The sequence below is a fragment of the Solanum lycopersicum genome, chromosome 8 (assembly GCF_036512215.1).
Source record: "Solanum lycopersicum chromosome 8, SLM_r2.1".
NCBI lineage: Eukaryota > Viridiplantae > Streptophyta > Magnoliopsida > Solanales > Solanaceae > Solanum > Solanum lycopersicum.
In genome coordinates this window covers 27,503-171,681 of record NC_090807.1, presented here as the reverse complement: position 1 = coordinate 171,681, position 144,179 = coordinate 27,503, and positions in this window count along the sequence as shown.

Genomic DNA, 144,179 nt, shown 5'->3' with positions numbered 1-144,179 from the left:
CACACGAAAATCGTCAAAATGAGGCGTATGCTCGCTCCGGGGCTCGTTTGACCTTCCAAACGACCCAGAAAACCCGTGATGGCCAACCGTATGCATAGACAACGTCTTGACGGACGTCCACGAACAAATTTGGCATTTTTGATGTCGGAATCCTGATCACCCAAAAAATGGTGTGCAATAGCACACGAAAATCGTCAAAATGAGGCGTATGCTCGCTCCGGGGCTCGTTTGACCTTCCAAATGGCCCAGAAAACCCGTGATGGCCAACCGTATGCATAGACAACGTCTTGACGGACGTCCACGAACAAATTTGGCATTTTTGACGTCGGAATCCCGATCACCCAAAAAATGGTGTGCAATAGCACACGAAAATCGTCAAAATGAGGCGTATGGTCGCTCCGGGGCTCGTTTGACCTTCCAAACGACCCAGAAAACCCGTGATGGCCAACCGTATGCATAGACAACGTCTTGACGGACGTCCACGAACAAATTTGGCATTTTTGACGTCGGAATCCTGATCACCCAAAAAATGGTGTGCAATAGCACACGAAAATCGTCAAAATGAGGCGTATGCTCGCTCCGGGGCTCGTTTGACCTTCCAAATGGCCTAGAAAACCCGTGATGGCCAACCGTATGCATAGACAATGTCTTGACGGACGTCCACGAACAAATTTGGCATTTTTGACGTCGGAATCCCGATTACCCAAAAAATGGTGTGCAATAGCACACGAAAATCGTCAAAATGAGGCGTATGCTCGCTCCGGGGCTCGTTTGACCTTCCAAATGGCCCAGAAAACCCGTGATGGCCAACCGTATGCATAGACAACGTCTTGACGGACGTCCACGAACAAATTTGGCATTTTTGACGTCGGAATCCCGATCACCCAAAAAATGGTGTGCAATAGCACACGAAAATCGTCAAAATGAGGCGTATGCTCGCTCCGGGGCTCGTTTGACCTTCCAAACGATCCAGAAAACCCGTGATGGCCAACCGTATGCATAGACAACATCTTGACGGACGTCCACGAACAAATTTGGCATTTTTGACGTCGGAATCCTAATCACCCAAAAAATGGTGTGCAATAGCACACGAAAATCATCAAAATGAGGCGTATGCTCGCTCCGGGATTCGTTTGACCTTCCAAATGGCCCAGAAAACCCGTGATGGCCAACCTTATGCATAGACAACGTCTTGACATACGTCCACGAACAAATTTGGCATTTTTGACGTCGGAATCCCGATCACCCAAAAAATGGTGTGCAATAGCACACGAAAATCGTCAAAATGAGGCGTATGCTCGCTCCGGGGCTCGTTTGACCTTCCAAATGGCCCAGAAAACCCGTGATGGCCAACCGTATGCATAGACAACGTCTTGACGGACGTCCACGAACAAATTTGGCATTTTTGACATCGGAATCCCGATCATCCAAAAAATGGTGTGCAATAGCACACGAAAATCGTCAAAATGAGGCGTATGCTCGCTCCGGGGCTCGTTTGACCTTCCAAACGACCCAGAAAACCCGTGATGGCCAACCGTATGCATAGACAACGTCTTGACGGACGTCCACGAACAAATTTGGCATTTTTGATGTCGGAATCCTGATCACCCAAAAAATGGTGTGCAATAGCACACGAAAATCGTCAAAATGAGGCGTATGCTCGCTCCGGGGCTCGTTTGACCTTCCAAATGGCCCAGAAAACCCGTGATGGCCAACCGTATGCATAGACAACGTCTTGACGGACGTCCACGAACAAATTTGGCATTTTTGACGTCGGAATCCCGATCACCCAAAAAATGGTGTGCAATAGCACACGAAAATCGTCAAAATGAGGCGTATGCTCGCTCCGGGGCTCGTTTGACCTTCCAAACGATCCAGAAAACCCGTGATGGCCAACCGTATGCATAGACAACATCTTGACGGACGTCCACGAACAAATTTGGCATTTTTGACGTCGGAATCCTAATCACCCAAAAAATGGTGTGCAATAGCACACGAAAATCATCAAAATGAGGCGTATGCTCGCTCCGGGGTTCGTTTGACCTTCCAAATGGCCCAGAAAACCCGTGATGGCCAACCTTATGCATAGACAACGTCTTGACATACGTCCACGAACAAATTTGGCATTTTTGACGTCGGAATCCCGATCACCCAAAAAATGGTGTGCAATAGCACACGAAAATCGTCAAAATGAGGCGTATGCTCGCTCCGGGGCTCGTTTGACCTTCCAAATGGCCCAGAAAACCCGTGATGGCCAACCGTATGCATAGACAACGTCTTGACGGACGTCCACGAACAAATTTGGCATTTTTGACATCGGAATCCCGATCATCCAAAAAATGGTGTGCAATAGCACACGAAAATCGTCAAAATGAGGCGTATGCTCGCTCCAGGGCTCGTTTGACCTTCCAAACGACCCAGAAAACCCGTGATGGCCAACCGTATGCATAGACAACGTCTTGACGGACGTCCACGAACAAATTTGGCATTTTTGACGTCGGAATCCTGATCACCCAAATAATGGTGTGCAATAGCACACGAAAATCGTCAAAATGAGGCGTATGCTCGCTCCGGGGCTCGTTTGACCTTCCAAATGGCCCAGAAAACCCGTGATGGCCAACCGTATGCATAGACAACGTCTTGACGGACGTCCACGAACAAATTTGGCATTTTTGACGTCGGAATCCCGATCACCCAAAAAATGGTGTGCAATAGCACACGAAAATCGTCAAAATGAGGCGTATGCTCGCTCCGGGGCTCGTTTGACCTTCCAAACGACCCAGAAAACCCGTGATGGCCAACCGTATGCATAGACAATGTCTTGACGGACGTCCACGAACAAATTTGGCATTTTTGACGTCGGAATCCTGATCACCCAAAAAATGGTGTGCAATAGCACACGAAAATCGTCAAAATGAGGCGTATGCTCGCTTCGGGGCTCGTTTGACCTTCCAAATGGCCCAGAAAACCCGTGATGGCCAACCTTATGCATAGACAACGTCTTGACATACATCCACGAACAAATTTGGCATTTTTGACGTCGGAATCCCGATCACCCAAAAAATGGTGTGCAATAGCACACGAAAATCGTCAAAATGAGGCGTATGCTCGCTCCGGGGCTCGTTTGACCTTCCAAACGACCCAGAAAACCCGTGATGGCCAACCGTATGCATAGACAACGTCTTGACGGACGTCCACGAACAAATTTGGCATTTTTGACGTCGGAATCCTGATCACCCAAAAAATGGTGTGCAATAGCACACGAAAATCGTCAAAATGAGGCGTATGCTCGCTCCGGGGCTCGTTTGACCTTCCAAATGGCCCAGAAAACCCGTGATGGCCAACCGTATGCATAGACAACGTCTTGACGGACGTCCACGAACAAATTTGGCATTTTTGACGTCGGAATCCCGATCACCCAAAAAATGGTGTGCAATAGCACATGAAAATCGTCAAAATGAGGCGTATGCACGCTCCGGGGCTCGTTTGACCTTCCAAACGACCCAGAAAACCCGTGATGGCCAACCGTATGCATAGACAATGTCTTGACGGACGTCCACGAACAAATTTGGCATTTTAGACGTCGGAATCCTGATCACCCAAAAAATGGTGTGCAATAGCACACGAAAATCGTCAAAATGAGGCGTATGCTCGCTCCGGGGCTCGTTTGACCTTCCAAATGGCCCAGAAAACCCGTGATGGCCAACCGTATGCATAGACAACGTCTTGACGGACGTCCACGAACAAATTTGGCATTTTTAACGTCGGAATCCCGATCACCCAAAAAATGGTGTGCAATAGCACACGAAAATCGTCAAAATGAGGCGTATGCTCGCTCCGGAGCTCGTTTGACCTTCCAAACGACCCAGAAAACCCGTGATGGCCAACCGTATGCATAGACAACGTCTTGACGGACGTCCACGAACAAATTTGGCATTTTTGACGTCGGAATCCTGATCACCCAAAAAATGGTGTGCAATAGCACACGAAAATCGTCAAAATGAGGCGTATGCTCGCTCCGGGGCTCGTTTGACCTTCCAAATGGCCCAAAAAACCCATGATGGCCAACCGTATGCATAGACAACGTCTTGACGGACGTCCACGAACAAATTTGGCATTTTTGACGTCAGAATGCTGATCACCCAAAAAATGGTGTGCAATAGCACACGAAAATCGTCAAAATGAGGCGTATGCTCGCTCCGGGGCTCGTTTGACCTTCCAAATGGCCCAGAAAACCCGTGATGGCCAACCGTATGCATAGACAACGTCTTGACGGACGTCCACGAACAAATTTGGCATTTTTAACGTCGGAATCCCGATCACCCAAAAAATGGTGTGCAATAGCACACGAAAATCGTCAAAATGAGGCGTATGCTCGCTCCGGAGCTCGTTTGACCTTCCAAACGACCCAGAAAACCCGTGATGGCCAACCGTATGCATAGACAACGTCTTGACGGACGTCCACGAACAAATTTGGCATTTTTGACGTTGGAATCCTGATCACCCAAAAAATGGTGTGCAATAGCACACGAAAATCGTCAAAATGAGGCGTATGCTCGCTCCGGGGCTCGTTTGACCTTCCAAATGGCCCAGAAAACCTGTGATGGCCAACCGTATGCATAGACAACGTCTTGACGGACGTCCACGAACAAATTTGGCATTTTTGACGTCGGAATCCCGATTACCCAAAAAATGGTGTGCAATAGCACACGAAAATCGTCAAAATGAGGCGTATGCTCGCTCCGGGGCTCGTTTGACCTTCCAAATGGCCCAGAAAACCCGTGATGGCCAACCGTATGCATAGACAACGTCTTGACGGACGTCCACGAACAAATTTGGCATTTTTGACGTCGGAATCCCGATCACCCAAAAAATGGTGTGCAATAGCACACGAAAATCGTCAAAATGAGGCGTATGCTCGCTCCGGGGCTCGTTTGACCTTCCAAACGATCCAGAAAACCCGTGATGGCCAACCGTATGCATAGACAACATCTTGACGGACGTCCACGAACAAATTTGGCATTTTTGACGTTGGAATCCTAATCACCCAAAAAATGGTGTGCAATAGCACACGAAAATCGTCAAAATGAGGTGTATGCTCGCTCCGGGGCTCGTTTGACCTTCCAAACGGCCCAGAAAACCCGTGATGGCCAATCGTATGCATAGACAACGTCTTGAAGGACGTCCACGAACAAATTTGGCATTTTTGACGTCGGAATCCCGATCACCCAAAAAATGGTGTGCAATAGCACACGAAAATCGTCAAAATGAGGCGTATGCTCGCTCCGGGGCTCGTTTGACCTTCCAAATGGCCCAAAAAACCCGTGATGGCCAACCGTATGCATAGACAACGTCTTGACGGACGTCCACGAACAAATTTGGCATTTTTGACGTCAGAATCCTGATCACCCCAAAAATGGTGTGCAATAGCACACGAAAATCGTCAAAATGAGGCGTATGCTCGCTCCGGGGCTCGTTTGACCTTCCAAATGGCCCAGAAAACCTGTGATGGCCAACCGTATGCATAGACAACGTCTTGACGGACGTCCACGAACAAATTTGGCATTTTTGACGTCGGAATCCCGATCACCCAAAAAATGGTGTGCAATAGCACACGAAAATCGTCAAAATGAGGCGTATGGTCGCTCCGGGGCTCGTTTGACCTTCCAAACGACCCAGAAAACCCGTGATGGCCAACCATATGCATAGACAACGTCTTGACGGACGTCCACGAACAAATTTGGCATTTTTGACGTCGGAATCCTGATCACCCAAAAAATGGTGTGCAATAGCACACGAAAATCATCAAAATGAGGCGTATGCTCGCTCCGGGGCTCGTTTGACCTTCCAAATGGCCCAGAAAACCCGTGATGGCCAACCGTATGCATAGACAACGTCTTGACGGACGTCCACGAACAAATTTGGCATTTTTGACGTCGGAATCCCGATCACCCAAAAAATGGTGTGCAATAGCACACGAAAATCGTCAAAATGAGGCGTATGCTCGCTCCGGGGCTCGTTTGACCTTCCAAACGACCCAGAAAACCCGTGATGGCCAACCGTATGCATAGACAATGTCTTGACGGACGTCCACGAACAAATTTGGCATTTTTGACGTCGGAATCCTGATCACCCAAAAAATGGTGTGCAATAGCACACGAAAATCGTCAAAATGAGGCGTATGCTCGCTCCGGGGCTCGTTTGACCTTCCAAATGGCCCAGAAAACCCGTGATGGCAAACCTTATGCATAGACAACGTCTTGACATACGTCCACGAACAAATTTGGCATTTTTGACGTCGGAATCCCGATCACCCAAAAAATGGTGTGCAATAGCACACGAAAATCGTCAAAATGAGGCGTATGCTCGCTCCGGGGCTCGTTTGACCTTCCAAATGGCCCAGAAAACCCGTGATGGCCAACCGTATGCATAGACAACGTCTTGACGGACGTCCACGAACAAATTTGGCATTTTTGACATCGGAATCCCGATCACCCAAAAAATGGTGTGCAATAGCACACGAAAATTGTCAAAATGAGGCGTATGCTCGCTCCAGGGCTCGTTTGACCTTCCAAACGACCCAGAAAACCCGTGATGGCTAACCGTATGCATAGACAACGTCTTGACGGACGTCCACGAACAAATTTGGCATTTTTGACGTCGGAATCCTGATCACCCAAATAATGGTGTGCAATAGCACACGAAAATCGTCAAAATGAGGCATATGCTCGCTCCGGGGCTCGTTTGACCTTCCAAATGGCCCAGAAAACCCGTGATGGCCAACCGTATGCATAGATAACGTCTTGACGGACGTCCACGAACAAATTTGGTATTTTTGACGTCGGAATCCCGATCACCCAAAAAATGGTGTGCAATAGCACACGAAAATCGTCAAAATGAGGCGTATGCGCGCTCCGGGGCTCGTTTGACCTTCCAAACGACCCAGAAAACCCGTGATGGCCAACCGTATGCATAGACAATGTCTTGACGGACGTCCACGAACAAATTTGGCATTTTTGACGTCGGAATCCTGATCACCCAAAAAATGGTGTGCAATAGCACACGAAAATCGTCAAAATGAGGCGTATGCTCGCTCCGGGGCTCGTTTGACCTTCCAAATGGCCCAGAAAACCCGTGATGGCCAACCGTATGCATAGACAACGTCTTGACGGACGTCCACGAACAAATTTGGCATTTTTAACGTCGGAATCCCGATCACCCAAAAAATGGTGTGCAATAGCACACGAAAATCGTCAAAATGAGGCGTATGCTCGCTCCGGAGCTCGTTTGACCTTCCAAACGACCCAGAAAACCCGTGATGGCCAACCGTATGCATAGACAACGTCTTGACGGACGTCCACGAACAAATTTGGCATTTTTGACGTCGGAATCCTGATCACCCAAAAAATGGTGTGCAATAGCACACGAAAATCGTCAAAATGAGGCGTATGCTCGCTCCGGGGCTCGTTTGACCTTCCAAATGGCCCAGAAATCCCGTGATGGCCAACCGTATGCATAGACAATGTCTTGACGGATGTCCACGAACAAATTTGGCATTTTTGACGTCGGAATCCCGATCACCCAAAAAATGGTGTGCAATAGCACACGAAAATCGTCAAAATGAGGCGTATGCTCGCTCCGGGGCTCGTTTGACCTTCCAAATGGCCCAGAAAACCCGTGATGGCCAACCGTATGCATAGACAACGTCTTGACGGACGTCCACGAACAAATTTGGCATTTTTAACGTCGGAATCCCGATCACCCAAAAAATGGTGTGCAATAGCACACGAAAATCGTCAAAATGAGGCGTATGCTCGCTCCGGAGCTCGTTTGACCTTCCAAACGACCCAGAAAACCCGTGATGGCCAACCGTATGCATAGACAACGTCTTGACGGACGTCCACGAACAAATTTGGCATTTTTGACGTTGGAATCCTGATCACCCAAAAAATGGTGTGCAATAGCACACGAAAATCGTCAAAATGAGGCGTATGCTCGCTCCGGGGCTCGTTTGACCTTCCAAATGGCCCAGAAAACCTGTGATGGCCAACCGTATGCATAGACAACGTCTTGACGGACGTCCACGAACAAATTTGGCATTTTTGACGTCGGAATCCCGATTACCCAAAAAATGGTGTGCAATAGCACACGAAAATCGTCAAAATGAGGCGTATGCTCGCTCCGGGGCTCGTTTGACCTTCCAAATGGCCCAGAAAACCCGTGATGGCCAACCGTATGCATAGACAACGTCTTGACGGACGTCCACGAACAAATTTGGCATTTTTGACGTCGGAATCCCGATCACCCAAAAAATGGTGTGCAATAGCACACGAAAATCGTCAAAATGAGGCGTATGCTCGCTCCGGGGCTCGTTTGACCTTCCAAACGATCCAGAAAACCCGTGATGGCCAACCGTATGCATAGACAACATCTTGACGGACGTCCACGAACAAATTTGGCATTTTTGACGTTGGAATCCTAATCACCCAAAAAATGGTGTGCAATAGCACACGAAAATCGTCAAAATGAGGTGTATGCTCGCTCCGGGGCTCGTTTGACCTTCCAAACGGCCCAGAAAACCCGTGATGGCCAATCGTATGCATAGACAACGTCTTGAAGGACGTCCACGAACAAATTTGGCATTTTTGACGTCGGAATCCTGATCACCCAAAAAATGGTGTGCAATAGCACACGAAAATCGTCAAAATGAGGCGTATGCTCGCTCCGGGGCTCGTTTGACCTTCCAAATGGCCCAAAAAACCCGTGATGGCCAACCGTATGCATAGACAACGTCTTGACGGACGTCCACGAACAAATTTGGCATTTTTGACGTCAGAATCCTGATCACCCCAAAAATGGTGTGCAATAGCACACGAAAATCGTCAAAATGAGGCGTATGCTCGCTCCGGGGCTCGTTTGACCTTCCAAATGGCCCAGAAAACCTGTGATGGCCAACCGTATGCATAGACAACGTCTTGACGGACGTCCACGAACAAATTTGGCATTTTTGACGTCGGAATCCCGATCACCCAAAAAATGGTGTGCAATAGCACACGAAAATCGTCAAAATGAGGCGTATGGTCGCTCCGGGGCTCGTTTGACCTTCCAAACGACCCAGAAAACCCGTGATGGCCAACCATATGCATAGACAACGTCTTGACGGACGTCCACGAACAAATTTGGCATTTTTGACGTCGGAATCCTGATCACCCAAAAAATGGTGTGCAATAGCACACGAAAATCATCAAAATGAGGCGTATGCTCGCTCCGGGGCTCGTTTGACCTTCCAAATGGCCCAGAAAACCCGTGATGGCCAACCGTATGCATAGACAACGTCTTGACGGACGTCCACGAACAAATTTGGCATTTTTGACGTCGGAATCCCGATCACCCAAAAAATGGTGTGCAATAGCACACGAAAATCGTCAAAATGAGGCGTATGCTCGCTCCGGGGCTCGTTTGACCTTCCAAACGACCCAGAAAACCCGTGATGGCCAACCGTATGCATAGACAATGTCTTGACGGACGTCCACGAACAAATTTGGCATTTTTGACGTCGGAATCCTGATCACCCAAAAAATGGTGTGCAATAGCACACGAAAATCGTCAAAATGAGGCGTATGCTCGCTCCGGGGCTCGTTTGACCTTCCAAATGGCCCAGAAAACCCGTGATGGCAAACCTTATGCATAGACAACGTCTTGACATACGTCCACGAACAAATTTGGCATTTTTGACGTCGGAATCCCGATCACCCAAAAAATGGTGTGCAATAGCACACGAAAATCGTCAAAATGAGGCGTATGCTCGCTCCGGGGCTCGTTTGACCTTCCAAATGGCCCAGAAAACCCGTGATGGCCAACCGTATGCATAGACAACGTCTTGACGGACGTCCACGAACAAATTTGGCATTTTTGACATCGGAATCCCGATCACCCAAAAAATGGTGTGCAATAGCACACGAAAATTGTCAAAATGAGGCGTATGCTCGCTCCAGGGCTCGTTTGACCTTCCAAACGACCCAGAAAACCCGTGATGGCTAACCGTATGCATAGACAACGTCTTGACGGACGTCCACGAACAAATTTGGCATTTTTGACGTCGGAATCCTGATCACCCAAATAATGGTGTGCAATAGCACACGAAAATCGTCAAAATGAGGCATATGCTCGCTCCGGGGCTCGTTTGACCTTCCAAATGGCCCAGAAAACCCGTGATGGCCAACCGTATGCATAGATAACGTCTTGACGGACGTCCACGAACAAATTTGGTATTTTTGACGTCGGAATCCCGATCACCCAAAAAATGGTGTGCAATAGCACACGAAAATCGTCAAAATGAGGCGTATGCGCGCTCCGGGGCTCGTTTGACCTTCCAAACGACCCAGAAAACCCGTGATGGCCAACCGTATGCATAGACAATGTCTTGACGGACGTCCACGAACAAATTTGGCATTTTTGACGTCGGAATCCTGATCACCCAAAAAATGGTGTGCAATAGCACACGAAAATCGTCAAAATGAGGCGTATGCTCGCTCCGGGGCTCGTTTGACCTTCCAAATGGCCCAGAAAACCCGTGATGGCCAACCGTATGCATAGACAACGTCTTGACGGACGTCCACGAACAAATTTGGCATTTTTAACGTCGGAATCCCGATCACCCAAAAAATGGTGTGCAATAGCACACGAAAATCGTCAAAATGAGGCGTATGCTCGCTCCGGAGCTCGTTTGACCTTCCAAACGACCCAGAAAACCCGTGATGGCCAACCGTATGCATAGACAACGTCTTGACGGACGTCCACGAACAAATTTGGCATTTTTGACGTCGGAATCCTGATCACCCAAAAAATGGTGTGCAATAGCACACGAAAATCGTCAAAATGAGGCGTATGCTCGCTCCGGGGCTCGTTTGACCTTCCAAATGGCCCAGAAATCCCGTGATGGCCAACCGTATGCATAGACAATGTCTTGACGGATGTCCACGAACAAATTTGGCATTTTTGACGTCGGAATCCCGATCACCCAAAAAATGGTGTGCAATAGCACACGAAAATCGTCAAAATGAGGCGTATGCTCGCTCCGGGGCTCGTTTGACCTTCCAAATGGCCCAGAAAACCCGTGATGGCCAACCGTATGCATAGACAACGTCTTGACGGACGTCCACGAACAAATTTTGCATTTTTGACGTCGGAATCCCGATCACCCAAAAAATGGTGTGCAATAGCACACGAAAATCGTCAAAATGAGGCGTATGCTCGCTCCGGGGCTCGTTTGACCTTCCAAACGACCCAGAAAACCTGTGATGGCCAACCGTATGCATAGACAACGTCTTGACGGACGTCCATGAACAAATTTGGCATTTTTGACGTCGGAATCCTGATCACCCAAAAAATGGTGTGCAATAGCACACGAAAATCGTCAAAATGAGGCGTATGCTCGCTCCGGGGCTCGTTTGACCTTCCAAATGGCCCAGAAAACCCGTGATGGCCAACCGTATGCATAGACAACGTCTTGACGGACGTCCACGAACAAATTTGGCATTTTTGATGTCGGAATCCCGATCACCCAAAAAATGGTGTGCAATAGCACACGAAAATCGTCAAAATGAGGCGTATGCTCGCTCCGGGGCTCGTTTGACCTTCCAAACAACCCAGAAAACCCGTGATGGCCAACCGTATGCATAGACAACGTCTTGACGGACGTCCACGAACAAATTTGGCATTTTTGACATTGGAATCCTGATCACCCAAAAAATGGTGTGCAATAGCACACGAAAATCGTCAAAATGAGGCGTATGCTCGCTCCGGGGCTCGTTTGACCTTCCAAATGGCCCAGAAAACCCGTGATGGCCAACCGTATGCATAGACAACGTCTTGACGGACGTCCACGAACAAATTTGGCATTTTTGACGTCGGAATCCCGATCACCCAAAAAATGGTGTGCAATAGCACACGAAAATCGTCAAAATGAGGCGTATGCTCGCTCCGGGGCTCGTTTGACCTTCCAAATGGCCCATAAAACCCGTGATGGCCAACCGTATGCATAGACAACGTCTTGACGGACGTCCACGAACAAATTTTGCATTTTTGACGTCGGAATCCCGATCACCCAAAAAAAGGTGTGCAATAGCACACGAAAATCGTCAAAATGAGGCGTATGCTCGCTCCGGGGCTCGTTTGACCTTCCAAACGACCCAGAAAACCCGTGATGGCCAACCGTATGCATAGACAACGTCTTGACGGACGTCCATGAACAAATTTGGCATTTTTGACGTCGGAATCCTGATCACCCAAAAAATGGTGTGCAATAGCACACGAAAATCGTCAAAATGAGGCGTATGCTCGCTCCGGGGCTCGTTTGACCTTCCAAATGGCCCAGAAAACCCGTGATGGCCAACCGTATGCATAGACAACGTCTTGACGGACGTCCACGAACAAATTTGGCATTTTTGACGTCGGAATCCCGATCACCCAAAAAATGGTGTGCAATAGCACACGAAAATCGTCAAAATGAGGCGTATGCTCGCTCCGGGGCTCGTTTGACCTTCCAAACGACCCAGAAAACCCATGATGGCCAACCGTATGCATAGACAACATCTTGACGGACGTCCACGAAAAATTTGGCATTTTTGATGTCGGAATCCTGATCACCCAAAAAATGGTGTGCAATAGCACACGAAAATCGTCAAAATGAGGCGTATGCTCGCTCCGGGGCTCGTTTGACCTTCCAAATGGCCCAGAAAACCCGTGATGGCCAACCGTATGCATAGACAACGTCTTGACGGACGTCCACGAAAAAATTTGGCATTTTTGACGTCGGAATCCCGATCACCCAAAAAATGGTGTGCAATAGCACACGAAAATCGTCAAAATGAGGCGTATGCTCGCTCCGGGGCTCGTTTGACCTTCCAAACGACCCAGAAAACCCGTGATGGCCAACCGTATGCATAGACAACGTCTTGACGGACGTCCACGAATAAATTTGGCATTTTTGACGTTGGAATCCTGATCACCCAAAAAATGGTGTGCAATAGCACACGAAAATCGTCAAAATGAGGCGTATGCTCGCTCCGGGGCTCGTTTGACCTTCCAAATGGCCCAGAAAACCCGTGATGGCCAACCGTATGCATAGACAACGTCTTGACGGACGTCCACGAACAAATTTGGCATTTTTGACGTCGGAATCCCGATCACCCAAAAAATGGTGTGCAATAGCACATGAAAATCGTCAAAATGAGGCGTATGCTCGCTCCGGGGCTCGTTTGACCTTCCAAACGACCCAGAAAACCCGTGATGGCCAACCGTATGCATAGACAACGTCTTGACGGACGTCCATGAACAAATTTGGCATTTTTGACGTCGGAATCCCGATCACCCAAAAAATGGTGTGCAATAGCACACAAAAATCGTCAAAATGAGGCGTATGCTCGCTCCGGGGCTCGTTTGACCTTCCAAATGGCCCAGAAAACCCGTGATGGCCAACCGTATGCATAGACAACATCTTGACGGACGTCCACGAACAAATTTGGCATTTTTGACGTCGGAATCCCGATCACCCAAAAAATGGTGTGCAATAGCACACGAAAATCGTCAAAATGAGGCGTATGCTCGCTCCGGGGCTCGTTTGACCTTCCAAACGACCAAGAAAACCCGTGATGGCCAACCGTATGCATAGACAACATCTTGACAGACGTCCACGAACAAATTTGGCATTTTTGACGTCGGAATCCTGATCACCCAAAAAATGGTGTGCAATAGCACACGAAAATCGTCAAAATGAGGCGTATGCTCGCTCCGGGGCTCGTTTGACCTTCCAAATGGCCCAGAAAACCTGTGATGGCCAACCGTATGCATAGACAACGTCTTGACGGACGTCCACGAACAAATTTGGCATTTTTGACGTCGGAATCCCGATCACCCAAAAAATGGTGTGCAATAGCACACGAAAATCGTCAAAATGAGGCATATGCTCGCTCCGGGGCTCGTTTGACCTTCCAAACGACCCAGAAAACCCGTGATGGCCAACCGTATGCATAGACAACGTCTTGACGGACGTCCACGAACAAATTTGGCATTTTTGACGTCGGAATCCTGATCACCCAAAAAATGGTGTGCAATAGCACACGAAAATCGTCAAAATGAGGCGTATGCTCGCTCCGGGGCTCGTTTGACCTTCCAAATGGCCCAGAAAACCCGTGATGGCAAACCGTATGCATAGACAACGTCTTGACGGACGTCCACGAACAAATTTGGCATTTTTGACGTCGGAATCCCGATCACCCAAAAAATGGTGTGCAATAGCACACGAAAATCGTCAAAATGAGGCGTATGCTCGCTCCGGGGCTCGTTTGACCTTCCAAACGACCCAGAAAACCCGTGATGGCCAACCGTATGCATAGACAACGTCTTGACGGACGTCCACGAACAAATTTGGCATTTTTGACGTCGGAATCCTGATCACCCAAAAAATGGTGTGCAATAGCACACGAAAATCGTCAAAATGAGGCGTATGCTCGCTCCGGGGCTCGTTTGACCTTCCAAATGGCCCAGAAAACCCGTGATGGCCAACCGTATGCATAGACAACGTCTTGACGGACGTCCACGAACAAATTTGGCATTTTTGACGTCGGAATCCCGATCACCCAAAAAATGGTGTGCAATAGCACACGAAAATCGTCAAAATGAGGCGTATGCTGGCTCCGGGGCTACTTTTAACTTCCAAACGACCCAGAAAACCCGTGATGGCCAACCGTATGCATAGACAACGTCTTGACGGACGTCCACGAACAAATTTGGCATTTTTGACGTCGGAATCCTGATCACCCAAAAAATGGTGTGCAATAGCACACGAAAATCGTCAAAATGAGGCGTATGCTCGCTCCGGGGCTCGTTTGACCTTCCAAATGGCCCAGAAAACCTGTGATGGCCAACCGTATGCATAGACAACGTCTTGACGGACGTCCACGAACAAATTTGGCATTTTTGACGTCGGAATCCCGATCACCCAAAAAATGGTGTGCAATAGCACACGAAAATCGTCAAAATGAGGCGTATGGTCGCTCCGGGGCTCGTTTGACCTTCCAAACGACCCAGAAAACCCGTGATGGCCAACCGTATGCATAGACAACGTCTTGACAGACGTCCACGAACAAATTTGGCATTTTTGACGTCGGAATCCTGATCACCCAAAAAATGGTGTGCAATAGCACACGAAAATCGTCAAAATGAGGCGTATGCTCGCTCCGGGGCTCGTTTGACCTTCCAAATGGCCCAGAAAACCCGTGATGGCCAACCGTATGCATAGACAACGTCTTGACGGATGTTCACGAACAAATTTGGCATTTTTGACGTCGGAATCCCGATCACCCAAAAAATGGTTTGCAATAGCACACGAAAATCGTCAAAATGAGGCGTATGCTCGCTCCGGGGCTCGTTTGACCTTCCAAACGACCCAGAAAACCCGTGATGGCCAACCGTATGCATAGACAACGTCTTGACGGACGTCCACGAACAAATTTGGCATTTTTGACGTCGGAATCCTGATCACCCAAAAAATGGTGTGCAATAGCACACGAAAATCGTCAAAATGAGGCGTATGCTCGCTCCGGGGCTCGTTTGACCTTCCAAATGGCCCAGAAAACCCGTGATGGCCAACCGTATGCATAGACAACGTCTTGACGGACGTCCACGAACAAATTTGGCATTTTTGACGTCGGAATCCCGATCACCCAAAAAATGGTGTGCAATAGGAAACGAAAATCGTCAAAATGAGGCGTATGCTCGCTCCGGGGCTTGTTTGACCTTCCAAACGACCCACAAAACCCGTGATGGCTAACCGTATGCATAGACAACGTCTTGGCGGACGTCCACAAACAAATTTGGCATTTTTGACGTCGGAATCCTGATCACCCAAAAAATGGTGTGCAATAGCACACGAAAATCGTCAAAATGAGGCGTATGCTCGCTCCGGGGCTCGTTTGACCTTCCAAATGGCCCAGAAAACCCGTGATGGCCAACCGTATGCATAGACGACGTCTTGACGGACGTCCACGAACAAATTTGGCATTTTTGACGTCGGAATCCCGATCACCCAAAAAATGGTGTGCAATAGCACACGAAAATCGTCAAAATGAGGCGTATGCTCGCTCCGGGGCTCGTTTGACCTTCCAAACGACCCAGAAAACCCGTGATGGCCAACCGTATGCATAGACAACGTCTTGACGGACGTCCACGAACAAATTTGGCATTTTTGACGTCGGAATCCTGATCACCCAAAAAATGGTGTGCAATAGCACACGAAAATCGTCAAAATGAGGCGTATGCTCGCTCTGGGGCTCGTTTGACCTTCCAAACGACCCAGAAAACCCGTGATGGCTAACCGTATGCATAGACAACGTCTTGACGGACGTCCACGAACAAATTTGGCATTTTTGACGTCGGAATCCTGATCACCCAAATAATGGTGTGCAATAGCACACGAAAATCGTCAAAATGAGGCATATGCTCGCTCCGGGGCTCGTTTGACCTTCCAAATGGCCCAGAAAACCCGTGATGGCCAACCGTATGCATAGATAACGTCTTGACGGACGTCCACGAACAAATTTGGTATTTTTGACGTCGGAATCCCGATCACCCAAAAAATGGTGTGCAATAGCACACGAAAATCGTCAAAATGAGGCGTATGCGCGCTCCGGGGCTCGTTTGACCTTCCAAACGACCCAGAAAACCCGTGATGGCCAACCGTATGCATAGACAATGTCTTGACGGACGTCCACGAACAAATTTGGCATTTTTGACGTCGGAATCCTGATCACCCAAAAAATGGTGTGCAATAGCACACGAAAATCGTCAAAATGAGGCGTATGCTCGCTCCGGGGCTCGTTTGACCTTCCAAATGGCCCAGAAAACCCGTGATGGCCAACCGTATGCATAGACAACGTCTTGACGGACGTCCACGAACAAATTTGGCATTTTTAACGTCGGAATCCCGATCACCCAAAAAATGGTGTGCAATAGCACACGAAAATCGTCAAAATGAGGCGTATGCTCGCTCCGGAGCTCGTTTGACCTTCCAAACGACCCAGAAAACCCGTGATGGCCAACCGTATGCATAGACAACGTCTTGACGGACGTCCACGAACAAATTTGGCATTTTTGACGTCGGAATCCTGATCACCCAAAAAATGGTGTGCAATAGCACACGAAAATCGTCAAAATGAGGCGTATGCTCGCTCCGGGGCTCGTTTGACCTTCCAAATGGCCCAGAAATCCCGTGATGGCCAACCGTATGCATAGACAATGTCTTGACGGATGTCCACGAACAAATTTGGCATTTTTGACGTCGGAATCCCGATCACCCAAAAAATGGTGTGCAATAGCACACGAAAATCGTCAAAATGAGGCGTATGCTCGCTCCGGGGCTCGTTTGACCTTCCAAATGGCCCAGAAAACCCGTGATGGCCAACCGTATGCATAGACAACGTCTTGACGGACGTCCACGAACAAATTTGGCATTTTTAACGTCGGAATCCCGATCACCCAAAAAATGGTGTGCAATAGCACACGAAAATCGTCAAAATGAGGCGTATGCTCGCTCCGGAGCTCGTTTGACCTTCCAAACGACCCAGAAAACCCGTGATGGCCAACCGTATGCATAGACAACGTCTTGACGGACGTCCACGAACAAATTTGGCATTTTTGACGTTGGAATCCTGATCACCCAAAAAATGGTGTGCAATAGCACACGAAAATCGTCAAAATGAGGCGTATGCTCGCTCCGGGGCTCGTTTGACCTTCCAAATGGCCCAGAAAACCTGTGATGGCCAACCGTATGCATAGACAACGTCTTGACGGACGTCCACGAACAAATTTGGCATTTTTGACGTCGGAATCCCGATTACCCAAAAAATGGTGTGCAATAGCACACGAAAATCGTCAAAATGAGGCGTATGCTCGCTCCGGGGCTCGTTTGACCTTCCAAATGGCCCAGAAAACCCGTGATGGCCAACCGTATGCATAGACAACGTCTTGACGGACGTCCACGAACAAATTTGGCATTTTTGACGTCGGAATCCCGATCACCCAAAAAATGGTGTGCAATAGCACACGAAAATCGTCAAAATGAGGCGTATGCTCGCTCCGGGGCTCGTTTGACCTTCCAAACGATCCAGAAAACCCGTGATGGCCAACCGTATGCATAGACAACATCTTGACGGACGTCCACGAACAAATTTGGCATTTTTGACGTTGGAATCCTAATCACCCAAAAAATGGTGTGCAATAGCACACGAAAATCGTCAAAATGAGGTGTATGCTCGCTCCGGGGCTCGTTTGACCTTCCAAACGGCCCAGAAAACCCGTGATGGCCAATCGTATGCATAGACAACGTCTTGAAGGACGTCCACGAACAAATTTGGCATTTTTGACGTCGGAATCCTGATCACCCAAAAAATGGTGTGCAATAGCACACGAAAATCGTCAAAATGAGGCGTATGCTCGCTCCGGGGCTCGTTTGACCTTCCAAATGGCCCAAAAAACCCGTGATGGCCAACCGTATGCATAGACAACGTCTTGACGGACGTCCACGAACAAATTTGGCATTTTTGACGTCAGAATCCTGATCACCCCAAAAATGGTGTGCAATAGCACACGAAAATCGTCAAAATGAGGCGTATGCTCGCTCCGGGGCTCGTTTGACCTTCCAAATGGCCCAGAAAACCTGTGATGGCCAACCGTATGCATAGACAACGTCTTGACGGACGTCCACGAACAAATTTGGCATTTTTGACGTCGGAATCCCGATCACCCAAAAAATGGTGTGCAATAGCACACGAAAATCGTCAAAATGAGGCGTATGGTCGCTCCGGGGCTCGTTTGACCTTCCAAACGACCCAGAAAACCCGTGATGGCCAACCATATGCATAGACAACGTCTTGACGGACGTCCACGAACAAATTTGGCATTTTTGACGTCGGAATCCTGATCACCCAAAAAATGGTGTGCAATAGCACACGAAAATCATCAAAATGAGGCGTATGCTCGCTCCGGGGCTCGTTTGACCTTCCAAATGGCCCAGAAAACCCGTGATGGCCAACCGTATGCATAGACAACGTCTTGACGGACGTCCACGAACAAATTTGGCATTTTTGACGTCGGAATCCCGATCACCCAAAAAATGGTGTGCAATAGCACACGAAAATCGTCAAAATGAGGCGTATGCTCGCTCCGGGGCTCGTTTGACCTTCCAAACGACCCAGAAAACCCGTGATGGCCAACCGTATGCATAGACAATGTCTTGACGGACGTCCACGAACAAATTTGGCATTTTTGACGTCGGAATCCTGATCACCCAAAAAATGGTGTGCAATAGCACACGAAAATCGTCAAAATGAGGCGTATGCTCGCTCCGGGGCTCGTTTGACCTTCCAAATGGCCCAGAAAACCCGTGATGGCAAACCTTATGCATAGACAACGTCTTGACATACGTCCACGAACAAATTTGGCATTTTTGACGTCGGAATCCCGATCACCCAAAAAATGGTGTGCAATAGCACACGAAAATCGTCAAAATGAGGCGTATGCTCGCTCCGGGGCTCGTTTGACCTTCCAAATGGCCCAGAAAACCCGTGATGGCCAACCGTATGCATAGACAACGTCTTGACGGACGTCCACGAACAAATTTGGCATTTTTGACATCGGAATCCCGATCACCCAAAAAATGGTGTGCAATAGCACACGAAAATTGTCAAAATGAGGCGTATGCTCGCTCCAGGGCTCGTTTGACCTTCCAAACGACCCAGAAAACCCGTGATGGCTAACCGTATGCATAGACAACGTCTTGACGGACGTCCACGAACAAATTTGGCATTTTTGACGTCGGAATCCTGATCACCCAAATAATGGTGTGCAATAGCACACGAAAATCGTCAAAATGAGGCATATGCTCGCTCCGGGGCTCGTTTGACCTTCCAAATGGCCCAGAAAACCCGTGATGGCCAACCGTATGCATAGATAACGTCTTGACGGACGTCCACGAACAAATTTGGTATTTTTGACGTCGGAATCCCGATCACCCAAAAAATGGTGTGCAATAGCACACGAAAATCGTCAAAATGAGGCGTATGCGCGCTCCGGGGCTCGTTTGACCTTCCAAACGACCCAGAAAACCCGTGATGGCCAACCGTATGCATAGACAATGTCTTGACGGACGTCCACGAACAAATTTGGCATTTTTGACGTCGGAATCCTGATCACCCAAAAAATGGTGTGCAATAGCACACGAAAATCGTCAAAATGAGGCGTATGCTCGCTCCGGGGCTCGTTTGACCTTCCAAATGGCCCAGAAAACCCGTGATGGCCAACCGTATGCATAGACAACGTCTTGACGGACGTCCACGAACAAATTTGGCATTTTTAACGTCGGAATCCCGATCACCCAAAAAATGGTGTGCAATAGCACACGAAAATCGTCAAAATGAGGCGTATGCTCGCTCCGGAGCTCGTTTGACCTTCCAAACGACCCAGAAAACCCGTGATGGCCAACCGTATGCATAGACAACGTCTTGACGGACGTCCACGAACAAATTTGGCATTTTTGACGTCGGAATCCTGATCACCCAAAAAATGGTGTGCAATAGCACACGAAAATCGTCAAAATGAGGCGTATGCTCGCTCCGGGGCTCGTTTGACCTTCCAAATGGCCCAGAAATCCCGTGATGGCCAACCGTATGCATAGACAATGTCTTGACGGATGTCCACGAACAAATTTGGCATTTTTGACGTCGGAATCCCGATCACCCAAAAAATGGTGTGCAATAGCACACGAAAATCGTCAAAATGAGGCGTATGCTCGCTCCGGGGCTCGTTTGACCTTCCAAATGGCCCAGAAAACCCGTGATGGCCAACCGTATGCATAGACAACGTCTTGACGGACGTCCACGAACAAATTTTGCATTTTTGACGTCGGAATCCCGATCACCCAAAAAATGGTGTGCAATAGCACACGAAAATCGTCAAAATGAGGCGTATGCTCGCTCCGGGGCTCGTTTGACCTTCCAAACGACCCAGAAAACCTGTGATGGCCAACCGTATGCATAGACAACGTCTTGACGGACGTCCATGAACAAATTTGGCATTTTTGACGTCGGAATCCTGATCACCCAAAAAATGGTGTGCAATAGCACACGAAAATCGTCAAAATGAGGCGTATGCTCGCTCCGGGGCTCGTTTGACCTTCCAAATGGCCCAGAAAACCCGTGATGGCCAACCGTATGCATAGACAACGTCTTGACGGACGTCCACGAACAAATTTGGCATTTTTGATGTCGGAATCCCGATCACCCAAAAAATGGTGTGCAATAGCACACGAAAATCGTCAAAATGAGGCGTATGCTCGCTCCGGGGCTCGTTTGACCTTCCAAACAACCCAGAAAACCCGTGATGGCCAACCGTATGCATAGACAACGTCTTGACGGACGTCCACGAACAAATTTGGCATTTTTGACATTGGAATCCTGATCACCCAAAAAATGGTGTGCAATAGCACACGAAAATCGTCAAAATGAGGCGTATGCTCGCTCCGGGGCTCGTTTGACCTTCCAAATGGCCCAGAAAACCCGTGATGGCCAACCGTATGCATAGACAACGTCTTGACGGACGTCCACGAACAAATTTGGCATTTTTGACGTCGGAATCCCGATCACCCAAAAAATGGTGTGCAATAGCACACGAAAATCGTCAAAATGAGGCGTATGCTCGCTCCGGGGCTCGTTTGACCTTCCAAATGGCCCATAAAACCCGTGATGGCCAACCGTATGCATAGACAACGTCTTGACGGACGTCCACGAACAAATTTTGCATTTTTGACGTCGGAATCCCGATCACCCAAAAAAAGGTGTGCAATAGCACACGAAAATCGTCAAAATGAGGCGTATGCTCGCTCCGGGGCTCGTTTGACCTTCCAAACGACCCAGAAAACCCGTGATGGCCAACCGTATGCATAGACAACGTCTTGACGGACGTCCATGAACAAATTTGGCATTTTTGACGTCGGAATCCTGATCACCCAAAAAATGGTGTGCAATAGCACACGAAAATCGTCAAAATGAGGCGTATGCTCGCTCCGGGGCTCGTTTGACCTTCCAAATGGCCCAGAAAACCCGTGATGGCCAACCGTATGCATAGACAACGTCTTGACGGACGTCCACGAACAAATTTGGCATTTTTGACGTCGGAATCCCGATCACCCAAAAAATGGTGTGCAATAGCACACGAAAATCGTCAAAATGAGGCGTATGCTCGCTCCGGGGCTCGTTTGACCTTCCAAACGACCCAGAAAACCCATGATGGCCAACCGTATGCATAGACAACATCTTGACGGACGTCCACGAAAAATTTGGCATTTTTGATGTCGGAATCCTGATCACCCAAAAAATGGTGTGCAATAGCACACGAAAATCGTCAAAATGAGGCGTATGCTCGCTCCGGGGCTCGTTTGACCTTCCAAATGGCCCAGAAAACCCGTGATGGCCAACCGTATGCATAGACAACGTCTTGACGGACGTCCACGAAAAAATTTGGCATTTTTGACGTCGGAATCCCGATCACCCAAAAAATGGTGTGCAATAGCACACGAAAATCGTCAAAATGAGGCGTATGCTCGCTCCGGGGCTCGTTTGACCTTCCAAACGACCCAGAAAACCCGTGATGGCCAACCGTATGCATAGACAACGTCTTGACGGACGTCCACGAATAAATTTGGCATTTTTGACGTTGGAATCCTGATCACCCAAAAAATGGTGTGCAATAGCACACGAAAATCGTCAAAATGAGGCGTATGCTCGCTCCGGGGCTCGTTTGACCTTCCAAATGGCCCAGAAAACCCGTGATGGCCAACCGTATGCATAGACAACGTCTTGACGGACGTCCACGAACAAATTTGGCATTTTTGACGTCGGAATCCCGATCACCCAAAAAATGGTGTGCAATAGCACATGAAAATCGTCAAAATGAGGCGTATGCTCGCTCCGGGGCTCGTTTGACCTTCCAAACGACCCAGAAAACCCGTGATGGCCAACCGTATGCATAGACAACGTCTTGACGGACGTCCATGAACAAATTTGGCATTTTTGACGTCGGAATCCCGATCACCCAAAAAATGGTGTGCAATAGCACACAAAAATCGTCAAAATGAGGCGTATGCTCGCTCCGGGGCTCGTTTGACCTTCCAAATGGCCCAGAAAACCCGTGATGGCCAACCGTATGCATAGACAACATCTTGACGGACGTCCACGAACAAATTTGGCATTTTTGACGTCGGAATCCCGATCACCCAAAAAATGGTGTGCAATAGCACACGAAAATCGTCAAAATGAGGCGTATGCTCGCTCCGGGGCTCGTTTGACCTTCCAAACGACCAAGAAAACCCGTGATGGCCAACCGTATGCATAGACAACATCTTGACAGACGTCCACGAACAAATTTGGCATTTTTGACGTCGGAATCCTGATCACCCAAAAAATGGTGTGCAATAGCACACGAAAATCGTCAAAATGAGGCGTATGCTCGCTCCGGGGCTCGTTTGACCTTCCAAATGGCCCAGAAAACCTGTGATGGCCAACCGTATGCATAGACAACGTCTTGACGGACGTCCACGAACAAATTTGGCATTTTTGACGTCGGAATCCCGATCACCCAAAAAATGGTGTGCAATAGCACACGAAAATCGTCAAAATGAGGCATATGCTCGCTCCGGGGCTCGTTTGACCTTCCAAACGACCCAGAAAACCCGTGATGGCCAACCGTATGCATAGACAACGTCTTGACGGACGTCCACGAACAAATTTGGCATTTTTGACGTCGGAATCCTGATCACCCAAAAAATGGTGTGCAATAGCACACGAAAATCGTCAAAATGAGGCGTATGCTCGCTCCGGGGCTCGTTTGACCTTCCAAATGGCCCAGAAAACCCGTGATGGCAAACCGTATGCATAGACAACGTCTTGACGGACGTCCACGAACAAATTTGGCATTTTTGACGTCGGAATCCCGATCACCCAAAAAATGGTGTGCAATAGCACACGAAAATCGTCAAAATGAGGCGTATGCTCGCTCCGGGGCTCGTTTGACCTTCCAAACGACCCAGAAAACCCGTGATGGCCAACCGTATGCATAGACAACGTCTTGACGGACGTCCACGAACAAATTTGGCATTTTTGACGTCGGAATCCTGATCACCCAAAAAATGGTGTGCAATAGCACACGAAAATCGTCAAAATGAGGCGTATGCTCGCTCCGGGGCTCGTTTGACCTTCCAAATGGCCCAGAAAACCCGTGATGGCCAACCGTATGCATAGACAACGTCTTGACGGACGTCCACGAACAAATTTGGCATTTTTGACGTCGGAATCCCGATCACCCAAAAAATGGTGTGCAATAGCACACGAAAATCGTCAAAATGAGGCGTATGCTGGCTCCGGGGCTACTTTTAACTTCCAAACGACCCAGAAAACCCGTGATGGCCAACCGTATGCATAGACAACGTCTTGACGGACGTCCACGAACAAATTTGGCATTTTTGACGTCGGAATCCTGATCACCCAAAAAATGGTGTGCAATAGCACACGAAAATCGTCAAAATGAGGCGTATGCTCGCTCCGGGGCTCGTTTGACCTTCCAAATGGCCCAGAAAACCTGTGATGGCCAACCGTATGCATAGACAACGTCTTGACGGACGTCCACGAACAAATTTGGCATTTTTGACGTCGGAATCCCGATCACCCAAAAAATGGTGTGCAATAGCACACGAAAATCGTCAAAATGAGGCGTATGGTCGCTCCGGGGCTCGTTTGACCTTCCAAACGACCCAGAAAACCCGTGATGGCCAACCGTATGCATAGACAACGTCTTGACAGACGTCCACGAACAAATTTGGCATTTTTGACGTCGGAATCCTGATCACCCAAAAAATGGTGTGCAATAGCACACGAAAATCGTCAAAATGAGGCGTATGCTCGCTCCGGGGCTCGTTTGACCTTCCAAATGGCCCAGAAAACCCGTGATGGCCAACCGTATGCATAGACAACGTCTTGACGGATGTTCACGAACAAATTTGGCATTTTTGACGTCGGAATCCCGATCACCCAAAAAATGGTTTGCAATAGCACACGAAAATCGTCAAAATGAGGCGTATGCTCGCTCCGGGGCTCGTTTGACCTTCCAAACGACCCAGAAAACCCGTGATGGCCAACCGTATGCATAGACAACGTCTTGACGGACGTCCACGAACAAATTTGGCATTTTTGACGTCGGAATCCTGATCACCCAAAAAATGGTGTGCAATAGCACACGAAAATCGTCAAAATGAGGCGTATGCTCGCTCCGGGGCTCGTTTGACCTTCCAAATGGCCCAGAAAACCCGTGATGGCCAACCGTATGCATAGACAACGTCTTGACGGACGTCCACGAACAAATTTGGCATTTTTGACGTCGGAATCCCGATCACCCAAAAAATGGTGTGCAATAGGAAACGAAAATCGTCAAAATGAGGCGTATGCTCGCTCCGGGGCTTGTTTGACCTTCCAAACGACCCACAAAACCCGTGATGGCTAACCGTATGCATAGACAACGTCTTGGCGGACGTCCACAAACAAATTTGGCATTTTTGACGTCGGAATCCTGATCACCCAAAAAATGGTGTGCAATAGCACACGAAAATCGTCAAAATGAGGCGTATGCTCGCTCCGGGGCTCGTTTGACCTTCCAAATGGCCCAGAAAACCCGTGATGGCCAACCGTATGCATAGACGACGTCTTGACGGACGTCCACGAACAAATTTGGCATTTTTGACGTCGGAATCCCGATCACCCAAAAAATGGTGTGCAATAGCACACGAAAATCGTCAAAATGAGGCGTATGCTCGCTCCGGGGCTCGTTTGACCTTCCAAACGACCCAGAAAACCCGTGATGGCCAACCGTATGCATAGACAACGTCTTGACGGACGTCCACGAACAAATTTGGCATTTTTGACGTCGGAATCCTGATCACCCAAAAAATGGTGTGCAATAGCACACGAAAATCGTCAAAATGAGGCGTATGCTCGCTCTGGGGCTCGTTTGACCTTCCAAATGGCCCAGAAAACCCGTGATGGCCAACCGTATGCATAGAAAACGTCTTGACAGACGTCCACGAACAAATTTGGCATTTTTGACGTCGGAATCCTGATCACCCAAAAAATGGTGTGCAATAGCACACGAAAATCGTCAAAATGAGGCGTATGCTCGCTCCGGGGCTCGTTTGACCATCCAAATGGCCCAGAAAACCCGTGATGGCCAACCGTATGCATAGACAACGTCTTGACGGACGTCCACGAACAAATTTGGCATTTTTGACGTCGGAATCCCGATCACCCAAAAAATGGTGTGCAATAGCACACGAAAATCGTCAAAATGAGGCGTATGCTCGCTCCGGGGCTCGTTTGACCTTCCAAACGACCCACAAAACCCGTGATGGCCAACCGTATGCATAGACAACGTCTTGGCGGACGTCCACGAACAAATTTGGCATTTTTGACGTCGGAATCCTGATCACCCAAAAAATGGTGTGCAATAGCACACGAAAATCGTCAAAATGAGGCGTATGCTCGCTCCGGGGCTCGTTTGACCTTCCAAATGGCCCAGAAAACCCGTGATGGCCAACCATATGCATAGACAACGTCTTGACGGACGTCCACGAACAAATTTGGCATTTTTGACGTCGGAATCCCGATCACCCAAAAAATGGTGTGCAATAGCACACAAAAATCGGCAAAATGAGGCGTATGCTCGCTCTGGAGCTCGTTTGACCTTCCAAATGGCCCAGAAAACCCGAGATGGCCAACCGTATGCATAGACAACGTCTTGACGGACGTCCACGAACAAATTTGGCATTTTTGACGTCAGAATCTCGATCACCCAAAAAATGGTGTGCAATAGCACACGAAAATCGTCCAAATGAGGCGTATGCTCGCTCCGGGGCTCGTTTGACCTTCCAAATGGCCCAGAAAACCCGTGATGGCCAACCGTATGCATAGACAACGTCTTGACGGACGTCCACGAACAAATTTGGCATTTTTGACGTCGGAATCCCGATCACCCAAAAAAAGGTGTGCAATAGCACACGAAAATCGTCAAAATGAGGCGTATGCTCGCTCCGGGGCTCGTTTGACCTTCCAAACGACCCAGAAAACCCGTGATGGCCAACCGTATGCATAGACAACGTCTTGACGGACGTCCACGAACAAATTTGGCATTTTTGACGTCGGAATCCCGATCACCCAAAAAATGGTGTGCAATTGCACACGAAAATCGTCAAAATGAGGCGTATGCTCGCTCCGGGGCTCGTTTGACCTTCCAAATGGCCCAGAAAACCCGTGATGGCCAACCGTATGCATAGACAACGTCTTGACAGACGTCCACGAACAAATTTGGCATTTTTGACGTCGGAATCCCGATCACCCAAAAAATGGTGTGCAATAGCACACGAAAATCGTCAAAATGAGGCATATGCTCGCTCCGGGGCTCGTTTGACCTTCCAAACGACCCACAAAACCCGTGATGGCCAACCGTATGCATAGACAACGTCTTGGCGGACGTCCACGAACAAATTTGGCATTTTTGACGTCGGAATCCTGATCACCCAAAAAATGGTGTGCAATAGCACACGAAAATCGTCAAAATGAGGCGTATGCTCGCTCCGGGGCTCGTTTGACCTTCCAAATGGCCCAGAAAACCCGTGATGGCCAACCGTATGCATAGACGACGTCTTGACGGACGTCCACGAACAAATTTGGCATTTTTGACGTCGGAATCCCGATCACCCAAAAAATGGTGTGCAATAGCACACGAAAATCGTCAAAATGAGGCGTATGCTCGCTCCGGGGCTCGTTTGACCTTCCAAACGACCCAGAAAACCCGTGATGGCAACCCGTATGCATAGACAACGTCTTGACGGACGTCCACGAACAAATTTGGCATTTTTGACGTCGGAATCCTGATCACCCAAAAAATGGTGTGCAATAGCACACGAAAATCGTCAAAATGAGGCGTATGCTCGCTCCGGGGCTCGTTTGACCTTCCAAATGGCCCAGAAAACCCGTGATGGCCAACCGTATGCATAGACAACGTCTTGACGGACGTCCACGAACAAATTTGGCATTTTTGACGTCGGAATCCCGATCACCCAAAAAATGGTGTGCAATAGCACACGAAAATCGTCAAAATGAGGCGTATGCTCGCTCCGGGGCTCGTTTGACCTTCCAAACGACCCAGAAAACCCGTGATGGCCAACCGTATGCATAGACAACGTCTTGACGGACGTCCACGAACAAATTTGGCATTTTTGACGTCGGAATCCTGATCACCCAAAAAATGGTGTGCAATAGCACACGAAAATCGTCAAAATGAGGCGTATGCTCGCTCCGGGGCTCGTTTGACCTTCCAAATGGCCCAGAAAACCCGTGATGGCCAACCGTATGCATAGACAACGTCTTGACGGACGTCCACGAACAAATTTGGCATTTTTGACGTCGGAATCCCGATCACCCAAAAAATGGTGTGCAATAGCACACGAAAATCGTCAAAATGAGGCGTATGCTCGCTCCGGGGCTCGTTTGACCTTCCAAACGACCCAGAAAACCCGTGATGGCCAACCGTATGCATAGACAACGTCTTGACGGACGTCCACGAACAAATTTGGCATTTTTGACGTCGGAATCCTGATCACCCAAAAAATGGTGTGCAATAGCACACGAAAATCGTCAAAATGAGGCGTATGCTCGCTCCGGGGCTCGTTTGACCTTCCAAATGGCCCAGAAAACCCGTGATGGCCAACCGTATGCATAGACAACGTCTTGACGGACGTCCACGAACAAATTTGGCATTTTTGACGTCGGAATCCCGATCACCCAAAAAATGGTGTGCAATAGCACACGAAAATCGTCAAAATGAGGCGTATGCTCGCTCCGGGGCTCGTTTGACCTTCCAAACGACCCAGAAAACCCGTGATGGCCAACCGTATGCATAGACAACGTCTTGACGGACGTCCACGAACAAATTTGGCATTTTTGACGTCGGAATCCTGATCACCCAAAAAATGGTGTGCAATAGCACACGAAAATCGTCAAAATGAGGCGTATGCTCGCTCCGGGGCTCGTTTGACCTTCCAAATGGCCCAGAAAACCCGTGATGGCCAACCGTATGCATAGACAACGTCTTGACGGACGTCCACGAACAAATTTGGCATTTTTGACGTCGGAATCCCGATCACCCAAAAAATGGTGTGCAATAGCACACGAAAATCGTCAAAATGAGGCGTATGCTCGCTCCGGGGCTCGTTTGACCTTCCAAACGACCCAGAAAACCCGTGATGGCCAACCGTATGCATAGACAACGTCTTGACGGACGTCCACGAACAAATTTGGCATTTTTGATGTCGGAATCCTGATCACCCAAAAAATGGTGTGCAATAGCACACGAAAATCGTCAAAATGAGGCGTATGCTCGCTCCGGGGCTCGTTTGACCTTCCAAATGGCCCAGAAAACCCGTGATGGCCAACCGTATGCATAGACAACGTCTTGACGGACGTCCACGAACAAATTTGGCATTTTTGACGTCGGAATCCCGATCACCCAAAAAATGGTGTGCAATAGCACACGAAAATCGTCAAAATGAGGCGTATGGTCGCTCCGGGGCTCGTTTGACCTTCCAAACGACCCAGAAAACCCGTGATGGCCAACCGTATGCATAGACAACGTCTTGACGGACGTCCACGAACAAATTTGGCATTTTTGACGTCGGAATCCTGATCACCCAAAAAATGGTGTGCAATAGCACACGAAAATCGTCAAAATGAGGCGTATGCTCGCTCCGGGGCTCGTTTGACCTTCCAAATGGCCCAGAAAACCCGTGATGGCCAACCGTATGCATAGACAACGTCTTGACAGACGTCCACGAACAAATTTGGCATTTTTGACGTCGGAATCCTGATTACCCAAAAAATGGTGTGCAATAGCACACGAAAATCGTCAAAATGAGGCGTATGCTCGCTCCGGGGCTCGTTTGACCTTCCAAATGGCCCAGAAAACCCGTGATGGCCAACCGTATGCATAGAAAACGTCTTGACGGACGTCCACGAACAAATTTGGCATTTTTGACGTCGGAATCCTAATCACCCAAAAAATGGTGTGCAATAGCACACGAAAATCGTCAAAATGAGGCGTATGCTCGCTCCGGGGCTCGTTTGACCTTCCAAACGGCCCAGAAAACCCGTGATGGCCAATCGTATGCATAGACAACGTCTTGAAGGACGTCCACGAACAAATTTGGCATTTTTGACGTCGGAATCCCGATCACCCAAAAAATGGTGTGCAATAGCACACGAAAATCGTCAAAATGAGGCGTATGCTCGCTCCGGGGCTCGTTTGACCTTCCAAATGGCCCAAAAAACCCGTGATGGCCAACCGTATGCATAGACAACGTCTTGACGGACGTCCACGAACAAATTTGGCATTTTTGACGTCAGAATCCTGATCACCCCAAAAATGGTGTGCAATAGCACACGAAAATCGTCAAAATGAGGCGTATGCTCGCTCCGGGGCTCGTTTGACCTTCCAAATGGCCCAGAAAACCTGTGATGGCCAACCGTATGCATAGACAACGTCTTGACGGACGTCCACGAACAAATTTGGCATTTTTGACGTCGGAATCCCGATCACCCAAAAAATGGTGTGCAATAGCACACGAAAATCGTCAAAATGAGGCGTATGGTCGCTCCGGGGCTCGTTTGACCTTCCAAACGACCCAGAAAACCCGTGATGGCCAACCGTATGCATAGACAACGTCTTGACGGACGTCCACGAACAAATTTGGCATTTTTGACGTCGGAATCCTGATCACCCAAAAAATGGTGTGCAATAGCACACGAAAATCATCAAAATGAGGCGTATGCTCGCTCCGGGGCTCGTTTGACCTTCCAAATGGCCCAGAAAACCCGTGATGGCCAACCGTATGCATAGACAACGTCTTGACGGACGTCCACGAACAAATTTGGCATTTTTGACGTCGGAATCTCGATCACCCAAAAAATGGTGTGCAATAGCACACGAAAATCGTCAAAATGAGGCGTATGCTCGCTCCGGGGCTCGTTTGACCTTCCAAACGACCCAGAAAACCCGTGATGGCCAACCGTATGCATAGACAATGTCTTGACGGACGTCCACGAACAAATTTGGCATTTTTGACGTCGGAATCCTGATCACCCAAAAAATGGTGTGCAATAGCACACGAAAATCGTCAAAATGAGGCGTATGCTCGCTCCGGGGCTCGTTTGACCTTCCAAATGGCCCAGAAAACCCGTGATGGCCAACCTTATGCATAGACAACGTCTTGACATACGTCCACGAACAAATTTGGCATTTTTGACGTCGGAATCCCGATCACCCAAAAAATGGTGTGCAATAGCACACGAAAATCGTCAAAATGAGGCGTATGCTCGCTCCGGGGCTCGTTTGACCTTCCAAATGGCCCAGAAAACCCGTGATGGCCAACCGTATGCATAGACAACATCTTGACGGACGTCCACGAACAAATTTGGCATTTTTGACATCGGAATCCCGATCATCCAAAAAATGGTGTGCAATAGCACACGAAAATCGTCAAAATGAGGCGTATGCTCGCTCCGGGGCTCGTTTGACCTTCCAAACGACCCAGAAAACCCGTGATGGCCAACCGTATGCATAGACAACGTCTTGACGGACGTCCACGAACAAATTTGGCATTTTTGACGTCGGAATCCTGATCACCCAAAAAATGGTGTGCAATAGCACACGAAAATCGTCAAAATGAGGCGTATGCTCGCTCCGGGGCTCGTTTGACCTTCCAAATGGCCCAGAAAACCCGTGATGGCCAACCGTATGCATAGACAACGTCTTGACGGACGTCCACGAACAAATTTGGCATTTTTGACGTCGGAATCCCGATCACCCAAAAAATGGTGTGCAATAGCACACGAAAATCGTCAAAATGAGGCGTATGCTCGCTCCGGGGCTCGTTTGACCTTCCAAACGACCCAGAAAACCCGTGATGGCCAACCGTATGCATAGACAATGTCTTGACGGACGTCCACGAACAAATTTGGCATTTTTGACGTCGGAATCCTGATCACCCAAAAAATGGTGTGAAATAGCACACGAAAATCGTCAAAATGAGGCGTATGCTCGCTCCGGGGCTCGTTTGACCTTCCAAATGGCCCAGAAAACCCGTGATGGCCAACCTTATGCATAGACAACGTCTTGACATATGTCCACGAACAAATTTGGCATTTTTGACGTCGGAATCCCGATCACCCAAAAAATGGTGTGCAATAGCACACGAAAATCGTCAAAATGAGGCGTATGCTCGCTCCGGGGCTCGTTTGACCTTCCAAACGACCCAGAAAACCCGTGATGGCCAACCGTATGCATAGACAACGTCTTGACGGACGTCCACGAACAAATTTGGCATTTTTGACGTCGGAATCCTGATCACCCTAAAAATGGTATGCAATAGCACACGAAAATCGTCAAAATGAGGCGTATGCTCGCTCCGGGGCTCGTTTGACCTTCCAAATGGCCCAGAAAACCCGTGATGGCCAACCGTATGCATAGACAACGTCTTGACGGACGTCCACGAACAAATTTGGCATTTTTGACGTCGGAATCCCGATCACCCAAAAAATGGTGTGCAATAGCACACGAAAATCGTCAAAATGAGGCGTATGCACGCTCCGGGGCTCGTTTGACCTTCCAAACGACCCAGAAAACCCGTGATGGCCAACCGTATGCATAGACAATGTCTTGACGGACGTCCACGAACAAATTTGGCATTTTTGACGTCGGAATCCTGATCACCCAAAAAATGGTGTGCAATAGCACACGAAAATCGTCAAAATGAGGCGTATGCTCGCTCCGGGGCTCGTTTGACCTTCCAAATGGCCCAGAAAACCCGTGATGGCCAACCGTATGCATAGACAACGTCTTGACGGACGTCCACGAACAAATTTGGCATTTTTAACGTCGGAATCCCGATCACCCAAAAAATGGTGTGCAATAGCACACGAAAATCGTCAAAATGAGGCGTATGCTCGCTCCGGAGCTCGTTTGACCTTCCAAACGACCCAGAAAACCCGTGATGGCCAACCGTATGCATAGACAACGTCTTGACGGACGTCCACGAACAAATTTGGCATTTTTGACGTCGGAATCCTGATCACCCAAAAAATGGTGTGCAATAGCACACGAAAATCGTCAAAATGAGGCGTATGCTCGCTCCGGGGCTCGTTTGACCTTCCAAATGGCCCAGAAAACCCGTGATGGCCAACCGTATGCATAGACAACGTCTTGACGGATGTCCACGAACAAATTTGGCATTTTTGACGTCGGAATCCCGATCACCCAAAAAATGGTGTGCAATAGCACACGAAAATCGTCAAAATGAGGCGTATGCTCGCTCCGGGGCTCGTTTGACCTTCCAAATGGCCCAGAAAACCCGTGATGGCCAACCGTATGCATAGACAACGTCTTGACGGACGTCCACGAACAAATTTGGCATTTTTGACGTCGGAATCCCGATCACCCAAAAAATGGTGTGCAATAGCACACGAAAATCGTCTAAATGAGGCGTATGCTCGCTCCGGGGCTCGTTTGACCTTCCAAACGACCCAGAAAACCAGTGATGGCCAACCGTATGCATAGACAACGTCTTGACGGACGTCCACGAATAAATTTGGCATTTTTGACGTCGGAATCCTAATCACCCAAAAAATGGTGTGCAATAGCACACGAAAATCGTCAAAATGAGGCGTATGCTCGCTCCGGGGCTCGTTTGACCTTCCAAATGGCCCAGAAAACCGATGATGGCCAACCGTATGCATAGACAACGTCTTGACGAACGTCCACGAACAAATTTGGCATTTTTGACGTCGGAATCCCGATCACCCAAAAAATGGTGTGCAATAGCACACGAAAATCGTCAAAATGAGGCGTATGCTCGCTCCGGGGCTCGTTTGACCTTCCAAACGACCCAGAAAACCCGTGATGGCCAACCGTATGCATAGACAACGTCTTGACGGACGTCCACGAACAAATTTGGCATTTTTGACGTCGGAATCCTGATCACCCAAAAAATGGTGTGCAATAGCACACGAAAATCGTCAAAATGAGGCGTATGCTCGCTCCGGGGCTCGTTTGACCTTCCAAATGGCCCAGAAAACCCGTGATGGCCAACCGTATGCATAGACAACGTCTTGACGGACGTCCACGAACAAATTTGGCATTTTTGACGTCGGAATCACGATCACCCAAAAAATGGTGTGCAATAGCACACGAAAATCGTCAAAATGAGGCGTATGCTCGCTCCGGGGCTCGTTTGACCTTCCAAATGGCCCAGAAAACCCGTGATGGCCAACCGTATGCATAGACAACGTCTTGACGGACGTCCACGAACAAATTTGGCATTTTTGATGTCGGAATCCCGATCACCCAAAAAATGGTGTGCAATAGCACACGAAAATCGTCAAAATGAGGCGTATGCTCGCTCCGGGGCTCGTTTGACCTTCCAAACGACCCAGAAAACCCGTGATGGCCAACCGTATGCATAGACAACGTCTTGACGGACGTCCACGAACAAATTTGGCATTTTTGACGTCGGAATCCTGATCACCCAAAAAATGGTGTGTAATAGCACACGAAAATCGTCAAAATGAGGCGTATGCTCGCTCCGGGGCTCGTTTGACCTTCCAAATGGCCTAGAAAACCCGTGATGGCCAACCGTATGCATAGACAACGTCTTGACGGACGTCCACGAACAAATTTGGCATTTTTGACGTCGGAATCCTGATCACCCAAAAAATGGTGTGCAATAGCACACGAAAATCGTCAAAATGAGGCGTACGCTCGCTCCGGGGCTCGTTTGACCTTCCAAACGACCATGAAAACCCGTGATGGCCAACCGTATGCATAGACAACGTCTTGACGGACGTCCACGAAAAAATTTGGCATTTTTGACGTCGGAATCCTGATCACCCCAAAAATGGTGTGCAATAGCACACGAAAATCGTCAAAATGAGGCGTATGCTCGCTCCGGGGCTCGTTTGACCTTCCAAATGGCCCAGAAAACCCGTGATGGCCAACCGTATGCATAGACGACGTCTTGACGGATGTCCACGAACAAATATGGCATTTTTGACGTCGGAATCCCGATCACCCAAAAAATGGTGTGCAATAGCACACGAAAATCGTCAAAATGAGGCGTATGCTCGCTCCGGGGCTCGTTTGACCTTCCAAACGACCCAGAAAACCCGTGATGGCCAACCGTATGCATAGACAACGTCTTGACGGACGTCCACGAATAAATTTGGCATTTTTGACGTCGGAATCCTGATCACCCAAAAAATGGTGTGCAATAGCACACGAAAATCGTCAAAATGAGGCGTATGCTCGCTCCGGGGCTCGTTTGACCTTCCAAATGGCCCAGAAAACCCGTGATGGCCAACCGTATGCATATACAACGTCTTGACGGACGTCCACGAACAAATTTGGCATTTTTGACGTCGGAATCCCGATCACCCAAAAAATGGTGTGCAATAGCACACGAAAATCGTCAAAATGAGGCGTATGCTCGCTCCGGGGCTCGTTTGACCTTCCAAACGACCCAGAAAACCCGTGATGGCCAACCGTATGCATAGACAATGTCTTGACGGACGTCCACGAACAAATTTGGCATTTTTGACGTCGGAATCCTGATCACCCAAAAAATGGTGTGCAATAGCACACGAAAATCGTCAAAATGAGGCGTATGCTCGCTCCGGGGCTCGTTTGACCTTCCAAATGGCCCAGAAAACCCGTGATGGCCAACCGTATGCATAGACAACGTCTTGACGGACGTCCACGAACAAATTTGGCATTTTTGACGTCGGAATCCCGATCACCCAAAAAATGGTGTGCAATAGCACACGAAAATCGTCAAAATGAGGCGTATTCTCGCTCCGGGGCTCGTTTGACCTTCCAAACGACCCAGAAAACCCATGATGGCCAACCGTATGCATAGACAACGTCTTGACGGACGTCCACGAACAAATTTGGCATTTTTGACGTCGGAATCCTGATCACCCAAAAAATGGTGTGCAATAGCACACGAAAATCGTCAAAATGAGGCGTATGCTCGCTCCGGGGATCGTTTGACCTTCCAAATGGCCTAGAAAACCCGTGATGGCCAACCGTATGCATAGACAACGTCTTGACGGACGTCCACGAACAAATTTTGCATTTTTGACGTTGGAATCCTGATCACCCAAAAAATGGTGTGCAATAGCACACGAAAATCGTCAAAATGAGGCGTATGCTCGCTCCGGGGCTCGTTTGACCTTCCAAACGACCCAGAAAACCCGTGATGGCCAACCGTATGCATAGACAACGTCTTGACGGACGTCCAAGAACAAATTTGGCATTTTTGACGTCGGAATCCTTATCACCCAAAAAATGGTGTGCAATAGCACACGAAAATCGTCAAAATGAGGCGTATGCTCGCTCCGGGGCTCGTTTGACCTTCCAAATGGCCCAGAAAACCCGTGATGGCCAACCGTATGCATAGACAACGTCTTGACGGACGTCCACGAACAAATTTGGCATTTTTGACGTCGGAATCCCGATCACCCAAAAAATGGTGTGCAATAGCACACGAAAATCGTCAAAATGAGGCGTATGCTCGCTCCGGGGCTCGTTTGACCTTCCAAACGACCTAGAAAACCCGTGATGGCCAACCGTATGCATAGACAACGTCTTGACGGACGTCCACGAACAAATTTGGCATTTTTGACGTCGGAATCCTGATCACCCAAAAAATGGTGTGCAATAGCACACGAAAATCGTCAAAATGAGGCGTATGCTCGCTCCGGGGCTCGTTTGACCTTCCAAATGGCCCAAAAAACCCGTGATGGCCAACCGTATGCATAGACATCGTCTTGACGGATGTCCACGAACAAATTTGGCATTTTTGACGTCGGAATCCCGATCACCCAAAAAATGGTGTGCAATAGCACACGAAAATCGTCAAAATGAGGCGTATGCTCGCTCCGGGGCTCGTTTGACCTTCCAAACGACCCAGAAAACCCGTGATGGCCAACCGTATGCATAGACAACGTCTTGACGGACGTCCACGAACAAATTTGGCATTTTTGACGTCGGAATCCTGATCACCCAAAAAATGGTGTGCAATAGCACACGAAAATCGTCAAAATGAGGCGTATGCTCGCTCCGGGGCTTGTTTGACCTTCCAAATGGCCCAGAAAACCCGTGATGGCCAACCGTATGCATAGACAACGTCTTGACGGACGTCCACGAACAAATTTGGCATTTTTGACGTCGGAATCCCGATCACCCAAAAAATGGTGTGCAATAGCACACGAAAATCGTCAAAATGAGGAGTATGCTCGCTCCGGGGCTCGTTTGACCTTCCAAACGACCCAGAAAACCCGTGATGGCCAACCGTATGCATAGACAACGTCTTGACGGACGTCTACGAACAAATTTGGCATTTTTGACGTCGGAATCCTGATCACCCAAAAAATGGTGTGCAATAGCACACGAAAATCGTCAAAATGAGGCGTATGCTCGCTCCGGGGCTCGTTTGACCTTCCAAATGGTCCAGAAAACCCGTGATCGCCAACCGTATGCATAGACAACGTCTTGACGGACGTCCACGAACAAATTTGGCATTTTTGACGTCGGAATCCTGATCACCCAAAAAATGGTGTGCAATAGCACACGAAAATCGTCAAAATGAGGCGTATGCTCGCTCCGGGGCTCGTTTGACCTTCCAAATGGCCCAGAAAACCCGTGATGGCCAACCGTATGCATAGACAACGTCTTGACGGACGTCCACGAACAAATTTGGCATTTTTGACGTCGGAATCCCGATCACCCAAAAAATGGTGTGCAATAGCACACGAAAATCGTCAAAATGAGGCGTATGCTCGCTCCGGGGCTCGTTTGACCTTTCAAACGACCCAGAAAACCCGTGATGGCCAACCGTATGCATAGACAACGTCTTGACGGACGTCCACGAACAAATTTGGCATTTTTGACATTGGAATCCTGATCACCCAAAAAATGGTGTGCAATAGCACACGAAAATCGTCAAAATGAGGCATATGCTCGCTCCGGGGCTCGTTTGACCTTCCAAATGGCCCAGAAAACCCGTGATGGCCAACCGTATGCATAGACAACGTCTTGACGGACGTCCACGAACAAATTTGGCATTTTTGACGTCGGAATCCCGATCACCCAAAAAATGGTGTGCAATAGCACACGAAAATCGTCAAAATGAGGCGTATGCTCGCTCCGGGGCTCGTTTGACCTTCCAAATGGCCCAAAAAACCCGTGATGGCCAACCGTATGCATAGACAACGTCTTGACGGACGTCCACGAACAAATTTGGCATTTTTGACGTCGGAATCCCGATCACCCAAAAAATGGTGTGCAATAGCACACGAAAATCGTCAAAATGAGGCGTATGCTCGCTCCGGGGCTCGTTTGATCTTCCAAACGACCCAGAAAACCCGTGATGGCCAACCGTATGCATAGACAACATCTTGACGGACGTCCACGAACAAATTTGGCATTTTTGACGTCGGAATCCTGATCACCCAAAAAATGGTGTGAAATAGCACACGAAAATCGTCAAAATGAGGCGTATGCTCGCTCCGGGGCTCGTTTGACCTTCCAAATGGCCCAGAAAACCCGTGATGGCCAACCGTATGCATAGAAAACGTCTTGACGGACGTCCACGAACAAATTTGGCATTTTTGACGTCGGAATCCCGATCACCCAAAAAATGGTGTGCAATAGCACACGAAAATCGTCAAAATGAGGCGTATGCTCGCTCCGGGGCTCGTTTGACCTTCCAAACGACCCAGAAAACCCGTGATTGCCAACCGTATGCATAGACAACATCTTGACGGACGTCCACGAACAAATTTGGCATTTTTGACGTCGGATTCCCGATCACCCAAAAAATGGTGTGCAATAGCACACGAAAATCGTCAAAATGAGGCGTATGCTCGCTCCGGGGCTCGTTTGACCTTCCAAATGGCCCAGAAAACCCGTGATGGCCAACTGTATGCATAGACAACGTCTTGACGGATGTCCACGAACAAATTTTGCATTTTTGACGTCGGAATACCGATCACCCAAAAAATGGTGTGCAATAGCACACGAAAATCGTCAAAATGAGGCGTATGCTCGCTCCGGGGCTCGTTTGACCTTCCAAATGGCCCAGAAAACCCGTGATGGCCAACTGTATGCATAGACAACGTCTTGACGGATGTCCACGAACAAATTTGGCATTTTTGACGTCGGAATACCGATCACCCAAAAAATGGTGTGCAATAGCACACGAAAATCGTCAAAATGAGGCGTATGCTCGCTCCGGGGCTCGTTTGACCTTCCAAATGGCCCAGAAAACCCGTGATGGCCAACCGTATGCATAGACAACGTCTTGACGGACGTCCACGAACAAATTTGGCATTTTTGACGTCGGAATCCCGATCACCCAAAAAATGGTGTGCAATAGCATACGAAAATCGTCAAAACGAGGCGTATGCTCGCTCTGGGGCTCGTTTGACCTTCCAAATGGCCCAGAAAACCCGTGATGGCCAACCGTATGCATAGACAACGTCTTGACGGATGTCCACGAACAAATTTGGCATTTTTGACGTCGGAATCCTGATCACCCAAAAAATGGTGTGCAATAGCACACGAAAATCGTCAAAATGAGGCGTATGCTCGCTCCGGGGCTCGTTTGACCTTCCAAATGGCCCAGAAAACCCGTGATGGCCAACCGTATGCATAGACAACGTCTTGACGGACGTCCACGAACAAATTTGGCATTTTTGACGTCGGAATCCCGATCACCCAAAAAATGGTGTGCAATAGCACACGAAAATCGTCAAAATGAGGTGTATGCTCGCTCCGGGGCTCGTTTGACCTTCCAAATGGCCCAGAAAACTCGTGATGGCCAACCGTATGCATAGACAACGTCTTGACGGACGTCAACGAACAAATTTGGCATTTTTGACGTCGGAATCCCGATCACCCAAAAAATGGTGTGCAATAGCACACGAAAATCGTCAAAATGAGGCGTATGCTCGCTCCGGGGCTCGTTTGACCTTCCAAATGGCCCAGAAAACCCGTGATGGCCAACCGTATGCATAGACAACGTCTTGACGGACATCCACGAACAAATTTGGCATTTTTGACGTCGGAATCTTGATCACCCAAAAAATGGTGTTCAATAGCACACAAAAATCGTCAAAATGAGGCGTATGCTTGCTCCGGGGCTCGTTTGACCTTCCAAATGGCCCAAAAAACCCGTGATGGCCAATCGTATGCATAGACAACGTCTTGACGGACGTCCACGAACAAATTTGGCATTTTTGACGTCGGAATCTCGATCACCCAAAAAATGGTGTGCAATAGCACACAAAAATCGTCAAAATGAGGCGTATGCTCGCTCCGGGGCTCGTTTGACCTTCCAAATGGCCCAAAAAACCCGTGATGGCCAATCGTATGCATAGACAACGTCTTGACGGACGTCCACGAACAAATTTGGCATTTTTGACGTCGGAATCTCGATCACCCAAAAAATGGTGTGCAATAGCACACGAAAATCGTCAAAATGAGGCGTATGCTCGCTCCGGGGCTCGTTTGACCTTCCAAATGGCCCAGAAAACCCGTGATGGCCAACCGTATGCATAGACAACGTCTTGACGGACGTCCACGAACAAATTTGGAATTTTTGACGTCGGAATCCCGATCACCCAAAAAATGGTGTGCAATAGCACACGAAAATCGTCAAAATGAGGCGTATGCTCGCTCCGGGGCTCGTTTGACCTTCCAAATGGCCCAGAAAACCCTTGATGGCCAACCGTATGCATAGACAACGTCTTGACGGACGTCCACGAACAAATTTGGCATTTTTGACGTCGGAATCCCGATCACCCAAAAAATGGTGTGCAATAGCACACGAAAATCGTCAAAATGAGGCGTATGCTCGCTCCGGGGCTCGTTTGACCTTCCAAATGGCCCAGAAAACCCGTGATGGCCAACCGTATGCATAGACAACGTCTTGACGGACGTCCACGAACAAATTTGGCATTTTTCATGTCGGAATCCCGATCACCCAAAAAATGGTGTGCAATAGCACACGAAAATCGTCAAAATGAGGCGTATGCTCGCTCCGGGGCTCGTTTGACCTTCCAAATGGCCCAGAAAACCCGTGATGGCCAACCGTATGCATAGACAACGTCTTGACGGACGTCCACGAACAAATTTGGCATTTTTGACGTCGGAATCCCGATCACCCAAAAAATGGTGTGCAATAGCACACGAAAATCGTCAAAATGAGGCGTATGCTCGCTCCGGGGCTCGTTTGACCTTCCAAATGGCCCAGAAAACCCGTGATGGCCAATCGTATGCATAGACAACGTCTTCACGGACGTCCACGAACAAATTTGGCATTTTTGACGTCGAAATCCCGATCACCCAAAAAATGGTGTGCAATAGCACACGAAAATCGTCAAAATGAGGCGTATGCTCGCTCCGGGGCTCGTTTGACCTTCCAAATGGCCCAGAAAACCCGTGATGGCCAACCGTATGCATAGACAACGTCTTGACGGACGTCCACGAACAAATTTGGCATTTTTGACGTCGGAATCCCGATCACCCAAAAAATGGTGTGCAATAGCACACGAAAATCGTCAAAATGAGGCGTATGCTGGCTCCGGTGCTCGTTTGACCTTCCAAATGGCCCAGAAAACCCGTGATGGCCAACCGTATGCATAGACAACGTCTTGATGGACGTCCACGAACAAATTTGGCATTTTTGACGTCGGAGTCCCGATCACCCAAAAAATGGTGTGCAATAGCACACGAAAATCGTCAAAATGAGGCGTATGCTCGCTCCGGGGCTCGTTTGACCTTCCAAATGGCCAAGAAAACCCGTGATGGCCAACCGTATGCATAAACAACGTCTTGACGGACGTCCACGAACAAATTTGGCATTTTTGACGTCGGAATCCCGATTACCCCAAAAATGGTGTGCAATAGCACACGAAAATCGTCAAAATGAGGCGTATGCTCGCTCCGGGGCTCGTTTGACCTTCCAAATGGCCCAGAAAACCCGTGATGGCCAACCGTATGCATAGACAACGTCTTGACGAATGTCCACGAACAAATTTGGCATTTTTGACGTCGGAATCCCGATCACCCAAAAAATGGTGTGCAATAGCACACGAAAATCGTCAAAATGAGGCGTATGCTCGCTCCGGGGCTCGTTTGACCTTCCAAACGACCCAGAAAACCCGTGATGGCCAACCGTATGCATAGACAACGTCTTGATGGACGTCCACGAACAAATTTGGCATTTTTGACGTCGGAATCCCGATCACCCAAAAAATGGTGTGCAATAGCACACGAAAATCGTCAAAACGAGGCGTATGCTCGCTCCGGGGCTCGTTTGACCTTCCAAATGGCCCAGAAAACCCGTGATGGCCAACCGTATGCATAGACAACGTCTTGACGGACGTCCACGAACAAATTTGGCATTTTTGACGTCGGAATCCCGATCACCCAAAAAATGGTGTGCAATAGCACACGAAAATCGTCAAAATGAGGCGTATGCTCGCTTCGGGGCTTGTTTGACCTTCCAAATGGCCCAGAAAACCCGTGATGGCCAACCGTATGCATAGATAACGTCTTGACGGACGTCCACGAACAAATTTTGCATTTTTGACGTCGGAATCCTGATCACCCAAAAAATGGTGTGCAATAGCACACGAAAATCGTCAAAACGAGGCATATGCTCGCTCCGGGGCTCGTTTGACCTTCCAAATGGCCTCGAAAACCCGTGATGGCCAACCGTATGCATAGACAACGTCTTGACGGGCGTCAACAAACAAATTTGGCATTTTTGACGTCGGAATCCCGATCACCCAAAAAATGGTGTGCAATAGCACACGAAAATCGTCAAAATGAGGCGTATGCTCGCTCCGGGGATCGTTTGACCTTCCAAATAGCCCAGAAAACCCGTGATGGCCAACCGTATGCATAGACAACGTCTTGACGGACGTCCACGAACAAATTTGGCATTTTTGACGTCCGAATCCCGATCACCCAAAAAATGGTGTGCAATAGCACACGAAAATCGTCAAAATGAGGCGTATGCTCGCTCCGAGGCTCGTTTGACCTACCAAATGGCCCAGAAAACCCGTGATGGCCAACCGTATGCATAGACAACGTCTTGACGGACGTCCACGAACAAATTTGGCATTTTTGACGTCGGAATCCCGATCACCCAAAAAATGGTGTGCAATAGCACACGAAAATCGTCAAAATGAGGCGTATGCTCGCTCCGGGGCTCGTTTGACCTTCCAAATGGCCCACAAAACCCGTGATGGCCAACCGTATGCATAGACAACGTCTTGACGGACGTCCACGAACAAATTTGGCATTTTTGACGTCGGAATCCCGATCACCCAAAAAATGGTGTGCAATAGCACACGAAAATCGTCAAAATGAGGCGTATGCTCGCTCCGGGGCTCGTTTGACCTTCCAAATGGCCCAGAAAACCCGTGATGGCCAACCGTATGCATAGACAACGTCTTGACGGACGTCCACGAACAAATTTGGCATTTTTGACGTCGGAATCCCGATCACCCAAAAAATGGTGTGCAATAGCACACGAACATCGTCAAAATGAGGCGTATGCTCGCTTCGGGGCTCGTTTGACCTTCCAAATGGCCCAGAAAACCCGTGATGGCCAATCGTATGCATAGACAACGTCTTGACGGACGTCCACGAACAAATTTGGCATTTTTGACGTCGGAATCCCGATCACCCAAAAAATGGTGTGCAATAGCACACGAAAATCGTCAAAATGAGGCGTATGCTCGCTCCGGGGCTCGTTTGACCTTCCAAATGGCCCAGAAAACCCGTGATGGCCAACCGTATGCATAGACAACGTCTTGACGGACGTCCACGAACAAATTTGGCATTTTTCATGTCGGAATCCCGATCACCCAAAAAATGGTGTGCAATAGCACACGAAAATCGTCAAAATGAGGCGTATGCTCGCTCTGGGGCTCGTTTGACCTTCCAAATGGCCCAGAAAACCCGTGATGGCCAACCGTATGCATAGACAACGTCTTGACGGACGTCCACGAACAAATTTGGCATTTTTGACGTCGGAATCCCGATCACCCAAAAAATGGTGTGCAATAGCACACGAAAATCGTCAAAATGAGGCGTATGCTCGCTCCGGGGCTCGTTTGACCTTCCAAATGGCCCAGAAAACCCGTGATGGCCAATCGTATGCATAGACAACGTCTTCACGGACGTCCACGAACAAATTTGGCATTTTTGACGTCGAAATCCCGATCACCCAAAAAATGGTGTGCAATAGCACACGAAAATCGTCAAAATGAGGCGTATGCTCGCTCCGGGGCTTGTTTGACCATCCAAATGGCCCAGAAAACCCGTGATGGCCAACCGTATGCATAGACAACGTCTTGACGGACGTCCACAAACAAATTTGGCATTTTTGACGTCGGAATCCCGATCACCCAAAAAATGGTGTGCAATAGCACACAAAAATCGTCAAAATGAGGCGTATGCTCGCTCCGGGGCTCGTTTGACCTTCCAAATGGCCCAGAAAACCCGTGATGGCCAACCGTATGCATAGACAACGTCTTGACGGATGTCCACGAACAAATTTGGTATTTTTGACGTCGGAATCCCGATCACCCAAAAAATGGTGTGCAATAGCACACGAAAATAGTCAAAATGAGGCGTATGCTCGCTCTGGGGCTCGTTTGACCTTCCAAATGGCCCAGAAAACCCGTGATGGCCAACCGTATGCATAGACAACGTCTTGACGGACATCCACAAACAAATTTGGCATTTTTGACGTCGGAATCCCGATCACCCAAAAAATGGTGTGCAATAGCACATGAAAATCGTCAAAACGAGGCGTATGCTCACTCCGGGGCTCGTTTGACCTTCCAAATGGCCCAGAAAACCCGTGATGGCCAACCGTATGCATAGACAACGTCTTGACGGACGTCCAAGAACAAATTTGGCATTTTTGACGTCGGAATCCCGATCACCCAAAAAATGGTGTGCAATAGCACACGAAAATCGTCAAAATGAGGCGTATGCTCGCTCCGGGGCTCGTTTGACCTTCCAAATGGCCCAGAAAACCTGTGATGGCCAATCGTATGCATAGACAACGTCTTGACGGACGTCCACGAACAAATTTGGCATTTTTGACATCGGAATCTCGATCACCCAAAAAATGGTTGCAATAGCACACGAAAATCGTCAAAACGAGGCGTATGCTCGCTCCGGGTTCGTTTGACCTTCCAAATGGCCCAGAAAACCCGTGATGGCTAACCGTATGCATAGACAACGTCTTGACGGACGTCCACGAACAAATTTGGCATTTTTGACGTCGGAATCCCGATCACCCAAAAAATGGTGTGCAATAGCACATGAAAATCGTCAAAATGAGGCGTATACTCACTCCGGGGCTCGTTTGACCTTCCAAATGGCCTAGAAAACCCAAGATGGCCAACCGTATGCATAGACAACGTCTTGACGGACGTCCACGAACAAATTTGGCATTTTTGACGTCGGAATCCCGATCACCCAAAAAATGGTGTGCAATAGCACACGAAAATCGTAAAAACGAAGCGTATGCTCGCTCCGGGGCTCGTTTGACCTTCCAAATGGCCCAGAAAACCCGTGATGGCCAACCGTATGCAAAGACAACGTCTTGACGGACGTCCACGAACAAATTTGGCATTTTTGACGTCGGAATCCCGATCACCCAAAAAATGGTGTGCAATAGCACACGAAAATCGTCAAAATGAGGCGTATGCTCGCTCCGGGGCTCGTTTGACCTTCCAAATGGCCCAGAAAACCCGTGATGGCAAACCGTATGCATAGACAACGTCTTGACGGACGTCCACGAACAAATGTGGCATTTTTGACGTTGGAATCCCGATCACCCAAAAAATGGTGTGCAATAGCACACGAAAATCGTCAAAATGAGGCGTATGCTCGCTCCGGGGCTCGTTTGACCTTCCAAATGGCCCAGAAAACCCGTGATGGCCAACCGTATGCATAGACAACGTCTTGACGGACGTCCACGAACAAATTTGGCATTTTTGACGTCGGAATCCCGATCACCCAAAAAACGGTGTGCAATAGCACACGAAAATCGTCAAAATGAGGCGTATGCTCGCTCCGGGGCTCGTTTGACCTTCCAAATGGCCCAGAAAACCTGTGATGGCCAATCGTATGCATAGACAATGTCTTGACGGACGTCCACGAACAAATTTGGCATTTTTGACATCGGAATCCCGATCACCCAAAAAATGGTGTGCAATAGCACACGAAAATCGTCAAAACGAGGCGTATGCTCGCTCCGGGTTCGTTTGACCTTCCAAATGGCCCAGAAAACCCGTGATGGCTAACCGTATGCATAGACAACGTCTTGACGGACGTCCACGAACAAATTTGGCATTTTTGACGTCGGAATCCTGATCACCCAAAAAATGGTGTGCAATAGCACATGAAAATCGTCAAAATGAGGCGTATAATCACTCCGGGGCTCGTTTGACCTTCCAAATGGCCTAGAAAACCCAAGATGGCCAACCGTATGCATAGACAACGTCTTGACGGACGTCCACGAACAAATTTGGCATTTTTGACGTCGGAATCCTGATCACCCAAAAAATGGTGTGCAATAGCACACGAAAATCGTAAAAACGAAGCGTATGCTCGCTCCGGGGCTCGTTTGACCTTCCAAATGGCCCAGAAAACCCGTGATGGCCAACCGTATGCATAGACAACGTCTTGATGGACGTCCACGAACAAATTTGGCATTTTTGACGTCGGAATCCCGATCACCCAAAAAATGGTGTGCAATAGCACACGAAAATCGTCAAAATGAGGCGTATGCTCGCTCCGGGGCTCGTTTGACCTTCCAAATGGCCCAGAAAACCCGTGATGGCCAACCGTATGCATAGACAACGTCTTGACGGACGTCCACGAACAAATGTGGCATTTTTGACGTCGGAATCCCGATCACCCAAAAAATGGTGTGCAATAGCACACGAAAATCGTCAAAATGAGGCGTATGCTCGCTCCGGGGCTCGTTTGACCTTCCAAATGGCCCAGAAAACCCGTGATGGCCAACCGTATGCATAGACAACGTCTTGACGGACGTCCACGAACAAATTTGGCATTTTTGACGTCGGAATCCCGATCACCCAAAAAATGGTGTGCAATAGCACACGAAAATCGTCAAAATGAGGCGTATGCTCGCTCCGGGGCTCGTTTGACCTTCCAAATGGCCCAGAAAACCTGTGATGGCCAACCGTACGCATAGACAACGTCTTGACGGACGTCCACGAACAAATTTGGCATTTTTGACGTCGGAATCCCGATCACCCAAAAAATGGTGTGCAATAGCACACGAAAATCGTCAAAACGAGGCGTATGCTCGCTCCGGGGCTCGTTTGACCTTCCAAATGGCCCAGAAAACCCGTGATGGCCAACCGTATGCATAGACAACGTCTTGACAGACATCCACGAACAAATTTGGCATTTTTGACGTCGGAATCCCGATCACCCAAAAACTGGTGTGCAATAGCACATGAAAATCGTCAAAACGAGGCGTATACTCGCTCCGGGGCTCGTTTGACCTTCCAAATGGCCCAGAAAACCCGTAATGGCCAACCGTATGCATAGACAACGTCTTGACGGACGTCCACGAACAAATTTGGCATTTTTGACATCAGAATCCCGATCACCCAAAAAATGGTGTGCAATAGCACACGAAAATCGTAAAAACGAAGCGTATGCTCTCTCCGGGGCTCGTTTGACCTTCCAAATGTCCCAGAAAACCTGTGATGGCCAATCGTATGCATAGACAATGTCTTGACGGACGTCCACGAACAAATTTGGCATTTTTGACATCGGAATCCCGATCACCCAAAAAATGGTGTGCAATAGCACACGAAAATCGTCAAAACGAGGCGTATGCTCGCTCCGGGTTCGTTTGACCTTCCAAATGGCCCAGAAAACCCGTGATGGCTAACCGTATGCATAGACAACGTCTTGACGGACGTCCACGAACAAATTTGGCATTTTTGACGTCGGAATCCTGATCACCCAAAAAATGGTGTGCAATAGCACATGAAAATCGTCAAAATGAGGCGTATAATCACTCCGGGGCTCGTTTGACCTTCCAAATGGCCTAGAAAACCCAAGATGGCCAACCGTATGCATAGACAACGTCTTGACGGACGTCCACGAACAAATTTGGCATTTTTGACGTCGGAATCCTGATCACCCAAAAAATGGTGTGCAATAGCACACGAAAATCGTAAAAACGAAGCGTATGCTCGCTCCGGGGCTCGTTTGACCTTCCAAATGGCCCAGAAAACCCGTGATGGCCAACCGTATGCATAGACAACGTCTTGATGGACGTCCACGAACAAATTTGGCATTTTTGACGTCGGAATCCCGATCACCCAAAAAATGGTGTGCAATAGCACACGAAAATCGTCAAAATGAGGCGTATGCTCGCTCCGGGGCTCGTTTGACCTTCCAAATGGCCCAGAAAACCCGTGATGGCCAACCGTATGCATAGACAACGTCTTGACGGACGTCCACGAACAAATGTGGCATTTTTGACGTCGGAATCCCGATCACCCAAAAAATGGTGTGCAATAGCACACGAAAATCGTCAAAATGAGGCGTATGCTCGCTCCGGGGCTCGTTTGACCTTCCAAATGGCCCAGAAAACCCGTGATGGCCAACCGTATGCATAGACAACGTCTTGACGGACGTCCACGAACAAATTTGGCATTTTTGACGTCGGAATCCCGATCACCCAAAAAATGGTGTGCAATAGCACACGAAAATCGTCAAAATGAGGCGTATGCTCGCTCCGGGGCTCGTTTGACCTTCCAAATGGCCCAGAAAACCTGTGATGGCCAACCGTACGCATAGACAACGTCTTGACGGACGTCCACGAACAAATTTGGCATTTTTGACGTCGGAATCCCGATCACCCAAAAAATGGTGTGCAATAGCACACGAAAATCGTCAAAACGAGGCGTATGCTCGCTCCGGGGCTCGTTTGACCTTCCAAATGGCCCAGAAAACCCGTGATGGCCAACCGTATGCATAGACAACGTCTTGACAGACATCCACGAACAAATTTGGCATTTTTGACGTCGGAATCCCGATCACCCAAAAACTGGTGTGCAATAGCACATGAAAATCGTCAAAACGAGGCGTATACTCGCTCCGGGGCTCGTTTGACCTTCCAAATGGCCCAGAAAACCCGTAATGGCCAACCGTATGCATAGACAACGTCTTGACGGACGTCCACGAACAAATTTGGCATTTTTGACATCAGAATCCCGATCACCCAAAAAATGGTGTGCAATAGCACACGAAAATCGTAAAAACGAAGCGTATGCTCTCTCCGGGGCTCGTTTGACCTTCCAAATGTCCCAGAAAACCCATGATGGCCAACCGTATGCATAGACAACGTCTTGACGGACGTCCACGAACAAATTTGGCATTTTTGACGTCGGAATCCCGATCACCCAAAAAATGGTGTGCAATAGCACATGAAAATCGTCAAAATGAGGCGTATAATCACTCCGGGGCTCGTTTGACCTTCCAAATGGCCTAGAAAACCCAAGATGGCCAACCGTATGCATAGACAACGTCTTGACGGACGTCCACGAACAAATTTGGCAATTTTGACGTCGGAATCCCGATCACCCAAAAAATGGTGTGCAATAGCACACGAAAATCGTAAAAACGAAGCGTATGCTCGCTCCGGGGCTCGTTTGACCTTCCAAATGGCCCAGAAAACCCGTGATGGCCAACCGTATGCATAGACAACGTCTTGACGGACGTCCACGAACAAATTTGGCATTTTTGACGTCGGAATCCCGATCACCCAAAAAATGGTGTGCAATAGCACACGAAAATCGTCAAAATGAGGCGTATGCTCGCTCCGGGGCTCGTTTGACCTTCCAAATTTCCCAGAAAACCCGTGATGGCCAACCGTATGCATAGACAACGTCTTGACGGACGTCCACGAACAAATGTGGCATTTTTGACGTCGGAATCCCGATCACCCAAAAAATGGTGTGCAATAGCACACGAAAATCGTCAAAATGAGGCGTATGCTCGCTCCGGGGCTCGTTTGACCTTCCAAATGGCCCAGAAAACCCGTGATGGCCAACCGTATGCATAGACAACGTCTTGACAGACGTCCACGAACAAATTTGGCATTTTTGACGTCGGAATCCCGATCACCCAAAAAATGGTGTGCAATAGCACACGAAAATCGTCAAAATGAGGCGTATGCTCGCTCCGGGGCTCGTTTGACCTTCCAAATGGCCCAGAAAACCCGTGATGGCCAACCGTACGCATAGACAACGTCTTGACGGACGTCCACGAACAAATTTGGCATTTTTGACGTCGGAATCCCGATCACCCAAAAAATGGTGTGCAATAGCACACGAAAATCGTCAAAACGAGGCGTATGCTCGCTCCGGGGCTCGTTTGACCTTCCAAATGGCCCAGAAAACCCGTGATGGCCAACCGTATGCATAGACAACGTCTTGACGGACATCCATGAACAAATTTGGCATTTTTGACGTCGGAATCCCGATCACCCAAAAAATGGTGTGCAATAGCACATGAAAATCGTCAAAACGAGGCGTATACTCGCTCCGGGGCTCGTTTGACCTTCCAAATGGCCCAGAAAACCCGTGATGGCCAACCGTATGCATAGACAACGTCTTGACGGACGTCCACGAACAAATTTGGCATTTTTGACGTCAGAATCCCGATCACCCAAAAAATGGTGTGCAATAGCACACGAAAATCGTAAAAACGAAGCGTATGCTCTCTCCGGGGCTCGTTTGACCTTCCAAATGTCCCAGAAAACCCGTGATGGCCAACCGTATGCATAGACAACGTCTTGACGGACGTCCACGAAAAAATTTGGCATTTTTGACGTCGGAATCCCGATCACCCAAAAAATTGTGTGCAATAGCACACGAAAATCGTCAAAATGAGGCGTATGCTCGCTCCGGGGCTCGTTTGACCTTCCAAATGGCCCAGAAAACCCGTGATGGCCAACCGTATGCATAGACAACGTCTTGACGGACGTCCACGAACAAATGTGGCATTTTTGACGTCGGAATCCCGATCACCCAAAAAATGGTGTGCAATAGCACACGAAAATCGTCAAAATGAGGCGTATGCTCGCTCCGGGGCTCGTTTGACCTTCCAAATGGCCCAGAAAACCCGTGATGGCCAACCGTATGCATAGACAACGTCTTGACGGACGTCCACAAACAAATTTGGCATTTTTTACGTCGGAATCCCGATCACCCAAAAAATGGTGTGCAATAGCACACGAAAATCGTCAAAATGAGGCGTATGCTCGCTCCGGGGCTCGTTTGACCTTCCAAATGGCCCAGAAAACCCGTGATGGCCAACCGTATGCATAGACAATGTCTTGACGGACGTCCACGAACAAATTTGGCATTTTTGACGTCGGAATCCCGATCACCCAAAAAATGGTGTGCAATAGCACACGAAAATCGTCAAAATGAGGCGTATGCTCGCTCCGAGGCTCGTTTGACCTTCCAAATGGTCGAGAAAACCCGTGATGGCCAACCGTATGCATAGACAACGTCTTGACGGACGTCCACGAACAAATTTAACATTTTTGACGTCGGAATCCCGATCACCCAAAAAATGGTGTGCAATAGCACACGAAAATCGTCAAAACGAGGCGTATGCTCGCTCCGGGGCTCGTTTGACCTTCCAAATGGCCCAGAAAACCCGTGATGGCCAACCGTATGCATAGAAAACGTCTTGACGGACGTCCACGAACAAATTTGGCATTTTTGACGTCGGAATCCCGATCACCCAAAAAATAGTGTGCAATAGCACACGAAAATCGTCAAAACGAGGCGTATGCTCGCTCCGGGGCTCGTTTGACCTTCCAAATGGCCCAGAAAACCCGTGATGGCCAACCGTATGCATAGACAACGTCTTGACGGACGTCCACGAACAAATTTGGCATTTTTGACGTCGGAATCCTGATCACCCAAAAAATGGTGTGCAATAGCACACGAAAATCGTCAAAACGAGGCGTATGCTCGCTCCGGGGCTCGTTTGACCTTCCAAATGGCCCTGAAAACCCGTGATGGCCAACCGTATGCATAGACAATGTCTTGACGGACGTCCACGAACAAATTTGGCATTTTTGACGTCGGAATCCCGATCACCCAAAAAAAGGTGTGCAATAGCACACGAAAATCGTCAAAATTAGGCGTATGCTCGCTCCGGGGATCGTTTGACCTTCCAAATGGCCGAGAAAACCCGTGATGGCCAACCGTATGCATAGACAACGTCTTGACGGACGTCCACGAACAAATTTGGCATTTTTGACGTCAGAATCTCGATCACCCAAAAAATTGTGTGCAATAGTACACGAAAATCGTCAAAATGAGGCGTATGCTCGCTCAAGGGGCTCGTTTGACCTTCCAAATGGCCCAGAAAACCCGTGATGGCCAACCGTATGCATAGACAACGTATTGACGGATGCCACGAACAAATTTGGCATTTTTGACGTCAGAATCCCGATCACCCAAAAAATGGTGTGCGATAGCACAAGAAAATCGTCAAAATCAGGCGTATGCTCGCTCCGGGGCTCGATTGACCTTCCAAATGGCCCAGAAAACCCGTGATGGCCAACCGTATGCATAGACAACGTCTTGACGGACGTCCACGAACAAATTTGGCATTTTTGACGTTGGAATCTCGATCACCCAAAAAATGGTGTGCAATAGCACACGAAAATCGTCAAAATGAGGCGTATGCTCGCTCCGGGGCTCGTTTGACCTTCCAAATGGCCCAGAAAACCCGTGATGGCCAACCGTATGCATAGACAACGTCTTGACGGACGTCCACGAACAAATTTGGCATTTTTGTCGTAAGAATCCTAATCACCCAAAAAATGGTGTGCAATAGCACACGAAAATCGTCAAAACAAGGCGTATGCTCGCTCCGGGGCTCGTTTGACCTTCCAAATGGCCCAGAAAACCCGTGATGGCCAACCGTATGCATAGACAACGTCTTGATGGACGTCCACGAACAAATTTGGCATTTTTAACGTCGGAATCCCGATCACCCAAAAAATGGTGTGCAATAGCACACGAAAATCGTCAAAACGAGGCGTATGCTCGCTCCGGGGCTCGTTTGACCTTCCAAATGGCCCAGAAAACCCGTGATGGCAAACCGTATGCATAGACAACGTCTTGACGGACGTCCACGAACAAATTTGGCATTTTTGACGTCGAAATCCCGATCACCCAAAAAATGGTGTGCAATAGCACACGAAAATCGTCAAAACGAGGCGTATGCTCGCTCCGGGGCTCGTTTGACCTTCCAAATGGCCCAGAAAACCCGTGATGGCCAACCGTATGCATAGACAATGTCTTGACGGACGTCCACGAATAAATTTTGCATTTTTGACGTCGGAATCCCGATCACCCAAAAAATGGTGTGCAATAGCACACGAAAATCGTCAAAATGAGGCGTATGCTCGCTCCGGGGCTCGTTTGACCTTCCAAATGGCCCAGAAAACCCGTGATGGCCAACCGTATGCATAGACAATGTCTTGACGGACGTCCACGAATAAATTTTGCATTTTTGACGTCGGAATCCCGATCACCCAAAAAATGGTGTGCAATAGCACACGAAAATCGTCAAATTGAGGCGTATGCTCGCTCCGGGGCTCGTTTGACCTTCCAAATGGCCCAGAAAACCCGTGATGGCCAACCGTATGCATAGACAACGTCTTGATGGACGTCCACGAACAAATTTGGCATTTTTGACGTCGGAATCCCGATCACCCAAAAAATGGTGTGCGATAGCACACGAAAATCATCAAAATGAGGCGTATGCTCGCTCCGGGGCTCGTTTGACCTTCCAAATGGCCCAGAAAACCCGTGATGGCCAACTGTATGCATATACAACGTCTTGACGGACGTCCACGAACAAATTTGGCATTTTTGACGTCGGAATCCCGATCACCCAAAAAATGGTGTGCAATAGCACACGAAAATCGTCAAAACGAGGCGTATGCTCGCTCCAGGGCTCGTTTGACCTTCCAAATGGCCCAGAAAACCCGTGATGGCCAACCGTATGCATAGACAACGTCTTGACGGACGTCCACGAACAAATTTGGTATTTTTGTCGTCGGAATCCTAATCACCCAAAAAATGGTGTGCAATAGCACACGAAAATCGTCAAAACGAGGCGTATGCTCGCTCCGGGGCTCGTTTGACCTTCCAAATGGCCCAGAAAACCCGTGATGGCCAACCGTATGCATAGACAACGTCTTGACGGACATCCACGAACAAATTTGGCATTTTTGACGTCGGAATCCCGATCACCCAAAAAATGGTGTGCAATAGCACACGAAAATCGTCAAAACGAGGCGTATGCTCGCTCCGAGGCTCGTTTGACCTTCCAAATGGCCCAGAAAACCCGTGATGGCCAACCGTATGCATAGACAATGTCTTGACGGACGTCCACGAACAAATTTGGCATTTTTGACGTCAGAATCCCGATCACCCAAATAATGGTGTGCAATAGCAAACGAAAATCGTCAAAATGAGGCGTATGCTCGCTCCGGGGCTCGTTTGACCTTCCAAATGGCCCAGAAAACCCGTGATGGCCAACCATATGCATAGACAACGTCTTGACGGACGTCCACGAACAAATTTGGCATTTTTAACGTCGGAATCCCGATCACCCAAAAAATGGTGTTCACACGAAAATCGTCAAAACGAGGCGTATGCTCGCTCCGGGGCTCGTTTGACCTTCCAAATGGCCCAGAAAACCCGTGATGGCCAACCGTATGCATAGACAACGTCTTGACGGACGTCCACGAACAAATTTGGCATTTTTGACGTCGGAATCCCGATCACCCAAAAAATGGTGTGCAATAGCACACGAAAATCGTCAAAATGAGGCGTATGCTCGCTCCGGGGCTCGTTTGACCTTCCAAATGGCCCAGAAACCCGTGATGGCCAACCGTATGCATAGACAACGTCTTCACGGACGTCCACGAACAAATTTGGCATTTTTGACGTCGGAATCCCGATCACCCAAAAAATGGTGTGCAATAGCACACCAAAATCGTCAAAATGAGGCGTATGCTCGCTCCGGGGCTCGTTTGACCTTCCAAATGGCCCAGAAAACCCGTGATGGCCAACCGTATGCATAGACAACGTCTTGAGGGACGTCCACGAACAAATTTTGCATTTTTGACGTCGGAATCCCGATCATCCAAAAAATGGTGTGCACTAGCACACGAAAATCGTCAAAACGAGGCGTATGCTCGCTCCGGGGCTCGTTTGACCTTCCAAATGGCCCAGAAAACCCGTGATGGCCAACCGTATGCATAGACAACGTCTTGACGGACGTCCACGAACAAATTTGGCATTTTTGACGTCGCAATCCCGATCACCCAAAAAATGGTGTGCAATAGCACACGAAAATCGTCAAAACGAGGCGTATGCTCGCTCCGGGGCTCGTTTGACCTTCCAAATGGCCCAGAAAACCCGTGATGGCCAACCGTATGCATAGACAACGTCTTGACGGACGTCCACGAAGAAATTTGGCATTTTTGACATCGGAATCCCGATCACCCAAAAAATGGTGTGCAATAGAACACGAAAATTGTCAAAACGAGGCGTATGCTCGCTTCGGGGCTCGTTTGACCTTCCAAATGGCCCAGAAAACCCGTGATGGCCAACCGTATGCATAGACAACGTCTTGACGGACGTCCACGAACAAATTTGGCATTTTTGACGTCGAAATCTCGATCACCCAAAAAATGGTGTGCAATAGCACACGAAAATCGTCAAAATGAGGCGTATGCTCGCTCCGGGGCTCGTTTGACCTTCCAAATGGCCCAGAAAACCCGTGATGGCCAACCGTATGCATAGACAACGTCTTGACGGACATCCATGAACAAATTTGGCATTTTTGACGTCGGAATCCCGATCACCCAAAAAATGGTGTGCAATAGCACACGAAAATCGTCAAAACGAGGCGTATGCTCGCTCCGGGGCTCGTTTGACCTTACAAATGGCCCAGAAAACCCGTGATGGCCAACCGTATGCATAGACAACGTCTTGACGGACATCCATGAACAAATTTGGCATTTTTGACGTCGGAATCCCGATCACCCAAAAAATGGTGTGCAATAGCACACGAAAATCGTCAAAACGAGGCGTATGCTCGCTCCGGGGCTCGTTTGACCTTCCAAATGGCCCAGAAAACCCGTGATGGCCAACCGTATGCATAGACAACGTCTTGACGGACGTCCATGAACAAATTTGGCATTTTTGACGTCGGAATCCCGATCACCCAAAAAATGGTGTGCAATAGCACACGAAAATCGTCAAAATGAGGCGTATGCTCGCTCCGGGGCTCGTTTGACCTTCCAAATGGCCCAGAAAACCCGTGATGGCCAACCGTATGCATAGACAACGTCTTGACGGATGTCCACGAACAAATTTGGCATTTTTGACGTCGGAATCCTGATCACCCAAAAAATGGTGTGCAATAGCACACGAAAATCGTCAAAATGAGGCGTATGCTCGCTCCGGGGCTCGTTTGACCTTCCAAATGGACCAGAAAACCCGTGATGGCCAACCGTATGCATAGACAACGTCTTGACGGATGTCCACGAACAAATTTGGCATTTTTGACGTTGGAATCCCGATCACCCAAAAAATGGTGTGCAATAGCACACGAAAATCGTCAAAATGAGGCGTATGCTCCTTCGGGGCTCGTTTGACCTTCCAAATGGCCCAGAAAACCCGTGATGGCCAACCGTATGCATAGACAACGTCTTGACGGACGTCCACGAACAAATTTGGCATTTTTGACGTCGGAATCCCGATCATCCAAAAAATGGTGTGCAATAGCACACGAAAATCGTCAAAATGAGGTGTATGCTCGCTCCGGGGCTCGTTTGACCTTCCAAATGGCCCAGAAAACCCATGATGGCCAACCGTATGCATAGACAACGTCTTGACGGACGTCCACGAACAAATTTGGCATTTTTGACGTCGGAATCCCGATCACCCAAAAAATGGTGTGCAATAGCACACGAAAATCGTCAAAATGAGGCGTATGCTCGCTCCGGGGCTCGTTTGACCTTCCAAATGGCCCAGAAAACCCATGATGGCCAACCGTATGCATAGACAACGTCTTGACGGACGTCCACGAACAAATTTGGCATTTTTGACGTCGGAATCCCGATCACCCAAAAAATGGTGTGCAATAGCACACGAAAATCGTCAAAATGAGGCGTATGCTCGCTCCGGGGCTCGTTTCACCTTCCAAATGGCCCAGAAAACCCGTGATGGCCAACAGTATGCATAGACAATGTCTTGACGGACTTCCACAAACAAATTTGGCATTTTTGACGTCGGAATCCCGATTACCCAAAAAATGGTGTGCAATAGCACACGAAAATCGTCAAAATGAGGCGTATGCTCGCTCCGGGGCTCGTTTGACCTTCCAAATGGCCCAGAAAACCCGTGATGACCAACCGTATGCATAGACAACGTCTTGACGGACGTCCACGAACAAATTTGGCATTTTTGACGTCGGAATCCCGATCACCCAAAAAATGGTGTGCAATAGCACACGAAAATCATCAAAATGAGGCGTATGCTCGCTCCGGGGCTCGTTTGACCTTCCAAATGGTCCAGAAAACCCGTGATGGCCAACCGTATGCATAGACAACATCTTGACGGACGTCCACGAACAAATTTGGCATTTTTGACGTCGGAATCCCGATCACCCAAAAAATGGTGTGCAATAGTACACGAAAATCGTCAAAATGAGGCGTATGCTCGCTCCGGGGCTCGTTTGACTTTCCAAATGGCCCAGAAAACCCGTGATGGCCAACCGTATGCATAGACAACGTATTGACGGATTCCACGAACAAATTTGGCATTTTTGACGTCAGAATCCCGATCACCCAAAAAATGGTGTGCGATAGCACAAGAAAATCGTCAAAATGAGGCGTATGCTCGCTCCGGGGCTCGATTGACCTTCCAAATGGCCCAGAAAACCCGTGATGGCCAACCGTATGCATAGACAACGTCTTGAAGGACGTCCACGAACAAATTTGGCATTTTTGACGTCGGAATCCCGATCACCCAAAAAATGGTGTGCAATAGCACACGAAAATCGTCAAAATGAGGCGTATGCTCGCTCCGGGGCTCGTTTGACCTTCCAAATGGCAAAGAAAACCCGTGATGGCCTATCGTATGCATAGACAACGTCTTGACGGACGTCCACGAACAAATTTGGCATTTTTGACGTCGGAATCCCGATCACCCAAAAAATGGTTTGCAATAGCACACGAAAATCGTCAAAATGAGGCGTATACTCGCTCCGGGGCTCGTTTGACCTTCCAAATGGCCCAGAAAACCCGTGATGGCCAACCGTATGCATAGACAACGTCTTGACGGACGTCCACGAACAAATTTGGCATTTTTGACGTCGGAATCCCGATCACCCAAAAAATGGTGTGCAATAGCACACGAAAATCGTCAAAATGAGGCGTATGCTCGCTCCGGGGCTCGTTTGACCTTCCAAATGGTCCAGAAAACCCGTGATGGCCAACCGTATGCATAGACAACATCTTGACGGACGTCCACGAACAAATTTGGCATTTTTGACGTCGGAATCCCGATCACCCAAAAAATGGTGTGCAATAGCACATGAAAATTATCAAAATGAGGCGTATGCTCGCTCCGGGGCTTGTTTGACCTTCCAAATGGCCCAGAAAACCAGTGATGGCCAACCGTATGCATAGACGACGTCTTGACGGACATCCACGAACAAATTTGGCATTTTTGACGTCGGAATCCCGATCACCCAAAAAATGGTGTGCAATAGCACACGAAAATCGTCAAAACGAGGCGTATGCTCGCTCCGGGGCTCGTTTGACCTTCCAAATGGCCCAGAAAACCCGTGATGTCCAACCGTATGCATAGACAACGTCTTGACGGACGTCCACGAACAAATTTGGCATTTTTGTCGTCGGAATCCTAATCACCCAAAAAATGGTGTGCAATAGCACACGAAAATCGTCAAAACGAGGCGTATGCTCGCTCCGGGGCTCGTTTGACCTTCCAAATGGCCTAGAAAACCCGTGATGGCCAACCGTATGCATAGACAACGTCTTGACGGACGTCCACGAACAAATTTGGCATTTTTGACGTTGGAATCCCGATAACCCAAAAAATGGTGTGCAATAGCACACGAAAATCGTCAAAATGAGGCGTATGCTCGCTCCGGGGCTTGTTTGACCTTCCAAATGGCCCAGAAAACCCGTGATGGCCAACCGTATGCATAGACAACGTCTTGACGGACGTCCACGAACAAATTTGGCATTTTTGTCGTTGGAATCCTAATCACCCAAAAAATGGTGTGCAATAGCACACGAAAATCGTCAAAACAAGGCGTATGCTCGCTCCGGGGCTCGTTTGACCTTCCAAATGGCCCAGAAAACCCGTGATGGCCAACCGTATGCATAGACAACGTCTTGATGGACGTCCACGAACAAATTTGGCATTTTTGACGTCGAAATCCCGATCACCCAAAAAATGGTGAGCAATAGCACACGAAAATCGTCAAAACGAGGCGTATGCTCGCTCCGGGGCTCGTTTGACCTTCCAAATGGCCCAGAAAACCCGTGATGGCCAACCGTATGCATAGACAACGTCTTGACGGACGTCCATGAACAAATTTGGCATTTTTGACGTCGGAATCCCGATCACCCAAAAAATGGTGTGCAATAGCACACGAAAATCGTCAAAACGAGGCGTATGCTAGCTCCGGGGCTCGTTTGACCTTCCAAATGGCCCAGTTAACCCGTGATGGCCAACCGTATGCATAGACAACGTCTTGACGGACGTCCACGAACAAATTTGGCATTTTTGACGTCGGAATCCCGATCACCCAAAAAAAGGTGTGCAATAGCACACGAAAATCGTCAAAACGAGGCGTATGCTCGCTCCGGGGCTCGTTTGACCTTCCAAATGGCCCAGAAAACCCGTGATGGCCAACCGTATGCATAGACAACGTCTTGACGGACGTCCACGAACAAATTTGGCATTTTTGACGTCGAAATCCCGATCACCCAAAAAATGGTGTGCAATAGCACACGAAAATCGTCAAAACGAGGCGTATGCTCGCTCCGGGACTCGTTTGACCTTCCAAATGGCCCAGAAAACCCGTGATGGCCAACCGTATGCATAGACAACGTCTTGACGGACGTCCACGAATAAATTTGGCATTTTTCACGTCGGAATCCCGATCACCCAAAAAATGGTGTGCAATAGCACACGAAAATCGTCAAAATGAGGCGTATGCTCGCTCCGGGGCTCGTTTGACCTTCCAAATGGCCCAGAAAACCCGTGATGGCCAACCGTATGCATAGACAACGTCTTGACGGACGTCCACGAATAAATTTTGCATTTTTGACGTCGGAATCCCGATCACCCAAAAAATGGTGTGCAATAGCACACGAAAATCGTCAAATTGAGGCGTATGCTCGCTCCGGGGCTAGTTTGACCTTCCAAATGGCCCAGAAAACCCGTGATGGCCAACCGTATGCATAGACAACGTCTTGATGGACGTCCACGAACAAATTTGGCATTTTTGACGTCGGAATCCTGATCACCCAAAAAATGGTGTGCGATAGCACACGAAAATCATCAAAATGAGGCGTATGCTCGCTCCGGTGCTCGTTTGACCTTCCAAATGGCCCAGAAAACCCGTGATGGCCAACTGTATGCATAGACAACGTCTTGACGGACGTCCACGAATAAATTTGGCATTTTTGACGTCGGAATCCCGATCACCCAAAAACTGGTGTGCAATAGCACACGAAAATCGTCAAAACGAGGCGTATGCTCGCTCCGGGGCTCGTTTGACCTTCCAAATGGCCCAGAAAACCCGTGATGGCCAACCGTATGCATAGACAACGTCTTGACGGACGTCCACGAACAAATTTGGTATTTTTGTCGTCGGAATCCTAATCACCCAAAAAATGGTGTGCAATAGCACACGAAAATCGTCAAAACGAGGCGTATGCTCGCTCCGGGGCTCGTTTGACCTTCCAAATGGCCCAGAAAACCCGTGATGGCCAACCGTATGCATAGACAACGTCTTGACGGACATCCACGAACAAATTTGGCATTTTTGACGTCGGAATCCTGATCACCCAAAAAATGGTGTGCAATAGCACACGAAAATCGTCAAAACGAGGCGTATGCTCGCTCCGGGGCTCGTTTGACCTTCCAAATGGCCCAGAAAACCCGTGATGGCCAACCGTATGCATAGACAATGTCTTGACGGACGTCCACGAACAAATTTGGCATTTTTGACGTCAGAATCCCGATCACCCAAAAAATGGTGTGCAATAGCACACGAAAATCGTCAAAATGAGGCGTATGCTCGCTCCGGGGCTCGTTTGACCTTCCAAATGGCCCAGAAAACCCGTGATGGCCAACCATATGCATAGACAACGTCTTGACGGACGTCCACGAACAAATTTGGCATTTTTGACGTCGGAATCCCGATCACCCAAAAAATGGTGTGCAATAGCACACGAAAATCGTCAAAACGAGGCGTATGCTCGCTCCGGGGCTCGTTTGACCTTCCAAATGGCCCAGAAAACCCGTGATGGCCAACCGTATGCATAGACAACGTCTTGACGGACGTCCACGAACAAATTTGGCATTTTTGACGTCGGAATCCCGATCACCCAAAAAATGGTGTGCAATAGCACACGAAAATCGTCAAAATGAGGCGTATGCTCGCTCCGGGGCTCGTTTGACCTTCCAAATGGCCCAGAAACCCGTGATGGCCAACCGTATGCATAGACAACGTCTTCACGGACGTCCACGAACAAATTTGGCATTTTTAACGTCGGAATCCCGATCACCCAAAAAATGGTGTGCAATAGCACACAAAAATCGTCAAAATGAGGCGTATGCTCGCTCCGGGGCTCGTTTGACCTTCCAAATGGCCCAGAAAACCCGTGATGGCCAACCGTATGCATAGACAACGTCTTGACGGACGTCCACGAACAAATTTTGCATTTTTGACGTCGGAATCCCGATCATCCAAAAAATGGTGTGCACTAGCACACGAAAATCGTCAAAACGAGGCGTGTGCTCGCTCCGGGGCTCGTTTGAACTTCCAAATGGCCCAGAAAACCCGTGATGGCCAACCGTATGCATAGACAACGTCTTGACGGACGTCCACGAAAAAATTTGGCATTTTTGACGTCGGAATCCCGATCACCCAAAAAATGGTGTGCAATAGCACACAAAAATCGTCAAAACGAGGCGTATGCTCGCTCCGGGGCTCGTTTGACCTTCCAAATGGCCCAGAAAACCCGTGATGGCCAACCGTATGTATAGACAACGTCTTGACGGACGTCCACGAACAAATTTGGCATTTTTAACGTCGGAATCCCGATCACCCAAAAAATGGTGTGCAATAGCACACGAAAATCGTCAAAACGAGGCGTATGCTCGCTCCGGGGCTCGTTTGACCTTCCAAATGGCCCAGAAAACCCGTGATGGCCAACCGTATGCATAGACAACGTCTTGACGGACGTCCACGAACAAATTTGGCATTTTTGACGTCGCAATCTCGATCACCCAAAAAATGGTGTGCAATAGCACACGAAAATCGTCAAAACGAGGCGAATGCTCGCTCCGGGGCTCGTTTGACCTTCCAAATGGCCCAGAAAACCCATGATGGCCAACCGTATGCATAGACAACGTCTTGACGGACGTCCACGAAGAAATTTGGCATTTTTGACATCGGAATCCCGATCACCCAAAAAATGGTGTGCAATAGCACACGAAAATCGTCAAAACGAGGCGTATGCTCGCTTCGGGGCTCGTTTGACCTTCCAAATGGCCCAGAAAACCCGTGATGGCCAACCGTATGCATAGACAACGTCTTGACGGACGTCCACGAACAAATTTGGCATTTTTGACGTCGAAATCCCGATCACCCAAAAAATGGTGTGCAATAGCACACGAAAATCGTCAAAATGAGGCGTATGCTCGCTCCGGGGCTCGTTTGACCTTCCAAATGGCCCAGAAAACCCGTGATGGCCAACCGTATGCATAGACAACGTCTTGACGGACATCCACAAACAAATTTGGCATTTTTGACGTCGGAATCCCGATCACCCAAAAAATGGTGTGCAATAGCACACGAAAATCGTCAAAACGAGGCGTATGCTCGCTCCGGGGCTCGTTTGACATTACAAATGGCCCAGAAAACCCGTGATGGCCAACCGTATGCATAGACAACGTCTTGACGGACGTCCACGAACAAATTTGGCATTTTTGACGTCGGAATCCCGATCACCCAAAAAATGGTGTGCAATAGCACACGAAAATCGTCAAAACGAGGCGTATGCTCGCTCCGGGGCTCGTTTGACCTTCCAAATGGCCCAGAAAACCCGTGATGCCCAACCGTATGCATAGACAACGTCTTGACGGACGTCCACGAACAAATTTGGCATTTTTGACGTCGGAATCCCGATCACCCAAAAAATGGTGTGCGATAGCACACAAAAATCGTCAAAATGAGGCGTATGCTCGCTTCGGGGCTCGTTTGACCTTCCAAATGGCCCAGAAAACCCGTGATGGCATACCGTATGCATAGACAACGTCTTGACGGACGTCCACGAAAAAATTTGGCATTTTTGACGTCGGAATCCCAATCACCCAAAAAATGGTGTGCAATAGCACACGAAAATCGTCAAAACGAGGCGTATGCTCGCTCCGGGGATCGTTTGACCTTCCAAATGGCCCAGAAAACCCGTGATGGCCAACCGTAAGCATAGACAACGTCTTGACGGACGTCCACGAACAAATTTGGCATTTTTGACGTCGGAATCCCGATCACCCAAAAAATGGTGTGCAATAGCACAGGAAAATCGTCAAAATGAGGCGTATGCTCGCTCCGGGGCTCGTTTGACCTTCCAAATGGCCCAGAAAACCCATGATGGCCAACCGTATGCATAGACAACGTCTTGACGGACGTCCACGAAGAAATTTGGCATTTTTGACATCGGAATCCCGATCACCCAAAAAATGGTGTGCAATAGCACACGAAAATCGTCAAAACGAGGCGTATGCTCGCTTCGGGGCTCGTTTGACCTTCCAAATGGCCCAGAAAACCCGTGATGGCCAACCGTATGCATAGACAACGTCTTGACGGACGTCCACGAACAAATTTGGCATTTTTGACGTCGAAATCCCGATCACCCAAAAAATGGTGTGCAATAGCACACGAAAATCGTCAAAACGAGGCGTATGCTCGCTCCGGGGCTCGTTTGACCTTCCAAATGGCCCAGAAAACCCGTGATGCCCAACCGTATGCATAGACAACATCTTGACGGACGTCCACGAACAAATTTGGCATTTTTGACGTCGGAATCCCGATCACCCAAAAAATGGTGTGCGATAGCACACAAAAATCGTCAAAATGAGGCGTATGCTCGCTTCGGGGCTCGTTTGACCTTCCAAATGGCCCAGAAAACCCGTGATGGCATACCGTATGCATAGACAACGTCTTGACGGACGTCCACGAACAAATTTGGCATTTTTGACGTCGGAATCCCGATCACCCAAAAAATGGTGTGCAATAGCACATGAAAATCGTCAAAACGAGGCGTATGCTCGCTCCGGGGCTCGTTTGACCTTCCAAATGGCCCAGAAAACCCGTGATGGCCAACCGTATGCATAGACAACGTCTTGACGGACATCCACAAACAAATTTGGCATTTTTGACGTCGGAATCCCGATCACCCAAAAAATGGTGTGCAATAGCACACGAAAATCGTCAAAACGAGGCGTATGCTCGCTCCGGGGCTCGTTTGACCTTACAAATGGCCCAGAAAACCCGTGATGGCCAACCGTATGCATAGACAACGTCTTGACGGACGTCCACGAACAAATTTGGCATTTTTGACGTCGGAATCCCGATCACCCAAAAAATGGTGTGCAATAGCACACGAAAATCGTCAAAACGAGGCGTATGCTCGCTCCGGGGATCGTTTGACCTTCCAAATGGCCCAGAAAACCCGTGATGGCCAACCGTATGCATAGACAACGTCTTGACGGACGTCCACGAACAAATTTGGCATTTTTGACGTCGGAATCCCGATCACCCAAAAAATGGTGTGCAATAGCACACGAAAATCGTCAAAATGAGGCGTATGCTCGCTCCGGGGCTCGTTTGACCTTCCAAATGGCCCAGAAAACCCGTGATGGCCAACCGTATGCATAGACAACGTCTTGACGGACGTCCACGAACAAATTTGGCATTTTTGAAGTCGGAATCCTGATCACCCAAAAAATGGTGTGCAATAGCATACGAAAATCGTCAAAATGAGGCGTATGCTCGCTCCGGGGCTCGTTTGACCTTCCAAATGGCCCAGAAAACCCGTGATGGCCAACCGTATGCATAGACAACGTCTTGACGGACGTCCACGAACAAATTTGGCATTTTTGACGTCGGAATCCCGATCACCCAAAAAATGTTGTGCAATAGCACACGAAAATCGTCAAAATGAGGCGTATGCTCGCTCCGGGGCTCGTTTGACCTTCCAAATGGCCCAGAAAACCCGTGATGGCCAACCGTATGCATAGACAACGTCTTGACGGACGTCCACGAACAAATTTGGCATTTTTGACGTCGGAATCCTGATCACCCAAAAAATGGTGTGCAATAGCACACGAAAATCGTCAAAATGAGGCGTATGCTCGCTCCGGGGCTCGTTTGACCTTCCAAATGGACAAGAAAACCCGTGATGGCCAACCGTATGCATAGACAACGTCTTGACGGATGTCCACGAACAAATTTGGCATTTTTGACGTCGGAATCCCGATCACCCAAAAAATGGTGTGCAATAGCACACGAAAATCGTCAAAATGAGGCGTATGCTCGCTCCGGGGCTCGTTTGACCTTCCAAATGGCCCAGAAAACCCATGATGGCCAACCGTATGCATAGACAACGTCTTGACGGACGTCCACGAACAAATTTGGCATTTTTGACGTCGGAATCCCGATCACCCAAAAAATGGTGTGCAATAGCACACGAAAATCGTCAAAATGAGGCGTATGCTCGCTCCGGGGCTCGTTTGACCTTCCAAATGGCCCAGAAAACCCATGATGGCCAACCGTATGCATAGACAACGTCTTGACGGACGTCCACGAACAAATTTGGCATTTTTGACGTCGGAATCCCGATCACCCAAAAAATGGTGTGCAATAGCACACGAAAATCGTCAAAATGAGGCGTATGCTCGCTCCGGGGCTCGTTTCACCTTCCAAATGGCCCAGAAAACCCGTGATGGCCAACCGTATGCATAGACAACGTCTTGACGGACTTCCACAAACAAATTTGGCATTTTTGACGTCGGAATCCCGATCACCCAAAAAATGGTGTGCAATAGCACACGAAAATCGTCAAAATGAGGCGTATGCTCGCTCCGGGGCTCGTTTGACCTTCCAAATGGCCCAGAAAACCCGTGATGGCCAACCGTATCCATAGACAACGTCTTGACGGACGTCCACGAACAAATTTGGCATTTTTGACGTCGGAATCCTAATCACCCAAAAAATGGTGTGCAATAGCACACGAAAATCGTCAAAACAAGGCGTATGCTCGCTCCGGGGCTCGTTTGACCTTCCAAATGGCCCAGAAAACCCGTGATGGCCAACCGTATGCATAGACAACGTCTTGACGGACGTCCACGAACAAATTTGGCATTTTTGACGTCGGAATCCCGATCACCCAAAAACTGGTGTGCAATAGCACACGAAAATCGTCAAAACGAGGCGTATGCTCGCTCCGGGGCTCGTTTGACCTTCCAAATGGCCCAGAAAACCCGTGATGGCCAACCGTATGCATAGACAACGTCTTGACGGACGTCCACGAACAAATTTGGCATTTTTGACGTCGGAATCCCGATCACCCAAAAAATGGTGTGCAATAGCACACGAAAATCGTCAAAACGAGGCGTATGCTCGCTCCGGGGCTCGTTTGACCTTCCAAATGGCCCAGAAAACCCGTGATGGCCAACCGTATGCATAGACAACGTCTTGACGGACGTCCACGAACAAATTTGGCATTTTTGACGTCGGAATCCCGATCACCCAAAAAATGGTGTGCAATAGCACACGAAAATCGTCAAAACGAGGCATATGCTCGCTCCGGGGCTCGTTTGACCTTCCAAATGGCCCAGAAAACCCGTGATGGCCAACCGTATGCATAGACAACGTCTTGACGGACGTCCACGAACAAATTTGGCATTTTTGACGTCGGAATCCCGATCACCCAAAAAATAATGTGCAATAGCACACGAAAATCGTCAAAACGAGGCGTATGCTCGCTCCGGGGCTCGTTTGACCTTCCAAATGGCCCAGAAAACCCGTGATGGCCAACCGTATGCATAGACAATGTCTTGACAGACGTCCACGAATAAATTTGGCATTTTTGACGTCGGAATCCCGATCACCCAAAAAATGGTGTGCAATAGCACACGAAAATCGTCAAAATGAGGCGTATGCTCGCTCCGGGGCTCGTTTGACCTTCCAAATGGCCCAGAAAACCCGTGATGGCCAACCGTATGCATAGACAACGTCTTGACGGACGTCCACGAATAAATTTTGCATTTTTGACGTCGGAATCCCGATCACCCAAAAAATGGTGTGCAATAGCACACGAAAATCGTCAAATTGAGGCGTATGCTCGCTTTGGGGCTCGTTTGACCTTCCAAATGGCCCAGAAAACCCGTGATGGCCAATCGTATGCATAGACAACGTCTTGATGGACGTCCACGAACAAATTTGGCATTTTTGACGTCGGAATCCCGATCACCCAAAAAATGGTGTGCGATAGCACACGAAAATCATCAAAATGAGGCGTATGCTCGCTCCGGGGCTCGTTTGACCTTCCAAATGGCCCAGAAAACCCGTGATGGCCAACCGTATGCATAGACAACGTCTTGACGGACGTCCACGAACAAATTTGGCATTTTTGACGTCGGAATCCCGATCACCCAAAAAATGGTGTGCAATAGCACACGAAAATCGTCAAAACGAGGCGTATGCTCGCTCCGGGGCTCGTTTGACCTTCCAAATGGCCCAGAAAACCCGTGATGGCCAACCGTATGCATAGACAACGTCTTGACGGACGTGCACGAACAAATTTGGCATTTTTGACGTCGGAATCCCGATCACCCAAAAAATGGTGTGCAATAGCACACGAAAATCGTTAAAACGAGGCGTATGCTCGCTCCGGGGCTTGTTTGACCTTCCAAATGGCCCAGAAAACCCGTGATGGACAACCGTATGCATAGACAACGTCTTGACAGACGTCCACGAAAAAATTTGGCATTTTTGACGTCGGAATCCCGATCACCCAAAAAATGGTGTGCAATAGCACACGAAAATCGTCAAAACGGGGCGTATGCTCACTCCGGGGCTCGTTTGACCTTCCAAATGGCCCAGAAAACCCGTGATGGCCAACCGTATGCATAGACAACGTCTTGACGGACGTCCACGAACAAATTTGGCATTTTTAACGTCGGAATCCCGATCACCCAAAAAATGGTGTGCAATAGCACACGAAAATCGTCAAAACGAGGCGTATGCTCGCTCCGGGGCTCGTTTGACCTTCCAAATGGCCAGAAAACCCGTGATGGCCAACCGTATGCATAGACAACGTCTTGACGGACATCCACGAACAAATTTGGCATTTTTGACGTCGGAATCCCGATCACCCAAAACATGGTGTGCAATAGCACACGAAAATCGTCAAAAGGAGGCGTATGCTCGCTTCGGGGCTCGTTTGACCTTCCAAATGGCCCAGAAAACCCGTGATGGCAACCCGTATGCATAGACAACGTCTTGACGGACGTCCACGAACAAATTTGGCATTTTTGACGTCGAAATCCCGATCACCCAAAAAATGGTGTGCAATAGCACACGAAAATCGTCAAAATAAGGCGTATGCTCGCTCCGGGGCTCGTTTGACCTTCCAAATGGCCCAGAAAACCCGTGATGGCCAACCGTATGCATAGACAACGTCTTGACGGACGTCCACGAACAAATTTGGCATTTTTGACGTCGGAATCCCGATCACCCAAAAAATGGTGGTCAATAGCACACGGAAATCGTCAAAATGAGGCGTATGCTCGCTTCGGGGCTCGTTTGACCTTCCAAATGGCCCAGAAAACCCGTGATGGCCAACCGTATGCATAGACAATGTCTTGACGGACGTCCACGAACAAATTTGGCATTTTTGACGTCAGAATCCCGATCACCCAAAAAATGGTGTGCAATAGCACACGAAAATCGTCAAAATGAGGCGTATGCTCGCTCCGGGGCTTGTTTGACCTTCCAAATGGCCCAGAAAACCCGTGATGGCCAACCATATGCATAGACAACGTCTTGACGGACGTCCACGAACAAATTTGGCATTTTTAACGTCGGAATCCCGATCACCCAAAAAATGGTGTGCAATAGCACACGAAAATCGTCAAAACGAGGCGTATGCTCGCTCCGGGGCTCGTTTGACCTTCCAAATGGCCCAGAAAACCCGTGATGGCCAACCGTATGCATAGACAACGTCTTGACGGACGTGCACGAACAAATTTGGCATTTTTGACGTCGGAATCCCGATCACCCAAAAAATGGTGGTCAATAGCACACGGAAATCGTCAAAATGAGGCGTATGCTCGCTCCGGGGCTCGTTTGACCTTCCAAATGGCCCAGAAAACCCGTGATGGCCAACCATATGCATAGACAACGTCTTGACGGACGTCCACGAACAAATTTGGCATTTTTAACGTCGGAATCCCGATCACCCAAAAAATGGTGTGCAATAGCACACGAAAATCGTTAAAACGAGGCGTATGCTCGCTCCGGGGCTCGTTTGACCTTCCAAATGGCCCAGAAAACCCGTGATGGCCAACCGTATGCATAGACAACGTCTTGATGGACGTCCACGAACAAATTTGGTATTTTTGACGTCGGAATCCCGATCACCCAAAAAATGGTGTGCAATAGCACACGAAAATCGTCAAAATGAGGCGTATGCTCGCTCCGGGGCTCGTTTGACCTTCCAAATGGCCCAGAAACCCGTGATGGCCAACCGTATGCATAGACAACGTCTTCACGGACGTCCACGAACAAATTTGGCATTTTTGACGTCGGAATCCCGATCACCCAAAAAATGGTGTGCAATAGCACACAAAAATCGTCAAAATGAGGCGTATGCTCGCTCCGGGGCTCGTTTGACCTTCCAAATGGCCCAGAAAACCCGTGATGGCCAACCGTATGCATAGACAACGTCTTGACGGACGTCCACGAACAAATTTGGCATTTTTGACGTCGGAATCCCGATCATCCATAAAATGGTGTGCACTAGCACACGAAAATCGTCAAAACGAGGCGTATGCTCGCTCCGGGGCTCGTTTGACCTTCCAAATGGCTCAGAAAACCCGTGATGGACAACCGTATGCATAGACAACGTCTTGACAGACGTCCACGAAAAAATTTGGCATTTTTGACGTCGGAATCCCGATCACCCAAAAAATGGTGTGCAATAGCACACGAAAATCGTCAAAACGGGGCGTATGCTCACTCCGGGGCTCGTTTGACCTTCCAAATGGCCCAGAAAACCCGTGATGGCCAACCGTATGCATAGACAACGTCTTGACGGACGTCCACGAACAAATTTGGCATTTTTAACGTCGGAATCCCGATCACCCAAAAAATGGTGTGCAATAGCACACGAAAATCGTCAAAACGAGGCGTATGCTCGCTCCGGGGCTCGTTTGACCTTCCAAATGGCCAGAAAACCCGTGATGGCCAACCGTATGCATAGACAACGTCTTGACGGACATCCACGAACAAATTTGGCATTTTTGACGTCGGAATCCCGATCACCCAAAAAATGGTGTGCAATAGCACACGAAAATCGTCAAAACGAGGCGTATGCTCGCTCCGGGGCTCGGTTGACCTTCCAAATGGCCCAGAAAACCCGTGATGGCCAACCGTATACATAGACAACGTCTTGACGGACGTCCACGAACAAATTTGGCATTTTTGACGTCGCAATCCCGATCACCCAAAAAATGGTGTGCAATAGCACACGAAAATCGTCAAAACGAGGCGTATGCTCGCTCCGGGGCTCGTTTGACCTTCCAAATGGCCCAGAAAACCCGTGATGGCCAACCGTATGCATAGACAACGTCTTGACGGACGTCCACGAAGAAATTTGGCATTTTTGACATCGGAATCCCGATCACCCAAAACATGGTGTGCAATAGCACACGAAAATCGTCAAAAGGAGGCGTATGCTCGCTTCGGGGCTCGTTTGACCTTCCAAATGGCCCAGAAAACCCGTGATGGCAACCCGTATGCATAGACAACGTCTTGACGGACGTCCACGAACAAATTTGGCATTTTTGACGTCGAAATCCCGATCACCCAAAAAATGGTGTGCAATAGCACACGAAAATCGTCAAAATAAGGCGTATGCTCGCTCCGGGGCTCGTTTGACCTTCCAAATGGCCCAGAAAACCCGTGATGGCCAACCGTATGCATAGACAACGTCTTGACGGACATCCACGAACAAATTTGGCATTTTTGACGTCGGAATCCCGATCACCCAAAAAATGGTGTGCAATAGCACACGAAAATTGTCAAAACGAGGCGTATGCTCGCTCCGGGGCTCGTTTGACCTTACAAATGGCCCAGAAAACCCGTGATGGCCAACCGTATGCATAGACAACGTCTTGACGGACGTCCACGAACAAATTTGGCATTTTTGACGTCGGAATCCCGATCACCCAAAAAATGGTGTGCAATAGCACACGAAAATCGTCAAAACGAGGCGTATGCTCGCTCCGGGGCTCGTTTGACCTTCCAAATGGCCCAGAAAACCCGTGATGGCCAACCGTATGCATAGACAACGTCTTGACGGACGTCCACGAACAAATTTGGCATTTTTGACGTCGGAATCCCGATCACCCAAAAAATGGTGTGCAATAGCACACGAAAATCGTCAAAATGAGGCGTATGCTCGCTCCGGGGCTCGTTTGACCTTCCAAATGGCCCAGAAAACCCGTGATGGCCAACCGTATGCATAGACAACGTCTTGACGGACGTCCACGAACAAATTTGGCATTTTTGACGTCGGAATCCTGATCACCCAAAAAATGGTGTGCAATAGCACACGAAAATCGTCAAAATGAGGCGTATGCTCGCTCCGGGGCTCGTTTGACCTTCCAAATGGACCAGAAAACCCGTGGTGGCCAACCGTATGCATAGACAACGTCTTGATGGATGTCCACGAACAAATTTGGCATTTTTGACGTCGGAATCCCGATCACCCAAAAAATGGTGTGCAATAGCACACGAAAATCGTCAAAATGAGGCGTATGCTCGCTCCGGGGCTCGTTTGACCTTCCAAATGGCCCAGAAAACCCATGATGGCCAACCGTATGCATAGACAACGTCTTGACGGACGTCCACGAACAAATTTGGCATTTTTGACGTCGGAATCCCGATCACCCAAAAAATGGTGTGCAATAGCACACGAAAATCGTCAAAATGAGGCGTATGCTCGCTCCGGGGCTCGTTTTACCTTCCAAATGGCCCAGAAAACCCATGATGGCCAACCGTATGCATAGACAACGTCTTGACGGACGTCCACGAACAAATTTTGCATTTTTGACGTCGGAATCCCGATCACCCAAAAAATGGTGTGCAATAGCACACGAAAATCGTCAAAATGAGGCGTATGCTCGCTCCGGGGCTCGTTTCACCTTCCAAATGGCCCAGAAAACCCGTGATGGCCAACCGTATGCATAGACAACGTCTTGACGGACTTCCACAAACAAATTTGGCATTTTTGACGTCGGAATCCCGATCACCCAAAAAATGGTGTGCAATAGCACACGAAAATCGTCAAAATGAGGCGTATGCTCGCTCCGGGGCTCGTTTGACCTTCCAAATGGCCCAGAAAACCCGTGATGGCCAACCGTATGCATAGACAACGTCTTGACGGACGTCCACGAACAAATTTGGCATTTTTGACATCGGAATCCTAATCACCCAAAAAATGGTGTGCAATAGCACACGAAAATCGTCAAAACAAGGCGTATGCTCGCTCCGGGGCTCGTTTGACCTTCCAAATGGCCCAGAAAACCCGTGATGGCCAACCGTATGCATAGACAACGTCTTGACGGACGTCCACGAACAAATTTGGCATTTTTGACGTCGGAATCCCGATCACCCAAAAAATGGTGTGCAATAGCACACGAAAATCGTCAAAACGAGGCGTATGCTCGCTCCGGGGCTCGTTTGACCTTCCAAATGGCCCAGAAAACCCGTGATGGCCAACCGTATGCATAGACAACGTCTTGACGGACGTCCACGAACAAATTTGGCATTTTTGACGTCGGAATCCCGATCACCCAAAAAATGGTGTGCAATAGCACACGAAAATCGTCAAAACGAGGCGTATGCTCGCTCCGGGGCTCGTTTGACCTTCCAAATGGCCCAGAAAACCCGTGATGGCCAACCGTATGCATAGACAACGTCTTGACGGACGTCCACGAACAAATTTGGCATTTTTGACGTCGGAATCCCGATCACCCAAAAAATGGTGTGCAATAGCACACGAAAATCGTCAAAACGAGGCATATGCTCGCTCCGGGGCTCGTTTGACCTTCCAAATGGCCCAGAAAACCCGTGATGGCCAACCGTATGCATAGACAACGTCTTGACGGACGTCCACGAACAAATTTGGCATTTTTAACGTCGAAATCCCGATCACCCAAAAAATGGTGTGCAATAGCACACGAAAATCGTCAAAACGAGGCGTATGCTCGCTCCGGGGCTCGTTTGACCTTCCAAATGGCCCAGAAAACCCGTGATGGCCAACCGTATGCATAGACAACGTCTTGACGGACGTCCACGAATAAATTTGGCATTTTTGACGTCGGAATCCCGATCACCCAAAAAATGGTGTGCAATAGCACACGAAAATCATCAAAATGAGGCGTATGCTCGCTCCGGGGCTCGTTTGACCTTCCAAATGGCCCAGAAAACCCGTGATGGCCAACCGTATGCATAGACAACGTCTTGACGGACGTCCACGAATAAATTTTGCATTTTTGACGTCGGAATCCCGATCACCCAAAAAATGGTGTGCAATAGCACACGAAAATCGTCAAATTGAGGCGTATGCTCGCTCCGGGGCTCGTTTGACCTTCCAAATGGCCCAGAAAACCCGTGATGGCCAACCGTATGCATAGACAACGTCTTGATGGACGTCCACGAACAAATTTGGCATTTTTGACGTCGGAATCCCGATCACCCAAAAAATGGTGTGCGATAGCACACGAAAATCATCAAAATGAGGCGTATGCTCGCTCCGGGGCTCGTTTGACCTTCCAAATGGCCCAGAAAACCCGTGATGGCCAACCGTATGCATAGACAACGTCTTGACGGACGTCCACGAACAAATTTGGCATTTTTGACGTCGGAATCCCGATCACCCAAAAAATGGTGTGCAATAGCACACGAAAATCGTCAAAACGAGGCGTATGCTCGCTCCGGGGCTCGTTGGACCTTCCAAATGGCCCAGAAAACCCGTGATGGCCAACCGTATGCATAGACAATGTCTTGACGGACGTCCACGAACAAATTTGGTATTTTTGTCGTCGGTATCCTAATCACCCAAAAAATGGTGTGCAATAGCACACGAAAATCGTCAAAACGAGGCGTATGCTCGCTCCGGGGCTCGTTTGACCTTCCAAATGGCCCAGAAAACCCGTGATGGCCAACCGTATGCATAGACAACGTCTTGACGGACATCCACGAACAAATTTGGCATTTTTGACGTCGGAATCCCGATCACCCAAAAAATGGTGTGCAATAGCACACGAAAATCGTCAAAACGAGGCGTATGCTCGCTCCGGGGCTCGTTTGACCTTCCAAATGGCCCAGAAAACCCGTGATGGCCAACCGTATGCATAGACAATGTCTTGACAGACGTCCACGAACAAATTTGGCATTTTTGACGTCAGAATCCCGATCACCCAAAAAATGGTGTGCAATAGCACACGAAAATCATCAAAATGAGGCGTATGCTCGCTCCGGGGCTCGTTTGACCTTCCAAATGGCCCAGAAAACCCGTGATGGCCAACCATATGCATAGACAACGTCTTGACGGACGTCCACGAAAAAATTTGGCATTTTTAACGTCGGAATCCCGATCACCCAAAAAATGGTGTGCAATAGCACACGAAAATCGTCAAAACGAGGCGTATGCTCGCTCCGGGGCTCGTTTGACCTTCCAAATGGCCCAGAAAACCCGTGATGGCCAACCGTATGCATAGACAACGTCTTGACGGACGTCCACGAACAAATTTGGCATTTTTGACGTCGGAATCCCGATCACCCAAAAAATGGTGTGCAATAGCACACGAAAATCGTCAAAACGAGGCGTATGCTCGCTCCGGGGCTCGTTTGACCTTCCAAATGGCCCAGAAAACCCGTGATGGCCAACCGTATGCATAGACAACGTCTTGACAGACGTCCACGAACAAATTTGGCATTTTTAACGTCGGAATCCCGATCACCCAAAAATGGTGTGCAATAGCACACGAAAATCGTCAAAACGAGGCGTATGCTCGCTCCGGGGCTCGTTTGACCTTCCAAATGGCCCAGAAAACCCGTGATGGCCAACCGTATGCATAGACAACGTCTTGACGGACGTCCACGAACAAATTTGGCATTTTTGACGTCGCAATCCCGATCACCCAAAAAATGGTGTGCAATAGCACACGAAAATCGTCAAAACGAGGCGTATGCTCGCTCCGGGGCTCGTTTGACCTTCCAAATGGCCCAGAAAACCCGTGATGGCCAACCGTATGCATAGACAACGTCTTGACGGACGTCCACGAAGAAATTTGGCATTTTTGACATCGGAATCCCGATCACCCAAAAAATGGTGTGCAATAGCACACGAAAATCGTCAAAATGAGGCGTATGCTCGCTCCGGGGCTCGTTTGACCTTCCAAATGGCCCAGAAAACCCGTGATGGCCAACCGTATGCATAGACAACATCTTGACGGATGTCTACGAACAAATTTGGCATTTTTGACGTCGGAATCCCGATCACCCAAAAAATGGTGTGCAATAGCACACGAAAATCGTCAAAATGAGGCGTATGCTCGCTCCGGGGCTCGTTTGACCTTCCAAATGGCCCAGAAAACCCGTGATGGCCAACCGTATACATAGACAACGTCTTGACGGACTTCCACAAACAAATTTGGCATTTTTGACGTCGTAATCCCGATCACCCAAAAAATGGTGTGCAATAGCACACGAAAATCGTCAAAATGAGGCGTATGCTCGCTCCGGGGCTCGTTTGACCTTCCAAATGGCCCAGAAAACCCGTGATGACCAACCGTATGCATAGACAACGTCTTGACAGACGTCCACGAACAAATTTGGCATTTTTGACGTCGGAATCCCGATCACCCAAAAAATGGTGTGCAATAGCACACGAAAATCGTCAAAATGAGGCGTATGCTCGCTCCGGGGCTTGTTTGACCTTCCAAATGGCCCAGAAAACCCGTGATGGCCAACCGTATGCATAGACAACGTCTTGGCGGACGTCCACGAACAAATTTGGCATTTTTGACGTCGGAATCCCGATCACCCAAAAAATGGTGTGCAATAGCACACGAATATCGTCAAAATGAGGCGTATGCTCGCTCCGGGGCTCGTTTGACCTTCCAAATGGCCCAGAAAACCCGTGATGGCCAACCGTATGCATAGAAAACGTCTTGACGGACGTCCACGAACAAATTTGGCATTTTTGACGTCGGAATCCTGATCACCAAAAAAATGGTGTGCAATAGCACACGAAAATCGTCAAAATGAGGCGTATGCTCGCTCTGGGGCTCGTTTGACCTTCCAAATGGCCCAGAAAACCCGTGATGGCCAACCGTATGCATAGACAACGTCTTGACGGATGTCCACGAACAAATTTGGCATTTTTGACGTTGGAATCCCGATCACCCAAAAAATGGTGTGCAATAGCACACGAAAATCGTCAAAATGAGGCGTATGCTCGCTCCGGGGCTCGTTTGACCTTTCAAATGGCCCAGAAAACCCGTGATGGCCAACCGTATGCATAGACAACGTCTTGACGGACGTCCACGAACAAATTTGGCAATTTTGACGTCGGAATCCCGATCACCCAAAAAATGGTGTGCAATAGCATACGAAAATCGTCAAAATGAGGCGTATGCTCGCTCCGGGGCTCGTTTGACCTTCCAAATGGCCCAGAAAACCCATGATGGCCAACCGTATGCATAGACAACGTCTTGACGGACGTCCACGAACAAATTTGGCATTTTTGACGTCGGAATCCCGATCACCCAAAAAATGGTGTGCAATAGCACACGAAAATCGTCAAAATGAGGCGTATGCTCGCTCCGGGGCTCGTTTGACCTTCCAAATGGGACAGAAAACCCGTGATGACCAACCGTAGGCATAGACAACGTCTTGACAGACGTCCACGAACAAATTTGGCATTTTTGACGTCGGAATCCCGATCACCCAAAAAATGGTGTGCAATAGCACACGAAAATCGTCAAAATGAGGCGTATGCTCGCTCCGGGGCTCGTTTGACCTTCCAAATGGCCCATAAAACCCGTGATGCCCAACCGTATGCATAGACAACGTCTTGACGGACGTCCACGAACAAATTTAGCATTTTTGACGTCGGAATCCCGATCACCAAAAAAATGGTGTGCAATAGCACACAAAAATCGTCAAAAGGAGGCGTATGCTCGCTCCGGGGCTTGTTTGACCTTCCAAATGGCCCAGAAAACCCGTGATGGCCAACCGTATGCATAGACAACGTCTTGACGGACGTCCACGAACAAATTTGGCATTTTTGACGTCGGAATCCCGATCACCCAAAAAATGGTGTGCAATAGCACACGAAAATCGTCAAAATGAGGCGTATGCTCGCTCCGGGGCTCGTTTGACCTTCCAAATGGCCCAGAAAACCCGTGATGGCCAACCGTATGCATAGACAACGTCTTGACGGACGTCCACAAACAAATTTGGCATTTTTGACGTCGGAATCCCGATCACCCAAAAAATGGTGTGCAATAGCACACGAAAATCGTCAAAATGAGGCGTATGCTCGCTCCGAGGCTCGTTTGACCTTCCAAATGGCCCAGAAAACCCGTGATAGCCAACCGTATGCATAGACAACGTCTTGACGGACGTCCACGAAGAAATTTGGCATTTTTGACGTCGGAATCCCGATCACCCAAAAAATGGTGTGCAATAGCACACGAAAATCGTCAAAATGAGGCGTATGCTCGCTTCGGGGCTCGTTTGACCTTCCAAATGGCCCAGAAAACCCGTGATGGCAAACCGTATGCATAGACAACGTCTTGACGGACGTCCACGAATAAATTTGGCATTTTTGACGTCGGAATCCCGATCACCCAAAAAATGGTGTGCAATAGCACACGAAAATCGTCAAAATGAGGCGTATGCTCGCTCCGGGGCTCGTTTGACCTTCCAAATGGCCCAGAAAACCCGTGATGGCCAACCGTATGCATAGATAACGTCTTGGCGGACGTCCACGAACAAATTTGGCATTTTTGACGTTGGAATCCCGATCACCCAAAAAATGGTGTGCAATAGCACACGAAAATCGTCAAAATGAGGCGTATGCTCGCTTCGGGGCTCGTTTGACCTTCCAAATGGCCCAGAAAACCCGTGATGGCCAACCGTATGCATAGACAACGTCTTGAGGGACGTCCACGAACAAATTTGGCATTTTTGACGTCGGAATCCCGATCACCCAAAAAATGGTGTGCAATAGCACACGAAAATCGTCAAAATGAGGCGTATGCTTGCTCCGGGGCTCGTTTGACCTTCCAAATGGCCCAGAAAACCCGTGATTGCCAACCGTATGCATAGACAACGTCTTGGCGGACGTCCACGATCAAATTTCGCATTTTTGACGTCGGAATCCCGATCACCCAAAAAATGGTGTGCAATAGCACACGAAAATCATCAAAACGAGGCGTATGCTCGCTCCATGGCTCGTTTGACCTTCCAAATGGCCCAGAAAACCCGTGATGGCCAACCGTATGCATAGACAACGTCTTGGCGGACGTCCACGAACAAATTTGGCATTTTTGACGTTGGAATCCCGATCACCCAAAAAATGGTGTGCAATAGCACACGAAAATCGTCTAAATGAGGCGTATGCTCGCTCCGGGGCTCGTTTGACCTTCCAAATGGCCCAGAAAACCCATGATGGCCAACCGTATGCATAGACAACGTCTTGACGGACGTCCACGAACAAATTTGGCATTTTTGACGTCGGAATCCCGATCACCCAAAAAATGGTGTGCAATAGCACACGAAAATCGTCAAAATGAGGCGTATGCTCACTCCGGTGCTCGTTTGACCTTCCAAATGGCCCAGAAAACCCGTGATGGCCAACCGTATGCATAGACAACGTCTTGACGGACGTCCACGAACAAATTTGGCATTTTTGATGTCGGAATCCCGATCACCCAAAAAATGGTGTGCAATAGCACACGAAAATCGTCAAAATGAGGCGTATGCTCGCTCCGGGGCTCGTTTGACCTTCCAAATGGCCCAGAAAACCCGTGATGGCCAACCGTATGCATAGACAACGTCTTGACGGACGTCCACGAACAAATTTGGCATTTTTGACGTCGGAATCCCGATCACCCAAAAAATGGTGTGCAATAGCACACGAAAATCGTCAAAATGAGGCGTATGCTCGCACCGGGGCTCGTTTGACCTTCCAAATGGCCCAGAAAACCCGTGATGGCCAACCGTATGCATAGACAACGTCTTGATGGACGTCCACGAACAAATTTGGCATTTTTGACGTCGGAATCCCGATCACCCAAAAAATGGTGTGCAATAGCACACGAAAATCGTCAAAATGAGGCGTATGCTCGCTCCGGGGCTCGTTTGACCTTCCAAATGGCCCAGAAAACCCGTGATGGCCAACCGTATGCATAGACAACGTCTTGACGGACTTCCACAAACAAATTTGGCATTTTTGACGTCGGAATCCCGATAACCCAAAAAATGGTGTGCAATAGCACACGAAAATCGTCAAAATGAGGCGTATGCTCGCTCCGGGGCTCGTTTGACCTTCCAAATGGCCCAGAAAACCCGTGATGACCAACCGTATGCATAGACAACGTCTTGACGGATGTCCACGAACAAATTTGGCATTTTTGACGTCGGAATCACGATCACCCAAAAAATGGTGTGCAATAGCACACGAAAATTGTCAAAATGAGGCGTATGCTCGCTCCGGGGCTCGTTTGACCTTCCAAATGGCCCAGAAAACCCGTGATGGCCAACCGTATGCATAGACAACGTCTTGACGGACTTCCACAAACAAATTTGGCATTTTTGACGTCGGAATCCCGATCACCCAAAAAATGGTGTGCAATAGCACACGAAAATCGTCAAAATGAGGCGTATGCTCGCTCCGGGGCTCGTTTGACCTTCCAAATGGCCCAGAAAACCTGTGATGGCCAACTGTATGCATAGACAACGTCTTGACGGACGTCCACGAACAAATTTGGCATTTTTGACGTCGGAATACCGATCACCCAAAAAATGGTGTGCAATAGCACACGAAAATCGTCAAAATGAGGCGTATGCTCGCTCCGGGGCTCGTTTGACCTTCCAAATGGCCCAGAAAACCCGTGATGGCCAACCGTATGCATAGACAACGTCTTAACGGACGTCCACGAACAAATTTGGCATTTTTGACGTCGGAATCCCGATCACCCAAAAAATGGTGTGCAATAGCACACGAAAATCGTCAAAATGAGGCGTATGCTCGCTTCGGGGCTCGTTTGACCTTCTAAATGGCCCAGAAAACCCGTGATGGCCAACCGTATGCATAGACAATGTCTTGACGGACGTCCACGAACAAATTTGGCATTTTTGACGTCGGAATCCCGATCACCCAAAAAATGGTGTGCAATAGCACACGAAAATCGTCAAAATGAGGCGTATGCTCGCTTCGGGGCTCGTTTGACCTTCCAAATGGCCCAGAAAACCCGTGATGGCCAACCGTATGCATAGACAACGTCTTGACGGACGTCCACGAACAAATTTGGCATTTTTGACGTCGGAATCCCGATCACCCAAAAAATGGTGTGCAATAGCACACGAAAATCGTCAAAATAAGGCGTATGCTCGCTCCGGGGCTCGTTTGACCTTCCAAATGGCCCAGAAAACCCGTGATGGCCAACCGTATGCATAGACAACGTCTTGACGGACGTCCACGAACAAATTTGCCATTTTTGACGTCGGAATCCCGATCACCCAAAAAATTGTGTGCAATAGCACACGAAAATCGTCAAAATGAGGCGTATGCTCGCTCCGGGGCTCATTTGACCTTCCAAATGGCCTAGAAAACCCGTGATGGCCAACCGTATGCATAGACAACGTCTTGACGGACGTCCACGAACAAATTTGGCATTTTTGACGTCGGAATCCTGATCACCAAAAAAATGGTGTGCAATAGCACACGAAAATCGTCAAAATGAGGCGTATGCTCGCTCCGGGGCTCGTTTGACCTTCCAAATGGCCCAGAAAACCCGTGATGGCCAACCGTATGCATAGACAACGTCTTGACGGACGTCCACGAACAAATTTGGCATTTTGGACGTCGGAATCCCGATCACCAAAAAAATGGTGTGCAATAGCACACGAAAATCGTCAAAATGAGGCGTATGCTCGCTCCGGGGCTCGTTTGACCTTCCAAATGGCCCAGAAAACCCGTGATGGCCAACCGTATGCATAGACAACGTCTTGACGGACGTCCACGAACAAATTTGGCATTTTTGACGTCGGAATCCCGATCACCCAAAAAATGGTGTGCAATAGCACACGAAAATCGTCAAAATGAGGCGTATGCTCGCACCGGGGCTCGTTTGACCTTCCAAATGGCCCAGAAAACCCGTGATGGCCAACCGTATGCATAGACAACGTCTTGATGGACGTCCACGAACAAATTTGGCATTTTTGACGTCGGAATCCCGATCACCCAAAAAATGGTGTGCAATAGCACACGAAAATCGTCAAAATGAGGCGTATGCTCGCTCCGGGGCTCGTTTGACCTTCCAAATGGCCCAGAAAACCCGTGATGGCCAACCGTATGCATAGACAACGTCTTGACGGACTTCCACAAACAAATTTGGCATTTTTGACGTCGGAATCCCGATAACCCAAAAAATGGTGTGCAATAGCACACGAAAATCGTCAAAATGAGGCGTATGCTCGCTCCGGGGCTCGTTTGACCTTCCAAATGGCCCAGAAAACCCGTGATGACCAACCGTATGCATAGACAACGTCTTGACGGATGTCCACGAACAAATTTGGCATTTTTGACGTCGGAATCACGATCACCCAAAAAATGGTGTGCAATAGCACACGAAAATTGTCAAAATGAGGCGTATGCTCGCTCCGGGGCTCGTTTGACCTTCCAAATGGCCCAGAAAACCCGTGATGGCCAACCGTATGCATAGACAACGTCTTGACGGACTTCCACAAACAAATTTGGCATTTTTGACGTCGGAATCCCGATCACCCAAAAAATGGTGTGCAATAGCACACGAAAATCGTCAAAATGAGGCGTATGCTCGCTCCGGGGCTCGTTTGACATTCCAAATGGCCCAGAAAACCTGTGATGGCCAACTGTATGCATAGACAACGTCTTGACGGACGTCCACGAACAAATTTGGCATTTTTGACGTCGGAATACCGATCACCCAAAAAATGGTGTGCAATAGCACACGAAAATCGTCAAAATGAGGCGTATGCTCGCTCCGGGGCTCGTTTGACCTTCCAAATGGCCCAGAAAACCCGTGATGGCCAACCGTATGCATAGACAACGTCTTAACGGACGTCCACGAACAAATTTGGCATTTTTGACGTCGGAATCCCGATCACCCAAAAAATGGTGTGCAATAGCACACGAAAATCGTCAAAATGAGGCGTATGCTCGCTTCGGGGCTCGTTTGACCTTCTAAATGGCCCAGAAAACCCGTGATGGCCAACCGTATGCATAGACAATGTCTTGACGGACGTCCACGAACAAATTTGGCATTTTTGACGTCGGAATCCCGATCACCCAAAAAATGGTGTGCAATAGCACACGAAAATCGTCAAAATGAGGCGTATGCTCGCTTCGGGGCTCGTTTGACCTTCCAAATGGCCCAGAAAACCCGTGATGGCCAACCGTATGCATAGACAACGTCTTGACGGACGTCCACGAACAAATTTGGCATTTTTGACGTCGGAATCCCGATCACCCAAAAAATGGTGTGCAATAGCACACGAAAATCGTCAAAATAAGGCGTATGCTCGCTCCGGGGCTCGTTTGACCTTCCAAATGGCCCAGAAAACCCGTGATGGCCAACCGTATGCATAGACAACGTCTTGACGGACGTCCACGAACAAATTTGCCATTTTTGACGTCGGAATCCCGATCACCCAAAAAATTGTGTGCAATAGCACACGAAAATCGTCAAAATGAGGCGTATGCTCGCTCCGGGGCTCGTTTGACCTTCCAAATGGCCTAGAAAACCCGTGATGGCCAACCGTATGCATAGACAACGTCTTGACGGACGTCCACGAACAAATTTGGCATTTTTGACGTCGGAATCCTGATCACCAAAAAAATGGTGTGCAATAGCACACGAAAATCGTCAAAATGAGGCGTATGCTCGCTCCGGGGCTCGTTTGACCTTCCAAATGGCCCAGAAAACCCGTGATGGCCAACCGTATGCATAGACAACGTCTTGACGGACGTCCACGAACAAATTTGGCATTTTGGACGTCGGAATCCCGATCACCAAAAAAATGGTGTGCAATAGCACACGAAAATCGTCAAAATGAGGCGTATGCTCGCTCCGGGGCTCGTTTGACCTTCCAAATGGCCCAGAAAACCCGTGATGGCCAACCGTATGCATAGACAACGTCTTGACGGACGTCCACGAACAAATTTGGCATTTTTGACGTCGAAATCCCGATCACCCAAAAAATGGTGTGCAATAGCACACGAAAATCGTCAAAATGAGGCGTATGCTCGCTCCGGGGCTCGTTTGACCTTCCGAATGGCCCAGAAAACCCGTGATGGCCAACCGTATGCATAGACAACGTCTTGACGGACGTCCACGAACAAATTTGGCATTTTTGACGTCGGAATCCCGATCACCCAAAAAATGGTGTGCAATAGAACACGAAAATCGTCAAAATGAGGCGTATGCTCGCTCCGGGGCTCGTTTGACCTTCCAAATGGCCCAGAAAACCCGTGATGGCCAACCGTATGCATAGACAACGTCTTGACGGACGTCCACGAACAAATTTGGCATTTTTGACGTCGGAATCTCGATCACCCAAAAAATGGTGTGCAATAGCGCACGAAAATCGTCAAAATGAGGCGTATGCTCGCTCCGGGGCTCGATGACCTTCCAAATGGCCCAGAAAACCCGTGATGGCCAACCGTATGCATAGACAACGTCTTGACGGACGTCCATGAACAAATTTGGCATTTTTGACGTCGGAATCCCGATCACCCAAAAAATGGTGTGCAATAGCACACGAAAATCGTCAAAATGAGGCGTATGCTCGCTCCGAGTCTCGTTTGACCTTCCTAATGGCCCAGAAAACCCGTGATGGCCAACCGTATGCATAGACAACGTCTTGACGGACGTCCACGAACAAATTTGGCATTTTTGACGTCGGAATCCCGATCACCCAAAAAATGGTGTGCAATAGCACACGAAAATCGTCAAAATGAGGCGTATGCTCGCTCCGGGGCTCGTTTGACCTTCCAAATGGCCCAGAAAACCCGTGATGGCCAACCGTATGCATAGACAACGTCTTGACGGACGTCCACGAACAAATTTGGCATTTTTGACGTCGGAATCTCGATCACCCAAAAAATGGTGTGCAATAGCGCACGAAAATCGTCAAAATGAGGCGTATGCTCGCTCCGGGGCTCAATGACCTTCCAAATGGCCCAGAAAACCCGTGATGGCCAACCGTATGCATAGACAACGTCTTGACGGACGTCCACGAACAAATTTGGCATTTTTGACGTCGCTATCCCGATCACCCAAAAAATGGTGTGCAATAGCACACGAAAATCGTCAAAATGAGGCGTATGCTCGCTCCGAGTCTCGTTTGACCTTCCTAATGGCCCAGAAAACCCGTGATGGCCAACCGTATGCATAGACAACGTCTTGACGGACGTCCACGAACAAATTTGGCATTTTTGACGTCGGAATCCCGATCACCCAAAAAATGGTGTGCAATAGCACACGAAAATCGTCAAAATGAGGCGTATGCTCGCTCCGGGGCTCGTTTGACCTTCCAAATGGCCCAGAAAACCCGTGATGGCCAACCGTATGCATAGACAACGTCTTGACGGACGTCCACGAACAAATTTGGCATTTTTGACGTCGCAATCCCGATCACCCAAAAAATGGTGTGCAATAGCACACGAAAATCGTCAAAATGAGGCGTATGCTCGCTCCGGGGCTCGTTTGACCTTCCAAATGGCCCAGAAAACCCGTGATGGCCAACCGTATGCATAGACAACGTCTTGACGGACGTCCACGAACAAATTTGGCATTTTTGACGTCAGAATCCCGATCACCCAAAAAATGGTGTGCAATTGCACACGAAAATCGTCAAAATGAGGCGTATGCTCGCTCCGGGGCTCGTTTGATCTTCCAAATGACCCAGAAAACCCGTGATGGCCAATCGTATGCATAGACAACGTCTTGACGGACGTCCACGAACAAATTTGGCATTTTTGACGTCGGAATCCCGATCACCCAAAAAATGGTGTGCAATAGCACACGAAAATCGTCAAAATGAGGCGTATGCTCGCTCCGAGGCTCGTTTGACCTTCCAAATGGCCCAGAAAACCCGTGATGGCCAACCATATGCATAGACAACGTCTTGACGGACGTCCACGAACAAATTTAGCATTTTTGACGTCGGAATTCCGATCACCCAAAAAATGGTCTGCAATAGCACACGAAAATCGTCAAAATGAGGCGTATGCTCGCTCCGGGGCTCGTTTGACCTTCCAAATGGCCCAGAAAACCCGTGATGGCCAACCGTATGCATAGACAACGTCTTGACGGACATCCACGAACAAATTTGGCATTTTTGACGTCGGAATCCCGATCACCCAAAAAATGGTGTGCAATAGCACACGAAAATCGTCAAAATGAGGCGTATGCTCGCTCCGGGGCTCGTTTGACCTTCCAAATGGCCCAGAAAACCCGTGATGGCCAACCGTATGCATAGACAACGTCTTGACAGACGTCCACGAACAAATTTGGCATTTTTGACGTCGGAATCCCGATCACCCAAAAAATGGTGTGCAATAGCACACGAAAATCCTCAAAATGAGGCGTATGCTCGCTCCGGGGCTCGTTTGACCTTCCAAATGGCCCAGAAAACCCGTGATGGCCAACCGTATGCATAGACAACGTCTTGATGGACGTCTACGAACAAATTTGGCATTTTTGACGTCGGAATCCCGATCACCCAAAAAATGGTGTGCAATAGCACACGAAAATCGTCAAAATGAGGCGTATGCTCGCTCCGGGGCTCGTTTGACCTTCCAAATGGCCCAGAAAACCCGTGATGGCCAACCGTATGCATAGACAACGTCTTGACAGACGTCCACGAACAAATTTGGCATTTTTGACGTCGGAATCCCGATCACCCAAAAAATGGTGTGCAATAGCACACGAAAATCCTCAAAATGAGGCGTATGCTCGCTCTGGGGCTCGTTTGACCTTCCAAATTGCCCAGAAAACCCGTGATTGCCAACCGTATGCATAGACAACGTCTTGACAGACGTCCACGAACAAATTTGGCATTTTTTACGTCGGAATCCCGATCACCCAAAAATGGTGTGCAATAGCACACGAAAATCGTCAAAATGAGGCGTATGCTCGCTCCGGGGCTCGTTTGACCTTCCAAATGGACCAGAAAACCCGTGATGGCCAACCGTATGCATAGACAACGTCTTGGCGGACGTCCACGAAAAAATTTGGCATTTTTGACGTCGGAATCCCGATCACCCAAAAAATGGTGTGCAATGGCACACGAAAATCGTCAAAATGAGGCGTATGCTCGCTCCGGGGCTCGTTTGACCTTCCAAATGGCCCAGAAAACCCGTGATGGCCAACCGTATGCATAGACAACGTCTTGACGGACGTCCACGAACAAATTTGGCATTTTTGACGTCGGAATCCCGATCACCCAAATAATGGTGTGCAATAGCACACGAAAATCGTCAAAATGAGGCGTAAGCTCGCTCCGGGGCTCGTTTGACCTTCCAAATGGCCCAGAAAACCCGTGATGGCCAACCGTATGCATAGACAACGTCTTGACGGATGTCCACGAACAAATTTGGCATTTTTGACGTCAGAATCCCGATCACCCAAAAAATGGTGTGCAATAGCACACGAAAATCATCAAAATGAGGCGTATGCTCGCTCCGGGGCTCGTTTGACCTTCCAAATGGCCCAGAAAACCCGTGATGGCCAACCGTATGCATAGACAACGTCTTGACGGACGTCCACGAACAAATTTGGCATTTTTGACGTCGGAATCCCGATCACCCAAAAAATGGTGTGCAATAGCACACGAAAATCGTCAAAATGAGGCGTATGCTCGCTCCGGGGCTCGTTTGACCTTCCAAATGGCCCAGAAAACCCGTGATGGCCAACCGTATGCATAGACAACGTCTTGATGGACGTCTACGAACAAATTTGGCATTTTTGACGTCGGAATCCCGATCACCCAAAAAATGGTGTGCAATAGCACACGAAAATCGTCAAAATGAGGCGTATGCTCGCTCCGGGGCTCGTTTGACCTTCCAAATGGCCCAGAAAACCCGTGATGGCCAACCGTATGCATAGATAACGTCTTGACGGACGTCCACGAACAAATTTGGCATTTTTGACGTCAGAATCCCGATCACCCAAAAAATGGTGTGCAATAGCACACCATAATCGTCAAAATGAGGCGTATGCTCGCTCCGGGGCTCGTTTGACCTTCCAAATTGCCCAGAAAACCCGTGATGGCCAACCGTATGCATAGACAACGTCTTGACGGACGTTCACGAACAAATTTGGCATTTTTGACGTCGGAATCCCGATCACCCAAAAATGGTGTGCAATAGCACACGAAAATCGTCAAAATGAGGCGTATGCTCGCTCCGGGGCTCGTTTGACCTTTCAAATGGACCAGAAAACCTCGTGATGGCCAACCGTATGCATAGACAACGTCTTGGCGGACGTCCACGAACAAATTTGGCATTTTTGACGTCGGAATCCCGATCACCCAAAAAATGGTGTGCAATAGCACATGAAAATCGTCAAAATGAGGCGTATGCTCGCTCCGGGGCTCGTTTGACCTTCCAAATGGCCCAGAAAACCCGTGATGGCCAACCGTATGCATAGACAACGTCTTGATGGACGTCTACGAACAAATTTGGCATTTTTGACGTCGGAATCCCGATCACCCAAAAAATGGTGTGCAATAGCACACGAAAATCGTCAAAATGAGGCGTATGCTCGCTCCGGGGCTCGTTTGACCTTCCAAATGGCCCAGAAAACCCGTGATGGCCAACCGTATGCATAGACAACGTCTTGACGGACGTCCACGAACAAATTTGGCATTTTAGACGTCAGAATCCTGATCACCCAAAAAATGGTGTGCAATAGCACACCATAATCGTCAAAATGAGGCGTATGCTCGCTCCGGGGCTCGTTTGACCTTCCAAATTGCCCAGAAAACCCGTGATGGCCAACCGTATGCATAGAAAACATCTTGACGGACGTCCATGAACAAATTTGGCATTTTTGACGTCGGAATCCCGATCACCCAAAAAATGGTGTGCAATAGCACACGAAAATCGTCAAAATGAGGCGTATGCTCGCTCCGGGGCTCGTTTGACCTTCCAAATGGCCCAGAAAACCCGTGATGGCCAACCGTATGCATAGACAACGTCTTGACGGATGTCCACGAACAAATTTGGCATTTTTGACGTCGGAATCCCGATCACCCAAAAAATGGTGTGCAATAGCACACGAAAATCGTCAAAATGAGGCGTATGCTCGCTCCGGGGCTCGTTTGACCTTCCAAATGGCCCAGAAAACCCGTGATGGCCAACCGTATGCATAGACAACGTCTTGATGGACGTCTACGAACAAATTTGGCATTTTTGACGTCAGAATCCCGATCACCCAAAAAATGGTGTGCAATAGCACACCATAATCGTCAAAATGAGGCGTATGCTCGCTCCGGGGCTCGTTTGACCTTCCAAATTGCCCAGAAAACCCGTGATGGCCAACCGTATGCATAGACAACGTCTTGACGGACGTCCACAAACAAATTTTGCATTTTTGACGTCGGAATCCTGATCACCCAAAAATGGTGTGCAATAGCACACGAAAATCGTCAAAATGAGGCGTATGCTCGCTCCGGGGCTCGTTTGACCTTCCAAATGGCCCAGAAAACCCGTGATGGCCAACCGTATGCATAGACAACGTCTTGATGGACGTCTACGAACAAATTTGGCATTTTTGACGTCGGAATCCCGATCACCCAAAAAATGGTGTGCAATAGCACACGAAAATCGTCAAAATGAGGCGTATGCTCGCTCCGGGGCTCGTTTGACCTTCCAAATGGCCCAGAAAACCCGTGATGGCCAACCCTATGCATAGACAACGTCTTGATGGACGTCTACGAACAAATTTGGCATTTTTGACGTCGGAATCCCGATCACCCAAAAAATGGTGTGCAATAGCACACGAAAATCGTCAAAATGAGGCGTATGCTCGCTCCGGGGCTCGTTTGACCTTCCAAATGGCCCAGAAAACCCGTGATGGCCAACCGTATGCATAGACAACGTCTTGACGGACGTCCACGAACAAATTTGGCATTTTTAACGTCAGAATCCCGATCACCCAAAAAATGGTGTGCAATAGCACACCATAATCGTCAAAATGAGGCGTATGCTCGCTCCGGGGCTCGTTTGACCTTCCAAATTGCCCAGAAAACCCGTGATGGCCAACCGTATGCATAGACAACGTCTTGACGGACGTCCACGAACAAATTTGGCATTTTTGACGTCGGAATCCCGATCACCCAAAAAATGGTGTGCAATAGCACACAAAAATCGTCAAAATGAGGCGTATGCTCGCTCCGGGGCTCGTTTGACCTTCCAAATGGCCCAGAAAACCCGTGATGGCCAACCGTATGCATAGACAACGTCTTGGCGGACGTCCACGAACAAATTTGGCATTTTTGACGTCGGAATCCCGATCACCCAAAAAATGGTGTGCAATAGCAAACGAAAATCGTCAAAATGAGGCGTATGCTCGCTCCGGAGCTCGTTTGACCTTCCAAATGGCCCAGAAAACTCGTGATGGCCAACCGTATGCATAGACAACGTCTTGGCGGACGTCCACGAACAAATTTGGCATTTTTGACGTCGGAATCCCGATCACCCAAAAAATGGTGTGCAATAGCATACGAAAATCGTCAAAATGAGGCGTATGCTCGCTCCGGGGCTCGTTTGACCTTTCAAATGGCCCAGAAAACCCGTGATGGCCAACCGTATGCATAGACAACGTCTTGACGGATGTCCACGAACAAATTTGGCATTTTTGACGTCGGAATCCCGATCACCCAAAAAATGGTGTGCAATAGCACACGAAAATCATCAAAATGAGGCGTATGCTCGCTCCGGGGCTCGTTTGACCTTCCAAATGGCCCAGAAAACCCGTGATGGCCAACCGTATGCATAGACAACGTCTTGACGGACGTCCACGAACAAATTTGGCATTTTTGACGTCGGAATCCCGATCACCCAAAAAATGGTGTGCAATAGCACACGAAAATCGTCAAAATAAGGCGTATGCTCGCTCCGGGGCTCGTTTGACCTTCCAAATGGCCCAGAAAACCCGTGATGGCCAACCGTATGCATAGACAACGTCTTGATGGACGTCCACGAACAAATTTGGCATTTTTGACGTCGGAATCCCGATCACCCAAAAAATGGTGTGCAATAGCACACGAAAATCGTCAAAATGAGGCGTATGCTCGCTCCGGGGCTCGTTTGACCTTCCAAATGGCCCAGAAAACCCGTGATGGCCAACCGTATGCATAGACAATGTCTTGACGGACGTCCACGAACAAATTTGGCATTTTTAACGTCGGAATCCCGATGACCCAAAAAATGGTGTGCAATAGCACACGAAAATCGTCAAAATGAGGCGTATGCTCGCTCCGGGGCTCGTTTGACCTTCCAAATGGCCCAGAAAACCCGTGATGGCCAACCGTATGCATAGACAACGTCTTGACGGACGTCCACGAACAAATTTGGCATTTTTGACGTCGGAATCCCGATCACCCAAAAAATGGTGTGCAATAGCACACGAAAATCGTCAACATAAGGCGTATGCTCGCTCCGGGGCTCGTTTGACCTTCCAAATGGCCCAGAAAACCCGTGATGGCCAACTGTATGCATAGACAACGTCTTGATGGACGTCCACGAACAAATTTGGCATTTTTGACGTCGGAATCCCGATCACCCAAAAAATGGTGTGCAATAGCACACGAAAATCGTCAAAATGAGGCGTATGCTCGCTCCGGGGCTCGTTTGACCTTCCAAATGGCCCAGAAAACCCGTGATGGCCAACCGTATGCATAGACAATGTCTTGACGGACGTCCACGAACAAATTTGGCATTTTTAACGTCGGAATCCCGATGACCCAAAAAATGGTGTGCAATAGCACACGAAAATCGTCAAAATGAGGCGTATGCTCGCTCCGGGGCTCGTTTGACCTTCCAAATGGCCCAGAAAACCCGTGATGGCCAACCGTATGCATAGACAACGTCTTGACGGACGTCCACGAACAAATTTGGCATTTTTGACGTTGGAATCCCGATCACCCAAAAAATGGTGTGCAATAGCACACGAAAATCATCAAAATGAGGCGTATGCTCGCTCCGGGGCTCGTTTGACCTTCCAAATGGCCCAGAAAACCCGTGATGGCCAACCGTATGCATAGACAACGTCTTGACGGACGTCCACGAACAAATTTGGCATTTTTGACGTCGGAATCCCGATCACCCAAAAAATGGTGTGCAATAGCACACGAAAATCGTCAAAATGAGGCGTATGCTCGCTCCGGGGCTCGTTTGACCTTCCAAATGGCCCAGAAAACCCGTGATGGCCAACCGTATGCATAGACAACGTCTTGACGGACGTCCATGAACAAATTTGGCATTTTTGACGTCAGAATCCCGATCACCCAAAAAATGGTGTGCAATAGCACACGAAAATCGTCAAAATGAGGCGTATGCTCGCTCCGGGGCTCGTTTGACCTTCCAAATGGCCCAGAAAACCCGTGATGGCCAACCGTATGCATAGACAACGTCTTGACGGACGTCCACGAACAAATTTGGCATTTTGGACGTCGGAATCCCGATCACCCAAAAAATGGTGTGCAATAGCACACGAAAATCGTCAAAATGAGGCGTATGCTCGCTCCGGGGCTCGTTTGACCTTCCAAATGGCCCAGAAAACCCATGATGGCCAACCGTATGCATAGACAACGTCTTGACGGACGTCCACGAACAAATTTGGCATTTTTGACGTCGAAATCCCGATCACCCAAAAAATGGTGTGCAATAGCACACGAAAATCGTCAAAATGAGGCGTATGCTCGCTCCGGGGCTCGTTTGACCTTCCGAATGGCCCAGAAAACCCGTGATGGCCAACCGTATATATAGAGAACGTCTTGACGGACGTCCACGAACAAATTTGGCATTTTTGACGTCGGAATCCCGATCACCCAAAAAATGGTGTGCAATAGCACACGAAAATCGTCAAAATGAGGCGTATGCTCGCTCCGGGGCTCGTTTGACCTTCCAAATGGCCCAGAAAACCCGTGATGGCCAACCGTATGCATAGACAACGTCTTGACGGACGTCCACGAACAAATTTGGCATTTTTGAAGTCGGAATCCTGATCACCCAAAAAATGGTGTGCAATAGCACACGAAAATCGTCAAAATGAGGCGTATGCTCGCTCCGGGGCTCGTTTGACCTTCCAAATGGCTCAGAAAACCCGTGATGGCCAACCGTATGCATAGACAACGTCTTGACGGACGTCCACGAACAAATTTGGCATTTTTGACGTCGGAATCCCGATCACCCAAAAAATGTTATGCAATAGCACACGAAAATCGTCAAAATGAGGCGTATGCTCGCTCCGGGGCTCGTTTGACCTTCCAAATGGCCCAGAAAACCCGTGATGGCAAACCGTATGCATAGACAACGTCTTGACGGACGTCCACGAACAAATTTGGCATTTTTGACGTCGGAATCCCGATCACCCAAAAAATGGTGTGCAATAGCACATGAAAATCGTCAAAATGAGGCGTATGCTCGCTCCGGGGCTCGTTTGACCTTCCAAATGGCCCAGAAAACCCGTGATGGCCATCCGTATGCATAGACAACGTCTTGACGGATGTCCACGAACAAATTTGGCATTTTTGACGTCGGAATCCCGATCACCCAAAAAATGGTGTGCAATAGCACACGAAAATCGTCAAAATGAGGCGTATGCTCGCTCCGGGGCTCGTTTGACCTTCCAAATGGCCCAGAAAACCCGTGATGGCCAACCGTATGCATAGACAACGTCTTGACGGACGTCCACGAACAAATTTGGCATTTTTGACGTCGGAATCTCGATCACCCAAAAAATGGTGTGCAATAGCGCACGAAAATCGTCAAAATGAGGCGTATGCTCGCTCCGGGGCTCAATGACCTTCCAAATGGCCCAGAAAACCCGTGATGGCCAACCGTATGCATAGACAACGTCTTGACGGACGTCCACGAACAAATTTGGCATTTTTGACGTCGGAATCCCGATCACCCAAAAAATGGTGTGCAATAGCACACGAAAATCGTCAAAATGAGGCGTATGCTCGCTCCGAGTCTCGTTTGACCTTCCTAATGGCCCAGAAAACCCGTGATGGCCAACCGTATGCATAGAAAACATCTTGACGGACGTCCACGAACAAATTTGGCATTTTTGACGTCGGAATCCCGATCACCCAAAAAATGGTGTGCAATAGCACACGAAAATCGTCAAAATGAGGCGTATGCTCGCTCCGGGGCTCGTTTGACCTTCCAAATGGCCCAGAAAACCCGTGATGGCCAACCGTATGCATAGACAACGTCTTGACGGACGTCCACGAACAAATTTGGCATTTTTGACGTCGGAATCTCGATCACCCAAAAAATGGTGTGCAATAGCGCACGAAAATCGTCAAAATGAGGCGTATGCTCGCTCCGGGGCTCAATGACCTTCCAAATGGCCCAGAAAACCCGTGATGGCCAACCGTATGCATAGACAACGTCTTGACGGACGTCCACGAACAAATTTGGCATTTTTGACGTCGGAATCCCGATCACCCAAAAAATGGTGTGCAATAGCACACGAAAATCGTCAAAATGAGGCGTATGCTCGCTCCGAGTCTCGTTTGACCTTCCTAATGGCCCAGAAAACCCGTGATGGCCAACCGTATGCATAGACAACGTCTTGACGGATGTCCACGAACAAATTTGGCATTTTTGACGTCGGAATCCCGATCACCCAAAAAATGGTGTGCAATAGCACACGAAAATCGTCAAAATGAGGCGTATGCTCGCTCCGGGGCTCGTTTGACCTTCCGAATGGCCCAGAAAACCCGTGATGGCCAACCGTATGCATAGACAACGTCTTGACGGACGTCCACGAACAAATTTGGCATTTTTGACGTCGGAATCCCGATCACCCAAAAAATGGTGTGCAATAGCACACGAAAATCGTCAAAATGAGGCGTATGCTCGCTCCGGGGCTCGTTTGACCTTCCAAATGGCCCAGAAAACCCGTGATGGCCAACCGTACGCATAGATAACGTCTTGACGGACGTCCACGAACAAATTTGGCATTTTTGACGTCAGAATCCCGATCACCCAAAAAATGGTGTGCAATAGCACACCATAATCGTCAAAATGAGGCGTATGCTCGCTCCGGGGCTCGTTTGACCTTCCAAATTGCCCAGAAAACCCGTGATGGCCAACCGTATGCATAGACAACGTCTTGACGGACGTCCACGAACAAATTTGGCATTTTTGACGTCGGAATCCCGATCACCCAAAAATGGTGTGCAATAGCACACGAAAATCGTCAAAATGAGGCGTATGCTCGCTCCGGGGCTCGTTTGACCTTTCAAATGGACCAGAAAACCCGTGATGGCCAACCGTATGCATAGACAACGTCTTGGCGGACGTCCACGAACAAATTTGGCATTTTTGACGTCGGAATCCCGATCACCCAAAAAATGGTGTGCAATAGCACATGAAAATCGTCAAAATGAGGCGTATGCTCGCTCCGGGGCTCGTTTGACCTTCCAAATGGCCCAGAAAACCCGTGATGGCCAACCGTATGCATAGACAACGTCTTGATGGACGTCTACGAACAAATTTGGCATTTTTGACGTCGGAATCCCGATCACCCAAAAAATGGTGTGCAATAGCACACGAAAATCGTCAAAATGAGGCGTATGCTCGCTCCGGGGCTCGTTTGACCTTCCAAATGGCCCAGAAAACCCGTGATGGCCAACCGTATGCATAGACAACGTCTTGACGGACGTCCACGAACAAATTTGGCATTTTAGACGTCAGAATCCTGATCACCCAAAAAATGGTGTGCAATAGCACACCATAATCGTCAAAATGAGGCGTATGCTCGCTCCGGGGCTCGTTTGACCTTCCAAATTGCCCAGAAAACCCGTGATGGCCAACCGTATGCATAGACAACATCTTGACGGACGTCCACGAACAAATTTGGCATTTTTGACGTCGGAATCCCGATCACCCAAAAAATGGTGTGCAATAGCATACGAAAATCGTCAAAATGAGGCGTATGCTCGCTCCGGGGCTCGTTTGACCTTCCAAATGGCCCAGAAAACCCGTGATGGCCAACCGTATGCATAGACAACGTCTTGATGGACGTCTACGAACAAATTTGGCATTTTTGACGTCAGAATCCCGATCACCCAAAAAATGGTGTGCAATAGCACACCATAATCGTCAAAATGAGGCGTATGCTCGCTCCGGGGCTCGTTTGACCTTCCAAATTGCCCAGAAAACCCGTGATGGCCAACCGTATGCATAGACAACGTCTTGACGGACGTCCACAAACAAATTTTGCATTTTTGACGTCGGAATCCCGATCACCCAAAAATGGTGTGCAATAGCACACGAAAATCGTCAAAATGAGGCGTATGCTCGCTCCGGGGCTCGTTTGACCTTCCAAATGGACCAGAAAACCCGTGATGGCCAACCGTATGCATAGACAACGTCTTGGCGGACGTCCACGAACAAATTTGGCATTTTTGACGTCGGAATCCCGATCACCCAAAAAATGGTGTGCAATAGCACATGAAAATCGTCAAAATGAGGCGTATGCTCGCTCCGGGGCTCGTTTGACCTTCCAAATGGCCCAGAAAACCCGTGATGGCCAACCGTATGCATAGACAACGTCTTGATGGACGTCTACGAACAAATTTGGCATTTTTGACGTCGGAATCCCGATCACCCAAAAAATGGTGTGCAATAGCACACGAAAATCGTCAAAATGAGGCGTATGCTCGCTCCGGGGCTCGTTTGACCTTCCAAATGGCCCAGAAAACCCGTGATGGCCAACCGTATGCATAGACAACGTCTTGACGGACGTCCACGAACAAATTTGGCATTTTTAACGTCAGAATTCCGATCACCCAAAAAATGGTGTGCAATAGCACACCATAATCGTCAAAATGAGGCGTATGCTCGCTCCGGGGCTCGTTTGACCTTCCAAATTGCCCAGAAAACCCGTGATGGCCAACCGTATGCATAGACAACGTCTTGACGGACGTCCACGAACAAATTTGGCATTTTTGACGTCGGAATCCCGATCACCCAAAAAATGGTGTGCAATAGCACACAAAAATCGTCAAAATGAGGCGTATGCTCGCTCCGGGGCTCGTTTGACCTTCCAAATGGCCCAGAAAACCCGTGATGGCCAATCGTATGCATAGACAACGTCTTGACGGACGTCCACGAACAAATTTGGCATTTTTGACGTCGGAATCCCGATCACCCAAAAAATGGTGTGCAATAGCACACGAAAATCGTCAAAATGAGGCGTATGCTCGCTCCGGAGCTCGTTTGACCTTCCAAATGGCCCAGAAAACCTATGATGGCCAACCGTATGCATAGACAACGTCTTGACGGACGTCCACGAACAAATTTGGCATTTTTGACGTCGGAATCCCGATCACCCAAAAAATGGTGTGCAATAGCACACCATAATCGTCAAAATGAGGCGTATGCTCGCTCCGGGGCTCGTTTGACCTTCCAAATTGCCCAGAAAACCCGTGATGGCCAACCGTATGCATAGACAACGTCTTGACGGACGTCCACGAACAAATTTGGCATTTTTGACGTCGGAATCCCGATCACCCAAAAATGGTGTGCAATAGCACACGAAAATCGTCAAAATGAGGCGTATGCTCGCTCCGGGGCTCGTTTGACCTTTCAAATGGACCAGAAAACCCGTGATGGCCAACCGTATGCATAGACAACGTCTTGGCGGACGTCCACGAACAAATTTGGCATTTTTGACGTCGGAATCCCGATCACCCAAAAAATGGTGTGCAATAGCACATGAAAATCGTCAAAATGAGGCGTATGCTCGCTCCGGGGCTCGTTTGACCTTCCAAATGGCCCAGAAAACCCGTGATGGCCAACCGTATGCATAGACAACGTCTTGATGGACGTCTACGAACAAATTTGGCATTTTTGACGTCGGAATCCCGATCACCCAAAAAATGGTGTGCAATAGCACACGAAAATCGTCAAAATGAGGCGTATGCTCGCTCCGGGGCTCGTTTGACCTTCCAAATGGCCCAGAAAACCCGTGATGGCCAACCGTATGCATAGACAACGTCTTGACGGACGTCCACGAACAAATTTGGCATTTTTGACGTCGGAATCCCGATCACCCAAAAAATGGTGTGCAATAGCACACGAAAATCGTCAAAATGAGGCGTATGCTCGCTCCGGGGCTCGTTTGACCTTCCAAATGGCCCAGAAAACCCGTGATGGCCAACCGTATGCATAGACAACGTCTTGACGGATGTCCACGAACAAATTTGGCATTTTTGACGTCAGAATCCCGATCACCCAAAAAATGGTGTGCAATAGCACACGAAAATCATCAAAATGAGGCGTATGCTCGCTCCGGGGCTCGTTTGACCTTCCAAATGGCCCAGAAAACCCGTGATGGCCAACCGTATGCATAGACAACGTCTTGACGGACGTCCACGAACAAATTTGGCATTTTTGACGTCGGAATCCCGATCACCCAAAAAATGGTGTGCAATAGCACACGAAAATCATCAAAATGAGGCGTATGCTCGCTCCGGGGCTCGTTTGACCTTCCAAATGGCCCAGAAAACCCGTGATGGCAAACCGTATGCATAGACAACGTCTTGGCGGATGTCCACGAACAAATTTGGCATTTTTGACGTCGGAATCCCGATCACCCAAAAAATGGTGTGCAATAGCAAACGAAAATCGTCAAAATGAGGCGTATGCTCGCTCCGGAGCTCGTTTGACCTTCCAAATGGCCCAGAAAACTCGTGATGGCCAACCGTATGCATAGACAACGTCTTGGCGGACGTCCACGAACAAATTTGGCATTTTTGACGTCGGAATCCTGATCACCCAAAAAATGGTGTGCAATAGCACACGAAAATCGTCAAAATGAGGCGTATGCTCGCTCCGGAGCTCGTTTGACCTTCCAAATGGCCCAGAAAACCCGTGATGGCCAACCGTATGCATAGACAACGTCTTGACGGACGTCCACGAACAAATTTGGCATTTTTGACGTTGGAATCCCGATCACCCAAAAAATGGTGTGCAATAGCACACGAAAATCATCAAAATGAGGCGTATGCTCGCTCCGGGGCTCGTTTGACCTTCCAAATGGCCCAGAAAACCCGTGATGGCCAACCGTATGCATAGACAACGTCTTGACGGACGTCCACGAACAAATTTTGCATTTTTGACGTCGGAATCCCGATCACCCAAAAAATGGTGTGCAATAGCACACGAAAATCGTCAAAATGAGGCGTATGCTCGCTCCGGGGCTCGTTTGACCTTCCAAATGGCCCAGAAAACCCGTGATGGCCAACCGTATGCATAGACAACGTCTTGACGGACGTCCATGAACAAATTTGGCATTTTTGACGTCAGAATCCCGATCACCCAAAAAATGGTGTGCAATAGCACACGAAAATCGTCAAAATGAGGCGTATGCTCGCTCCGGGGCTCGTTTGACCTTCCAAATGGCCCAGAAAACCTGTGATGGCCAACCGTATGCATAGACAACGTCTTGACGGACGTCCACGAACAAATTTGGCATTTTTGACGTCGGAATCCCGATCACCCAAAAAATGGTGTGCAATAGCACACGAAAATCGTCAAAATGAGGCGTATGCTCGCTCCGGGGCTCGTTTGACCATCCAAATGGCCCAGAAAACCGGTGATGGCCAACCGTATGCATAGACAACGTCTTGACGGACTTCCACGAACAAATTTGGCATTTTTGACGTCGGAATCCCGATCACCCAAAAAATGGTGTGCAATAGCACACGAAAATCGTCAAAATGAGGCGTATGCTCGCTCCGGGGCTCGTTTGACCTTCCAAATGGCCCAGAAAACCCGTGATGGCCAACCGTATGCATAGACAACGTCTTGACGGACGTCGACGAACAAATTTGGCATTTTTGACGTCGGAATCCCGATCATCCAAAAAATGGTGTGCAATAGCACACGAAAATCGTCAAAATGAGGCGTATGCTCGCTCCGGGGCTCGTTTGACCTTCCAAATGGCCCAGAAAACCCGTGATGGCCAACCGTATGCATAGAAAACGTCTTGACGGACGTCCACGAACAAATTTGGCATTTTTGACGTCGGAATCCCGATCACCCAAAAAATGGTGTGCAATAGCACACGAAAATCGTCAAAATGAGGCGTATGCTCGCTACGGGGCTCGTTTGACCTTCCAAATGGCCCAGAAAACTCGTGATGGCCAACCGTATGCATAGACAACATCTTGACGGACGTCCACGAACAAATTTGGCATTTTTGACATCGGAATCCCAATCACCCAAAAAAAGGTGTGCAATAGCACACGAAAATCGTCAAAATGAGGCGTATGCTCGCTCCGGGGCTCGTTTGACCTTCCAAATTGCCCAGAAAACCCGTGATGGCAAACCGTATGCATAGACAACGTCTTGATGGATGTCCACGAACAAATTTGGCATTTTTGACGTCAGAATCCCGATCACCCAAAAAATGGTGTGCAATAGCACACGAAAATCGTCAAAATGAGGCGTATGCTCGCTCCGGGGCTCGTTTGACCTTCCAAATGGCCCAGAAAACCCGTGATGGCCAACCGTATGCATAGACAACGTCTTGACGGACGTCCACGAACAAATTTGGCATTTTTGACGTCGGAATCCTGATCACCCAAAAAATGGTGTGCAATAGCACACGAAAATCGTCAAAATGAGGCGTATGCTCGCTCCGGGGCTCGTTTGACCTTCCAAATGGCCCAGGAAACCCGTGATGGCCAACCGTATGCATAGACAACGTCTTGACGGACGTCCACGAACAAATTAGGCATTTTTGACGTCGGAATCCCGATCACCCAAAAAATGGTGTGCAATAGCACACGAAAATCGTCAAAATGAGGCGTATGCTCGCTCCGGGGCTCGTTTGACCTTCCAAATGGCCCAGAAAACCTGTGATGGCCAACCGTATGCATAGACAACGTCTTGACGGACGTCCACGAACAAATTTGGCATTTTTGACGTCAGAATCCCGATCACCCAAAAAATGGTGTGCAATAGCACACGAAAATCGTCAAAATGAGGCGTATGCTCGCTCCGGGGCTCGTTTGACCTTCCAAATGGCCCAGAAAACCCGTGATGGCCAACCGTATGCATAGACAACGTCTTGACGGACGTCCACGAACAAATTTTGCATTTTTGACGTCGGAATCCCGATCACCCAAAAAATGGTGTGCAATAGCACACGAAAATCGTCAAAATGAGGCGTATGCTCGCTCCGGGGCTCGTTTGACCTTCCAAATGGCCCAGAAAACCCGTGATGGCCAATCGTATGCATAGACAACGTCTTGACGGACGTCCACGAACAAATTTGGCATTTTTGACGTCGGAATCTCGATCACCCAAAAAATGGTGTGCAATAGCACACGAAAATCGTCAAAATGAGGCGTATGCTCGCTCCGGGGCTCGTTTGACCTTCCAAATGGCCCAGAAAACCCGTGATGGCCAACCGTATGCATAGACAACGTCTTGACGGACGTCCACGAACAAATTAGGCATTTTTGACGTCGGAATCCCGATCACCCAAAAAATGGTGTGCAATAGCACACGAAAATCGTCAAAATGAGGCGTATGCTCGCTCCGGGGCTCGTTTGACCTTCCAAATGGCCCAGAAAACCCGTGATGGCCAACCGTATGCATAGACAACGTCTTGACGGACGTCCACGAACAAATTTGTCATTTTTGACGTCGGAATCCCGATCACCCAAAAAATGGTGTGCACTAGCACACGAAAATCGTCAAAATGAGGCGTATGCTCGCTCCGGGGCTCGTTTGACCTTCCAAATGGCCCAGAAAACCCATGATGGCCAACCGTATGCATAGACAACGTCTTGACGGACGTCCACGAACAAATTTGGCATTTTTGACGTCGGAATCCCGATCACCCAAAAAATGGTGTGCAATAGCACACGAAAATCATCAAAATGAGGCGTATGCTCGCTCTGGGGCTCGTTTGACCTTCCAAATGGCCCAGAAAACCCGTGATGGCCAACCGTATGCATAGACAACGTCTTGACGGACGTCCACGAACAAATTTAGCATTTTTGACGTCGGAATCCCGATCACCCAAAAAATGGTGTTCAATAGCACACGAAAATCATCAAAATGAGGCGTATGCTCGCTCCGGGGCTCGTTTGACCTTCCAAATGGCCTAGAAAACCCGTGATGGCCAACCGTATGCATAGACAACGTCTTGACGGACGTCCACGAACAAATTTGGCATTTTTGACATCGGAATCCTGATCACCCAAAAAATGGTGTGCAATAGCACACGAAAATGGTCAAAATGAGGCGTATGCTCGCTCCGGGGCTCGTTTGACCTTCCAAATGGCCCAGAAAACCCGTGATGGCCAACCGTATGCATAGACAACGTCTTGACGGACGTCCACGAACAAATTTGGCATTTTTGACGTAGGAATCCCGATCACCCAAAAAATGGTGTGCAATAGCACACGAAAATCGTCAAAATGAGGCGTATGCTCGCTCCGGGGCTCGTTTGACCTTCCAAATGGCCCAGAAAACCCGTGATGGCCAACCGTATGCATAGACAACGTCTTGACGGACGTCCACGAACAAATTTGGCATTTTTGACGTCGGAATCCCGATCACCCAAAAAATGGTGTGCAATAGCACACGAAAATCGTCAAAATGAGGCGTATGCTCGCTCCGGGGCTCGTTTGACCTTCCAAATGGCCCAGAAAACCCGTGATGGCCAACCGTATGCATAGACAACGTCTTGACGGACGTCCACGAACAAATTTGGCATTTTTGACGTCGGAATCCCGATCACCCAAAAAATGGTGTGCAATAGCACACGAAAATCGTAAAAATGAGGCGTATGCTCGCTCCGGGGCTCGTTTGACCTTCCAAATGGCCCAGAAAACCCGTGATGGCCAACCGTATGCATAGACAACGTCTTGACGGACGTCCACGAACAAATTTGGCATTTTTGACGTCGGAATCCCGATCACCCAAAAAATGGGGTGCAATAGCACACGAAAATCGTCAAAATGAGACGTATGCTCGCTCCAGGGCTCGTTTGACCTTCCATGTGGCCCAGAAAACCCGTGATGGCCAACCGTATGCATAAACAACATCTTGACGGACGTCCACGAACAAATTTGGCATTTTTGACGTCGGAATCCCGATCACCCAAAAAATGGTGTGCAATAGCACACGAAAATCGTCAAAATGAGGCGTATGCTCGCTCCGGGGCTCGTTTGACCTTCCAAATGGCCCAGAAAACCCGTGATGGCCAACCGTATGCATAGACAACGTCTTGGCGGACGTCCACGAACAAATTTGGCATTTTTGACGTCGGAATCCCGATCACCCAAAAAATGTTGTGCACTAGCACACGAAAATCGTCAAAATGAGGCGTATGCTCGCTCCGGAGCTCGTTTGACCTTCCAAATGGCCCAGAAAACTCGTGATGGCCAACCGTATGCATAGACAACGTCTTGACGGACGTCCACGAACAAATTTGGCATTTTTGACGTCGGAATCCCGATCACCCAAAAAATGGTGTGCAATAGCACACGAAAATCGTCAAAATGAGGCGTATGCTCGCTCCGGGGCTCGTTTGACCTTCCAAATGGCCCAGAAAACCCGTGATGGCCAACCGTATGCATAGACAACGTCTTGACGGACGTCGACGAACAAATTTGGCATTTTTGACGTTGGAATCCTGATCACCCAAAAAATGGTGTGCAATAGCACACGAAAATCGTCAAAATGAGGCGTATGCTCGCTCCGGGGCTCGTTTGACATTCCAAATGGCCTAGAAAACCCGTGATGGCCAACCGTATGCATAGACAACGTCTTGACAGACGTCCACGAACAAATTTGGCATTTTTGACGTCGGAATCCCGATCACCCAAAAAATGGTGTGCAATAACACACGAAAATCGTCAAAATGAGGCGTATGCTCGCTCCGGGGCTCGTTTGACCTTCCAAATGGCCCAGAAAACCCGTGATGGCCAACCGTATGCATAGACAACGTCTTGACGGACGTCCACGAACAAATTTGGCATTTTTGACGTCGGAATCCCGATCACCCAAAAAATGGTGTGCAATAGCACACGAAAATCGTAAAAATGAGGCGTATGCTCGCTCCGGGGCTCGTTTGACCTTCTAAATGGCCCAGAAAACCCGTGATGGCCAACCGTATGCATAGACAACGTCTTAACGGACGTCCACGAACAAATTTGGCATTTTTGACGTCGGAATCCCGATCACCCAAAAAATGGAGTGCAATAGCACACGAAAATTGTCAAAATGAGGCGTATGCTCGCTCCGGGGCTCGTTTGACCTTCCAAGTGGCCCAAAAAACCCGTGATGGCCAACCGTATGCATAGACAACATCTTGACGGACGTCCACGAACAAATTTGGCATTTTTGACGTCGGAATCCCGATCACCCAAAAAATGGTGTGCAATATAGCACACGAAAATCGTCAAAATGAGGCGTATGCTCGCTCCGGGGCTCGTTTGACCTTCCAAATGGCCCAGAAAACCCGTGATGGCCAACCGTATGCATAGACAACGTCTTGGCGGACGTCCACGAACAAATTTGGCATTTTTGACGTCGGAATCCCGATCACCCAAAAAATGGTGTGCACTAGCACACGAAAATCGTCAAAATGAGGCGTATGCTCGCTCCGGAGCTCGTTTGACCTTCCAAATGGCCCAGAAAACTCGTGATGGCCAACCGTATGCATAGACAACGTCTTGACGGACGTCCACGAACAAATTTGGCATTTTTGACGTCGGAATCCCGATCACCCAAAAAATGGTGTGCAATAGCACACGAAAATCGTCAAATGAGGCGTATGCTCGCTCCGGGGCTCGTTTGACCTTCCAAATGGCCCAGAAAACCCGTGATGGCCAACCGTATGCATAGACAACGTCTTGACGGACGTCCACGAACAAATTTGGCATTTTTGACGTTGGAATCCCGATCACCCAAAAAATGGTGTTCAATAGCACACGAAAATCGTCAAAATGAGGCGTATGCTCGCTCCGGGGCTCGTTTGACCTTCCAAATGGCCCAGAAAACCCGTGATGGCCAACCGTATGCATAGACAACGTCTTGACGGACGTCCACGAACAAATTTGGCATTTTTGACGTCGGAATCCCGATCACCCAAAAAATGGTGTGCAATAGCACACGAAAATCGTCAAAATGAGGCGTATGCTCGCTCCGGGGCTCGTTTGACCTTCCAAATGGCCCAGAAAACCCGTGATGGCCAACCGTATGCATAGACAACGTCTTGACGGACGTCCACGAACAAATTTGTCATTTTTGACGTCGGAATCCCGATCACCCAAAAAATGGTGTGCAATAGCACACGAAAATCGTCAAAATGAGGCGTATGCTCGCTCCGGGGATCGTTTGACCTTCCAAATGGCCCAGAAAACCCATGATGGCCAACCGTATGCATAGACAACGTCTTGACGGACGTCCACGAACAAATTTGGCATTTTTGACGTCGGAATCCCGATCACCCAAAAAATGGTGTGCACTAGCACACGAAAATCGTCAAAATGAGGCGTATGCTCGCTCCGGGGCTCGTTTGACCTTCCAAATGGCCCAGAAAACCCGTGATGGCCAACCGTATGCATAGACAACGTCTTGACGGACGTCCACGAACAAATTTGGCATTTTTGACGTCAGAATCCCGATCACCCAAAAAATGGTGTGCAATAGCACACGAAAATCGTCAAAATGAGGCGTATGCTCGATCCGGGGCTCGTTTGACCTTCCAAATGGCCCAGAAAACCCGTGATGGCAAACCGTATGCATAGACAACGTCTTGACGGACGTCCACGAACAAATTTGGCATTTTTGACGTCGGAATCCCGATCACCCAAAAAATGGTGTGCAATAGCACACAAAAATCGTCAAAATGAGGCGTATGCTCGCTCTGGAGCTCGTTTGACCTTCCAAATGGCCCAGAAAACCCGTGATGGCCAACCGTATGCATAGACAACGTTTTGACGGACGTCCACGAACAAATTTGGCATTTTTGACGTCAGAATCTCGATCACCCAAAAAATGGTGTGCAATAGCACACGAAAATCGTCCAAATGAGGCGTATGCTCGCTCCGGGGCTCGTTTGACCTTCCAAATGGCCCAGAAAACCCGTGATGGCCAACCGTATGCATAGACAACGTCTTGACGGACGTCCACGAACAAATTTGGCATTTTTGACGTTGGAATCCTGATCACCCAAAAAATGGTGTGCACTAGCACACGAAAATCGTCAAAATGAGGCGTATGCTCGCTCCGGGGCTCGTTTGACCTTCCAAATGGCCCAGAAAACCCGTGATGGCCAACCGTATGCATAGACAACGTCTTGACGGACGTCCACGAACAAATTTGGCATTTTTGACGTCGGAATCTCGATCACCCAAAAAATGGTGTGCAATAGCACACGAAAATCGTCAAAATGAGGCGTATGCTCGCTCCGGGGCTCGTTTGACCTTCCAAATGGCCCAGAAAACCCGTGATGGCCAACCGTATGCATAGACAACGTCTTGACGGACGTCCACGAACAAATTTGGCATTTTTGACGTCGGAATCCCGATCACCCAAAAAATGGTGTGCAATAACACACGAAAATCGTCAAAATGAGGCGTATGCTCGCTCCGGGGCTCGTTTGACCTTCCAAATGGCCCAGAAAACCGGTGATGGCCAACCGTATGCATAGACAACGTCTTGACGGACGTCCACGAACAAATTTGGCATTTTTGACGTCGGAATCCCGATCACCCAAAAAATGGTGCGCAATAGCACACGAAAATCGTCAAAATGAGGCGTATGCTCGCTCCGGGGCTCGTTTGACCTTCCAAATGGCCCAGAAAACCCGTGATGGCCAACCGTATGTATAGACAACGTCTTGACGGACGTCCACGAACAAATTTGGCATTTTTAACGTCGGAATCCCGATCACCCAAAAAATGGTGTGCAATAGCACACGAAAATCGTCAAAATGAGGCGTATGCTCGCTCCGGGGCTCGTTTGACCTTCCAAATGGCCCAGAAAACCCGTGATGGCCAACCGTATGCATAGACAACGTCTTGACGGACGTCCACACACAAATTTGGCATTTTTGACGTCGGAATCCCGATCACCCAAAAAATGGTGTGCAATAGCACACGAAAATCGTCAAAATGAGGCGTATGCTCGCTCCGGGGCTCGTTTGACCTTCCAAATGGCCCAGAAAACCTGTGATGGCCAACCGTATGCATAGACAACGTCTTGACGGACGTCCACGAATAAATTTGGCATTTTTGACGTCGGAATCCCGATCACCCAAAAAATGGTGTGCAATAGCACACGAAAATCGTCAAAATGAGGCGTATGCTCGCTCCGGGGCTCGTTTGACCTTCCAAATGGCCCAGAAAACCCGTGATGGCCAACCGTATGTATAGACAACGTCTTGACGGACGTCCACGAACAAATTTGGCATTTTTAACGTCGGAATCCCGATCACCCAAAAAATGGTGTGCACTAGCACACGAAAATCGTCAAAATGAGGCATATGCTCGCTCCGGGGCTCGTTTGACCTTCCAAATGGCCCAGAAAACCCGTGATGGCCAACCGTATGCATAGACAACGTCTTGACGGACGTCCACGAACAAATTTGGCATTTTTGACGTCGGAATCCCGATCACCCAAAAAATGGTGTGCAATAGTACACGAAAATCGTCAAAATGAGGCGTATGCTCGCTCCGGGGCTCGTTTGACCTTCCAAATGGCCCAGAAAACCCGTGATGGCCAACCGTATGCATAGACAACGTCTTGACGGACGTCCACGAACAAATTTGGCATTTTTGACGTTGGAATCCCGATCACCCAAAAAATGGTGTGCAATAGCACACGAAAATCGTCAAAATGAGGCGTATGCTCGCTCCGGGGCTCGTTTGACCTTCCAAATGGCCCAGAAAACCCGTGATGGCCAACCGTATGCATAGACAACGTCTTGACGGACGTCCACGAACAAATTTGGCATTTTTGACGTCGGAATCCCGATCAACCAAAAAATGGTGTGCAATAGCACACGAAAATCGTCAAAATGAGGCGTATGCTCGCTACGGGGCTCGTTTGACCTTCCAAATGGCCCAGAAAACCCGTGATGGCCAACCGTATGCATAGACAACGTCTTGACGGACGTCCACGAACAAATTTGTCATTTTTGACGTCGGAATCCCGATCACCCAAAAAATGGTGTGCACTAGCACACGAAAATCGTCAAAATGAGGCGTATGCTCGCTCCGGGGCTCGTTTGACCTTCCAAATGGCCCAGAAAACCCGTGATGGCCAACCGTATGCATAGACAACGTCTTGAGGGACGTCCACGAACAAATTTGGCATTTTTGACGTCGGAATCCCGATCACCCAAAAAATAGTGTGCAATAGCACACGAAAATCGTCAAAATGAGGCGTATGCTCGCTCCGGGGCTCGTTTGACCTTCCAAATGGCCCAGAAAACCCGTGATGGCCAACCGTATGCATAGACAACGTCTTGACGGACGTCCACGAACAAATTTAGCATTTTTGACGTCGGAATCCCGATCACCCAAAAAATGGTGTGCAATAGCACACGAAAATCATCAAAATGAGGCGTATGCTCGCTCCGGGGCTCGTTTGACCTTCCAAATGGCCTAGAAAACCCGTGATGGCCAACCGTATGCATAGACAACGTCTTGACGGACGTCCACGAACAAATTTGGCATTTTTGACATCGGAATCCTGATCACCCAAAAAATGGTGTGCAATAGCACACGAAAATCGTCAAAATGAGGCGTATGCTCGCTCCGGGGCTCGTTTGACCTTCCAAATGGCCCAGAAAACCCGTGATGGCCAACCGTATGCATAGACAACGTCTTGACGGACGTCCATGAAAAAATTTGGCATTTTTGACGTCGGAATCACGATCACCCAAAAAATGGTGTGCAATAGCACACGAAAATCGTCAAAATGAGGCGTATGCTCGCTCCGGGGATCGTTTGACCTTCCAAATGGCCCAGAAAACCCGTGATGGCCAACCGTATGCATAGACAACGTCTTGACGGACGTCCACAATCAAATTTGGCATTTTTGACGTCGGAATCCCGATCACCCAAAAAATGGTGTGCAATAGCACACGAAAATCTTCAAAATGAGGCGTATGCTCGCTCCGGAGCTCGTTTGACCTTCCAAATGGCCCAGAAAACCCGTGATGGCCAACCGTATGCATAGAGAACGTCTTGACGGACGTCCACGAACAAATTTGGCATTTTTGACGTCGGAATCCCGATCACCCAAAAAATGGTGTGCAATAGCACACGAAAATCATCAAAATGAGGCGTATGCTCGCTCCGGTGCTCGTTTGACCTTCCAAATGGCCCAGAAAACCCGTGATGGCCAACCGTATGCATAGACAACGTCTTGACGGACGTCCACGAACAAATTTGGCATTTTTGACGTCGGAATCCCGATCACCCAAAAAATGGTGTGCAATAGCACACGAAAATCGTCAAAATGAGGCGTATGCTCGCTCCGGGGCTCGTTTGACCTTCCAAATGGCCCAGAAAACCCGTGATGGCCAACCGTATGCATAGACAACGTCTTGACGGACGTCCACGAACAAATTTGGCATTTTTGACATCGGAATCCCGATCACCCAAAAAATGGTGTGCAATAGCACACGAAAATCGTCAAAATGAGGCGTATGCTCGCTCCGGGGCTCGTTTGACCTTCCAAATGGCCCAGAAAACCCGTGATGGCCAACCGTATGCATATACAACGTCTTGACGGACGTCCATGAACAAATTTGGCATTTTTGACGTCGGAATCCAGATCACCCAAAAAATGGTGTGCAATAGCACACGAAAATCGTCAAAATGAGGCGTATGCTCGCTCCGGGGCTCGTTTGACCTTCCAAATGGTCCAGAAAACCCGTGATGGCCAATCGTATGCATAGACAACGTCTTGACGGACGTCCACGAACAAATTTGGCATTCTTGACGTCGGAATCCAGATCACCCAAAAAATGGTGTGCAATAGCACATGAAAATCATCAAAATGAGGCGTATGCTCGCTCCGGGGCTCGTTTGACCTTCCAAATGGCCTAGAAAACCCGTGATGGCCAACCGTATGCATAGACAACGTCTTGGCGGACGTCCATGAACAAATTTGGCATTTTTGACGTCGGAATCCCGATCACCCAAAAAATGGTGTGCAATAGCACACGAAAATCGTCAAAATGAGGCGTATGCTCGCTCCGTGGCTCGTTTGACCTTCCAAATGGCCCAGAAAACCCGTGATGGCCAACCGTATGCGTAGACAACGTCTTGACGGACGTCCACGAACAAATTTGGCATTTTTGACGTCGGAATCCCGATCACCCAAAAAATGGTGTGCAATAGCACACGAAAATCATCAAAATGAGGCGTATGCTCGCTCCGGGGCTCGTTTGACCTTCCAAATGGCCCAGAAAACCTGTGATGGCCAACCGTATGCATAGACAACGTCTTGACGGACGTCCACGAACAAATTTGGTATTTTTGACGTCGGAATCCCGATCACCCAAAAAATGGTGTGCAATAGCACACGAAAATCGTCAAAATGAGGCGTATGCTCGCTCCGGGGCTCGTTTGACCTTCCAAATGGCCCAGAAAACCCGTGATGGCCAACCGTATGCATAGACAACGTCTTGACGGACGTCCATGAACAAATTTAGCATTTTTGACGTCGGAATCCCGATCACCCAAAAAATGGTGTGCAATAGCACACGAAAATCATCAAAATGAGGCGTATGCTCGCTCCGGGGCTCGTTTGACCTTCCAAATGGCCTAGAAAACCCGTGATGGCCAACCGTATGCATAGACAACGTCTTGACGGACGTCCACGAACAAATTTGGCATTTTTGACATCGGAATCCTGATCACCCAAAAAATGGTGTGCAATAGCACACGAAAATCGTCAAAATGAGGCGTATGCTCGCTCCGGGGCTCGTTTGACCTTCCAAATGGCCCAGAAAACCCGTGATGGCCAACCGTATGCATAGACAACGTCTTGACGGACGTCCACGAACAAATTTGGCATTTTTGACGTTGGAATCCCGATCACCCAAAAAATGGTGTGCACTAGCACACGAAAATCGTCAAAATGAGGCGTATGCTCGCTCCGGGGCTCGTTTGACCTTCCAAATGGCCCAGAAAACCCGTGATGGCCAAGCGTATGCATAGACAACGTCTTGACGGACGTCCACGAACAAATTTGGCATTTTTGACGTCGGAATCTCGATCACCCAAAAAATGGTGTGCAATAGCACACGAAAATCGTCAAAATGAGGCGTATGCTCGCTCCGGGGCTCGTTTGACCTTCCAAATGGCCCAGAAAACCCGTGATGGCCAACCGTATGCATAGACAACGTCTTGACGGACGTCCACGAACAAATTTGGCATTTTTGACGTTGGAATCCCGATCACCCGAAAAATGGTATGCAATAGCACACGAAAATCGTCAAAATGAGGTGTATGCTCGCTCCGGGGCTCGTTTGACCCTCCAAATGGCCCAGAAAACCCGTGATGGCCAACCGTATGCATAGACAACATCTTGACGGACAACCACGAACAAATTTGGCATTTTTGACGTCGGAATCTCGATCACCCAAAAAATGGTGTGCAATAGCACACGAAAATCGTCAAAATGAGGCGTATGCTCGCTCCGGGGCTCGTTTGACCTTCCAAATGGCCCAGAAAACCCGTGATGGCCAACCGTATGCATAGACAACGTCTTGACGGACGTCCACGAACAAATTTGGCATTTTTGACGTCGGAATCCCGATCACCCAAAAAATGGTGTGCAATAGCACACGAAAATCGTCAAAATGAGGCGTATGCTCGCTCCGGGGCTCGTTTGACCTTCCAAATGGCCCAGAAAACCCGTGATGGCCAACCGTATGCATAGACAACATCTTGACGGACGTCCACGAACAAATTTGGCATTTTTGACGTCGGAATCCTGATCACCCAAAAAATGGTGTGCAATAGCACACGAAAATCGTCAAAATGAGGCGTATGCTCGCTCCGGGGCTCGTTTGACCTTCCAAATGGCCCAGAAAACCCGTGATGGCCAACCGTATGCATAGACAACGTCTTGACGGACGTCCACGAACAAATTTGGCATTTTTGACGTCGGAATCCCGATCACCCAAAAAATGGTGTGCAATAGCACACGAAAATCGTCAAAATGAGGCGTATGCTCGCTCCGGGGCTCGTTTGACCTTCCAAATGGCCCAGAAAACCCGTGATGGCCAACCGTATGCATAGACAACGTCTTGACGGACGTCCACGAACAAATTTGGCATTTTTGACGTCGGAATCCCGATCACCCAAAAAATGGTGTGCAATAGCACACGAAAATCGTCAAAATGAGGCGTATGCTCGCTCCGGGGCTCGTTTGACCTTCCAAATGGCCCAGAAAACCCGTGATGGCCAACCGTATGCATAGACAACGTCTTGAAGGACGTCCACGAACAAATTTGGCATTTTTGACGTCGGAATCCCGATCACCCAAAAAATGGTGTGCAATAGCACACGAAAACCGTCAAAATGAGGCGTATGCTCGCTCCGGGGCTCGTTTGACCTTCCAAATGACCCAGAAAACCCGTGATGGCCAACCGTATGCATAGACAACGTCTTGACGGACGTCCACGAACAAATTTGGCATTTTTGACGTCGGAATCCCAATCACCCATAGCACACGAAAATCGTCAAAATGAGGCGTATGCTCGCTCCGGGGCTCGTTTGACCTTCCAAATGGCCCAGAAAACCCGTGATGGCCAACCGTATGCATAGAAAACGTCTTGACGGACGTCCACGAACAAATTTGGCATTTTTGACGTCGGAATCCCGATCACCCAAAAAATGGTGTGCAATAGCACACGAAAATCGTAAAAATGAGGCGTATGCTCGCTCCGGTGCTCGTTTGACCTTCCAAATGGCCCAGAAAACCCGTGATGGCCAACCGTATGCATAGACAACGTCTTGACGGACGTCCACGAACAAATTTGGCATTTTTGACGTCGGAATCCCGATCACCCAAAAAATGGGGTGCAATAGCACACGAAAATCGTCAAAATGAGACGTATGCTCGCTCCGGGGCTCGTTTGACCTTCCAAGTGGCCCAGAAAACCCGTGATGGCCAACCGTATGCATAGACAACATCTTGACGGACGTCCACGAACAAATTTGGCATTTTTGACGTCGGAATCCCGATCACCCAAAAAATGGTGTGCAATAGCACACGAAAATCGTCAAAATGAGGCGTATGCTCGCTCCGGGGCTCGTTTGACCTTCCAAATGGCCCAGAAAACCCGTGATGGCCAACCGTATGCATAGACAACGTCTTGGCGGACGTCCACGAACAAATTTGGCATTTTTGACGTCGGAATCCCGATCACCCAAAAAATGTTGTGCACTAGCACACGAAAATCGTCAAAATGAGGCGTATGCTCGCTCCGGAGCTCGTTTGACCTTCCAAATGGCCCAGAAAACTCGTGATGGCCAACCGTATGCATAGACAACGTCTTGACGGACGTCCACGAACAAATTTGGCATTTTTGACGTCGGAATCCCGATCACCCAAAAAATGGTGTGCAATAGCACACGAAAATCGTCAAAATGAGGCGTATGCTCGCTCCGGGGCTCGTTTGACCTTCCAAATGGCCCAGAAAACCCGTGATGGCCAACCATATGCATAGACAACGTCTTGACGGACGTCCACGAACAAATTTGGCATTTTTGACGTTGGAATCCCGATCACCCAAAAAATGGTGTGCAATAGCACACGAAAATCGTCAAAATGAGGCGTATGCTCGCTCCGGGGCTCGTTTGACCTTCCAAATGGCCCAGAAAACCCGTGATGGCCAACCGTATGCATAGACAACGTCTTGACGGACGTCCACGAACAAATTTGGCATTTTTGACGTCGGAATCCCGATCAACCAAAAAATGGTGTGCAATAGCACACGAAAATCGTCAAAATGAGGCGTATGCTCGCTCCGGGGCTCGTTTGACCTTCCAAATGGCCCAGAAAACCCGTGATGGCCAACCGTATGCATAGACAACGTCTTGACGGACGTCCACGAACAAATTTGTCATTTTTGACGTCGGAATCCCGATCACCCAAAAAATGGTGTGCACTAGCACACGAAAATCGTCAAAATGAGGCGTATGCTCGCTCCGGGGCTCGTTTGACCTTCCAAATGGCCCAGAAAACCCATGATGGCCAACCGTATGCATAGACAACGTCTTGAGGGACGTCCACGAACAAATTTGGCATTTTTGACGTCGGAATCCCGATCACCCAAAAAATAGTGTGCAATAGCACACGAAAATCGTCAAAATGAGGCGTATGCTCGCTCCGGGGCTCGTTTGACCTTCCAAATGGCCCAGAAAACCCGTGATGGCCAACCGTATGCATAGACAACGTCTTGACGGACGTCCACGAACAAATTTAGCATTTTTGACGTCGGAATCCCGATCACCCAAAAAATGGTGTGCAATAGCACACGAAAATCATCAAAATGAGGCGTATGCTCGCTCCGGGGCTCGTTTGACCTTCCAAATGGCCTAGAAAACCCGTGATGGCCAACCGTATGCATAGACAACGTCTTGACGGACGTCCACGAACAAATTTGGCATTTTTGACATCGGAATCCTGATCACCCAAAAAATGGTGTGCAATAGCACACGAAAATCGTCAAAATGAGGCGTATGCTCGCTCCGGGGCTCGTTTGACCTTCCAAATGGCCCAGAAAACCCGTGATGGCCAACCGTATGCATAGACAACGTCTTGACGGACGTCCACGAACAAATTTGGCATTTTTGACGTAGGAATCCCGATCACCCAAAAAATGGTGTGCAATAGCACACGAAAATCGTCAAAATGAGGCGTATGCTCGCTCCGGGGCTCGTTTGACCTTCCAAATGGTCCAGAAAACCCGTGATGGCCAATTGTATGCATAGACAACGTCTTGACGGATGTCCACGAACAAATTTGGCATTTTTGACGTTGGAATCCCGATCACCCAAAAAATGGTGTGCAATAGCACACGAAAATCGTCAAAATGAGGCGTATGCTCGCTCCGGGGCTCGTTTGACATTCCAAATGGCCTAGAAAACCTGTGATGGCCAACCGTATGCATAGACAACGTCTTGACAGACGTCCACGAACAAATTTGGCATTTTTGACGTCGGAATCCCGATCACCCAAAAAATGGTGTGCAATAACACAAGAAAATCGTCAAAATGAGGCGTATGCTCGCTCCGGGGCTCGTTTGACCTTCCAAATGGCCCAGAAAACCCGTGATGGCCAACCGTATGCATAGACAACGTCTTGACGGACGTCCACGAACAAATTTGGCATTTTTGACGTCGGAATCCCGATCACCCAAAAAATGGTGTGCAATAGCACACGAAAATCGTAAAAATGAGGCGTATGCTCGCTCCGGGGCTCGTTTGACCTTCCAAATGGCCTAGAAAACCCGTGATGGCCAACCGTATGCATAGACAACGTCTTGACGGACGTCCACGAACAAATTTGGCATTTTTGACGTCGGAATCCCGATCACCCAAAAAATGGGGTGCAATAGCACACGAAAATCGTCAAAATGAGGCGTATGCTCGCTCCGGGGCTCGTTTGACCTTCCAAGTGGCCCAAAAAACCCGTGATGGCCAACCGTATGCATAGACAACATCTTGACGGACGTCCACGAACAAATTTGGCATTTTTGACGTCGGAATCCCGATCACCCAAAAAATGGTGTGCAATATAGCACACGAAAATCGTCAAAATGAGGCGTATGCTCGCTCCGGGGCTCGTTTGACCTTCCAAATGGCCCAGAAAACCCGTGATGGCCAACCGTATGCATAGACAACGTCTTGGCGGACGTCCACGAACAAATTTGGCATTTTTGACGTCAGAATCCCGATCACCCAAAAAATGGTGTGCACTAGCACACGAAAATCGTCAAAATGAGGCGTATGCTCGCTCCGGAGCTCGTTTGACCTTCCAAATGGCCCAGAAAACTCGTGATGGCCAACCGTATGCATAGACAACATCTTGACGGACGTCCACGAACAAATTTGGCATTTTTGACGTCGGAATCCCGATCACCCAAAAAATGGTGTGCAATAGCACACGAAAATCGTCAAATGAGGCGTATGCTCGCTCCGGGGCTCGTTTGACCTTCCAAATGGCCCAGAAAACTCGTGATGGCCAACCGTATGCATAGACAACGTCTTGACGGACGTCCACGAACAAATTTGGCATTTTTGACGTTGGAATCCCGATCACCCAAAAAATGGTGTTCAATAGCACACGAAAATCGTCAAAATGAGGCGTATGCTCGCTCCGGGGCTCGTTTGACCTTCCAAATGGCCCAGAAAACCCGTGATGGCCAACCGTATGCATAGACAACGTCTTGACGGACGTCCACGAACAAATTTGGCATTTTTGACGTCGGAATCACGATCACCCAAAAAATGGTGTGCAATAGCACACGAAAATCGTCAAAATGAGGCGTATGCTCGCTCCGGGGCTCGTTTGACCTTCCAAATGGCCCAGAAAACCCGTGATGGCCAACCGTATGCATAGACAACGTCTTGACGGACGTCCACAAACAAATTTGTCATTTTTGACGTCGGAATCCCGATCACCCAAAAAATGGTGTGCAATAGCACACGAAAATCGTCAAAATGAGGCGTATGCTCGCTCCGGGGCTCGTTTGACCTTCCAAATGGCCCAGAAAACCCATGATGGCCAACCGTATGCATAGACAACGTCTTGACGGACGTCCACGAACAAATTTGGCATTTTTGACGTCGGAATTCCGATCACCCAAAAAATGGTGTGCAATAGCACACGAAAATCGTCAAAATGAGGCGTATGCTCGCTCCGGGGCTCGTTTGACCTTCCAAATGGCCCAGAAAACCCGTGATGGCCAACCGTATGCATAGACAACGTCTTGACGGACGTCCACGAACAAATTTAGCATTTTTGACGTCGGAATCCCGATCACCCAAAAAAGGGTGTGCAATAGCACACGAAAATCATCAAAATGAGGCGTATGCTCGCTCCGGGGCTCGTTTGACCTTCCAAATGGCCTAGAAAACCCGTGATGGCCAACCGTATGCATAGACAACGTCTTGACGGACGTCCACGAACAAATTTGGCATTTTTGACATCGGAATCCTGATCACCCAAAAAATGGTGTGCAATAGCACACGAAAATCGTCAAAATGAGGCGTATGCTCGCTCCGGGGCTCGTTTGACCTTCCAAATGGCCCAGAAAACCCGTGATGGCCAACCGTATGCATAGACAACGTCTTGACGGACGTCCACGAACAAATTTGGCATTTTTGACGTAGGAATCCCGATCACCCAAAAAATGGTGTGCAATAGCACACGAAAATCGTCAAAATGAGGCGTATGCTCGCTCCGGGGCTCGTTTGACCTTCCAAATGGTCCAGAAAACCCGTGATGGCCAATTGTATGCATAGAAAACGTCTTGACGGATGTCCACGAACAAATTTGGCATTTTTGACGTTGGAATCCCGATCACCCAAAAAATGGTGTGCAATAGCACACGAAAATCGTCAAAATGAGGCGTATGCTCGCTCCGGGGCTCGTTTGACCTTCCAAATGGCCTAGAAAACCCGTGATGGCCAACCGTATGCATAGACAACGTCTTGATAGACGTCCACGAACAAATTTGGCATTTTTGACGTCGGAATCCCGATCACCCAAAAAATGGTGTGCAATAACACACGAAAATCGTCAAAATGAGGCGTATGCTCGCTCCGGGGCTCGTTTGACCTTCCAAATGGCCCAGAAAACCCGTGATGGCCAACCGTATGCATAGACAACGTCTTGACGGACGTCCACGAACATATTTGGCATTTTTGACGTCGGAATCCCGATCATCCAAAAAATGGTGTGCAATAGCACACGAAAATCGTCAAAATGAGGCGTATGCTCGCTCCAGGGCTCGTTTGACCTTCCAAATGGCCCAGAAAACCCGTGATGGCCAACCGTATGTATAGACAACATCTTGACGGACGTCCACGTACAAATTTGGCATTTTTAACGTCGGAATCCCGATCACCCAAAAAATGGTGTGCACTAGCACACGAAAATCGTCAAAATGAGGCGTATGCTCGCTCCGGGGCTCGTTTGACCTTCCAAATGGCCCAGAAAACCCGTGATGGCCAACCGTATGCATAGACAACGTCTTGACGGACGTCCACGATCAAATTTGGCATTTTTGACGTCAGAATCCCGATCACCCAAAAAATGGTGTGCAATAGCACACGAAAATCGTCAAAATGAGGCGTATGCTCGATTCGGGGCTCGTTTGACCTTCCAAATGGTCCAGAAAACCCGTGATGGCCAACCGTATGCATAGACAACGTCTTGACGGACGTCCACGAACAAATTTGGCATTTTTGACGTCGGAATCCCGATCACCCAAAAAATGGTGTGCAATAGCACACAAAAATCGTCAAAATGAGGCGTATGCTCGCTCTGGAGCTCGTTTGACCTTCCAAATGGCCCAGAAAACCCGTGATGGCCAACCGTATGCATAGACAACGTCTTGACGGACGTCCACGAACAAATTTGGCATTTTTGACGTCAGAATCTCGATCACCCAAAAAATGGTGTGCAATAGCACACGAAAATCGTCCAAATGAGGCGTATGCTCGCTCCGGGGCTCGTTTGACCTTCCAAATGGCCCAGAAAACCCGTGATGGCCAACCGTATGCATAGACAACGTCTTGACGGACGTCCACGAACAAATTTGGCATTTTTGACGTTGGAATCCCGATCACCCAAAAAATGGTGTGCACTAGCACACGAAAATTGTCAAAATGAGGCGTATGCTCGCTCCGGGGCTCGTTTGACCTTCCAAATGGCCCAGAAAACCTGTGATGGCCAACCGTATGCATAGACAACATCTTGACGGACGTCCACGAACAAATTTGGCATTTTTGACGTCGGAATCTCGATCACCCAAAAAATGGTGTGCAATAGCACACGAAAATCGTCAAAATGAGGCGTATGCTCGCTCCGGGGCTCGTTTGACCTTCCAAATGGCCCAGAAAACCCGTGATGGCCAACCGTATGCATAGACAACGTCTTGACGGACGTCCACGAACAAATTTGGCATTTTTGACGTCGGAATCCCGATCACCCAAAAAATGGTGTGCAATAACACACGAAAATCGTCAAAATGAGGCGTATGCTCGCTCCGGGGCTCGTTTGACCTTCCAAATGGCCCAGAAAACCGGTGATGGCCAACCGTATGCATAGACAACGTCTTGACGGACGTCCACGAACAAATTTGGCATTTTTGACGTCGGAATCCCGATCACCCAAAAAATGGTGCGCAATAGCACACGAAAATCGTCAAAATGAGGCGTATGCTCGCTCCGGGGCTCGTTTGACCTTCCAAATGGCCCAGAAAACCCGTGATGGCCAACCGTATGTATAGACAACGTCTTGACGGACGTCCACGAACAAATTTGGCATTTTTAACGTCGGAATCCCGATCACCCAAAAAATGGTGTGCAATAGCACACGAAAATCGTCAAAATGAGGCGTATGCTCGCTCCGGGGCTCGTTTGACCTTCCAAATGGCCCAGAAAACCCATGATGGCCAACCGTATGCATAGACAACGTCTTGACGGACGTCCACGAACAAATTTGGCATTTTTGACGTCGGAATCCCGATCATCCAAAAAATGGTGTGCAATAGCACACGAAAATCGTCAAAATGAGGCGTATGCTCGCTCCGGGGCTCGTTTGACCTTCCAAATGGCCCAGAAAACCTGTGATGGCCAACCGTATGCATAGACAACGTCTTGACGGACGTCCACGAACAAATTTGGCATTTTTGACGTCGGAATCCCGATCACCCAAAAAATGGTGTGCAATAGCACACGAAAATCGTCAAAATGAGGCGTATGCTCGCTCCGGGGCTCGTTTGACCTTCCAAATGGCCCAGAAAACCCGTGATGGCCAACCGTATGTATAGACAACGTCTTGACAGACGTCCACGAACAAATTTGGCATTTTTAACGTCGGAATCCCGATCACCCAAAAAATGGTGTGCACTAGCACACGAAAATCGTCAAAATGAGGCATATGCTCGCTCCGGGGCTCGTTTGACCTTCCAAATGGCCCAGAAAACCCGTGATAGCCAACCGTATGCATAGACAACGTCTTGACGGACGTCCACGAACAAATTTGGCATTTTTGACGTCGGAATCCCGATCACCCAAAAAATGGTGTTCAATAGTACACGAAAATCGTCAAAATGAGGCGTATGCTCGCTCCGGGGCTCGTTTGACCTTCCAAATGGCCCAGAAAACCCGTGATGGCCAACCGTATGCATAGACAACGTCTTGACGGACGTCCACGAACAAATTTGGCATTTTTGACGTCGGAATCCCGATCACCCAAAAAATGGTGTGCAATAGCACACGAAAATCTTCAAAATGAGGCGTATGCTCGCTCTGGAGCTCGTTTGACCTTCCAAATGGCCCAGAAAACCCGTGATGGCCAACCGTATGCATAGAGAACGTCTTGACGGACGTCCACGAACAAATTTGGCATTTTTGACGTCGGAATCCCGATCACCCAAAAAATGGTGTGCAATAGCACACGAAAATCGTCAAAATGAGGCGTATGCTCGCTCCGGGGCTCGTTTGACCTTCCAAATGGCCCAGAAAACCCGTGATGGCCAACCGTATGCATAGACAACGTCTTGACGGACGTCCACGAATAAATTTGGCATTTTTGACATCGGAATCCCGATCACCCAAAAAATGGTGTGCAATAGCACACGAAAATCGTCAAAATGAGGCGTATGCTCGCTCCGGGGCTCGTTTGACCTTCCAAATGGCCCAGAAAACCCGTGATGGCCAACCGTATGCATATACAACGTCTTGACGGACGTCTATGAACAAATTTGGCATTTTTGACGTCGGAATCCAGATCACCCAAAAAATGGTGTGCAATAGCACACGAAAATCGTCAAAATGAGGCGTATGCTCGCTCCGGGGCTCGTTTGACCTTCCAAATGGTCCAGAAAACCTGTGATGGCCAATCGTATGCATAGACAACGTCTTGACGGACGTCCACGAACAAATTTGGCATTCTTGACGTCGGAATTCAGATCACCCAAAAAATGGTGTGCAATAGCACATGAAAATCATCAAAATGAGGCGTATGCTCGCTCCGGGGCTCGTTTGACCTTCCAAATGGCCTAGAAAACCCGTGATGGCCAACCGTATGCATAGACAACGTCTTGACGGACGTCCACGAACAAATTTGGCATTTTTGACGTCGGAATCCCGATCACCCAAAAAATGGTGTGCAATAGCACACGAAAATCGTCAAAATGAGGCGTATGCTCGCTCCGGGGCTCGTTTGACCTTCCAAATGGCCCAGAAAACCCGTGATGGCCAACCGTATGCATAGACAACGTCTTGACGGACGTCCACGAACAAATTTGTCATTTTTGACGTCGGAATCCCGATCACCCAAAAAATGGTGTGCACTAGCACACGAAAATCGTCAAAATGAGGCGTATGCTCGCTCCGGGGCTCGTTTGACCTTCCAAATGGCCCAGAAAACCCATGATGGCCAACCGTATGCATAGACAACGTCTTGACGGACGTCCACGAACAAATTTGGCATTTTTGATATCGGAATCCCGATCACCCAAAAAATGGTGTGCAATAGCAAACGAAAATCGTCAAAATGAGGCGTATGCTCGCTCCGGGGCTCGTTTGACCTTCCAAATGGCCCAGAAAACCCGTGATGGCCAACCGTATGCATAGACAACGTCTTGACGGACGTCCACGAACAAATTTAGCATTTTTGACGTCGGAATCCCGATCACCCAAAAAATGGTGTGCAATAGCACACGAAAATCATCAAAATGAGGCGTATGCTCGCTCCGGGGCTCGTTTGACCTTCCAAATGGCCTAGAAAACCCGTGATGGCCAACCGTATGCATAGACAACGTCTTGACGGACGTCCACGAACAAATTTGGCATTTTTGACATCGGAATCCTGATCACCCAAAAAATGGTGTGCAATAGCACACGAAAATCGTCAAAATGAGGCGTATGCTCGCTCCGGGGCTCGTTTGACCTTCCAAATGGCCCAGAAAACCCGTGATGGCCAACCGTATACATAGACAACGTCTTGACGGACGTCCACGAACAAATTTGGCATTTTTGACGTAGGAATCCCAATCACCCAAAAAATGGTGCGCAATAGCACACGAAAATCGTCAAAATGAGGCGTATGCTCGCTCCGGGGCTCGTTTGACCTTCCAAATGGTCCAGAAAACCCGTGATGGCCAATTGTATGCATAGACAACGTCTTGACGGATGTCCACGAACAAATTTGGCATTTTTGACGTTGGAATCCCGATCACCCAAAAAATGGTGTGCAATAGCACACGAAAATCGTCAAAATGAGGCGTATGCTCGCTCCGGGGCTCGTTTGACCTTCCAAATGGCCTAGAAAACCCGTGATGGCCAACCGTATGCATAGACAACGTCTTGACAGACGTCCACGAACAAATTTGGCATTTTTGACGTCGGAATCCCGATCACCCAAAAAATGGTGTGCAATAACACACGAAAATCGTCAAAATGAGGCGTATGCTCGCTCCGGGGCTCGTTTGACCTTCCAAATGGCCCAGAAAACCCGTGATGGCCAACCGTATGCATAGAGAACGTCTTGACGGACGTCCACGAACAAATTTGGCATTTTTTACGTCGGAATCCCGATCACCCAAAAAATGGTGTGCAATAGCACACGAAAATCGTCAAAATGAGGCGTATGCTCGCTCCGGCGCTCGTTTGACCTTCCAAATGGCCCAGAAAACCCGTGATGGCCAACCGTATGCATAGACAACGTCTTGACGGACGTCCACGAACAAATTTGGCATTTTTGACGTCGGAATCCCGATCACCCAAGAAATGGTGTTCAATAGCACACGAAAATCGTCAAAATGAGGCGTATGCTCGCTCCGGGGCTCGTTTGACCTTCCAAATGGCCCAGAAAACCCGTGATGGCCAACCGTATGCATAGACAACGTCTTGACGGACGTCCACGAACAAATTTGGCATTTTTGACATCGGAATCCCGATCACCCAAAAAATGGTGTGCAATAGCACACGAAAATCGTCAAAATGAGGCGTATGCTCGCTCCGGGGCTCGTTTGACCTTCCAAATGGCCCAGAAAACCCGTGATGGCCAACCGTATGCATATACAACGTCTTGACGGACGTCTATGAACAAATTTGGCATTTTTGACGTCGGAATCCAGATCACCCAAAAAATGGTGTGCAATAGCACACGAAAATCGTCAAAATGAGGCGTATGCTCGCTCCGGGGCTCGTTTGACCTTCCAAATGGTCCAGAAAACCCGTGATGGCCAATCGTATGCATAGACAACGTCTTGACGGACGTCCACGAACAAATTTGGCATTCTTGACGTCGGAATCCAGATCACCCAAAAAATGGTGTGCAATAGCACATGAAAATCATCAAAATGAGGCGTATACTCGCTCCGGGGCTCGTTTGACCTTCCAAATGGCCTAGAAAACCCGTGATGGCCAACCGTATGCATAGACAACGTCTTGACGGACGTCCACGAACAAATTTGGCATTTTTGACGTCGGAATCCCGATCACCCAAAAAATGGTGTGCAATAGCACACGAAAATCGTCAAAATGAGGCGTATGCTCGCTCCGGGGCTCGTTTGACCTTCCAAATGGCCCAGAAAACCCGTGATGGCCAACCGTATGCATAGACAACGTCTTGACGGACGTCCACGAACAAATTTGTCATTTTTGACGTCGGAATCCCGATCACCCAAAAAATGGTGTGCACTAGCACACGAAAATCGTCAAAATGAGGCGTATGCTCGCTCCGGGGCTCGTTTGACCTTCCAAATGGCCCAGAAAACCCATGATGGCCAACCATATGCATAGACAACGTCTTGACGGACGTCCACGAACAAATTTGGCATTTTTGACGTCGGAATCCCGATCACCCAAAAAATGGTGTGCAATAGCAAACGAAAATCGTCAAAATGAGGCGTATGCTCGCTCCGGGGCTCGTTTGACCTTCCAAATGGCCCAGAAAACCCGTGATGGCCAACCGTATGCATAGACAACGTCTTGACGGACGTCCACGAACAAATTTAGCATTTTTGACGTCGGAATCCCGATCACCCAAAAAATGGTGTGCAATAGCACACGAAAATCATCAAAATGAGGCGTATGCTCGCTCCGGGGCTCGTTTGACCTTCCAAATGGCCTAGAAAACCCGTGATGGCCAACCGTATGCATAGACAACGTCTTGACGGACGTCCACGAACAAATTTGGCATTTTTGACATCGGAATCCTGATCACCCAAAAAATGGTGTGCAATAGCACACGAAAATCGTCAAAATGAGGCGTATGCTCGCTCCGGGGCTCGTTTGACCTTCCAAATGGCCACGAAAACCCGTGATGGCCAACCGTATGCATAGACAACGTCTTGACGGACGTCCACGAACAAATTTGGTATTTTTGACGTTGGAATCCCGATCACCCAAAAAATGGTGTGCACTCGCACACGAAAATCGTCAAAATGAGGCGTATGCTCGCTCCGGGGCTCGTTTGACCTTCCAAATGGCCCAGAAAACCCGTGATGGCCAACCGTATGCATAGACAACGTCTTGACGGACGTCCACGAACAAATTTGGCATTTTTGATGTCGGAATCTCGATCACCCAAAAAATGGTGTGCAATAGCACACGAAAATCGTCAAAATGAGGCGTATGCTCGCTCCGGGGCTCGTTTGACCTTCCAAATGGCCCAGAAAACCCGTGATGGCCAACCGTATGCATAGACAACGTCTTGACGGACGTCCACGAACAAATTTGGCATTTTTGACGTCGGAATCCCGATCACCCAAAAAATGGTGTGCAATAACACACGAAAATCGTCAAAATGAGGCGTATGCTCGCTCCGGGGCTCGTTTGACCTTCCAAATGGCCCAGAAAACCCGTGATGGCCAACCGTATGCATAGACAACGTCTTGACGGACGTCCACGAACAAATTTGGCATTTTTGACGTCGGAATCCCGATCACCCAAAAAATGGTGTGCAATAGCACACGAAAATCGTCAAAATGAGGCGTATGCTCGCTCCGGGGCTCGTTTGACCTTCCAAATGGCCCAGAAAACCCATGATGGCCAACCGTATGTATAGACAACGTCTTGATGGACGTCCACGAACAAATTTGGCATTTTTAACGTCGGAATCCCGATCACCCAAAAAATGGTGTGCACTAGCACACGAAAATCGTCAAAATGAGGCGTATGCTCGCTCCGGGGCTCGTTTGACCTTCCAAATGGCCCAGAAAACCCGTGATGGCCAACCGTATGCATAGACAACGTCTTGACGGACGTCCACGAACAAATTTGGCATTTTTGACGTCGGAATCCCGATCACCCAAAAAATGGTGTGCAATAGCACACGAAAATCGTCAAAATGAGGCGTATGCTCGCTCCGGGGCTCGTTTGACCTTCCAAATGGCCCAGAAAACCCGTGATGGCCAACCGTATGCATAGACAACGTCTTGACGGACGTCCACGAACAAATTTGGCATTTTTGACGTCGGAATCCCGATCACCCAAAAAATGGTGTGCAATAGCACACGAAAATCGTCAAATTGAGGCGTATGCTCGCTCCGGGGCTCGTTTGACCTTCCAAATGGCCCAGAAAACCCGTGATGGCCAACCGTATGTATAGACAACGTCTTGACGAACGTCCACGAACAAATTTGGCATTTTTAACGTCGGAATCCCGATCACCCAAAAAATGGTGTGCACTAGCACACGAAAATCGTCAAAATGAGGCGTATGCTCGCTCCGGGGCTCGTTTGACCTTCCAAATGGCCCAGAAAACCCGTGATGGCCAACCATATGCATAGACAACGTCTTGACGGACGTCCATGAAAAAATTTGGCATTTTTGACGTCGGAATCACGATCACCCAAAAAATGGTGTGCAATAGCACACGAAAATCATCAAAATGAGGCGTATGCTCGCTCCGGGGCTCGTTTGACCTTCCAAATGGCCCAGAAAACCCGTGATGGCCAACCGTATGCATAGACAACGTCTTGACGGACGTCCACGAACAAATTTGGCATTTTTGACGTCGGAATCCCGATCACCCAAAAAATGGTGTGCAATAGCACACGAAAATCGTCAAAATGAGGCGTATGCTCGCTCCGGGGCTCGTTTGACCTTCCAAATGGCCCAGAAAACCCGTGATGGCCAACCGTATGCATAGACAACGTCTTGACGGACGTCCACGAACAAATTTGGCATTTTTGACATCGGAATCCCGATCACCCAAAAAATGGTGTGCAATAGCACACGAAAATCGTCAAAATGAGGCGTATGCTCGCTCCGGGGCTCGTTTGACCTTCCAAATGGCCCAGAAAACCCGTGATGGCCAACCGTATGCATATACAACGTCTTGACGGACGTCCATGAACAAATTTGGCATTTTTGACGTCGGAATCCAGATCACCCAAAAAATGGTGTGCAATAGCACACGAAAATCGTCAAAATGAGGCGTATGCTCGCTCCGGGGCTCGTTTGACCTTCCAAATGGTCCAGAAAACCCGTGATGGCCAATCGTATGCATAGACAACGTCTTGACGGACGTCCACGAACAAATTTGGCATTCTTGACGTCGGAATCCAGATCACCCAAAAAATGGTGTGCAATAGCACATGAAAATCATCAAAATGAGGCGTATGCTCGCTCCGGGGCTCGTTTGACCTTCCAAATGGCCTAGAAAACCCGTGATGGCCAACCGTATGCATAGACAACGTCTTGACGGACGTCCATGAACAAATTTGGCATTTTTGACGTCGGAATCCCGATCACCCAAAAAATGGTGTGCAATAGCACACGAAAATCGTCAAAATGAGGCGTATGCTCGCTCCGTGGCTCGTTTGACCTTCCAAATGGCCCAGAAAACCCGTGATGGCCAACCGTATGCATAGACAACGTCTTGACGGACGTCCACGAACAAATTTGGCATTTTTGACGTCGGAATCCCGATCACCCAAAAAATGGTGTGCAATAGCACACGAAAATCATCAAAATGAGGCGTATGCTCGCTCCGGGGCTCGTTTGACCTTCCAAATGGCCCAGAAAACCTGTGATGGCCAACCGTATGCATAGACAACGTCTTGACGGACGTCCACGAACAAATTTGGTATTTTTGACGTCGGAATCCCGATCACCCAAAAAATGGTGTGCAATAGCACACGAAAATCGTCAAAATGAGGCGTATGCTCGCTCCGGGGCTCGTTTGACCTTCCAAATGGCCCAGAAAACCCGTGATGGCCAACCGTATGCATAGACAACGTCTTGACGGACATCCACGAACAAATTTGGCATTTTTGACATCGGAATCCCGATCACCCAAAAAATGGTGTGCAATAGCATACGAAAATCGTCAAAATGAGGCGTATGCTCGCTCCGGGGCTCGTTTGACCTTCCAAATGGCCCAGAAAACCCGTGATGGCCAACCGTATGCATAGACAACGTCTTGACGGACGTCCACGAACAAATTTGGCATTTTTGACGTCAGAATCCCGATCATCCAAAAAATGGTGTGCAATAGCACACGAAAATCGTCAAAATGAGGCGTATGGTCGCTCCGGGGCTCGTTTGACCTTCCAAATGGTCCAGAAAACCCGTGATGGCCAATCGTATGAATAGACAACGTCTTGACGGTCATCCACGAACAAATTTGGCATTTTTGACGTCGGAATCCCGATCACCCAAAAAATGGTGTGCAATAGCACACGAAAATCGTCAAAATGAGGCGTATGCTCGCTCCGGGGCTCGTTTGACCTTCCAAATGGCCCAGAAAACCCGTGATGGCCAACCGTATGCATAGACAACGTCTTGACGGATGTCCACGAACAAATTTGGCATTTTTGACGTCGGAATCCCGATCACCCAAAAAATGGTGTGCAATAGCACACGAAAATCGTCAAAATGAGGCGTATGCTCGCTCCGGAGCTCGTTTGACCTTCCAAATGGCCCAGAAAACCCGTGATGGCCAACCGTATGCATAGACAACGTCTTGGCGGACGTCCATGAACAAATTTGGCATTTTTGACGTCGGAATTCTGATCACCCAAAAAATGGTGTGCAATAGCACACGAAAATCGTCAAAATGAGGCGTATGCTCGCTCCGGGGCTCGTTTGACCTTCCAAATGGCCCAGAAAACCCGTGATGGCCAACCATATGCATAGACAACGTCTTGACAGACGTCCATGAACAAATTTGGCATTTTTGACGTCGGAATCCCGATCACCCAAAAATGGTGTGCAATAGCACACGAAAATCGTCAAAATGAGGCGTATGCTCGCTCCGGGGCTCGTTTGACCTTCCAAATGGCCCAGAAAACCCGTGATGGCCAACCGTATGCATAGACAACGTCTTGACGGACGTCGACGAACAAATTTGGCATTTTTGACGTTGGAATCACGATCACCTAAAAAATGGTGTGCAATAGCACACGAAAATCGTCAAAATGAGGCGTATGCTCGCTCCGGGGCTCGTTTGACCTTCCAAATGGTCCAGAAAACCCGTGATGGCCAATTGTATGCATAGAAAACGTCTTGACGGATGTCCACGAACAAATTTGGCATTTTTGACGTTGGAATCCCGATCACCCAAAAAATGGTGTGCAATAGCACACGAAAATCGTCAAAATGAGGCGTATGCTCGCTCCGGGGCTCGTTTGACCTTCCAAATGGCCTAGAAAACCCGTGATGGCCAACCGTATGCATAGACAACGTCTTGATAGACGTCCACGAACAAATTTGGCATTTTTGACGTCGGAATCCCGATCACCCAAAAAATGGTGTGCAATAACACACGAAAATCGTCAAAATGAGGCGTATGCTCGCTCCGGGGCTCGTTTGACCTTCCAAATGGCCCAGAAAACCCGTGATGGCCAACCGTATGCATAGACAACGTCTTGACGGACGTCCACGAACATATTTGGCATTTTTGACGTCGGAATCCCGATCATCCAAAAAATGGTGTGCAATAGCACACGAAAATCGTCAAAATGAGGCGTATGCTCGCTCCAGGGCTCGTTTGACCTTCCAAATGGCCCAGAAAACCCGTGATGGCCAACCGTATGTATAGACAACATCTTGACGGACGTCCACGTACAAATTTGGCATTTTTAACGTCGGAATCCCGATCACCCAAAAAATGGTGTGCACTAGCACACGAAAATCGTCAAAATGAGGCGTATGCTCGCTCCGGGGCTCGTTTGACCTTCCAAATGGCCCAGAAAACCCGTGATGGCCAACCGTATGCATAGACAACGTCTTGACGGACGTCCACGATCAAATTTGGCATTTTTGACGTCAGAATCCCGATCACCCAAAAAATGGTGTGCAATAGCACACGAAAATCGTCAAAATGAGGCGTATGCTCGATTCGGGGCTCGTTTGACCTTCCAAATGGTCCAGAAAACCCGTGATGGCCAACCGTATGCATAGACAACGTCTTGACGGACGTCCACGAACAAATTTGGCATTTTTGACGTCGGAATCCCGATCACCCAAAAAATGGTGTGCAATAGCACACAAAAATCGTCAAAATGAGGCGTATGCTCGCTCTGGAGCTCGTTTGACCTTCCAAATGGCCCAGAAAACCCGTGATGGCCAACCGTATGCATAGACAACGTCTTGACGGACGTCCACGAACAAATTTGGCATTTTTGACGTCAGAATCTCGATCACCCAAAAAATGGTGTGCAATAGCACACGAAAATCGTCCAAATGAGGCGTATGCTCGCTCCGGGGCTCGTTTGACCTTCCAAATGGCCCAGAAAACCCGTGATGGCCAACCGTATGCATAGACAACGTCTTGACGGACGTCCACGAACAAATTTGGCATTTTTGACGTTGGAATCCCGATCACCCAAAAAATGGTGTGCACTAGCACACGAAAATTGTCAAAATGAGGCGTATGCTCGCTCCGGGGCTCGTTTGACCTTCCAAATGGCCCAGAAAACCTGTGATGGCCAACCGTATGCATAGACAACGTCTTGACGGACGTCCACGAACAAATTTGGCATTTTTGACGTCGGAATCTCGATCACCCAAAAAATGGTGTGCAATAGCACACGAAAATCGTCAAAATGAGGCGTATGCTCGCTCCGGGGCTCGTTTGACCTTCCAAATGGCCCAGAAAACCCGTGATGGCCAACCGTATGCATAGACAACGTCTTGACGGACGTCCACGAACAAATTTGGCATTTTTGACGTCGGAATCCCGATCACCCAAAAAATGGTGTGCAATAACACACGAAAATCGTCAAAATGAGGCGTATGCTCGCTCCGGGGCTCGTTTGACCTTCCAAATGGCCCAGAAAACCGGTGATGGCCAACCGTATGCATAGACAACGTCTTGACGGACGTCCACGAACAAATTTGGCATTTTTGACGTCGGAATCCCGATCACCCAAAAAATGGTGCGCAATAGCACACGAAAATCGTCAAAATGAGGCGTATGCTCGCTCCGGGGCTCGTTTGACCTTCCAAATGGCCCAGAAAACCCGTGATGGCCAACCGTATGTATAGACAACGTCTTGACGGACGTCCACGAACAAATTTGGCATTTTTAACGTCGGAATCCCGATCACCCAAAAAATGGTGTGCAATAGCACACGAAAATCGTCAAAATGAGGCGTATGCTCGCTCCGGGGCTCGTTTGACCTTCCAAATGGCCCAGAAAACCCATGATGGCCAACCGTATGCATAGACAACGTCTTGACGGACGTCCACGAACAAATTTGGCATTTTTGACGTCGGAATCCCGATCATCCAAAAAATGGTGTGCAATAGCACACGAAAATCGTCAAAATGAGGCGTATGCTCGCTCCGGGGCTCGTTTGACCTTCCAAATGGCCCAGAAAACCTGTGATGGCCAACCGTATGCATAGACAACGTCTTGACGGACGTCCACGAACAAATTTGGCATTTTTGACGTCGGAATCCCGATCACCCAAAAAATGGTGTGCAATAGCACACGAAAATCGTCAAAATGAGGCGTATGCTCGCTCCGGGGCTCGTTTGACCTTCCAAATGGCCCAGAAAACCCGTGATGGCCAACCGTATGCATAGACAACGTCTTGACGGACGTCCACGAATAAATTTGGCATTTTTGACATCGGAATCCCGATCACCCAAAAAATGGTGTGCAATAGCACACGAAAATCGTCAAAATGAGGCGTATGCTCGCTCCGGGGCTCGTTTGACCTTCCAAATGGCCCAGAAAACCCGTGATGGCCAACCGTATGCATATACAACGTCTTGACGGACGTCTATGAACAAATTTGGCATTTTTGACGTCGGAATCCAGATCACCCAAAAAATGGTGTGCAATAGCACACGAAAATCGTCAAAATGAGGCGTATGCTCGCTCCGGGGCTCGTTTGACCTTCCAAATGGTCCAGAAAACCCGTGATGGCCAATCGTATGCATAGACAACGTCTTGACGGACGTCCACGAACAAATTTGGCATTCTTGACGTCGGAATTCAGATCACCCAAAAAATGGTGTGCAATAGCACATGAAAATCATCAAAATGAGGCGTATGCTCGCTCCGGGGCTCGTTTGACCTTCCAAATGGCCTAGAAAACCTGTGATGGCCAACCGTATGCATAGACAACGTCTTGACGGACGTCCACGAACAAATTTGGCATTTTTGACGTCGGAATCCCGATCACCCAAAAAATGGTGTGCAATAGCACACGAAAATCGTCAAAATGAGGCGTATGCTCGCTCCGGGGCTCGTTTGACCTTCCAAATGGCCCAGAAAACCCGTGATGGCCAACCGTATGCATAGACAACGTCTTGACGGACGTCCACGAACAAATTTGTCATTTTTGACGTCGGAATCCCGATCACCCAAAAAATGGTGTGCACTAGCACACGAAAATCGTCAAAATGAGGCGTATGCTCGCTCCGGGGCTCGTTTGACCTTCCAAATGGCCCAGAAAACCCATGATGGCCAACCGTATGCATAGACAACGTCTTGACGGACGTCCACGAACAAATTTGGCATTTTTGACATCGGAATCCCGATCACCCAAAAAATGGTGTGCAATAGCAAACGAAAATCGTCAAAATGAGGCGTATGCTCGCTCCGGGGCTCGTTTGACCTTCCAAATGGCCCAGAAAACCCATGATGGCCAACCGTATGCATAGACAACGTCTTGACGGACGTCCACGAACAAATTTAGCATTTTTGACGTCGGAATCCCGATCACCCAAAAAATGGTGTGCAATAGCACACGAAAATCATCAAAATGAGGCGTATGCTCGCTCCGGGGCTCGTTTGACCTTCCAAATGGCCTAGAAAACCCGTGATGGCCAACCGTATGCATAGACAACGTCTTGACGGACGTCCACGAACAAATTTGGCATTTTTGACATCGGAATCCTGATCACCCAAAAAATGGTGTGCAATAGCACACGAAAATCGTCAAAATGAGGCGTATGCTCGCTCCGGGGCTCGTTTGACCTTCCAAATGGCCCAGAAAACCCGTGATGGCCAACCGTATACATAGACAACGTCTTGACGGACGTCCACGAACAAATTTGGCATTTTTGACGTAGGAATCCCAATCACCCAAAAAATGGTGCGCAATAGCACACGAAAATCGTCAAAATGAGGCGTATGCTCGCTCCGGGGCTCGTTTGACCTTCCAAATGGTCCAGAAAACCCGTGATGGCCAATTGTATGCATAGACAACGTCTTGACGGATGTCCACGAACAAATTTGGCATTTTTGACGTTGGAATCCCGATCACCCAAAAAATGGTGTGCAATAGCACACGAAAATCGTCAAAATGAGGCGTATGCTCGCTCCGGGGCTCGTTTGACCTTCCAAATGGCCTAGAAAACCCGTGATGGCCAACCGTATGCATAGACAACGTCTTGACAGACGTCCACGAACAAATTTGGCATTTTTGACGTCGGAATCCCGATCACCCAAAAAATGGTGTGCAATAACACACGAAAATCGTCAAAATGAGGCGTATGCTCGCTCCGGGGCTCGTTTGACCTTCCAAATGGCCCAGAAAACCCGTGATGGCCAACCGTATGCATAGAGAACGTCTTGACGGACGTCCACGAACAAATTTGGCATTTTTTACGTCGGAATCCCGATCACCCAAAAAATGGTGTGCAATAGCACACGAAAATCGTCAAAATGAGGCGTATGCTCGCTCCGGCGCTCGTTTGACCTTCCAAATGGCCCAGAAAACCCGTGATGGCCAACCGTATGCATAGACAACGTCTTGACGGACGTCCACGAACAAATTTGGCATTTTTGACGTCGGAATCCCGATCACCCAAAAAATGGTGTTCAATAGCACACGAAAATCGTCAAAATGAGGCGTATGCTCGCTCCGGGGCTCGTTTGACCTTCCAAATGGCCCAGAAAACCCGTGATGGCCAACCGTATGCATAGACAACGTCTTGACGGACGTCCACGAACAAATTTGGCATTTTTGACATCGGAATCCCGATCACCCAAAAAATGGTGTGCAATAGCACACGAAAATCGTCAAAATGAGGCGTATGCTCGCTCCGGGGCTCGTTTGACCTTCCAAATGGCCCAGAAAACCCGTGATGGCCAACCGTATGCATATACAACGTCTTGACGGACGTCTATGAACAAATTTGGCATTTTTGACGTCGGAATCCAGATCACCCAAAAAATGGTGTGCAATAGCACACGAAAATCGTCAAAATGAGGCGTATGCTCGCTCCGGGGCTCGTTTGACCTTCCAAATGGTCCAGAAAACCCGTGATGGCCAATCGTATGCATAGACAACGTCTTGACGGACGTCCACGAACAAATTTGGCATTCTTGACGTCGGAATCCAGATCACCCAAAAAATGGTGTGCAATAGCACATGAAAATCATCAAAATGAGGCGTATACTCGCTCCGGGGCTCGTTTGACCTTCCAAATGGCCTAGAAAACCCGTGATGGCCAACCGTATGCATAGACAACGTCTTGACGGACGTCCACGAACAAATTTGGCATTTTTGACGTCGGAATCCCGATCACCCAAAAAATGGTGTGCAATAGCACACGAAAATCGTCAAAATGAGGCGTATGCTCGCTCCGGGGCTCGTTTGACCTTCCAAATGGCCCAGAAAACCCGTGATGGCCAACCGTATGCATAGACAACGTCTTGACGGACGTCCACGAACAAATTTGTCATTTTTGACGTCGGAATCCCGATCACCCAAAAAATGGTGTGCACTAGCACACGAAAATCGTCAAAATGAGGCGTATGCTCGCTCCGGGGCTCGTTTGACCTTCCAAATGGCCCAGAAAACCCATGATGGCCAACCATATGCATAGACAACGTCTTGACGGACGTCCACGAACAAATTTGGCATTTTTGACATCGGAATCCCGATCACCCAAAAAATGGTGTGCAATAGCAAACGAAAATCGTCAAAATGAGGCGTATGCTCGCTCCGGGGCTCGTTTGACCTTCCAAATGGCCCAGAAAACCCGTGATGGCCAACCGTATGCATAGACAACGTCTTGACGGACGTCCACGAACAAATTTAGCATTTTTGACGTCGGAATCCCGATCACCCAAAAAATGGTGTGCAATAGCACACGAAAATCATCAAAATGAGGCGTATGCTCGCTCCGGGGCTCGTTTGACCTTCCAAATGGCCTAGAAAACCCGTGATGGCCAACCGTATGCATAGACAACGTCTTGACGGACGTCCACGAACAAATTTGGCATTTTTGACATCGGAATCCTGATCACCCAAAAAATGGTGTGCAATAGCACACGAAAATCGTCAAAATGAGGCGTATGCTCGCTCCGGGGCTCGTTTGACCTTCCAAATGGCCCAGAAAACCCGTGATGGCCAACCGTATGCATAGACAACGTCTTGACGGACGTCCACGAACAAATTTGGTATTTTTGACGTTGGAATCCCGATCACCCAAAAAATGGTGTGCACTAGCACACGAAAATCGTCAAAATGAGGCGTATGCTCGCTCCGGGGCTCGTTTGACCTTCCAAATGGCCCAGAAAACCCGTGATGGCCAACCGTATGCATAGACAACGTCTTGACGGACGTCCACGAACAAATTTGGCATTTTTGATGTCGGAATCTCGATCACCCAAAAAATGGTGTGCAATAGCACACGAAAATCGTCAAAATGAGGCGTATGCTCGCTCCGGGGCTCGTTTGACCTTCCAAATGGCCCAGAAAACCCGTGATGGCCAACCGTATGCATAGACAACGTCTTGACGGACGTCCACGAACAAATTTGGCATTTTTGACGTCGGAATCCCGATCACCCAAAAAATGGTGTGCAATAACACACGAAAATCGTCAAAATGAGGCGTATGCTCGCTCCGGGGCTCGTTTGACCTTCCAAATGGCCCAGAAAACCCGTGATGGCCAACCGTATGCATAGACAACGTCTTGACGGACGTCCACGAACAAATTTGGCATTTTTGACGTCGGAATCCCGATCACCCAAAAAATGGTGTGCAATAGCACACGAAAATCGTCAAAATGAGGCGTATGCTCGCTCCGGGGCTCGTTTGACCTTCCAAATGGCCCAGAAAACCCATGATGGCCAACCGTATGTATAGACAACGTCTTGATGGACGTCCACGAACAAATTTGGCATTTTTAACGTCGGAATCCCGATCACCCAAAAAATGGTGTGCACTAGCACACGAAAATCGTCAAAATGAGGCGTATGCTCGCTCCGGGGCTCGTTTGACCTTCCAAATGGCCCAGAAAACCCGTGATGGCCAACCGTATGCATAGACAACGTCTTGACGGACGTCCACGAACAAATTTGGCATTTTTGACGTCGGAATCCCGATCACCCAAAAAATGGTGTGCAATAGCACACGAAAATCGTCAAAATGAGGCGTATGCTCGCTCCGGGGCTCGTTTGACCTTCCAAATGGCCCAGAAAACCCGTGATGGCCAACCGTATGCATAGACAACGTCTTGACGGACGTCCACGAACAAATTTGGCATTTTTGACGTCGGAATCCCGATCACCCAAAAAATGGTGTGCAATAGCACACGAAAATCGTCAAAATGAGGCGTATGCTCGCTCCGGGGCTCGTTTGACCTTCCAAATGGCCCAGAAAACCCGTGATGGCCAACCGTATGTATAGACAACGTCTTGACGAACGTCCACGAACAAATTTGGCATTTTTAACGTCGGAATCCCGATCACCCAAAAAATGGTGTGCACTAGCACACGAAAATCGTCAAAATGAGGCGTATGCTCGCTCCGGGGCTCGTTTGACCTTCCAAATGGCCCAGAAAACCCGTGATGGCCAACCATATGCATAGACAACGTCTTGACGGACGTCCATGAAAAAATTTGGCATTTTTGACGTCGGAATCACGATCACCCAAAAAATGGTGTGCAATAGCACACGAAAATCATCAAAATGAGGCGTATGCTCGCTCCGGGGCTCGTTTGACCTTCCAAATGGCCCAGAAAACCCGTGATGGCCAACCGTATGCATAGACAACGTCTTGACGGACGTCCACGAACAAATTTGGCATTTTTGACGTCGGAATCCCGATCACCCAAAAAATGGTGTGCAATAGCACACGAAAATCGTCAAAATGAGGCGTATGCTCGCTCCGGGGCTCGTTTGACCTTCCAAATGGCCCAGAAAACCCGTGATGGCCAACCGTATGCATAGACAACGTCTTGATGGACGTCCACGAACAAATTTGGCATTTTTGACATCGGAATCCCGATCACCCAAAAAATGGTGTGCAATAGCACACGAAAATCGTCAAAATGAGGCGTATGCTCGCTCCGGGGCTCGTTTGACCTTCCAAATGGCCCAGAAAACCCGTGATGGCCAACCGTATGCATATACAACGTCTTGACGGACGTCCATGAACAAATTTGGCATTTTTGACGTCGGAATCCAGATCACCCAAAAAATGGTGTGCAATAGCACACGAAAATCGTCAAAATGAGGCGTATGCTCGCTCCGGGGCTCGTTTGACCTTCCAAATGGTCCAGAAAACCCGTGATGGCCAATCGTATGCATAGACAACGTCTTGACGGACGTCCACGAACAAATTTGGCATTCTTGACGTCGGAATCCAGATCACCCAAAAAATGGTGTGCAATAGCACATGAAAATCATCAAAATGAGGCGTATGCTCGCTCCGGGGCTCGTTTGACCTTCCAAATGGCCTAGAAAACCCGTGATGGCCAACCGTATGCATAGACAACGTCTTGACGGACGTCCATGAACAAATTTGGCATTTTTGACGTCGGAATCCCGATCACCCAAAAAATGGTGTGCAATAGCACACGAAAATCGTCAAAATGAGGCGTATGCTCGCTCCGTGGCTCGTTTGACCTTCCAAATGGCCCAGAAAACCCGTGATGGCCAACCGTATGCATAGACAACGTCTTGACGGACGTCCACGAACAAATTTGGCATTTTTGACGTCGGAATCCCGATCACCCAAAAAATGGTGTGCAATAGCACACGAAAATCATCAAAATGAGGCGTATGCTCGCTCCGGGGCTCGTTTGACCTTCCAAATGGCCCAGAAAACCTGTGATGGCCAACCGTATGCATAGACAACGTCTTGACGGACGTCCACGAACAAATTTGGTATTTTTGACGTCGGAATCCCGATCACCCAAAAAATGGTGTGCAATAGCACACGAAAATCGTCAAAATGAGGCGTATGCTCGCTCCGGGGCTCGTTTGACCTTCCAAATGGCCCAGAAAACCCGTGATGGCCAACCGTATGCATAGACAACGTCTTGACGGACATCCACGAACAAATTTGGCATTTTTGACATCGGAATCCCGATCACCCAAAAAATGGTGTGCAATAGCATACGAAAATCGTCAAAATGAGGCGTATGCTCGCTCCGGGGCTCGTTTGACCTTCCAAATGGCCCAGAAAACCCGTGATGGCCAACCGTATGCATAGACAACGTCTTGACGGACGTCCACGAACAAATTTGGCATTTTTGACGTCAGAATCCCGATCATCCAAAAAATGGTGTGCAATAGCACACGAAAATCGTCAAAATGAGGCGTATGGTCGCTCCGGGGCTCGTTTGACCTTCCAAATGGTCCAGAAAACCCGTGATGGCCAATCGTATGAATAGACAACGTCTTGACGGTCATCCACGAACAAATTTGGCATTTTTGACGTCGGAATCCCGATCACCCAAAAAATGGTGTGCAATAGCACACGAAAATCGTCAAAATGAGGCGTATGCTCGCTCCGGGGCTCGTTTGACCTTCCAAATGGCCCAGAAAACCCGTGATGGCCAACCGTATGCATAGACAACGTCTTGACGGATGTCCACGAACAAATTTGGCATTTTTGACGTCGGAATCCCGATCACCCAAAAAATGGTGTGCAATAGCACACGAAAATCGTCAAAATGAGGCGTATGCTCGCTCCGGAGCTCGTTTGACCTTCCAAATGGCCCAGAAAACCCGTGATGGCCAACCGTATGCATAGACAACGTCTTGGCGGACGTCCATGAACAAATTTGGCATTTTTGACGTCGGAATTCTGATCACCCAAAAAATGGTGTGCAATAGCACACGAAAATCGTCAAAATGAGGCGTATGCTCGCTCCGGGGCTCGTTTGACCTTCCAAATGGCCCAGAAAACCCGTGATGGCCAACCGTATGCATAGACAACGTCTTGACGGACGTCCATGAACAAATTTGGCATTTTTGACGTCGGAATCCCGATCACCCAAAAATGGTGTGCAATAGCACACGAAAATCGTCAAAATGAGGCGTATGCTCGCTCCGGGGCTCGTTTGACCTTCCAAATGGCCCAGAAAACCCGTGATGGCCAACCGTATGCATAGACAACGTCTTGACGGACGTCGACGAACAAATTTGGCATTTTTGACGTTGGAATCACGATCACCTAAAAAATGGTGTGCAATAGCACACGAAAATCGTCAAAATGAGGCGTATGCTCGCTCCGGGGCTCGTTTGACCTTCCAAATGTCCCAGAAAACCCGTGATGGCCAACCGTATGGATAGACAACGTCTTGACGGACGTCCACGAACAAATTTGGCATTTTTGACGTCGGAATCCCGATAACCCAAAAAATGGTGTGCAATAGCACACGAAAATCGTCAAAATGAGGCGTATGCTCGCTCCGGGGCTCGTTTGACATTCCAAATGGCCCAGAAAACCCGTGATGGCCAACCGTATGCATAGACAACGTCTTGACGGACGTCCACGAACAAATTTGGCATTTTTGACGTCGAAATCCCGATCACCCAAAAAATGGTGTGCAATAGCACACGAAAATCGTCAAAATGAGGCGTATGCTCGCTCCGGGGCTCGTTTGACCTTCCAAATGGCCCAGAAAACCCGTGATGGCCAACCGTATGCATAGACAACGTCTTGACGGACGTCCACGAACAAATTTGGCATTTTTGACGTCGGAATCCCGATCACCCAAAAAATGGTGTGCAATAGCACACGAAAATCGTCAAAATGAGGCGTATGCTCGCTCCGGGGCTCGTTTGACCTTCCAAATGGCCCAGAAAACCCGTGATGGCCAACCGTATGCATAGACAACGTCTTGAAGGACGTCCACGAACAAATTTTGCATTTTTGACGTCGGAATCCCGATCACCCAAAAAATGGTGTGCAATAGCACACGAAAACCGTCAAAATGAGGCGTATGCTCGCTCCGGGGCTCGTTTGACCTTCCAAATGACCCAGAAAACCCGTGATGGCCAACCGTATGCATAGACAACGTCTTGACGGACGTCCACGAACAAATTTGGCATTTTTGACGTCGGAATCCCAATCACCCATAGCACACGAAAATCGTCAAAATGAGGCGTATGCTCGCTCCGGGGCTCGTTTGACCTTCCAAATGGCCCAGAAAACCCGTGATGGCCAACCGTATGCATAGAAAACATCTTGACGGACGTCCACGAACAAATTTGGCATTTTTGACGTCGGAATCCCAATCACCCAAAAAATGGTGTGCAATAGCACACGAAAATCGTCAAAATGAGGCGTATGCTTGTTCCGGGGCTCGTTTGACCTTCCAAATGGCCCAGAAAACCCGTGATGGCCAACCGTATGCATAGACAACGTCTTGACGGACGTCCACGGACAAATTTGGCATTTTTGACGTCGGAATCCCGATCACCCAAAAAATGGTTTGCAATAGCACACGAAAATCGTCAAAATGAGGCGTATGCTCGCTCCGGGGCTCGTTTGACCTTCCAAATGGCCCAGAAAACCCGTGATGGCCAACCGTATGCATAGAAAACGTCTTGACGGATGTCCACGGACAAATTTGGCATTTTTGACGTCGGAATCCCGATCACCCAAAAAATGGTGTGCAATAGCACACGAAAATCGTCAAAATGAGGCGTATGCTCGCTCCGGGGCTCGTTTGACCTTCCAAATGGCCCAGAAAACCCGTGATGGCCAACCGTATGCATAGACAACGTCTTGACGGACGTCCACGAACAAATTTGGCATTTTTGACGTCGGAATCCCGATAACCCAAAAAATGGTGTGCAATAGCACACGAAAATCGTCAAAATGAGGCGTATGCTCGCTCCGGGGCTCGTTTGACCTTCCAAATGGCCCAGAAAACCCGTGATGGCCAACCGTATGCATAGACAACGTCTTGACGGACGTCCACAAACAAATTTGGCATTTTTGACGTCGGAATCCCGATCACCCAAAAAATGGTGTGCAATAGCACACGAAAATTGTCAAAATGAGGCGTATGCTCGCTCCGGGGCTCGTTTGACCTTCCAAATGGCCCAGAAAACCCGTGATGGCCAACCGTATGCATAGACAACGTCTTGACGGACGTCCACGAACAAATTTGGCATTTTTGACGTCGGAATCCCGATCACCCAAAAAATGGTGTGCAATAGCACACGAAAATCGTCAAAATGAGGCGTATGCTCGCTCCGGGGCTCGTTTGACCTTCCAAATGGCCCAGAAAACCCGTGATGGCCAACCGTATGCATAGACAACGTCTTGACGGACGTCCACGAACAAATTTGGCATTTTTGACGTCGGAATCCCGATCATCCTAAAAATGGTGTGCAATAGCACACGAAAATCGTCAAAATGAGGCGTATGCTCGCTCCGGGGCTCGTTTGACCTTCCAAATGGCCCAGAAAACCCGTGATGGCCAACCGTATGCATAGACAACGTCTTGACGGACGTCCACGAAAAAATTTTGCATTTTTGACGTCGGAATCCAAATCACCCAAAAAATGGTGTGCAATAGCACACGAAAATCGTCAAAATGAGGCGTATGCTCGCTCTGGGGCTCGTTTGACATTCCAAATGGCCCAGAAAACCCGTGATGGCCAACCGTATGCATAGACAACGTCTTGACGGACGTCCACGAACAAATTTGGCATTTTTGACGTCGGAATCCCGATCACCCAAAAAATGGTGTGCAATAGCACACGAAAATCATCAAAATGAGGCGTATGCTCGCTCCTGGGCTCGTTTGACCTTCCAAATGGCCCAGAAAACCCGTGATGGCCAACCGTATGCATAGACAACGTCTTGACGGACGTCCACGAACAAATTTAACATTTTTGACGTCGGAATCCCGATCACCCAAAAAATGGTGTGCAATAGCACACGAAAATCGTCAAAATGAGGCGTATGCTCGCTCCGGGGCTCGTTTGACCTTCCAAATGGCCCAGAAAACCCGTGATGGCCAACCGTATGCATAGACAACGTCTTGACGGACGTCCACGAACAAATTTGGCATTTTTGACGTCGGAATCCCGATCATCCAAAAAATGGTGTGCAATAGCACACGAAAATCGTCAAAATGAGGCGTATGCTCGCTCCGGGGCTCGTTTGACCTTCCAAATGGCCCAGAAAACCCGTGATGGCCAACCGTATGCATAGACAACGTCTTGACGGACGTCCACGAAAAAATTTGGCATTTTTGACGTCGGAATCCCAATCACCCAAAAAATGGTGTGCAATAGCACACGAAAATCGTCAAAATGAGGCGTATGCTCGCTCTGGGGCTCGTTTGACATTCCAAATGGCCCAGAAAACCCGTGATGGCCAACCGTATGCATAGACAACGTCTTGACGGATGTCCACGAACAAATTTGGCATTTTTGACGTCGGAATCCCGATCACCCAAAAAATGGTGTGCAATAGCACACGAAAATCATCAAAATGAGGTGTATGCTCGTTCCGGGGCTCGTTTGACCTTCCAAATGGCCCAGAAAACCCGTGATGGCCAACCGTATGCATAGACAACGTCTTGACGGACGTCCACGAACAAATTTAACATTTTTGACGTCGGAATCCCGATCACCCAAAAAATGGTGTGCAATAGCACACGAAAATCGTCAAAATGAGGCGTATGCTCGCTCCGGGGCTCGTTTGACCTTCCAAATGGCCCAGAAAACCCGTGATGGCCAACCGTATGCATAGACAACGTCTTGACGGACGTCCACGAACAAATTTTTCCATCACGGGTTTTCTGGGCCATTTGGAAGGTCAAACGAGCCCCGGAGCGAGCATACGCCTCATTTTGACGATTTTCGTGTGCTATTGCACACCATTTTTTGGGTGATCGGGATTCCGACGTCAAAAATGCTAAATTTGTTCGTGGACGTCCGTCAAGACGTTGTCTATGCATACGGTTGGCCATCACGGGTTTTCTGGGCCATTTGGAAGGTCAAACGAGCCTCGGAGCGAGCATACGCCTCATTTTGACGATTTTCGTGTGCTATTGCACACCATTTTTTTGGTGATCGGGATTCCGACGTCAAAAATGCCAAATTTGTTCGTGGACGTCTGTCAAGACGTGGTCTATGCATACGGTTGGCCATCTTGGGTTTTCTGGGCCATTTGGAAGGTCAAACGAGCGCCGGAGCGAGCATACGCCTCATTTTGACGATTTTCGTGTGCTATTGCACACCATTTTTTGGGTGATCGGGATTCCGACGTCAAAAATGCCAAATTTGTTCGTGGACAACCGTCAAGACGTTGTCTATGCAAACGGTTGGCCATCACGGGTTTTCTGGGCCATTTGGAAGGTCAAACGAGCCCCGGAGCGAGCATACGCCTCATTTTGACGATTTTCGTGTGCTATTGCACACCATTTTTTGGGTGATCGGGATTCCGACGTCAAAAATGCCAAATTTGTTCGTGGACGTCCGTCAAGACGTTGTCTATGCATACGGTTGGCCATCACGGGTTTTCTGGGCCATTTGGAAGGTCAAACGAGCCCCGGAGCGAGCATACGCCTCATTTTGACGATTTTCGTGTGCTATTGCACACCATTTTTTTAGTGATCGGGATTCCAACGTCAAAAATGCCAAATTTGTCCGTGGACGTCCGTCAAGACGTTGTCTATGCATACGGTTGGCCATCACGGGTTTTCTGGGCCATTTGGAA